Source organism: Ruditapes philippinarum, unplaced genomic scaffold (genome assembly GCF_026571515.1).
Source record: "Ruditapes philippinarum isolate M1 unplaced genomic scaffold, ASM2657151v2 ctg730_1_1_1_1, whole genome shotgun sequence".
NCBI classification, from domain to species: Eukaryota; Metazoa; Mollusca; class Bivalvia; order Venerida; family Veneridae; genus Ruditapes; species Ruditapes philippinarum.
In genome coordinates, this window is record NW_026859790.1 from 223,272 (window position 1) to 367,450 (window position 144,179).

Here is a 144,179-nt window from a genome sequence, read left to right on the forward strand (position 1 = left end):
AATCGGACAAAAATTATAATCGATCATCGAAAATAATCGGACAACCCTTTTCGATCAATCATCGATTATATAATCGAAACATCTACAAAAACAAAGTAAATATGTACAATGCACAAATCATGTTTTAATATTTATAAGAATTCCATTAATATTCTATATTTTGTATAACTACCACTTTATCAACTGAAATAAACTAGTTACTCATGCTTCTGTTCATCCTTGAGTAAAATATTTTAATCAAATAAATTCATTAAAACGTATCAAATTATATTTACTATGTCTCAATATCAATACAGGTATATGTATGTATGGGAACAAGTTAAGTTGGTCCTTTCTTAACAAAACTGCCAGGTTCTTTTAATTACACTATATATTGATATTGCAACCATCTTTAGTGTGTAGAACAATTTCATACTAAACATATCTTCTTTGTGGGAAGTAAAAACATGTTTATTTTATATGTACAAATAGACTATGTAGCAATTCTAAATATTTTTTTGTTGTCAAATTTGAGCATAGTATATCTTTAAACTAGAATGCCTCACTGTCAGCTTTTAACTCCATGGTCACCAGTATGCTTTCATATTGATTTGAGTGAAAATTATTGTTCCAACCAAAGCTGGCTTTAATTTAGAGTGTTGTTATAATACAGTGAGTCACTTAAGTAACAGCAAGAAAATAAATAACCGATAATCGATTATTAATCTTTGTAATCGATCATCGCCGATCGGTTCTATAAACGATCAATTTTCGATTATACTCGATCATCGTTTAATCCCTATACAAAATGCTTAATTTTTTGGCATGCAGAAATTATTTTTGAACTAGGGGCCTTTTTGTTTCTTTGGCAGACTTTAGTACAGAGGCCTTTGTCTTTTATTTAACACATTTTGTTGAATAAGTAATGTTGATTTTAGTTAATGAATTTTAAGATAAGGGCTGTACGCCTTAGGTTGATATATGTGTATTTAAACAATGTCTATTTGCAATGTCTATTAAACATTGCCTTATAAACAATATAATTAGGATGTTACTAGTTATGAACTATCACATATTATACTGTCATGCATTAAGCATGTTGGACTGATGGGGAAATTATCTCAGTGACTATGTCATGATGTAGATGTGAGAATTGTCTGATTTTAGTCTGGTGTCATGTTAAATAAGGTGACTTATGTTGACCTATAATGTCTCCCAGGGGGCATGAGATATTGACCAGCTGGTTATTACATGTAGTTGACATTGAGATGATGTGGGTCAGCACAGCTGATAAACATATACAAATATAGTTACATAGTCATCACCAGATCTAACATTCCTACAACCTGTCTTTTATATAGAGAATACAGTATTGTTAACTTAATTAACATGATGACTCCAATATTTTGAAAAAATGACATTGAAAGAATAAGGGGAATCTGACATAAATTGATTTTAAAAAATGGGTTTATTTCATCAACTTTCTTTAGAATTATTATCATATCTTTTAAATGCCCTTTAAATAACCATAGAATGTTAAGATTTCTTAGTTTTCTCTAGATATGATATGATCATAAAGTTGTATGTAGGAAATTAGACCAGATGTTTTAGTAAAAATGGTTTTGATAAATGTTGCAGTTAGTTTTATTTCCATATTAGTTTCAAACCAACATTATTCATGGCATTTCAATGGAGCTTTAATACAAAACTGTCGCAAGCCAATAAACTAGAGGACAAGTAATAACTGTGTTGTACTGATACATCAGTGTTGACATTGACTTTCACTAAATATTCGATTTAAATCATGTACTACAGTGATTATAGAGTTGTGTTATTTATCTATGAAGGATGTATATTTTGCATGTTCTATACATTCCCATTTTCATTATTGCCATAGAAACTTTAATAGTTTCTTCATGTTATAAGTGTTCATATCATACAAGCATACTTCTTAGACACTTGTGTGGTTGTGTGTCTATGATATAAGGGTCCCGCTCCCTGATTTGCCAAGGAGAAAGAGAGAATCTATGAATGTTTGATATGTAAGTTTGAGGACTAAGCCATAGTGTTTGTTTCATAATGATTTTGTTGTTGACAGATTAACATGACAATTACATCATGAAATAGTCTGCATTCTATAGATCATGAGAATGATTCAAATGATGGATGTTGTGAACTGTTATTTGTGAGGAAAATACAAGTTAATTAGGCAAATGTCCTTTCAAATATAACTGAAAAACTGTGGAATTGGCAATAAACTATGCTAGGATGAACCAGGCATATTTATCCATTTTTGTGGTTGTTTAAACAAAATACAAATGTACACAGATGTCAAACAGACTAGTTTGTCTTTTATACATGTACGTCAGATGCTGATAATTTTAGCATGATGTTGAAATGTTTTTTGTGTGACATATTTATACAGAACTTAAGGATAAGATTTATTGTTGATGAATAAGTTTGGGAAACAATGTGTTTTGTTTTTTTTGTATATGTGTCACTAAATATGTACTTTATACTACGATAATACTGAAAAATTGAAGATAATTCCATCCAGATATAAACCTTTACTCGATAGATTGTTGTAACATGTCATTAAAGCATGTCATTTGAAATGATTGTTACATTGGAGACATATATAGTCCATGTTTTACATTTCTACTGTATGTTATTTACCTGTTTTTTATGCTAGATATATCTTCAACTTGTCATATATTTTTTCATTGCAGTGCTAAATTATTGTGATTGTTGAAGTTAAAATTACAAGTTGAAATGAATAGGTGTTGTTATACTTAAATCAATTAAAAACTGATTTCCAGTTAGGAAATTCTAATTCCATGGAGATAGTCCCTGTGTAAAATAAAATTGTAGGGTGGGTATATTTGAATCAGCTTGTAGCTTGTATGTCTGTCAGCCTGCCATCCTTTTTAGCTCGACTATTCGATAAGAATAAGTAGAGCTATTGTAGTCACCCGAGCGTCGGCGTCGGCGTAACCACTTATGTTAAAGTTTTTGTAATAGTTTAAATATTTTCAAAGTCCATTGACATATGGCTTTGAAACTTTGCACACTTGTTCACCATCATTACCCAAACCTGTAAACAGGAGGAGGTAACTGTATCAAGCATTTTGACAGAATTATGCCCCTTTTTCGACTTAGAATTTACGTTAAAGTTTTTGTAATAGTTCAAATATTTTCAAAGTCCATTGACATATGGCTTTGAAACTTTGCACACTTGTTCACCATCATTACCCCAACCTGTAAACAGGAGGAGGTAACTGTATCAAGCATTTTGACAGAATTATGCCCCTTTTTCGACTTAGAATTTACGTTAAAGTTTTTGTAATAGTTCAAATATTTTCAAAGTCCATTGACCTATGGCTTTTAAACTTTGCACACTTGTTCACCATCATTACCCCAACCTGTAAACAGGAGGAGGTAACTGTATCAATCATTTTGACAGAATTATGCCCCTTTTTTCGACTTAGAATTTATGTTAAAGTTTTCGTAATACCTCAAATATTTTCAAAGTCCATTGACATATGGCTTTGAAACTTTGCACACTTGTTCACCATCATTACCCCAACCTGTAAACAGGAGGAGGTAACTGTATCAAGCATTTTTTTTACAATCAAGCACTAAGAATAGTCGAGCGTTGCTGTCCTACCGACAGCTCTTGTTCGACTTAGAATTTACGTTAAAGTTTTTGTTATAGTTCAAATATTTTCAAAGTCCATTGACATATGGCTTTGAAACTTTGCACACTTGTTCACCATCATTACCCCAATCTGTAAATAGGAGGAGGTAACTGTATCAAGCATTTTGACAGAATTATGCCCCTTTTTCGACTTAGAATTTATATGTTAAAGTTTTGTAATAGTTCAAATATTTTCAAAGTCCATTGACATATGGCTTTGAAACTTTGCACACTTGTTCACCATCATTACCCCAACCTGTAGACAGGAGGAGGTAACTGTATCAAGCATTTTGACAGAATTATGCCCCTTTTTCGACTTAGAATTTACGTTAAAGCTTTGTAATAGTTCAAATATTTTCAAAGTCCATTGACATATGGCTTTGAAACTTTGCACACTTGTTCACCATCATTACCCCAACCTGTAAACAGGAGGAGGTAATTGTATCAAGCATTTTTTTTTTACTATCAAGCACTAAGAATAGTCCAGCGTTGCTGTCCTACTGACAGCTCTGTTTTATCCAGGGCATAACTGAAAATTTGCTTAGAAGTATAAGTTGAAACTTTATGGATGGATAGATTTCATGAAGAAGTACAGTATCCAAGAGACCATAACTGGCTTTGCATGATGTTCAAGTTATTGTCCTTTGCAACTGGAATGATCTTATTATGTAAACCAGAGGTCTTGCTCTACAAGTAAAACTGGAAAGTTGATAACTATATCATCTCTATGTTGCCAATGTAACTAAAAATCAAATAATAAAAAATATATGCGTAGATTGTAATATAACTTTACAGACATGATCCAATTAGTGGTGTATAATATAAAGGTAGTGTGTTCATTTCTGATATGTTTCCTTACCACCTGCACATATGTAAAGATGACTTAGCAAACAGGATATAAATGGTGGTTTTGTCTAAATTATAGACTGGAAAGTTAAACATTGGAACTCTTTTTTTCCTTTGATCCTTATAGACAGGAAGCATGTTAACAGAGGGTAATTTTACTACAGAAGTCAGTGGAACTTTTACTATATATGAGCCGCGTCATGACAAAACCAACGTAATGCGTTTGCGACTACCATGGACCTAGACCAGCCTGCACAGTCTGAACAGGATCCATGCTGTTCGCTATCAGTTTCTCTACTTGTTATAGGGTTTGTACGTGAACAGCATGGATCCTGTTCAGACTGTGCGGTAGCGCAGGCTGGTCTGGATCCATGCTGGTCGCAAAACGCATTATATTGGTTTTGTCATGGCGCGGCTCATATTAAGACATATTAACATTACTGTTTCTATACTTATACAACAATGTGTAAATAAATGACACAACAACTGTGATCATATTTCATGTTTATTGAACTGCACTGCTGTAATTCATACATAAATATACAAACATTATCATGTAAAATATAATATAATGCTTCATGCAAAATGACATTGTAAGGCATAAATAATTTCTTAACATATAACAATAATGAGCGATATAGAATATAAATTGGAATAAAAATGGCTTGTCTAAAATTTCAGAAGACTTTATAAAAATATGTTTAAGAGTAATTTTACAAAAAGTCACATATTAACATCATATTTTACTAACAGCAAAAAGAAATAAAACAATTTTTCACAAAAAAATAAATAATCCTAGCAACAAAATTAATACAACAAAAAGTTAACTTGAAACAGCTTGTTAAGAAGTGGCTTCTATTTTCAGGCAGAAATTTTTATAAACACAATAAAGGCACAAGAAATGCATGCTTCATTCTGTAGCATGAATAACCTTTAAGTGTCCATTTTGTTTAACTGATGATCCTAAATGTAAATGGTATTTTTAATTTTTCATATTATTGACATATTTATATTAACCATTGATAATTTTCACCTTCCAGGAATGTTAACACTATGCACAGTTAGAATTCACAGGTAAGAGTCACTGTATCTAGCAAAACTATATGTGAACAATCTACAAAACTCTGTTACATCTACTCCTAAAAAACTTGTGCAAATAATAACAACAAATCATTTTTACTATGAACATTTAAACATCCAAATGGCACTTCACCATTGTTCACAAAAATAAATGCTGGCAGTTTTACAAACAACTTCTTACAACAACAAAAAAAAGCAATCAGCAAGTGTTGGCTACACTAAATGCAACACCTTACAAAAATATATACAGTGAGCAAGGAAGGTGTACTGTACCCTTAATGTCTAATAGTCACTCAAGATTTTATCATTAGAACAAAAAAAAACTAGGAAGTTATTTAAATCAAACGTCCTAAACTTATCTCTGTAAAATTGTGTGTTTTCATACTTCCAAAATATACTGTAGTATGATTGCAAGTGAATCTAACATTAGTTAACCGGATTCTACTAATGGAACAGTTAAACTCTACCTACATAGTAGGATGTAAAGAATTAAAGCTAGGAGAACAGTTATATGTACAGAGGACAAGACTATTGGCTATGTTGTGCTGACCTGATGATACTTTGTTTACTTTAGCTTTAGATACATGACCAAAACAATAATTTCCATGAAATAAGCACTTCTCTTTGTCAGTTTATGTAAACTACATATGAGCTGCGTCACGACAAAACCAACATAGTGCGTTTGCGACCACCATAGATCCAGACCAGCCTGCGCATCCGCGCAGTCTGATCAGGATCCATGCTGTTCACTATCAGTTTCTCTACTTGTAAAAGGATTGGTAAGGTCGTTTATTTAAGGTCGCCGCCGGAAAGCCCATATGGGCGACCATACACTCAAGTCAGGCCATCCTAGAGCGTCCCCCCGAGATTTTTTCGTCGATTTTTTTCCAGCTTTATTGGTGGAGGAAGACCCCAGTTGCCCCATCGGGCATTATTTCAGGCACGAGCGGGCACCTGGGTAGAACCACCGACCTTCCGTAAGGCAGCTGGATGGCTTCCTCACATGAAAGATTTCGACCCGAGTGAGGATCGAACCTACAGCGGTGAGGGACCTGTGATCTCAAGTCAGTGACCTTAACCACTCAGCCACGGAGGCCCCCTCTGCGCAAACCCATTATGTTGATTTTGTCATGGCGCAGCTCATATACTATGTATGTGAAACAATATCTCAGCTACCCGTTAAGTTTTACTTTCTTTTTGACTTTATTAGATTTTCTAGCATTGTCTACACTGCCTCTCCGACTCCCTGCAGGTGACCCATCATCATCTGTTGGACGAGCCATCACTGCAACATCTGCTTGGTCGTTAACAAAATCCTGAAAGTATAACATACATTATAGAATTCCTTGAACATTACCTTTAAGTATCCTTATTGTGTGATAAATGATGTATACATCAAGTACACAGCTATAACTATAACTTTATATTACCAAGTCAAATACATGCATTAAGTAACCGGCACAAGATTTACTATTTGAGCATCATTATGAAGATGTTCTGGAGAAAATAAATAAATTTGTACTATCACAATAATGTAAAGCCAGGATAATCTGTAAATCAGCACCTTATTTTGATACAGATATCCCTATCATTACTAAAAGGCAAATTTACGAACATTTTCTAAGCTTGTGACATAAAGGAGCAAATGCATCAAAAAGATCCCACCATGGATTGGATTTGAACTTGTGACCTCTCGCTTACAACCCTAAGAACAACACTCAAGGCCACTGAGCCAACAGAATCAATTTCCTAACACAGTTGCAAGAGGTGGTACTTATAGTTGGACTCAACAGTAACAACAATTGCAAAATTCCGTTAGCAAACAGACAATTATACACATACCCTGATTCTATGAAGTTTTGTGTCCAGTGACATTTCCTGTACTGGTATATCTAGTTGTTTATGACAAATCTCTGCTATATTATCTATAGCCATCATAATAACACCCAGCTCCGTTCTCTAAAATATAATATAGTCACAGAAATATATTTAATTTAATATATCACATAATACACTGAATATGAAAATCTAGGTAGACTGTTCCATTAGTAGAATCCGGTAATATTTAAGATAATTATGCTAATATATCACATAATACACTGAATATGAAAATCTAGCAAATTAAGAAAATGGAATTTTAAACTTTTTTTTAACTATTTGCAACAATTCTTTGCTTCTTTTTTTCACAGAATAATTTGACAAGGTGTAATCTTACTTCGTAACATATTTTACAATTTTACTCTTTGGAACATTATTTGGATAAAAATAATTTGTTATAGATCATAAGCTGTAAAATAAATCTTACTTAAGGTTAAAATTGTGGTTCCTGTGTGCCAAACATTCCATAATAATTAAATAACAATTTTCATAGTAAAATGGGTAATATTTAAGATAATTATGCTGACCTTTTCTCTGAGACCACCTTTGTTAGCATTATATTTATTTTCAGTTTTCTGATTGGCATCATTTTCCATCTCATGTTGTTGTTGTAGTTTGGACAGTTGACTGTTGATTGATATAACTTGTTTATTATGGGCAGTTTTCATCTGATCTAGCTCAGCTTTCAATATCTCCAGCTATATTATACAACAAATACATGTACAATGTACAATTAAATGAATGAAATCCAGTCCAGAAACCAGTCTGGTTTTGACATAAAATCTTAGGCCATATTACAGCAGGTTCTACTTGACAAATTGTAAATTTTTATATGAACTTTCAGCTGTCCGGTCAGCTCAATAGGTAGAGTGTTAGACTCTGAATTGGGCAACCAGGGTTTGATTCCCAAACAGCGCAGGTCACTTTTGTTGTGATTGATCGTGAAATCCTTTCTACAGTCATTCGAATTGTACCTCTGCTCTTGCATTTACAGAAATAATCAGTCCCTTGTGAAAGTGAAGGCAACTAGTTCTGGTAAATTGCTTGATAGCCTGCCCAGGAACAGCACGATGACTGAACTGTGCTCTGGTAAATTCAATGTGGCTTATTGCCTTGATCTAGAGTGAAAACTACCACCACCACTATATGAAAACTACCACCACCACTATATGAACTTTTCTTATTGCATACTAGTAAACTTAATCTATGCAAATGCTGGTATGTTGTTACAAGATTCCAACTTTTAATGGTTGTAGGTAGTTACCGGTAGTCATATTAAAAACATTTTTCATTTGTATCAGAACTTATATAGGCAAACTTTAAAAATACAACAAAGTTATATAGCCTTACCTCATCTGACATAGATTCCAGTTTATTGACTAGATGGACATTGGAATCACTGAGTGTACGATGACGGGACATTAGACCTTTCATTTTATCGTCTGACGCAGCCAAATAATCTTCTGGCATTACATCAATTACTCGTAACAAATAATCTTCAAACTTTTTATAACGGTTTACTTTTTTTTCTAATCTCGATAACCTGAAATGTAAGGAGTTTTTTATAACTGACAGATGATTTTGTTTGGTCAGTAAATTCAAAATGCATAAAATGTATATGAATTGAATGAAGGTGTCTAACATTCCAACAATGTCATAATGAAATAACGAAAAATTTAACATTAGTACAATGAATATTTTGAATATTTTCTCAACATTTATATCAACATTAAAGGGATGTAGTGGCATGGCCGATTGGTTAACATGTCGGGCTTTTAATCTAAAGATTTCTAGCCACAAGTTCAAATCCTGTCAGGGGCAAGTAATAAATGTTTCCTTGAGCAAGAAACATTACAATTATTGCTCAACACTGGTTGTTCCATGAACAGATTCTGCAGCTAGTGTATCTATAAATTTACAACATCATACACACTCAAACTATAATAAATTTTGTATGAACTTTTACAAATTTACATTAACAAGATAATCAGTCTATATATTGATAGCCTCAAACTTCTTCTTTCAATCTTGGTGACATTTAATTATCCTTACCAATTTCTCTTACATGACAGATGAACATACAAGTACAATGGGTTTTTTTATATTTTGTTAATAAAAAAATAAAATTGTAAAATACATACAAGTCCTTGACATTGTCAAGTTCGTCTTGAAGTTTTATCAGTTCTTCAGTTTTCTGTTCTTTTAACTTGACTTCAGTCTGATATTTCTGTATAGCTCTTCTTCTTTTTAATTCATTTTCTTTCAAAAATGTCTCAAACTTGGCAACCCTGTCTTTCATCTGACAAAAAAAGAAATAACATAAATTAGCTCACTTTTTATTATGGCGAACAACAAGAAGAAGACTTTTTATTATAATTGATATTTAGATGATTGATTGTTTCCCTTTCAAGTATCAATACCACTTAAGCACTGCATCAACAACTTAAAATTCATTTAACTTAATGCTTTTTGTTCTGCTTGTAAACTTTGTTTTAACCAATACAATTATAATATAGTGTAGCTGTAGACAATTGTATAAATTAAATGACAGGTTTAGTTCTGTTTAATGCAAAATATGAGAATTTTATTAAAAACAAAACAAAAGAACCCTAACATTTCATAATTATTTGAAATACAGATGTATTAAATGTTTTACTCTTACAAACTACGGTCTCATTTTTCACCAAACATTCTTCAAAATAGTGTTACAACTTACTCTGCATATAAATTAAATCATTTTTTTATAACAAACAGCAGCATACTATAGCACCTGGAGCAGAAAGTGGGCAAAAAATGAAGAGGACACAAAGCATTAATATTTACCCTTTGTTGTTTTTTCTGTATCTCAATCTGCCGTTGAGCACACGCCTCCATCCTATGTTTGAACTCATATCTCTTAGCTTCAAGTTCTGCTTGGACCCTGTCCACTTCAACCTCTTTTTTGAGAAGCAATGTTCTTTGTAGTGTGTTAATGCCTGTCTCAATGAGTTTGTCTCCGGTTTCCTTGACAACGGGAAATGCTGTAATATCATCTTCATCATCTCTGCAATTAAGTTAATAATTAACATAAAATACTAATAAAGACTATCTACAATGTATCTCTAGAATGTCCATCTCCGCAAGTTTTTTCTTCCATTTCAAGGAATTCAGTACTGTATCATATTGAAATGTTTGGGATATAAACATTAACAATATAAGAATTCGTTCACAAATAGGGTAAATGTTCATTTGTTCCGATGTCAAATTGAAATATATTTCACAGAGTGAACACCAGATGCAATCTATTTAAGACATTCACAGGTGAAATATATAAATAAAAAAAGATTTTACATATTTTCTATTTTTAGTGGCCATACATAATTTTTACTGACTATATGATGCATAACACCATGTGCTCTCCTTCATAATGTTAACGAATGACTTAAAATAACAGGTTCTATAAAATACATGACCCAATTATCGAAGTGTAAAAAAAACAACAAGTAACTACCTGGTAGAAATTTAACATGCAGAAATTAACATATGAAAAATAAGAAACTAATATGATTCCCTGGCAGTGTTAAACATTAAAGAATAACATTATGTCTCTGGTGGAATTTAACCTGTAAAAACAACACTTACAATGTCATCAGTGGACATGTTTGAGTTTAAAACATTCATTGTAAAAACAACGTTACAATATGTCCCATGTGTAGCTTGAGGCCCACACATAGTCAAAATATATTGACGTGCTAAAGCTTGATTCTTCTGTGATATTTTCGTTCTGGGTCAGAATCTCGCTTTTGTAGAGAAGAGATATTGCCCAGACATGAAATAGTACAATATCTTGTCGCGTAGTACAATATGTTGGACTAGCCGACACAATGCCGATTATGATAAGGCACCGATTATGATAAGGCAAAATATGATAAGTGATCAGACATTGTTAATCGCAATGTCACTGAGAACTATATAAATTATGCCAAGTACACAGTGATCCCTTTTTGTAATTCTATTGTGAAATAATCAAATGTCGCAATGCTTTAATGAAGACATTAATTTGGTCTGTATAATGTAAATAATTGAATTTTCTGCTACATGCAAAGTTTAATCCATTACTCAATGCATTCATGCCATGCACATGATTTTGATATTTTTTTAACAATTGCAAATATTTACATTACTAATTTACCATGTATATTTATTTGTTTGCCAGCTTATGAAGCAAAGCAGAGTGAATATTTAATGTCACTACGCTTCCATTTTCTATGTGTTTGTACCCATTATTCTCCCGTTAATCTCATAACGTTACTTTATAAATAATGGATGAATGAGACACGATCTCTTAATTACCAATTACTGACACGCAATCATAAAACAAACCTTTCATGTAATTGTGTCACGAAAACATTCTTTTTCTGATTATCTAAATCCAGCTCAAAAATCTTTTGGCGTGAATGAGCTGTGTCGGCCATTTCTAGAGTCTGCAGTTATCTAATTCACGTTTTACTGCTTGTTTTCAACTGTCCGCCATTGTTAAACAATATTATGCAAATTAGGACACCTTGACGACTGTCACGTGACCATGGTTTATCATGTGACCTAGGCTAACTTATTTGACATTTACGCGGGAAGTCCAATGCGATATTTATAAATGTGTGAAGCGCGTATTTTAATTAAACGTAAATAATGATAATTGTGATATATGACTCTCACAATACATCAACTTTTTCATAACTACCAAACTAAAAAAGATTTATTGTATACATGTACATTAGCCTAATATTCAAGTATACATGTACCTTACTTTAATTTATTTCTGCAAAGATTGCCGATCAACAAATAATCGACGTTTCTTCGCAAATTTATTGCATTCAAGGAAAATATTCATGAATATTTCTAGTTGATATCAGTTAGACCATTAAAGCTCTGTTTTATGTCGCATTTCTCCCATTTCAAATTCGTTTTTTTTTCTCCAAGTTCGCTCATACCCACAGACGAAATTTACATGGATGTCCTGAAAAATCAGGTAAATATATTTCTCAAGGAAGATGATAACAATATAAAGATAAGCCACGTAAGTTACCAGTGTAGGTCACAGACCGATAAGAGAGTAGATTTTGTTCTTTAACTAGACCTACAAGAAACCTAACAGTATACAGCAATGTTTGTAAGTAGCTTTTAATTTAACCAATTTAATGTTATTCAGTTTAATTTCAACACTGCAGCAAATGTTTAACAACGAATTTATTGAAAAGTACGCAAAACTAGTGATAGCTGGTCAACATAGAAGCTAAATCTAGCAAAATTTGTGTGATAGCATTTGTACTTTTAAGGCGACAATGATTTACAGATAAGATCTATATTAAGCCATCCCTTAGTTATTTAAGATGTTTAAAAGAATGCGCACTTTTAAAGGGACTCCCCAGGCCATTGAGGTTTTTTGACATGGCACGACTAGATTTTTTTCAGATCATTCCCTCATCCCGTTTTTGAATTTTCCAGAACTATATTTCTATTGTGCATTTAGACCCCAAAATGAAATGCGTTGTAACGCTTTTAACTCGAATCAGGCAGAGAATCGCACATAAAATTCGATTTTCAATTTAATTCCAAGTATAATTCTTTATTATTTTTCGCAGATTTTTTTCATTTAAGTGTTTCAATCATCTGTGTAAGAATTTCAAATTTTGTTTTGAATGCTTTTTGACGTCAGTGGAGACATTTTTGCAAGACACATTTCATATTTCGATTTAAGCTATGAAATTTTTCCAGGTTTCCGGGGTTTTAATTTGCTTGCTAGTATCAGGCACATTAGGTGTACACGTACCAGCTGTAGCAAAGCAACAGCACAGCTATATCAGTGAGGTTTCGAGCGTGAGTGGCAAAGTAGGTGATGATGATAAATGCTCGTTGTGCATAGAGTTTGCCGGCCAGGCCATTAATGGTCTCCTTCAAATGGTACTACGTAAGTACAATGTACATATCATTCATGGATATCACTCAGTACCTGCATTCCTTACATATAATGCACTTCATTGACAGAACAGTGAAAGTTGATACACTATATTTCACTATGTTCCAACATCTAAGTTGTTGTAATTTTACAGATGAATAAAATTTTCTTTGATGATTAAAAACCAATCCACTTGTATTCTGTCGTCATGGGCAGCCAATTAGACTTTGGGACGTGAACAAAATGTCATAGGCTCAATGACAGGTACGATGATACGATGAGAAGATTTTTGTAATGGTTATATTAACCAGTAAAGTTTAAAATGAAAGTATAACATTTTCAGAGGTTGGTGTTGTTGACACGTGCGGAGACCTTTGTCAAATCTTGGCTGACAAGAGCGGAAGTCAAGCTCTTGGTGCTGTTTGCTCAATTCTCTGTGACATAGTAGGAATAAAGGAATTCATCAATATCATAAACAAGTAAAATATTCTATACCTAAAACACGCCAGTTAAAGGGAGATAACTTGAAGTTGTTATTTTATGTTTAATAATGGATATAAAGAACAGACAACCTATTTCGTTTATCCATCATGACTTTTTAGGAACATCATTATATTGATACCTGTATAAAGATAAATAAATAAATAAATAAATAAATAAATAAATAAATAAATAAATAAATAAATAAATAAATAAATAAATAAATAAATAATGTACTATGATATGATATGTACTATATAAATTAGTCGACATAGGAATTATTGAAATATTTTGTTATTTTAAGGGAAGATTTGGATCCGATATATTACTGTGAACTGATCCCTGCTTGTCCAGTCAATGATAACGGGGATGCAAAGTTCACCACATTCGAAATAGATCCGAAATCTGGACCACAAGGTTTGTATTATCAATTCCACAATTCCAGTATATAGTCTTACCATGTATTACATTTAGTATGTTTTACTTATATAAAGTGGTCTCTATTATCTTCTGTACAAAAAAAATAGTACTATTAAAGAAAATGTTGAACATTTTGTAGACAAAAATGATTAGAAGTTAAAGAATATACATACCTGTAATTATGTAATATTAATATGTCTATTACTTAAATTATCCTTATTTGACAATGTAAAAAATCAAGACAACAAAAATTTCACTAGTTCCGACTTTAATACGTCTTAATCAGAAATGAAAATCAATAGCATACAAAAATTTTAAGACGTAAAGTCCGTTTCTAAGGCTTATCATTTCCAATTGACATTACAAATTTTTTTATGAACCTTCGTTTATTGTCTAGGTATTTTCGACATCTCGTTTGAGTATGATTCTAAGAACGGTACAGGAACCGGACAGATCCTGCTGGAAGTTCTAACTGTTGATAAGATACCTATTGGTTAGTTTTCCGTTTATGTATGATATGATATGGCTTAAGAATCTGCTGATATGTTCCCATCATTTAGCTCTTTTTGTCTTTATTGTACAGTTATTAGTCTGGAAATCAAATTACATTATAACTATATGATATTACATGTATGTATTCAGATGTTGATATAATAAATATAAATCTTAGGAGTTTCATGTAAAAGAAACCTCTTAATTTGGAAATATCTAAATAACGATTACCACAAAGAAAATGGAATATCACATTTAAAAAAAAAATCTTAATTTTGCATTCACTTTATCATTTTTTTAATCTTTTCAAATCGAACGTTTATATCAAATGTAATAATGTCCAGTCCTGTTTGAAATTCAGAAATGCCCATTGATAAATTACATAATTTTACCATTGGTAAAGAACAATAGCTAACAATGTAAAGTCAAATAAGACAATATGGACTGGCAAGCTGGGATGGGGGTCTTCACTGCTGGTATAGGCTAATTATTATTCGACTTTTGCATTGAGTGAAGTAACTGTTGTTTATACATGTAGCCCAGGCTTTCCTTCACGAGCTGGCACCAGCTGGAACATACGACGGAACGTTTAAACTACAGGCCCAACCTGATCCAAACTGTGACCCCACAGCTGGACCATGCGAACAGTGGTTACCTGGAGATTATACAGTGAAAATCGGTATAGTTTTCTAACTTGATATTCTTTAAGTCTAATGTAACAATAGATATAGTAAACCAAACACTAGGTATAACATACCAATGATCAGAAACAAAGGCTAAAGCGAATAGTATCAAAAGGTTGATGAGCGAAGTTAAATTGATATATTTTAGTCTAATGTAACAATAGATATTGCAAACCAAGCAATAGACATAACATACCAACAGCAAGAAACAAGGCTCATAGTATCAACTGCTGGTTGACTTGAAATGTTCTTTTATAGACAAATCACTGCTCTATGGTGATAGTTTGTTTAAATTTGTTCAACTGTGATAATTTTCAATATACATGTATACGGGTAGAAGCAATATTAGTAGTAGTGTGTGTTTGTTTCATATAACGCCTTTTCCCAACAGTATTTCAGTCATATAGGCGGGTAGTTTCCTAACCATCGTTCCTGGAGAGTTACACCAGTACTAGACTACCTTCCTCCGTGCTAAACTACCAAGCATCTACCGGAGATCGGACCCACGCCCGAGAGGCAGCTGGATTAGAAGTCATCGACTCTAACCCCTCGACCACGTAGGCGGTCTCATAAGTAGTAGCTGATGTGTAGTTTAATCAAATATATCAGTCATTAGACTTCCGCAAATATTTTCAGCACTTTGTAATGGTGAGTGCGGCAGCAAGCACCCTCACAGCGCCATTTATGACGAAACTTCCGCCACCTTCACTATCACAGACAATTCATCATAACTCTGTAGTTATGTAAATTGATAAAAAAGATACTTTCAAATAAAGATTCAAGTTTTACGTGGTATTCTTTTCTCTTTAATTCAGTCTGGGATCACCTTGTCCGATTTACTGAATTAGCAAAGATGATTGGTAATGATACGGCCTTATTTTGATTCGTTTTCCTTTCTTGAAATACATACTCTGCTATAGAAGCTAAATGTAAATATCTCATGTAGTTATTTAGTAAGAATTAGTTCTTACGAAATGTGGAAGAGCATTTTTCACATTAATTAATGAAAAAAAAATCATATTTATTTTGTGATCATCACCAATGGGCACGTACACATACTTTCTAGAAACATCGGAAATATGATGTGCCTACGTGTATTTTGGTAATTATGCTAAATGAATCAACGAAAATAGTATGTTTGTGTTCTATTTAATGAGAAACATTACTTATCAGTGTGACCCAACTTTAAGACAACATATTGTAGTAGTACATGACTACAATCTTAACAAGGTACAAGATAAGAAACTTAGGGCAACTTAAAAAGGAAACACCGCTCAATACGGTCAGTTATAACGTTAGCAGAGATACGAACAAAATGAAGGTAATCTTTTATACTTACATTCTTCCTCTAGTTCTTCTTCCACTCTTTATTAAATATTTTAATATGGTATGACATTTCCAAACATTCCATGTCATTAAAGAATCTTATGTTTTAATATTGCAAATAGAAAAATAAAAAAAATATAAAAGAAGAAAAAGATTAAAATAGAACTAAAACGATAATGTTTTGGAATGCAATTAATTAGATGATGCTATTTACAAATGAATAACCTAATTATGGTATAAGAGTTTCTGATCACAGAATGAAAATAATTTACGACTTAGGATCATCCATTCAGAGCGTTTATACATAAAATAATAATGAAATATTTCCATTTTTTTAAATTTGTCAGTACAACCGTTTATTAAAAATCCTCATTAAAATATTTTACATTAAGTGTGTAGTTATGATTTCTTTTGAAGTATTACTGTTCGGTTATGGAAGCTTTGCGAATTTTATTAACTTTCTAATAGTGATGAAGGACATAATATTCTATAATAATTGCAGGGATTTTTGGTGATCACCGCCTCGGTAATATTGTTAGCTCACCCATTGGTTGGGTTGAAATTACCATCTTTAAAGGCGGATTTGAAGTTCGTAACAAAAGACATTTATAAGCCAATAGTTCAAGGGGAGAAAGTTGGGTTTGACAAATGTAAAACTTGCATCGACTTCGCAGGCCAAGCTTTAAACCAGCTCCTTAACATCAATTTTTAAACGTAAGGGTGGGTTTAAATCCTAAGGATTATGTTATAAAGATTGCCAACCTTAACGCATTACGTTTTTTGTCTAGGGTAATGTGAAAAATTTGGGAATAACTATAAACTGTTTTTTAAAAATTTAATTTTTATTCAAAGATTAGAATCTTTTTTGGTGGGAAAATTTAATATTTCTATTTAATTTTAAATTAAACCCAACCCAGAAATGTTAAATATTGAAACTCTTAATCATTATAAATTAGCAATGTTTTAATATAAATACTTTAAATATTTATTATAATATAGAGGGCGGTGTTGTGGGTGGCTGTGCTGATCTTTGTGGTGCTCTCGCCTCAAAAACGTCGCCAGCGGTCGGAGAAGTTTGTAATTTACTGTGTGACATTGTCGGCATTGAAGAATTCATCAAAATTATACAAAAGTACGTATTTTGTTATGTCTCCTGTGTTTTTAAATTTTATATCATTTGAAAATTAAATATATCTCAGAACTGACAGCTAGAATATCAAAATTAAATGTAGACCTTTTCTTCGTTTTTAGCTATAAACGTTACCCAGAAAGTTATATACATTTAGCATGATAATAACTATTTGTTTGCTATTTATAATTTACGGTAACATGTGAAAAGGATAATGAAATAAAAAGAATTGACTTTGTTTATGAGATAATGGCAAATGCAAAGTTGTCCAAGCACCATAGGGTACCGGTTGAAGCGCAATTCAATCCTCAAATCTAACGTATTGGAATTGCAGTGCCAATCATTTTTTATTGCTGATCATTATTTGATTGCTTTGTAGAGCTGACCTTGACCCTATCTACTATTGTGAGTTAATTCCAGTCTGCCCAATAAATGACAATGGTGATGCATCATTCACCTCGTTCACATGTACACCAAAATCTGGACCACAAGGTACAGTATCCATTATGTTAGTCTAAATCCGAACAATTTTCCCTATACTGTACTTTCAAACGCAGAGCTATACTAAATTGTGAATAGGTCAGTTAAATACCATCCGAGTTAAATACTGCTTTATATTACATTTAACATTTAAATTTATATATAAATATATAAAATTGGGTAACATGTTGGACATAATAAGTTGAACAACCAATTCTATACATTTCATAAAACTATTTACACTTAATTAATTGCATAATCCTAATAACTTCACGTACAAACGGAAATGATCATGTATTTGAACTATTTACAACATCTGTCTTAAATAGATTATTATTATATTTGTTAGGTACATTTTCCATTGATTTTGCCTACACATCAAAGAATGGAACAGGTACAGGAGAAATTTCTCTAGAAGTTGTCACAGTCGATGGTGTCCCACTTGGTAAGACTATAGTTGAAATATTTTTCTGACATATCAAAATGTTTATAAGCTTTTAACCTTTACCAGAAAAATATGTGTTATTTATTAGTCTAGAGGTACATTTCGAATGGATTTATTGCATTTCAAAATGAAATTATTAAATTTAAGAAGCTATCAATTTATACATACATTTACAATCTGAGCAGGCCCTACTTGTTCCAGATCATAATTAAGAGGAATTCCAGGTTGCCACAGGTATTTGTACTATAAAATATGTTTTATTATATAGGTCAAAGTTTCTACCATGCTCTAGCACAAGCTGGGGATTATACTGGCCAGTTCCAGCTGAATGCTAAACCAGATCCAAATTGTGATCCATCCCAAGGTCCATGTGAAGAATGGCTACCAGGAGACTACACTGTTAAAATGGGTAAATACAATATATCAATTGGAAGAATAATTTTACATTACTGTATTATCAAGGTTCTTACATCAGACAAATAAGATCCTGTCTCTTTAAATATAGTTTCACAGTAGGTTTCTTTACACATGTCATTGTAGAAACAAGACTACATTTCATTAGGAAGACTTATTTTGAAAACAATGATTATCATTTACAAAGAATTTTGACACAATCATTAACTGTAAAACAAATGTTTGTTGACTTACTTAATAGCATAACACCCATGACTTTATCAATATACATACTATATACTTAAATGACAGACTATTCATATCATCATCATTCTGAACAGTTAACAATTATCTACTACACAAACTTTTCTAGGGGTTAAACCCCTCTTTTTCAAGGAGTTTCTGTTTATTTTCATAAATCACATATTTACACTACGTTAACGTTATATCATATCTTAAAATATTTTGTATTGTTTTATCTTCAGCCATATGTAATGGTGAATGTGGCAGCAAACATCCACACAGCGCCATCTACGACGAGGATACAACAACTTTCACAATCACTCAGTAAAAACACCAGTGTGTTAATGTGATAGACTAGTATTATGTAAAGTTACACACAAGATAATTATGTTTAGATGTGTAGAAAATAAATGAATTTTGATACATTCTGTGTTAGATTTATGAATTATCATAGAAAGTACCGGTAATGACAGAGTGCTGATGTTTAATCTAACATGATTTAAATAAAATACATCTTTGTGTCTAAAATAATACAAAGTGTGCCATCCGAGGTCTAACTTCACCAGTAAAGCCGTATAGTAGCCATGTCAGTCATGACTTAAAGCATGAAGTCAAATTTTTCTACATTAAGGCGCTGAGATTCAGAGTAATGTATGTATTACAAGTAATTGAAATAAACTGAGAGTTAATATTTATGTACCAATCAACTCCAATGAGTAAGAACTATTAATGTCTACCATATAAAACTGATTCTTTCTTTCAACAATACTAGCTTTCAAACGCTTGCAAAAAATAGAAGTATGTGCAGTTTACCATTGAAAAATAACGACATAACATCTATTTATACATAATTGGTTATTTAATTGGTCATATTCTCACAATTAATACACATCATTAGATAAAATAATCAACACTGGTTCTCCTTACACAAAAACATACCACATTTTACTGTTGTAATTTCCCATGGAACAGAACAGTTTTGATATTTATAACTTTTTTAATACAGCAGTTTCTTACTGTACACAAAAGCAATTATACTTCTAACAATACATGTATACCTGAATAAACTCCTTCATATAAAAATATTACAAGTTTGTCATATCTTTACCTTCCATGTGCACATTTAAATAACCATCTAGTTTTTATATCTTTTTATTTCTCATTTCTGGCAAAGTATTGGATTGTTTCAGCCATAAATTGTTTTGCTATGTAACCAGACTTTTAGGGACCTTTATTCACAAACTTCGCCCATTTATAACTTGCCACCATCATAACCACTGCCAAGAAAGTTGAAGATAAAACAGCATTCGAGATTTGGCCCCCTTCTATCATGAAAAAATTATGGGGGTGAACTAATAAAGGATGGGAGAAATCTGGCAATTGATATTTGAACACTGTCAATTGCCATGGAAGGCGGACCTCCCCATCCTGGGCAATTGACAATGTAGTAAACCTCCCTCTTCTCTTTCCTCCCAAAATTGTTTAATTGGAAACCAAAATTATGGTCAGCATAACACACTCATCTTTTTTTATTTACCATGGCTAAAATAAGTTCAAGTTTTGTTGCTAAATTTCTTCCCTCTATTTGGTCCATATCTATTTCTTTAAAAGTTCCACTTAGATTCAGCCATTTTGGGTCAATGAGTGCAGCCATACTGGGGTCAAGGTTATCTTTATCATCTATTTTTAGAAACACATGTAGTCCTGTTGTTGGACCACTTCTTACTGACAGCATTCTGCAATGTAAACATTATTATAACATCTTATAACATTGACAGAGTGATATAATATGATTAATCAATTACATATCAGCTAAGCTTTTATTGATGCTTTTGAAAAATGGATTACACAGAGTTCATGGCTGAAAGGACAAGATATTAACATAGAATGTTTGATATTCTATTATAAAATGTGGGTAAAGGGTATAACTGTTTTGTTAATTCTAAAAATAAAGTAAATTTATGAAAACTAGAACTATCACTAAATGTGATTAATACCCCCACAAGTCTGCTTCGGAAATGAGGATGTTACTAGTAACAGAATACCTTGTAAAAGAATTGAAACATACAGTTATGGTTGTGGGCAATTAAAGATAATTGTTGCATTTCCTTTCAATGTGGTTGGCCATTGATGAAGTTTAATTGAATTACTCTGTAATAAGTCCAGAGAGACTTCCCCTCATTGTGCTTGACCATTGTATGAAGTTGTTTTGAATTCCAACCAGTAGTTTTAAAGTCATGCTCTGGACAAGGCAAAGTAACAAAGGGCAATAACACTATAAATACTGAAGATAAAGTTATAGTTCTTATGCACTGCACTTCCTCTTATTGTGCTTGACCATTGTATGAAGTTGTTTTGAATTCCAACCAGTACGTTTTAAGTTATGCTCCGGACAAGGAAAGGTATCAAAGGGCAGTAACTCTGTATTTTGTCAAAATGGAGTAATGGCTCTTGTGCACTGCACTTCAGATGAATGTCCTTGACAACTGTATGAAGTTGTACTGAATTCCAAACAGTAGTTTTCAATTTATGCTCTGGACAAGATAAAGTAACAAAGGGCAATAACTCTGTAATTAGTCAAGATGGAGTTATGGTTCTTGTGCACTGCACTTCCCCTCATTGTGCTTGACCATTGTATGAAGTTGTTTTGAATTCCAACCAGTAGTTTTAAAGTCATGCTCTGGACAAGGCAAAGTAACAAAGGGCAGTTACTCTGTAATTAGTCAAGATGGAGTTATGGTTCTTATGCTCTGCACTTCCTCTCAATGTGCTTGACCATTGTATGAAGTTATAATGAATTCCAACAATTAGTCTTCAAGTTATGGTCCGGACAAAAGAAAGCAATGGAAAAGTAACAAAGGGCAATAACTCTGTAATTACTTTAGACAGAGTTATGGTTCTTATGCACTGCACTTCCTCTCAATGTGCTTGACCATTGTATGTAGTTATATTGAATTCCAACCATTAGTCTTCAAGTTATGCTCCGGACAAAAAAAGAAGGCAATTGAAAAGCAACAAAGGGCAATAACTCTGTAATTACCTTAGATAGAGTTATGGTTCTTGTGCACTGCACTTCCCCTTATTGTGTTTGACAATTGTATGAAGTTGTTTTGAATTCCAACCAGTAGTTTTCAAGTTATGCCACGGACAAGGAAAAGTAACAAAGGGCAATAACTCTGTAATTAGTCAAGATAGAGTTATGTTTCTTACGCACTGCACTTCCTCTCAATGTGCTTGACCATTGTATGTAGTTATATTGAATTCCAACCATTAGTCTTCAAGTTATGCTCCGGACAAAAAAAAGAAGGCAATTGAAAAGCAACAAAGGGCAATAACTCTGTAATTACTTTAGATAGAGTTATGGTTCTTGTGCACTGCACTTCCCCTTATTGTGTTTGACAATTGTATGTAGTTGTTTTGAATTCCAACCAGTAGTTTTCAAGTTATGCCCCGGACAAGGAAAAGTAACAAAGGGCAATAACTCTGTACTTAGTCAAGATAGAGTTATGGTTCTTGTGCACTGCACTTCCTCTCAATGTGCTTGACCATTGTATGTAGTTATATTGAATTCCAACCATTAGTCTTCAAGTTATGCTCCGGACAAGGAAAATGCAACGGACATCTGGACCGACCGACCGACCGCCCGACCAACCGACCGACCACCGGGTGACTCCTATATACCCCCCCAAACTTCGTTTTTGGGGGTATAATAAGATTAAAAGCTATTAATACAAAACACATATAGAAAGTTATACTTAGTCAAACATACATGAGTAACTTTAAAATAACTACATGTATATAATTAACAAATCATTCATATTATTAGAAAAAGTTGACTTAAGAGATATGTAAGGTGGTAGACACCAACGTTTTTTATTCACGTATGAAAAAAGAAAATGATGAGCATGTTAAACTTATTAAAACATGCTTGATATTTTGTAACTTCATAATTTACATTTGTTTCTTCCTTATTTTATGATTAACATCATTAAAACTTAATTGTGTTGATTTAAGTATCATTTTTCTTTAGTATTTTATGATTTCATTAAAATCTTTTATCACTGTTAGTGACAATAAAATATAACTTGTATTGTTGTAACTCACCTGTCATTGTTGGGAGCTACAAGCTGTATAGATGAGGCTGTAGCAAAGTCTTCCATTTCTCCGACACCACTACAACCATTATAACTGAGTATTTGCCAACCCATCAGTCTAGCCAGATTCTGTGACAGCGAGATATGATGTTGTGATACCTATACGAAAACAATCAACTCATTTATATGTCACATATGAGCCTGCGTCATGACAAAACCAACATAATGCGTTTGCAACCAGCATGGATCCAGACCAGCTTCCGCATCCGCGCAGTCTGATCAGGATCCATGCTGTTCGCTTACAAGCCCTATTACAAGTAGAGAAACTGATAGCGAACAGCATGGATCCTGATCAGACTGCGCGGATACGCAGGCTGGTCTGGATCCATGCTGGTCGCAAACACACTATGTTGGTTTTGTCCTGACGTGGCTCATTCCATTTAAATACATGTATCACATTTAATTCAATACAAGTGATTACCATCCTGGTCAGAAATAGTATCTAGCCATATATTATGTTGTATGATCAATAATAGCACCTCATATTCCAAATATATATCATATAAAAATACAGTAAACAAAACCTTACATCATCCTTCAATGAAACATAGATTGTGTAATTCAACAAGTACATTAAAATAAATTATTTCTTTAATCATGATTTGCTTAACACCATAAAATTATTTATATATATATCTTTACTACACCTAAAAATAAAGGTAAATATTTAGATATAAGGCCAGTAAAGACATGTTAACTTACCTGCCATCTAATGAGATCTTCAACCTCTTTCTCCTGAAATGTTAGAGACAGTGTTCTTCTGTCCTTAGTTACCACCTTGATACCTTCTGTTCCTATTTCAAGGTCAAATGACTGCCATGTTAACCTGTCATTGTATGACATAAATTCATATAATTTCTCTTAAAATTCGTACACTACATGTTATTTCATTCATGTAACATAAAATATTAAACTAACAATTCCTACAATATCAATGTCCAGCTTAACTTTCAAAAACTTGACCATCAAAACTGAAAGTAGTCTTCCTCTAAATATTTATATAACAAGAGGTGTCCATTTTAGCAACATTCTTCAATTTTCTCAGAGATTGACATTAAAACAAGTGTAGGTAATTTCACAAAGAGGGATAACATGATAAATATCAGTGCTAAAATTGATGGATATAAGCCAGTGAAATCATGAAACTGAAGATGTGTGAAGTTTCAAATGAATACAATCAAATGTTAACACAATATGAACAAGCAAAACTGTGATCAAGTGCTTCAAAAATGTCAAAATGGGAAGAGTTGCCCTACTTTCCTTTGAAAAGTCTAGGTTAACTCAGTCATATATATTGTAATAAAGAGTATTTACCTCAAGCCTTCATACCCATTTGATGTAATGATGATTTTAACATTAGATTGTAGAGGACTGTTGAGACAACTCCAGTGAGCCATGATCTGTGGATCTGCTATATTTGTCGCCAGTCTATCTATTGTTGCCATAGTTCTATAAAAACAATTATATCATATAGTCATTAATCTATGCGTACAGTAAGTCTACTTGTACCATAAATTTAAACTAATAACACTTTTGCCCTTGTTATTTTGCTGCAAGTTTTATAGGGTATATATATTTATGAAACAGTACTTTTTATAGAGTATAATTATATACACCTAAAGTCAAATTAATGCTGCCTACCTGGTGACACAAGTATAATACAATACACATATCTTAGTTTTATCAGTACACCTTTTGCAGTTGATATGTATTAAGATGCCATAGATGTGTAAATCATATATGTTTCAGAAAGTTTGTATGTTATTCAAAAAGTGATACAACTATGTTACCTTGCTCTTAACACTTCATGTCTTGCCTGTTTTATAATTTGTTCTAGAAGAGTTTCACTGAAAAATAAAATCAGCATTTCTATAACAGTCATTATACAATGTGTAAAAACTTGAATAAGAGAATTCTGAATTTAAACAAATTAATACAAAGCTCAGTTGCATATTAAAGTGACATTATGCTCATATTTTCATTGTCAAGTTGAGCTGAATTGACTTTATATTTCAAAAGATTGACTGTTTAAATGATGTTCGACTAACAGATTATATTGGAAAATGTTTGGAATAAAATTAAGAATCTGCCTAAAATATAAAAAGACTGCCCCACTCTTTTTATAAATTGAACATTACAGGTAAATTCTTAATGATATTTACTGAAATTTCGTTTGAATCCGGTGGTTATTGTTTATGCTAAGTAAATCATTAAAGCAAAAGGAATTATGGCAAAATGAAAATTTATTTTGACTCTCACCTGTTCACTCACTATATACCTTTAGATGGGCATAATGTCACTTTAACATACTTATACCAATTAATAAATGCTGTACATTATCCATTACATTTGACAATTGTACAATTAGTAAAGCTAAATTTTATCAATTAAGTTCATTAAACATTTCTAGATTCACTACTATATTAATGTTCATGTGGTTAACTTGTAGCTTAAATGGTGCTTGAATGTTCAATGCAATTCTTCCTTATACCGATTACATATGATAACAAGTCTAATACAATCAGGCTGTTTTACCTGTCCGCCATTTCTTTAAGTTCTGAGCGAGACATTGCCGATGGTCCAGCCAGGCGCCGTCTCTTACTCATACCAAAGCTTGCTGTAACAGGTTGTGGGGGATCTAGATGTAGTGTTTTATGATGTACCTCTCGTAATAATTGGTGTAATGAATGCTCTAATACATGATTATGTTCAACTTTACTAGGCTGGGCAGGAGACTGAAATCATGGTAATAATCCTGATTATTCTCACAGTATAACTTTGATATACCTATAAAGATTTCCAGGATTCCCATCTTATAAACAACATGTTTTTACAGAAACTGCGATTGATTTAAGCAAGAAGTACACAAAAAGAAATGGTGCTGAAATACACATTCACTTACAATTAAAAGTAATAATAGTATCTCAAAACCTGCTTCCCACTGCAGCAAAAAATCAACAAGAATCAAGTGAACCTGTGTTGTTTTTATATGCCTTATAACCTGCCTTGATCCTAAGATAATATTTAGCTGTAGAAGTTTCATTTACTATAATACATCATCCCATTGGGTTAAAAATAAAACTTGCCAACAAAATACAGAATTCAAATGATGATTGCTTGCTGACTGCTCCACACAATTTAAACATTCCACTTACTTTCTTTTCCCCTTTCCCTGTAGAATGGCACAAAACTATTGATAACTGTACACTTGGAAATATCTAAAAACAAATACACACAATTTCGTTTTAATTTACAATAATAATTTACAATAATTTTATAAGTTAACTTATATAAACTAAACATAATAAGACAAATTAAACATGTTCAAAATAAGTTACTTGTACCAAATACTTAGATTAATGATTGAAAACCCTTCATGTTCAAAATATCAGGGACATATTCAACAAAATAAATTATAAAACAAGCAAGTTTTTACTGCAATTACTAACTTTCTCACAGGACACAGGGAATGAATGTTAGTCATAAAGATGACTGTATGTAGATGAATATTGAATGCAAGACAAAAATTACTAATAGGCAAAGAAAATCTAAAACACAAGATAAATATAAACTTACATTTGTAATGATTTGGTTTGCAACAACAACATGTGGAACGCTGCTTTTCAACTGGGTAGCCTCTCTAGCAAGCTGGTAAATACATTATAATTATATCATTTACAAAGGTATTTTTTGCCTTGTTTTAAATTTGTTTTGTATTTATCTTTATATACCACACACAATATCTGGATTGTTTTTTCAAACATTTTTTTTCACATAATTATAATATTTATTGTCATTTTACTGGTTAGAAAACATGTAAAACAAGATAAGCAAGGAAGGGCGGCATTAACACATCCCCAAACTGTGTTAGGAGCAAGCAGCCCAGAAAGCCACCTAACAGGACAGGAACACGGGCAAAAACGGATGAAATGTCACATTGTAAGAAAGCCTTAATACAAAACAAAAAAAGTTACAATAAATGATGCAATACTCAAACAAGCAAATGTTTCTAAACAAAAAAAAGCAATGATACCTGTGAGAAGAGTTCTTTACAGAAGAGAACATTCTGAGCTGCCTCTAGTTTAGTCTGCCAGTGGGCATCAGAGGGGTATCTCCCAAACCCATCTGGTACCCTTAATGTAGCTGTCATCAGATCCATTGACTCTGAAATATATAAACTACACAAGTCACATCTTAAGCATCCCAAAACATTGGCTTATTAGGCATCATTTCGTAATATTGCTCATCTGAAGAGTTGGCCATATCAGTCTTATAACATTTGTAACAAAGGCAACTAATGATTTGGTTTTTTTTTTGGGTTGGGTTTTATGTCGCACTAACACAGTATAGGTCATAAGGCGACTTTCCAGCTTTACTGGTGGAAGACCTCCAGTGCCCCTCTGTTTATTATTTCAGGCACAAACAGGCACCCAAGTAGAACCACTGACGTTCAATAAGCTAGCTGGATAGCTTTCTCACATGAAAGAATCTAAAGACACACAGACAAGTAATGTAAACAATACTTATTAAATAAAGTTGTACAATGTATATACATTATATGCATATAATACCTGGCACACATTTAACTTCAACTTGAACGTACGAGGATCCCTCCAGCTCACTGGGTATAATCACCTCTAGTGCACTATGATTGGTCACACCACCCTCAGTCTGCTCTGATGGTAATGTTGTATTCTTACTTACTTCAAATGTTCCTCCTTGCCAAAACCTTGATCCAGCTGAAAAACAACAATGATATTTTAATGAACCTAAATATGATCAAATGGGCAAAAATAATGTCAGTTACCATTAAAATATCAAATTTTAAGTTTATTACAATTTCAAATTATATCAAACAAAGGATGTGTGACATAAAGTTTTTCATCATTTGTAAATGCAAAACATAATACATACTAGTACATATGATTACATGTATAATTTAAGCCAATTAAAAGCTGCATGCCGCCAGATGAACCAAAATATTTCAATAAAATTAAACTTGAGAAAAAAATAAACACTTTATAAAAGGTAAAAAGATTTAAGATAAAAATAATTTTTTCCATGTCATGTGCAACTTTTGACAGATTTTGCAGTATTTTCACCATATTTATTTGATGTTACATAATTTGACCTCTTTTTGGTAATTTTCGTGGATTGTAAGTACTGTTTGCAATGTGAAATTTATTTTCTTTGTTCACTATACAATATTATACTTTTTGATACATTTTCAAAATTTTTGAATCTGCAGGCATGCTGCTTCAAGTTGTCTAAACATTTATCAAGCTGTTTCCTTTAAGTTGGAAGTAAATCATTTGCTGATGAAAATCATTGATAAGTTTTAGAACTATAATTAACAAATGAGCCACGCCATGACAAAACCAATGTAATGCGTTTGCGATCAGCATGGATCCAGATCAGCCTGCGCATCTGCGCAGTCTGATCAGGATCCATGCTGTTCGCTATTAGTTTCTCTACTTGTTATAGGGTTTGTAAGCGAACAGCATGGATCCTGATCAGACTGCGCAGATGCGTAGGCTGGTCTGGATCCATGCTGGTCGCAAACCCATTATGTTGGTTTTGTCATGGCGCGGCTCAAATTTGTTTTCTCTCTCAAAAAATTACCTGATCTATAACTAAGGTCACCAATGATAGCATTTCCAACTTTTTTCAGTCTCCAATTTTGTCGTAGTTTAAGAAGTTCATAATGGAACTCATTTTGTTGTCTGTTACCTATCTCTTGTTGTGATCGTTTCAACCTATCAGCCCCACTTGTCAGGAGGCTCGCAGCTGTCGATAGTCCCTAGTTATATAATAAAATGATATATCATTATCTATACATTATATGTGGGAAGTATAAATTTTAATCTCTGTCACTTAGTCTCATATTTTGTCTAACAATTATATTTCATTTGTTTATCTAGCAATAATTTTCTTTTCCAAATACTTTGTATTTTTTATACTGTAACATTCTAAATTGGTTGTTAAACAGAATTCTTTTTTTTTGTTTCGTTATTGTAATTTTTTTTGAGACTGTCATTGTAAGATTCTACATGAAAAGTAAAATATCTCCCATAAAATTTAACAACATATAAAGCTGTTTTTATCAAATATAATCATCAAAACTTTTGTTATGCGAATGTACTAATCAGAACGTCCTTGGCTATTATCTATAATAACCCTGGAAACAATACAAATTGAAAGTAGTTCTACCACGTGGTTTCAGATGTAAACAGAAACAGAATTTGCAATGTAAAACAAATGTATTTATTTGACATCCAAAGGAAAAAAATGGGTGTGTTCTGGTACGATTATGATTGAAAATATGTCTAACAACACTTTTTAATTAAAAAATGCCCAGTTATGTACAATTTCAAACAAATCCCACTTGACATGTTAATGTCAACAGGTTTACATTTTGTACCTTTGGTTTCTACAACCATAATAATAAATATATAAATAATGAATTGTTTGCTCTCGTATGTATGAATTTACTTTTTTAGCTGGACTTTTATTTTGATATATTAGAAATAAACTTGTCAACAACTCCTATTTGTTAACATATTTAGTTTGTTAGCGTAGGTTAGACTAAAATACTGTATCTGTTCTGTGAATTCATACTATTGTGAAAGATCCAAAAAGTTGCCATTGGTGAATGTATTTATAAAATACTTGAACTGTAAATGTACAATAAAAAAGAAGTTAAACCACAGAGTGAATATTTAACCATTAAGATTTATTCATGAAGTATGAAATTTAACTGACACCATTACATGTACATTCTTTTTCCCCATCACAGTATGATATACCATCATCACATATACCAGTTACCATAGCAACAGTAACAATGTTTAATAAAATTTGTAAATTCTAGGAGATGAAAACGATAATTCATAGTTTGTTATGTAACTGACCAGTGCTGATGTGATGCACCCTAACCATGATTCTGTATAAAATCTTGAACATTCATAATATTACAGTGAAACATGTATACCCAGCATATACCACAGCTCTATAAAGGTATATGATAAACTTTAATATTATTTATGATAAAAATATTTTACACATACAGCATTATAGACATAAATATACTACAAATCCATTAAAAGCTCAGGCGAATAACAAGTCTGTGATTGTAAAGATAAGCGGACATATAAACATCTCTGACATGCAAAACCCATACATATACTGTAGCAGGTAACAAACTACAAGCAAACTAATGGTGACAATATATCGTTTAATGTAATACATATTAACTTTTTGGTGATCTTTTACTTTTAAAATTCATGTGCATTGTTTACTAAACTTCAAACTGTTTAGGGAAATATGATTTTAATATAACATTTGTATTATTGAAGCTAACTGATGCTTATATAATATTAGGTGATGATAAAATGTGAAAATAAATTCATGTGTGGTAATGAACATGCATTCCATGGCAAAGACCATAAAATAAAAGGCAAGTTATAATACTTACTGTGCACACTGATTGTAAGCCTAATGCCTTAAATAGATCACAGCAAACACACATATACATTGTATATAATCACTACAAAGAACCATAACTCTTTATTATATATTGTACCAATCAAACTGAACTAGTCAATAATGGAAGGTCGGCAATACCATCAATAAACATGCTGATAAAATTTAGTATCGAACACAAAAACAAACCATGAAAAAAAAATGATATATAGATGTTGCTGGTAAGTTTGAGATAAGAATCTGGTATCTAATATCTACATATAGCTGTTAAAAAATTGTTCTAGCTAAAACTCATTTTTATTATTGTTTTTTTTTATAAATATTTGCAATACTGATGGAAAATGTGCCCATTATGGACCAATCCAATTTAAGCCATTGCTTCACCTAAAGTTCACTAAAAGAAAATTAAAAACATACTTATTATTTTTACCTGTATTTCAATTCATCCTCATTTGTCAATTTTGGTGATTAGTGTATTTACATATGAAATATTTATCCCACAATTATAAACATATAGAAAACTTGATTTATTTCTCAATCGTAATTGGCACGCATAAAAAAGAATTATGGTTCTGTTCTTGAAATAATGAAATTAAATTAAATTCATGAAATACTAATGAAAACACACAAAGAAAATAAACAAGAGGGCCATGATGGCCCTGAGGTCGCTCACCTGTATATAGCCCCCCGGAGCGGGGCCAGTTTAAACCCCAGGGCTTTTATTTAAACAAACTTGGAAGACACCCTTAGAAGATGTTTCATGATGTTAAGTTTTTACTACACGAATATAATGAAAAACAATGACTTTTTGCCCCCCCCCCCCCCTGGCAGGGCCAATTTTAACCCAAGGGCTTTTATTTGAACAAACTTGGTAGACACCCATAAGAAGATGTTTCATGCTAAACATCTAAGCTCTACCTCATTGGGTTTTTTAAAAGAAGATTTTGAAGTTTTTGCTATACACATATAAGGAAAATCAATGACCCCCGGGGCGGGGCCAATTTTGACCCCAGGGCTTTTATTTGAACAAAACTGGTAGACACTCACTAGAAGATGTTTCCTGCTAATTCTCTTAGCTCTAGCTCTTTGAGTTCTTTAAAAGAAGATTTTTTAAGTTTTTACTATATGCATATAGGGAAAATCAATGACCCCCTGGGGCGGGGCCAATTTTGACCCCAGGGCTTTTATTTGAACAAACTTAGTAGACACTCATAAGAAGATGTTTCATGCTAAATATCTTAGCTCTAGCTCTTTGGGTTCTTTAAAAGAAGATTTTTTAAGTTTTTACTATATGCATATAGGGAAAATCAATGACCCCCTGGGGGCGGGGCCAATTTTGACCCCAGGGCTTTTATTTGAACAAAACTGGTAGACACTCACTAGAAGATGTTTCATGCCAAATATCTAAGCTCTAGCTCTTTGGGTTTTTTAAAAGAAGATATTTAAAGTTTTTTCTTTCGGTTGCCATGGCAACCAGAATTCTGCATGGAATTAAATTCCTTGAACAATTTTTAAAGGTGACCACCAAAGAGACATTCCTGTGAAGTTTGGATGAAATTGGCTTAGTGGTTTATGAGGAGATGTCATTTAAAGTAAAAGTTTACGGCCGGACGAAAAGCGATCACAAAAGAGATGTCGGTAGGACAGTGTGCTTGACTATTCTCATGGCTTGATAGTGAAACAAGAGTCTTTGTAATGTAAAGTTTTCTAAGTTCAAAAAGGGCCATTATTCTGTCAAAATCCATGTAAAAGTTATGGACCTTGGTCAGTCACTTCCTATTATGCTCTCAAATTAGTGTGTGAAGTTTCAACCAATTCCCTTCATTACTTTGAAGTACCAACATGAATGCAAAAACTATTCTTCAAATACTCAAGCTAAATTTTTTTTTAAATAGCATTTAATAAACAACAGTAGAATATTTAAAACTAGAAATTAGGCAAAAGAAGAAAAATGGTTTAAACCATTACCTTATTCTAAAGGTAACAGCTGAATAGCTTCCAATAAGAAGACTATGAGAAGCTACTAGTATATAAATGGGTAGGTTAGCTTTATATTTATAAATTACTAATCAGTTATTCACAATGAATGTTTCATAAAGAAGTACAGCTACACACAACTTTATTCCAGACAAATTTAGTAAGACTGACATTATAAAATGAAAGATTAATTTTCGTAATTTAGAAACTGGAGTTCATTAATTATCATAATGTAAACTTTGAATTTAACTTAAATGCACTGATTTTCATGAGATAAAAATAATATGAAAATAATAATAAAGTAAAGCAATAGCAAAGTTAAAATGAAGAAAGAAAATAGTTCTGAAGTAACATGTTTAGAGAATGAGTAAAAAGGTGGACTAATCTAGCTACTAAGTAACAACACAATATCAAAGTTAAAAAAGCAGAAAATTTTGAGCCGTGTCACGACAAAACCAACATAGTGGGTTTGCAACCAGCATGGATCCAGACCAGCCTGCGCATCCGTCAGTCTGATTAGGATCCATGCTATTCGCTATCAGTTTCTCTACTTGTAATAGAGTTGGTAAGCGAACAGCATGGATCCTGATCAGACTGCACAGAGGTGCAGGTTGGTCTGGATCCATGCTGGTCGCAAACCCACTATGTTGGTTTTGTCGTGACGCGGCTCAAATATCACACACACACAATAATCACACAATTAACTTGTTGTATAAGATGTAAACTGTAGCAGTAACTAGATACCTTTTTCTTAGCAAGGAGTTGTGTTGCTGACTTGGGTTCTGTTGTGTCTTGTTGAACATGTGCTAGCACCATATACTTCTTCTCTTTAGCAATATTAAGGACATCTAACAACACTCCCATCTCTGTGTAAGCTGTCCTGCAAAAACACATAAAAACGTTTCCTTAAAACAATGACACTATACAGATTTCTTTGTTTAACAAAATATATTCAGGATCAATTCTATCAATCATCACTAAATGAAAAGGTATTCCTATCAATACAATGTACAATAAAATTAAGAGCAAATAACAATTCCAACATGATTTTATAAACAAGAGGGCCATGATGTCCCTTATATCACTCACCCACCTGATTATTAAGACTCTTAATGACAAGGAACACTTAATATTGTTAACTATGAATGAAAAGCAGAAATAACTTAAAGTGATACCAAAATGTTCATTTGTGCATCTGAAATAGAGCTAATGTAAGCAAGTTTTTCTTCTATTTTTGGGCTGTGTGATTTAGTTTTTTGACCCAAGGTGATCCGTATTCAAACTTGAGCTAGAAATCTATCAAAAAATTTGTTGGAGAGGTTTTTTGATAGGTTTCCAGGACATTTGGACTGAAACAGTAGCTTCTATAGTGTTTACATGGTTTTTCTATAACCTAGATTTTCATATGAGAGGATTCATATTTGAATATCTGAGTAATTATTGGGACAAACATATTGACAAACAAATGTGGCAAAATAACACAATGTGGATAGACAAGGAACATTCACTGATCCTAAAGTGTATAATTTGTTACATTATAAAGACAGCTATGTGTGAGTATGATATACTTGAGTTTGTTCCTGACACTATCCCAGGGCCATAATGATGGCTGGAATGTGGACGCTTCTTTCTCTTTATCTTCAGTATCTTCTTCTGAAGTTGTCTTCCCTTTCTCCTCACCATCTTCTTCACCAAAATCTATCTTCTGTGCACTCTTTGCCAGACATTCTGACATAGACAGTGGGCTGCAAGTAAAAAAGCTATCATTAAACAATTTTCAACTTTTAAAATTACATTCTGATAAACACTTTACAGGGCTTTTTTCACAGATTGGGGAACCAGCCCTTAATTTTAGGGAAAAATTACACAGTATATTTGCAAAAGGGGAAGAAAAAACTTGATGTAAATTCAATTTTTGGGGAAAACTGCATGATTTTAAAGAATTTTTCTTTGGGGAAGCAGCCCTATTCTGGCCGATATTTTATCGATATTTTGCGTTATTAATAAAATTTCTTTTCATATGAGGCTAAATTGACATCTCATGTAAACTAATGTCACAGATTTTATCTGTATCAGTTGATACAATTTTATTTAAATTAGAAAAAAATTACGGCAATTTTAAAGCAACATTATGACATGATCCTAAGTATATATCTCATAAAGGCGCCAGAATGACGTCATTGTGGGGGATGAAGAATGAATGATTATTTGAGCACAATACAAGCCAGTCTGACAAGTAAGTTTAAACTGTTGAAAGAATGATAAATAATTTAATTAATTCTTGAAAAATAAGGTGAAATATTTTTTTGTTTAGTAAGTTTTTATGTCTTAGCTGTAGAAGGTTGCTTAATAGAACAGCTCATTATGAAAATCGGCAGCGGAAATAATCTCCGCTTAAAAAAATAGCATTATTATCACTTATTTTGTCATGTTTGAATCAAAATAATATAGGTTTGAGTGGTGTTCAATGGGCATTTTACACTGGTATGTTGTTCTGATGTGAAAAAATTAACCAATTAATCAATTCCCATGCATAAAAACTCCAAACCAGTGTTAAATAGTCGGTAAACACTGCTTAGGCCAATTCTATTTCTTAATATGTGATGGAAATTTTTTCAGTGTTAGCGATTTTCCCTAACTTTACTGAGTACCTGGGACTCAGTGCTAATAGATCTGTTACGTCCCAATTCAAATGGAACGAGTCCTCAATTACAAAAATGTCAATGTTTGCATAACTTCATAATACAATCAAATTTGTGACTGTTGATGTTCGCGGATACCATTGATAGGTTGGCCCAAAACGAGGCCGAGCACTTGCTCCTAGTCTACATTTGGGATATAAATCTGCATTGCTAATGAGAAAGGAACAAATGAAAATGAGGTGAAAGTCAAGTTCTTATAATACAATTTATTTAAAGTGAATAGAAAATCATTTTCAAGCAGAGCAAAAAAACTTAAGAGAGAATTGACCAATTATCGGGGAAAAAGTGTTTCGTCCCAGGGACTCAACAGCCCTTTTTTTCTTTCCTCCCTGGCAATTTTAGCGAGTAAATTGATATGTTTACTCAGTAAACGCGAACACTGGATGGAATGAAATATTCATTGTTGTATTCGGAAACACCTTGAACAATTTGATGATAGGTTGAACACCACCAATTCATTTGTACATTTACTGTAGTATCTGAAGTCTAGAGTTATGTCTATGTCCCAGAGAGGGGTTTGACATTAATGGAAAATAAATAGAAATATTCGAAGCACTCCGATGATTGGTTGAACATCACCAATTTATTTGTTTCTGTGGATATGGTATAAAATACCTGCATTTACCTCTTATTTACAAAGTGCAAGAAAAATCTGGTAATACGGGGAAGTCAAAGTCCGGGGCCGCGAAGTTGCCCAGGGCTTTGGCTTGCCCGGCTATAGACTACATGTGTATATTTAACAAGAGGGCCATGATGGCTCTGAAGTCGCTCACCTGTATATAGGCCCCCAGAGCTGGGCCAGTTTAAACCCAGGGCTTTTATTTGAACAAACTTGGAAGACAACCATTAGAAGATGTTTCATGCTAAACATCTAAGGTCGAGCTCGTTGGGTTTTATAAAAGAAGATTTTTTCAAGTTTTTTTCTTTACACATATAGTTAAAAACAATGACACACCTTGGGCAGGGCCAGTTTTGACCCCAGGGCTTTTATTTGAATAATCTCTGTAGACACTTACTAGAAAATGTTTCATGCTCAATATCTTAACTCTAGCTATTCAGGTTTTTTCAAAGAAGATTTTTAAGTTTTTGCTATACACATATAAGGAAAACCAATGTCCCCTGGGGCGGGGCCAATTTTGACCCCAGGGCTTTTATTTGAACAAACTTTGTAGACACTCACTAGAAGATGCTTTGTGCTTAATATCTAAACTCTAGCTATTTGAGTTTTTTCAAAGGAGATTTTTTAAGTTTTTGTTATACACATATAAGGAAAATCAATGACCCCCGGGGCGCGGCCAATTTTGACCCCAGGGCTTTTATTTGAAAAAACTTGGTAGACACTCACTAGAAGATGTTTCATGTTTAGTATCTAAACTCTAGCTATTTGAGTTTTTTCAAAGAAGATTTTTTAAGTTTTTGCAATACACATATAAGGAAAATCAATGACCCCCGGGGCGGGGCCAATTTTGACCCCAGGGCTCTTATTTGAATGAACTTGGTTGACATCCATTAGAACATGTTTCATGCCAAATATCTTAGCTCTAGCTCTTAGCCTTCTTTAAAAGAAGATTTTACTATATGCATATAGGGAAAATCAATGACCCCCTGGGGCGGGGCCAATTTTGACCCCAGGGCTTTTATTTGAACAAACTTGGTAGACACCCATTAGAAGATGTTTCGTGCTTAATATCTTAGCTCTAGCTCTTTGGGTTCTTTAAAAGAAGATTTTTTAAGTTTTTACTAAATGCATATAGGGAAAATCAATGACCCCCTGGGGAGGGGCCAATTTTGACCCTAGGGCTTTTATTTGAACAACCTTGGTAGAAAGGCCCCCGCGATTACACGTTTAAACAGAATTGGTTTCGATTTTCATTCATAAACGTTTACGATATTTTTTACCGTTTAATCGAAATGACCATGTTGTCTTACAAAATTTAATAATCACTGCCTGTGATCATGGATTTTATCAATTCTACTAGTTTATTCCAAAGTAAAAAATGGAAAATGGGTGTTTACAACCCTCCACACAGCATTACTGTGCAAAATTGCCCGTGACATAATACATTTTTGGTAAAAATTGGGGATAAAATGCAGAACATGTGTGCTGACTCAATCGTGATGAGAACTGCACATTCTTTATGTGTACATTTATTAAAAATAGAAAGTAAAACTCAAATACATGGTGTGTATAGTACAGAGGTACCACCGTTTAAACGGTATCGTTTCGTTTCTTGGCAATCGTGTAAACGTTTACAAAAAATTGTAAACGTGGGAGCCTTACTTGGTAGACACTCACTAGAAGATGTTTCTAAGCTCTAGCTCTTTGGGTTTTTTAGAAGAAGATATTTAAAGTTTTTTCTTTTGGTTGCCATGGCAACCAGAGTTTTGCATGGAATTAAATTCTTTAAACAATTTTCAAAGGTGACCACCAAAGGAACATTCCTGTGAAGTTTGGATGAAATTGGCTTAGTGGTTTATGAGGAGATATTGTTTAAAATAAAAATTTACGGACAAATGGACGCCTAACGAAAAGCGATCACAAAAGCCCACCTTGTCATTTTGAGACAGGTGAGCTAAAAAGAAAAACAAAAAATGATAAATGGCTAGTAATCCGATAATTGACAAATCACAACTTTTCGGCCTACAAGATAATGCTCAAAGCCGAGGAATTATGGGCAGCCATCTTGGATGGGAAATTAGAACAAACGGAAGCAGTGTATAAAATACCGAATGGCACTTTTAAAACGGAAAATGTAAAGTAAAAATACCAACTTCCCCGTTTATAGGTTTTGCCTAATTTCATATTATAGTGAGCTCGACGAGCAAAGCGAGCTTTACGGTAACGCGAGTACCTGGTGATGGTTTTGAATACTTTCGTCCGAATTGACACATCGCAACAGGCCGCATCACAACTTTTCAAATTACAAGATAACAATAAAAGCTGATGTACTCTGAATGAAAATGGAAGCGTAGACTGGTGTCCTGCGCACTTATTTGGGAACCATAATAGAAAGGGGGAACCATAATAGAAAGGAGGAACCAGAATAAACGGAAGCAGTGTATAAAATACTGAATGGCAATTTTAAAACGGAAACTGTAAATTTAAAACGATTATTTAAAGCTATTTTATGGTAAAAGAAAATCGACCTCGCTTGGCTTTGACTTTTTCATATTACAGAATATGTTATGCTTGATATTAAAACCTAAAAAGCCTTCCGCGCCATACGTAGCACCTAATTTCATATTATTAATCATAAGCGTCTGATAGATCGTGATGACAAAGAATGTGTTTGTATTTAATTATCATTAACATCTTAATCGTCTAGATTGTTTTCATAGTTTGTTTCAAATCTTAGAATAGACTTGGTGACGCTTACGGCACTAAAATTTCATGGCCATCAAGTGAAACTTCTTGAATCTGATTTTCATGGACAGCTTCAATCGCCACTGAAACTCCGGCGACAGCCATTTTGATTTAATATTTCAGCCGTGTCAACGAATCAAAAATATTGTCAAAGATTTATATTCTCGATATATTTTTTAATATATATTTTATATCTCAATAATATTAAATAAATAGTAAGTTGAAAATATTTGTAATTTTCGTACTGCCTGACTTCGAAACTATCAATCAAAAATATATAGAACAGCTTTGTATGCTTTCTACCATATTTGTGTCACGTGACCAAGCATACCAGTGTCAAGGTAAACAACTGTGTTTTATCTTATGAAAAACAATTAAGTTGTCACTTAGATTTAAGGTAAGTTTGAAAAAGAAAATCCATTAAGAAGTTTTTATTAAAATAGCTACTATATTCTGCATTCATATTTGTACAACACACTTCCATCTTGAAAATATAGAGTCAATTTGTCAGTTAGTCATGTCATGCATATCAACTGCAACTGCCTGTTTACTGTTATGTCATTCATTTAAAACGTTAGTGCACAGTGTTTTTTTCTGTATATAACTACTACCCTTAAAGGGTACTGTTCCCAATAGAAAATAGACATTAAAATTCCCTATTTCTAATGTTTTAATTCCCAAAATGGCTGTTTAACAAGGCCAAGTGATTTATCTGAAATTTACATTCAACATATATGAAAAAGGCAAAGCCTCAAAGCAAGCTTGATTTACTTTTACCATGAAATAGTATAAAATAATGGTACATTTTTTATTTTACATTTTCTGTTTAAAATTTGTCATTCGGTATTTTATGCACTGCTTCCGTTTATTCTGGTTCCCCCTTTGTATTATGGTTCCTATATAAGTGCGCAGGACACCAGTCTACGCTTCCGTTTTCAATCAGAGTACATCGGCTTTTATCGTTATCTTGTAAATCGAAAAGTTGCGATGTGTCAATTCGGTACTTCGGACAAAAGTTCGCATTACGCTTTGCGAGCAGGCCCTTTGGGCCAGCTCGTCGAGCTCGCTATAATTCACCACTCAATAGTTCTACCTGGACAATGGAAGCTGTTAGCTATCTTTATTCATGATGACTAATCTTGTTTGTAGCTGAAAAATGCATATAAAAAAATTCCCAATTTAAGTCAAAATAACGCATATTTTTCCCAATCAGTCTGGTACCGGCACTATTCCCTAAGTAGAGGAAAAAAACGCTGGCACTGCATTCAAACAAATCCAAACAACTACTGACTTATATGAAAATAGGCAAAGCCTATGAACCTGAAAGCCAAATAAAAATATTCAATCATTTTTTTATTTTACATTTTCCATTTTAAAAAAGTCATTCAGTATTTTATTTCTGCTTCCATTTAGACTGGTCCCCAGCGCACTTTATCTTGAATGGGAACCATAATACGATAGGGAACCAGATGAGAAAAATGTGCAGCCTGACCGAGACTCAAACCTGGGACCCAAGGAATACCACAACCCGGCTCTACCGACTGAGCTATCCGACCGCTTACACCTCTTCTTCCCTAAATAGTGAATAGTTCTGAACCGTGACACATGTTTTTAATCAGAACACCTCAGCTATAATTGTTTTATGTCTTGTAAGTCGAAAAGTTTCTATTGGTCTGTTATGAGAATTATCGCCGATTATCATTGCGTTATGGCCCCACATGAAATGATGCTGAAAATAAATTTCATTTTCATATTTTTTTTTTTAATTTCCTTTTAAATAGACATGTGTTGTCTTAAGCTGGACAAGCCAAAGCCCGACCTGCTTTGCGGCCCTAGGTTTTGTCTTCCCCGTATTACAAATAGGGATGGATATCATTACGAACGAAACGATACGATACTGGTACTTGTGAAACGATACAGTATTTTATCGATACTGGATACTTTTTAGGTTGTTTGAGCAGCATTATTCATAATGTACTCATTATTTCTATAGTAATCTCATTTTGATATGTTATATTATCAAATTATCATTCTAGAGCCACCATGATGTTGACATTCATTTTTGTTTTAAATTTTCCAAAAAATGCCAAGGCCCATTTGGTATTTTATGCACTGGTTCTGTTTATTCTAATTCTCTGCCCTATTATGGTTCCCATAGAAATGCGCAGGGGACTAATACATCAAAAAGTGATCAACAAATGCTGTATCAAGTATTTGAATATATGCAGCATGTTGTTAGTAAAGGTTTTCATAAATACCAATATCACCTCTACTGGGAACGGTAGTGATTTCCCTTTACTTGGATTACAAACATTCAGACCATAGCCATTTCGCATTCTTTTTGTGATATTATTGACGTAAATAATCATTGATTTTATTTGTTTTCCTTTGTATTTTTTATATATAATCTTTCCTTTTAATTTTGAAATTACCGTTTAAAATACTGATACTTTTATCAGTATCCAACCCTAATTACTAATATATTTCCCTGGGACAATTTTCCACTGGAATGATTAACCTTCAGACCTTGTCACCATTTGCACAGGGATAAAACATTTTGTTCTGATATTATCCCCTACCAAAGCTACACGAAGAAAAGTCATGCCTTCATAACAAAATTTATACCTTAATCAGAACACTTAACTTTTATTGTTTAAAAGATTGTCGCTCTATAATAAAATTAAAGTATTCTGGGTAAAGTTTGTATGCAGTGACGAATAAAATAGTTTTATATTTTTTCATGTAGCTATGGTATGAAATAGATTTGGATGGGATTTTCATTGGTGATGTTTAGTTTTTTTAGATGCTATGGTATTTCTTACGCAACATTTGTCTATTTTGGCCTAGCCTCTCAGTAGGGGGGAAAAAGACACGAAAAATAACAATTTTCAGGAAAAAACCCTTGTATTACAATTCAAAATAAACAATAAAAAGTTGGACACCAGTCCAGAGAGTCATAGTAATAATTCAATAGTTATATAGCCATCTTCCTGGCCCTGAATTCAATAGTTATATAAGCTCTATCTTCCTGGCCCTGAATTCAATAGTTATATAGCCATCTTCCTGGCCCTGAATTCAATAGTTATATAGCCATCTTCCTGGCCCTGAATTCAATAGTTATATAGCCATCTTTCTGGCCCTGAATTCAATAGTTATATAAGCTCTATCTTCCTGGCCCTGAATTCAATAGTTATATAGCCATCTTCCTGGCCCTGAATTCAATAGTTATATAAGCTCTATCTTCCTGGCCCTGAATTCAATAGTTATATAGCCATCTTCCTGGCCCTGAATTCAATAGTTATATAGCCATCTTCCTGGCCCTGAATTCAAAAGTTATATAGCCATCTTCCTGGCCCTGAATTCAATAGTTATATAGCCATCTTCCTGGCCCTGAATTCAAAAGTTATATAGCCATCTTCCTGGCCCTGAATTTAAAAGTTATATAAGCTCTATCTTCCTGGCCCTGAATTCCCTGAATTGATCCAGGGCTTTTTTTCTTTCTATAGTAGGGGCTGTTAAAGGGCTGCTTCCCCTAAGAAAAATTCTAGAAATGGCACTAAGAAATATCACATGTTACTAAAAAGAAATTATTATTAATTCTTTTTCTTATGTAAGGTGATAAATGTTTTTCACAGGTCACTTTTGTCTGTAATTAAATACACTGCAAGTACAAAAGAACATCAGCAATAGATGGCACAGTTCGCCACACACAAATCAATATTACTTCAAAATAAACTAATAGAGACACATGCATATCTTTTTTATTGAAAAATAACAGTCATTCAAAGCAAAGAAAAACAACAAAGACAATTGTATTTGACAATGATAATTTCAAGAAATGGTAGTGCTGCACACAAAAAATACATTAGAAAAATGCAGCAGGACTACAAGTGAATGATGCAGATATTCATTTCCAGCGGAGATAGAAAAGTTCATTCTTTGTTAAATTATAGAAAGTTTCATACAAACAATCTTGTAGTGGAAATGTTCACTCAGTCTCCGTAAAACATATTGTAAAGTCTGCAGTTGTGGAGATATGTAATCTTTGTCTGCATTTATTTCTCCCAACCTCAGTTACTATTCCCATGATAATGAACTAGTCATAATCAAAATCAATGTCGCAAATTATTTTCTTGATAGAAATATATTCCTTGTAGGTTTTCCATTTCTTAAATTAGTTTGAATAAGCTGTAAGGGAAAAAACATCTGTTTAATCTGAATATACAACTTCTTGTTTTACGATGTTAACTAAGCATTAAAGAACAATTAGTAAAATGAAGGTTATATTGACCTTGACCTTTGATTCGGAAATGGGCATAATTCATCAAGATGCATCCACATACTGATCTTCAATGTCCTACCGGTAATTAAAGTATTAGACCAGAAACAAAAACTTGATCGAAAGAATTAATAAAGATCATTGTGACCTTCACCTTTCATTCAGAATAAGTATGGCAAAAGTGAGTCTTTAGTGCATTCTGGTCCTATCTGAAAATGATGAACCTAGTAGTTCTTTTCTGGTGAACTTAGGTTTCCAGACACTTAAATTAGTGGACCTGGTCCTTTTTCCAAAAGATGGACCTTCAGGTCCAGTTCCCAAAGTGGTACCGTAATCTAAACTTGTTCCGGAAAGTGTTGAAGAAAATCAATTCATTATAAAATGGAAAAAAAAATGATCCAATTTTAGAATGAGAACGAAGTTTCATTTCTGAAGAAAAGTGAGTAACTTTACATATTTGACAATAATATATTGTCAATATCAGCTGTAATATTATAGAGAAGTAGAATTAGCTGACATCTTGGCAAGCTCTTTTATTATTATAAAGGAAGGAATGTTCCTGTCTATTTGAAATATGTCTGTGATTTGTGTTATTGATGAAAGAGTTGGAGAAGATGACAGTTATATGATTGATTACAGGGTTACAAATAATGTTTCTCTTGTTGTTAAAGCTGTTTATATTTTATAACTTGATAAGATGCCAAACTTACAAAATTAAGTTAGCCTGAAAGTAGGTTTACACCAGCATGTTTTTGTCCAAGAATTAAGTTGCTGGAAATGGTTGCTTCTTCGAAAGTGCATCATCTTTTTAATCTTAACCTACCCAGTTGCCTTTTACAAACTAGAGCATTGAACATTGTACAATGTATATAAGAACTGAACTGAACCTGAAATACAGGTTAGCTTTAAAATTTGATGGGATTTACCCAATAGACATTGCACAGAACTTCACTATATTTGGCTTAAAAGCCTTTTATGGATGTCACAGCTTAGGGCTGAACTCTTGCCAGTAAAAAAACAAACTTAAAAAAAAAATGTATTATATGAGAGCTGAGGCCATTATTAATTTTTTGTTTGCAATTGGGCTACTGGCTACTCTTTCAGATGGTAGTTATCTTATTTGCTTACTATGCTCCTAGATCGGTAGATTGGAAGTTTGGTCTCTCTGTTTGTCACAAAATTGTAACCTTGACCATAAACAAAAAGTCCTGCCTACAACCTCCAAACTTCACAGGTGCATGCACCTTTATAATTCTACCTGACAGACCCACTAAGAGGGCATGGGGTCAAAGGGCAAGGTCATTTCCCCACCCAGTGTAACATGACATTCATTGCACATGTTTAAATATATGTGTGTAAATTTTGTCATTTGTTTAACACTGTTAGTGCAAAACATTTGGTTTCTAAAGGGGCCAAAAAAAATGAGTTCTTTTAAATGGGTAAATATAGGTAACACAACTGTAAACCAAAGTATTTGTAATGATGGCCTGAAGCCATTGTTTTAAAGCTTCAGAATAAAGTTATTATGTATCATAATGAATGATGAACTATTAGTAGTGTTTAATAATCAGACAAGACAAATGTGTTGCTTGGAACTGCAGATTAATGTTCAAGATAATACCCTAACAAAGCACAGAGAGTATAACAATTGTGATTTGTTGTTAATTGTAAGGTTCTGGTTGTGACGGGGTTATTCAGTCATGTGATATTAAATGCTATCAATTGTAAAAACATTAATTCATGAATATTTCGCCTTAGTATGAATAAAGGTTGAACATGACTAAATTAAATCTAATAACCAAACAGGTAGTGATGTAGAATTAAAGAAAAATGTTATGTGAATGCACAGCTTTGTACAACATGCCATTTATAAAATCAATGTTTGCCCCCTTCTGGCACTTTGATATTGTATAAAAAGTAAAAGGAATCATAAACATGTATTAAACAAAATAGAAACATTGATTTTCAGGAAACACTTTCCCGTACTTCTCAGTTTACCATAATTAAGGTAATTTAATTGATTGCTTTGGGATAACAGAAGCTTTTAATTTATAGCATGTACATGTATAAACATTGATTTAGTGTTGGAAAATAGTGATTTAGTTTTAGACAATGAAATAGTTGAAGAAGCATTGATTTTAGCCAAAGTGATATAACTTTTATTTAGGTATAACCACAGTGATTAAGTTTTGGAAACACTGATTTAGTTTTAGAAAGTGTGAGTCAGTTTTAGAAAATAGTGATTTGAGATTTAGAAGTCTTTGGACATTAATATTTATGTTAAGTTGCAGAAACAAGGACTTAGTGTTGGAAAAATTCATTATCATTTGTATAAGAAACTATGATTTAGTTTTAGAGACACTGATAAATTTTAGAAACACTGATATAGGTTAAGAAACACTAATTTAGTGTAAAAAAAACAGTGATTTTGTGTTGGATTGATTTAGATTAAGAAACTATGATTTAGTTTAAGGGACACTGATTTATTTTAGAAACACTGGTATAGTTTTAGCAACACTGATATAGTTTTAGCAACACTGATATAGTTTTAGAGACACTAATTGAGTTTTAGGGACACTGATTTAGTTTAGAAACATTAGAATGGTGATAGTATGACAAAGTTTTGCTTGAATTGTAAAACGTTATCCAAGATTTCCTGTATTATGATATAGCTACTGTAACATTCCTATAACAGTATGTATTGATTTATTGGAAATTTTGCGGCTAGCCTTACTCTTCCAATCGTGATGTAACAGCCTTGTTGTGCCAGGAAAGGTTTTTATATTCAGTAAATAATCCATTGCCAATTGGAATAACAAATTTCTGTTTTTCTGCTGCCAGTGTTAGACAAGATTCTCATGCAATTTGCAAGTCAAATTTACACTGATGATTAAAATTGATTTTCCAATAAACATTGTGTTTTCTTGAAGTACCAGGATGCAGAATGATTTTGTTACTTGATAGAATAATAGAGATTTTCAAATTATATTGAATGTTAAAAGGTTACAAATGTAATTGAATTTCTGTCAAATCAAGGAATGATGGAATAGTTATTGGAGCATGTACGTTAGTTACAATATTATCAACTGTACTCGGAGGACAAATCTAAATGAATATTTGATTTCCTGCTCAAACATGATAGATTAGAACTTTTACTATTCATTCCTGGATAATAAACATACTTGTGTTTTCGTATACATTGGTAAAAAAAAATTATGTATAAGATAGATTTATTCAAACTTTGAATATTCCTCTGGTGGATTTGACTGATTTTGTTTGTTCAAAATGGCGCTAAATTTGGAAAGATTGAGTGGAGTTGACAGGTCTTCAAGAAAAGGTATTTAATATTATAAAATCATGCATTAAGGTTTTTAATTAAGTATTCAATTCTGTTAATGAATTTATACAGCTTTAGAAAAAATGTTTTTGAAAAATTATATTTACATTAAGTTGAATGATTAACATATTATTTGTGTTTTTTGGTTTTTTTTTCCCCAACTACAATGTAGCAAAGCTTCTATGTCAGACTATTCTATACAACTGTATTTATTTTCAAATAATTTCAGACATTATTTTGTTTACTTTCAAGCTATGGTATGAATATAATGTGATGTCTTACTGTCATTGAACTCAGAGTTGTTTATCATCCTCAAATATTGTCAATATTTATCTCATCTCAGACTGGAATAAAAGAGAAAATAATTCCTAGAAAAAATAAATCTGTGTTTATGTCTGATTGCAACAAGAGATCTTATTAAAGTGTGTCTGTCTGACTGTCTGTTCTGTAGCGTTATGGTAAGATATAGTAGATATTGGTGAAAATTATTTTTTATAACATTCCAATGAATGATTTATTTTTACAGGACTCTCCATTAACAAATTTTGGTGCCGAACTCCTGATTTATTTTTACAGGACTCTCCATTAACAAATTTTGGTGCTGAAGTTCGGCACAATTTTCCCTTAAAAAGTACATGTATATATTTTCCCCCTATTTTTTTTTAAAATAAATCATATGAAACAGTTTTCTTCTTTATTTCTGTATGAAAAAAAGCTCAAGCTCATGATCCTTGAACAATTTTTCTGTAATATTAATAGAGTAAATTTAAACAATTCTAATTAGTTTTACATGAAAATGTTTACTGTTTCTGCCAGCAATGCACAGATGTGCAGTAACTGTATTTATGATAGAGGTCTGTTATCATCCACGCCATCACTAAAAGATATAATGGCTGTTACATACCAGGGGAATTATGATGTCTGGATTGTCTTTAATCTGTGATCAGTATTAGTACAACAATAACAATTTATTTTATTTGTCTGTTGCCAATGTTTTTGGATGTTTTAATGGTGAATGAAATACAAGTCCCTAGATGATACAAATCACCCAATTGCTAGAAAGTATTGCTGCTTTCTAAATCAAGTAAACAACACTTTATTACCTTTATTCCTCTTAAAAAGGGCAATTAAGAAACTTTAGAAATGAAAACAGGAGAAAAAAGTACATGATATAAAATGAACAAATCAACAACAATTTTCAGAATTACATTATCAGTGATATTTTATACCCATGAAAACAGTTTCATTTCAATTAAACAACATTCTAGACAGGAATATTTTAATGTACAACAGATTCCTGTCTGAGCCATTGTCATTTAAACTGTAGGAGACTGAAACACAATATCACAAAATTTAAATTGTTATTTAAATTTGCCCTAAAGCACAGCACCCTCAAATTAAAAAAAAAACAACACTATGAAACATATTTTAATATAACTGAAGATTAAAAGATACAGAAAGTAATCCTAGATCTTTTTATTGCTGAAGATAAATACGGTACTTAAAAGTTACTCTTTTATCATACCATATTTAAATGAATGAGAAATAAAGTAGCATATTCCTTTAAACATCTTAATATTTAGTGACGGCATGACAGAGTGGTAAATGTATCTAATGATTGCTAGCTGCTTGGGGTTCAGTGGCAAGTCGTTGTTTCCTTGAGCAAGAAACTTTACAATCGTTGCTTACAGCAGGAATCATGGATTTGAAAGTGTGTCTATAAGCTTATAGTTTCCTATACAATCAAACTAGAATAATTTCTCTATTAACCAACTTAAAATATACTTGACGATGCTCAATCATTTTGTGATTTATAGATAGAACATAATGTAAAATCTAACGAGGCTCCTACATTTAATGTCTATATCATTTCAGATTGTCTATCTCATTTCTAGCAGCCAGATATTGCCTAAGTACATTTTTGCTGGACTGAAATAAGTATGTGTCACACTGAAATTACAGAGTGCTAGTTCATTTGTATTCCATCATTGAACCTAGATGTATCATTATATATCTTCCTCTCTTACAGTCCACCTGATTACATTATTGATGGTCTAAGGTCGTCTTTGTTCCGTTATATTTAAGGTAAAGTTAATCAGGCATTCCTCAAACACAGTCCACATTCAGAGGTTTCAGTTCATTAGCTTGGTGCCAGAAGAAAGAGATGAAATTAATAATTTTTTTTTACTGATCCCAAATTGCCTTTGTTGTTTATAAGTCCTCACTTTTATAGTAATGTTTATGTCACATGTTATAATATAAACCTATTAGTTACATGTGAACTTTTTCAGGATAAGAATATTAATATTAACTTGCATTGGCCGTTACACGGATGGCTGGGGTTTATACATGTATTGTAATATAATATATTTTTTCCATGAAAAAAGTTTAGTTTATGATGTATGTATCATATCTGTGTGAATAGTTTAGTACATATGGTGTATGTATGATATATTTGTATGATATAACAGACATATAACTTTTGGTTGACAGAGTCCTCTCCAGAGATAGTGATCTTGTCTGTACAGGTTCTTGTAAATCAAAGTTTATATCTGGCTAGGAGGCATTTGTTACTTCTGGGGGAAATATCAAATTATTCTTGTACCATAGTAACAGAATGTTTAGTTTTATATGGCTTCAAAATAACAATGCCTCAAATGAGAAGAAAACAAACAACAGCATTTGTTTGTTATAATGTAGCCTCTTGAAAAGTTCCTTAGTTCATATTTTACAGTGCATATGAGATACATTAAATTACATTCTAACACTCTCGGAAATTTTTCTATATAAACAAAGAAGGCCAGAAACGTGTATTATTCTACAACAATGCACTCGCCGTTCTTATTACCTCCCTGTGTATTTTCAAACAGACACATTGACAACGCCATTTTTGTTTGAAAAATCTGATAAATAAAAAACAATTTTTTGTCGAATTTTGTTGTGAAAACTATCTAGAATGAAAGAAAATGGTCTAACTAAGAAAATGAATCCGAACACTAATAACTTTAATTCAACACTGAACAGACGTTTAAAGTGCTGTTTACGTGACGTCACAATGTAGCGCTAAACAGCACATGCAAAACAATCAAATCCAGAGTGCTATTTTAATGTCGCAAACAAGTTAAATTTCACATTTATTTCATTATAAATATTTTGTATTTTACTTGAAAAATATAAAGTGAAATGAAATAAACAAACAATATTTTATCAACGTTTTCAAAATAAATTACATTCAATAAAAAATACAAATATAGAATGTTTTGTTAATATTGACGTGAACATGTACGTTGACAAGTATTGAGAAGTATTACAGGCTGACCATCTTTACTTCTGATTTTAGGATATTTTGCTTATATATGACAAATTTATGAGATATTTGCCTGATAAACAAAGTAAAGTTCTAGAATTTTAGAGCCTAATTCATTTATCTATGGAGACTGTAATGAAATACGACTATTTCACACATATAAATTAGATTGTCTCATGTGGGAAGACTGTGGAATTGTGGGAAATGTGACAGATAAAGGAAGAAGTTTGTAGTGAATTAGGAGGTTTTTGTCAGTTTGAAGGAGATATCAATACTCTATTATTACTTTCATTACCTAGAGACAGTCTTGGTAATAGATATACTGATATACTGTAACCAGGTATAAAATATCCTCTTTCATTCTATTATTAGATAAAACAACACGTATAGCATTGAATACAGACTTTTATATAAACATTTTTGTCTTCAGAAATCATCAAACCCAGCCTTTCAATCACACATCTCCTGGTCCCTGACATTCATACAATCAGGACAATGCTTACCTTACAAAATAAGTATCTTCTCTGACCAAATTGTTCTATAAATAATTAACTGTTATAGTCATGTATATTTGATCTGAGTCTACAGATTATCAGGTTACTGTGTTAAACCCTAACCCTGCTAAATATGTCTATTTTTCATTCTGGACAAAACCATTCATCATTTTTAGGGAAAATTTCAAAATATTGAATAGCAATCAGTGCAATTGAGTCCATGATCAGATGACTCTGGTTGCATGGATGCAGCATGCTTAAAGGGTTTACACATTTTCAGAATTTGGAAAGAATTCATTAGATAAGTTGGTTTGTCAAGAATAGAACTATTTTATTTGACATTGAATGATGAAAAATAATTGTGTTTTACATTAACTTTCTATCCTGGGACAATTTTTTTGGTACCAGTTTTAACCTACATGTACCACAGTAATAATGACATATCTATGGCAACAGTAAAGAGATAAACTAGCCAATAGTCTGACCAGACTCTTATATCACAATGTCTCCTTGATTATCTTTAATTTCCTAATGGGATCATCCTAATCTAAAAACTACCAGTCAAAGCAAGTATTTGTATATCATACATAAAAATCAAGATAAAGGTTAATAATATACAGTTCAAGAGTTTATTTTTCTACCATAGTTAGTAATGGCCAGCCCTGTTATTTGAAGTCATTGATTTCTGAAACTGAACATATGTAGTTAAATAATATATTTTTTCTGTTTTACCAAAAAAATACATTTGTATGTGTCAAATCAGTTTCATGAACATTTGCGTGTTTTGGTTATATGTTGCTGTCAAGGAAATCACATCACAGATTCAACTTTAATCCTCCTAAGAAATTTTTAAATTCAGAATTTATTACTTCACATGTGTCACAGAAATGTGTTTCAGCTTATTGGGCATATTTTTGTCAAATGTAAGGGAATCACCAGTATTCTTTTAATGGTTGGGAATCAATTAGAACGTTAGGAAATATGAGAAAGAAGAGTGATATAAATCCTTCCTTCTGTACTTATCTATAATCAGTGTCAGAAGATTTCTTCATGTTTTATGTTGGAGAGTAAAATATATGAGAACATTCAGGTTGGAGAAATCTATCAGTATTACTTTATAAAGTTTGCAATCTCTCAAGGGAGATGTGATTTCAGAAAGGGATTTATTAAGAGAATTTATGTGAAAGTAAGTATCCTGGAATGATACTACTGCTGCAGCTTAAATTGAAATATGGCATTAATCCTTCAATATAGATAAATGTATTTGATTATAAAATGGAGTAGACAGTACCTTAGAGAGATGCCATTTACTGTACTGACATTATACTTTCAGAGATAATGCTTGTTATAAATCTAGTAAGAGGAATACACATTTTATCATGGCAGCTTCTATGACAACTGCATGTTAACATTAGCACGATACATTATGTCCGATAACAAAGTAAATACCATCATAGTAACAAACTTCTTATTCAAATCTTATTAAATATCAGTCCTTTAAATATTTTGTTGAAGACATGATTGTCTTTGCCATGGGGATTTATTCTGGTATGGCGTTGTCATCTGTCTGGTTGTTTGTCTGTCTGTGCCTCCTCAGTCCTCGTGTTACACTACTATATATAGGATACACTATAATGACCATCCCAGTTGTTTGTTGTCAGATAGGGTTATTACCATTAGAACATCAGTCTTGTTGCTCTGAAATATTAAGCATATATTATTGAACAACTAGAGAAAAGATTTGTCAGTGATGATATACATAACAGGGGAATTATAGGAACCATTATAGTGTCACTTTATCTATGATTGATACATACTCATAATAATTACTTCCTCAGTTGTCATAAATATTCATTATATTGCTGCCATTTTTTGCTGTCATTTTTTTTTTTTGCCAAACTAATTTGTATCTTGATTGGTTTATGTAAAAAAAGCTTGCAAATATCGTAGAATAAATGAATATCTGAAATATTTTCTTTGTTCAACTTATCCGTTAAAGCTGCTATCCCACACATTGTAGTTTTGGTGATTTTGAAAAAAAAGACGTCATCAAAAGAAAAAAATTCACCACAGGCTTGTACATTTATATGAAACTAGATGATTAATTCCTGTCTTGTCTGCTGAAACAACATCTATGTACAGTTTTTGCAATGTTTATCATGCTGTAATTTCAAACCGTTGCAATGTTTTATTTTGTCAATATTGACTTAAATTATAAACACACCTGTTAATGAGGTTGCAAGCATATTTGTTGGTTGTGGGTAGAAAATTTGTGCGCTTGTTGATGTTTTTAGACCTGTTTTGTGTGGAAGAGAAGCTTTAAATAAGTAATTTTATTGCTTGATTTAATACGGAGTCATTACATGTTATTTAAGTTTACATTATTTATAAGATGATTTGTTCATTCTAATAAGCCTCATGAATAATCATTTATTGATTTTGAAGTAAAATGTTTGTATGAATTATTCATATTAAAAGGAAAGTTTGATTATGTTTTAATTATCTTTAAGCTCAGTAACAAGATTGGATGTCTGGAACATAGAAATAATAAATAAGATGGTGTTTGTAATTTTGTTGTTAGTTTATTTTTCGATCAGCCCAATTTTAGGTATGAGTAGAATGCCAGCATTGTTTTATCAAATTGAATATTATCTTCTTTGCACAACTGAATGACTTAAGAACTGTTGTTAGATTGCCTGAATTTACTTTCTTGTATTTTCAAAATTATATTAAAAAGACATTATAATTTCTACACAGATGTACAGACTCAATCCAACCAAGTCTGCAATTTTCATGTAATTTTGTTGTGATTAATGCTTCATAGGGATCACTTTGTTTCCAGATTTTTATCATGTATTTTAACTCAAACAACGGCACCTATATTATAATAATGTGTTATAATTTCAGAGCAGAGAAGATGTTTACGAGGTTTACATGACGATTGTTACGAAGAATACAACTTTTATGGCTCTATACATCGTAGCAGACGTAAACATGGACTCAACTATCGTATAAGTCAAGGTTTGTTTATGTTTTATCTATAATAGAAGAAACATTGCTGTTAATATCCATGATAATCTTACACACCTTTAAGGCTTTGCAGCGTGTTCATTTTGACAGATTGAGCATTTTATGTGCATCATCAAATATGGATATTATTCAATAATGTCCTAGATTCATTATAAGACAACGCTGGAGAAATATTTCAAGGTAACCCTTCATCCGCATAGTTTGTACAATGGACTTGCCCAGTTCTTATTTTGGAACTGCTCATAATCAATTTTTGGGGATATCACAATGAAAAGTTTTAGTAGAGCCTGGTCATAGGCTGGTATGACTCTATCCTAATCACTTCCAGCAGGTAACTGGTTAACCATATAGTTAATAAAGGTGACATTTATTTCTTTTTTCCATAGGAAAAAAATTGTCTGGTACTTTAATAGCAGATTAATAATATCTGTCATATGTTGCAGTTCAGATTGGAATATCAGTCCCTTGGGAGGGACAGATATTCTGATCTGAATCGCAAAAATATGTCAATATTTTTTCTTGCATATTCTACCATATTCCATTATATTCTTAATAAAACCAATTTTCTATGGAAATTTATGTCATTACACCCGTAACTATTTTCTTACAACAGCGTATGAAATTACAACTTCATTAATAATGGTAAAATAACGTCATCCTACACATGCCATTGTATAGCTCGCAACTAATCTGGCACCGGCTATGCCAGCGAAATTTCCGGCATGTTTAAACTAACAGAAACACCAGTCTGATATGCAAGAATTTCTGTTTACTTTGACACAATAAGGCTAGATGTGATATCTGACATTCCCTTCAATTTTGAGTCATCAAGGTTTTCAGTACTAATGAATAATAAATCAAGGTAACTTTGTGACATGTACAGCTATTGATAGGTGACTTTTAAATGCTCACGATAATTGCATCTGTGTATGACTCATCACATGATATTATAATTATATTTCCACCTATACATGTCACCTGGAGGAACACTTTAATTATCTAGAGTGCAATAAACTGGAAAAATAACTAGTTCCATTCTAGCTTAATCAGTAATTTGTTCTAAATTCAGAAACAAATTTAATTTGTAGTTCACTGTAGAATTTATTGATTAAGTCTTTACTGCGAAGCTTTTGTTGCATATCTTTATTGTATCTAAACATGGTTCTAAAGTCTCCCTACAGGAATTGTTCTGATGTTTTATGGTATTAAGTTATAAATGTTCAAAATATTAAACATGTTCAAAGAGTTATGTTCAGTTTTCAACAATCATTTTTGCCACAGTTTTTATTAAAAGAGCACACCAGTAGACTTTAATGAAAAAATAAAAATGTTGTAATTAGTCAAAAATGATGTGAAGAATAGAAATACTGTGATTGGATTAGACCTAATGCTCTTACTATCTACAGTAATTACAAGTGATATTTAAAATATTAAAGAAGCAACCACCACTCTGTAAATAACATGGTATAAATATGGTAAATTATAAGTCCAGTGCTATTTATATAAAAATGTAACTTGTGAAAACTTACTTGAAAATGGAATATTTGTAGATTTCATGAATTATTTAAATATTCCTTAAGTTTTATATTTTGCAGGTGATTTTATTGCCTGGTGATGTACAACTTAAGCCTATAAAATTTCACATTTTAATTTAATATTGTATATTATCTTAAATTCTTTCAATCTTCTCAATTTAATGCCAGCATTAGTGGCAGACGTAAAATTATATACATATATTAATAAATGTTTTATAATTTCAGGACATAAACAGTGGATAACATACATCATGGGTACCGGTGTCCCACTTCTCAATGAATATAAACTTGAGTTTTTCACCAAACGTTTACCGCAGACAATCCTTGGTGGTCTCAAACTTCGGATCGGCTATGAAGCTCCGGTCTATGTGTACATCAACCAGGTTGTGTTGTTTGTGGTACCATTCCTGCTGGCTGGTATATTCACCCTGCTGGTACAGCTAGATACCATCAAGGACTATATTGCAGTGTACACGTTTGGGTCACTGATGACAGCCTATGTTTTACTGGTGCAACTTATATCTCATATTATACAGGTAATTAAATTAGTGTTGTCAAACCAATGTCTTTCACACTTCAAGGTGAATATAATATTAATTATAGGTGGCACATCATGATTGATACTGAAATAATAATTGATGTATGTTTCTGAAAGATAGATAGAAGAATTACATCACAAATTGTGCTAAATGGGAGTAATTTAAACTTCCTCAGTATTCTCCAGAAAAAAAGGAAATAATTATTTTTCTTATATTTTACTGATGACATAAAAACACAACTTACTGGTGACATATACATAACCACAACTGTCAGCTTCATAATGTTTGGAGAATATTAACCAGTCATACCTTTGTGAGTATGGATGGCCAATGATTTATTTATAGTTAAACATATTATGTTATAATGCAATCAACTTTGTCCTCTGCTGCCTTCTTTCCCTATGTAATCCATGTGGGGAAGTTGTCTGTAACTTATAATCATTTTGATATGGTTGAGTTTGCTTTACCGTCATAACTATAAGCACAACCTCTGACAAGTGCCTCAGGGATTGTATTCTTTGGCTCAGTGGTCTAGAGCATTGTCAGTTTGACTTGTAAGCAGGTCACAAATTTGAATCCCAGCCTTGGAAGTTTCTTTTCTGATGCATTTGCACCTTTGTGTTACAAACTAAAAATGTTTGTAAGAAATTGGAGAACTTGTCAGTTACTATCAGTAAACATGTAAGGATAAGTTCATTATTGAGGATTGCTTGTTAGGTTATAATTACAGGGCAGTTTTTGACAGAGATACTGCCAATTGATGGCGCATATATTTTATATCTGAGACTGAAAAACCAGTCAGGGATTGAATAATTGGCGGAACTGTAACCATAAATTGTGCTTGGAAGTTACTAATTGAATGTCAGTGGTAAAATCAACAGATTGTTGTGTATGTTAAAGTCCCCTGGTAGAGATTCTAATCTAGACAGGATAGTGGGATAACCTTTTCATTTGGTATTATTTACTGTTTCTATTTGAAAGGTTACCATTATTTTAGCCATTTATTTTGTTATTCTGCAGGGAGATGTAACCGTCTTTTACAGTTATTAGAGTAATTGTATGGTGTTAGTTTAATGCTGCAGTGACATTTTCATATGTCAGTACTTAAGTAGACATTTCGTGTCATCAGGCATCAATTAAAGTTAATGTAAAAGTCATCTGCAAGATACAATTACTGTTATAATGTTGTTAATTAATCAATTATGTTTTATCTTACATGTTAGCACAGAAAGTGCTCTTAGGTTATATGAAGTAGGAATGTAATGTTTACAGATATAGTATGATGAGATTAACCTGTAAATGAACAATATATGGCATCATGATTCTTGTCATTCTTAATGCTTGTATGATTGAAGATAAGATGTTGATAAACAGATGTACTGTAAAGGAAACCTATATCTAGACATGGTTCCTCAGAGTTTTGCTTATGAACACAGCTTCTGTTGTATTTCTAAAGGTTAAATGGTTAATATTAACACTGTCTGATAGGTTGATGTGTGCTCTATGTTGCCTTGTAAGGAAGATTGTTTTCAGGAGTAAAGATAATGTATGTCTGATGGGATTTAAAGAATATCTGGTGCAGAACATGGTGTATACAGATTTGTGGAAAAACTGTCATTTTTATAAAAAAAAAAGTTATTATAGAATGTAATCCCCTTTTATTATGTCTCCCCCACCTCGGGGGGAGACATATTGTTTTTGCCCTGTCCGTCCGTCCGTCAGTCCGTCCGTCAGTCAGTCCGTCCGTCCATTCTTCGTTTCCGGACGATAACTAGAGTTCCTTTTGACCTACAGCCCTCAAACTTCATAGGATGATTGGTCATATAGAGCTGATGATCCCTATTGTTTTTGGGGTCAGTAGGTCAAAGGTCAAGGTCACACTGACCGTTGGTCAATTTCTCGTTTCCGGATGATAACTAGAGTTCCTTTAGACCTACAGACCTCAAACTTCATAGGATGATTGGTCTTATTGAGCAGATGATCCCTATTGTTTTTGGGGTCAGTAGTTCAAAGGTCAAGGTCACAGTGACCGTTGGTCAATTTCTCGTTTCCGGATGATAACTAGAGTTCCTTTTGACCTACAGCCCTCAAACTTCATAGGATGATTGGTCTTATAGAGCAGATGATCCCTATTGTTTTTGGGGTCAGTAGGTCAAAGGTCAAGGTCACAGTGACCGTTGGTCAATTTCTCATTTCCGGATGAGTTCCTTTTGACCTACAACCCTCAAACTTCATAGGAAGCATCTTCTCATACAACCTTAACAATAGAAACCATCCATAGACAGCCTTCATTGAAGTGACTACCGGGTATTTACATTATCTTATCTCCATTTCCATTCCTGTTTCCATTCACAGTTATTCTCAGCAGTGGGGGAGACATGCGCTTTTTTACAAAAGCATCCTCTAGTTTTGAGCTTCATTTAGTAAATTTCTGAAGAGAATCTGTATTATTTGACAGTAATATCAGAAAAGTGACTGAGAATACATGTATACTAATATGGTAATATGTTCTTACTTTGTCTTCTTTATAACTCTAATATGCTACACAACTTACATGTAGAAGTAAAGCCACATTTATTGAAGGAGCAAAAACATTTATATTTTAATCATTTAATTAAGTTTACTGTTGATTGCATAAGTTATATAAACTATGAAATAATTATATTTTTTATAAAGGGTTGTGAACACTACAGAAAACAAATAAACAATGTCCTATCTTGTTAATATCTTAACATGACTCTGTAGGCTAACATTGATCTTATTAGCAGTTAGTTTGACTAAATCTTTTTACCAGCAGTGATGCTTTATATGACCTGAATAATATAAATGCCATTTAAGTTTCAACCAAAAGAAAAACAAAATTTAGTAACCAAGAAAGGTAAAATTAGTACTGAAGTACATTTGTACTTGCAGAGTGGTAAGTAACATCAGTGCCTAGATATGTTGTATTTTGTTAGACACTGAATTTTAATTAGGATTTCAGGCATAAGTTGATCACATGGTACATCACATGACCTTGTCTTTTTAACTGTTTTATTCTTGTCAAACTTTGTCATTGAAAGCATCTAAAAACAGTGTTCATGACTGTGTATGTATATATTACAGGTAATTTGTACAAGTTAATAATTAAGATTTCTACAAATTGTTTATTGCAGGCATCACAATCAGCTGATCTACCTATGATGAGGAAAAAGAAAAATTTGTTATCAGAAGAAGATGAGGTGGATTTTATATCTTGTTGTGATGCCGAGACACTCAAGTTTGTTATACCACCAAAGAAATATAAACTTAATGTACTGATTCATGCCCTTGTAGCAGGACCTCTTTGTGGACTGGGCTTGCTGTACCTGCTACCTACAACTTTAAATAACCTATATGACAATAATACAGGTATAATTACTGTACTTTAACTTTCCCATATATCAGTAAGTAAAAGTGTTTGTAGACTTTTGATGCTTGTTTGAGCACATATATATTGTTGTGGAGCAGAAATATAAGTTCCAAGTCTAGATATACATGTATTTGAAAAAAATAAAGTTGTACTTAAATTCTATATCTTTATGCTTGTTATGTGGTTTATAATTGGAGTAGAATAAGATTACAAAGTTAAAATTGCTGACATATTATTTCATGTAAATGATGCATACAAGCAAGGCTTGTAAGTGTATTTTATAGCTGGAAATATGATTCTATTTATGGTTACTTTAATATTAAATATACATATAATTATTTCAATATTTATAATTTACAGGTGCGACAGTGGTGTTATTTATACTAGGTTGGTTGGCTGTTCTAGTAGCTCAGTATCCATTGACAACAGCAGCGCCCCCTGAGACTGCTACATATAGAACTACTGATATATTTGAAATATCTGCACTAATGAGAAGTTTCTATGTCCTAGTATTTATTACATTTGATCTCTTTCATAGGTAAATGATCTTTATTTCTTCACATTTAACTGACAAACTACATGTATGTGTATTATATCAAAGTTTTAATAGTATCACTTATTTTAAAACACTTTATAAATTTATCTTTATTGAGAATTATTAATATCTATCTATATTACATGGACTAAATTAATGAATTGGAGTTCTAGATAGGTCTGTGAAACTGTTTACTTAACCAAAGAAATTTAAGAATTTAGTCTATAGGGCAATGTATATTCTATTGGCATATATATTTTAATGATAACTCTGTTATATAAATGGATAATATTTAGTTTAAATTTTTTATGAAACCTTAATAATGTGTGGTATTATAGCCATGTGATATTACATCAGTATTTGCTAATTTTATTCTGTATAAAGTTTTAGAAACTTCTTTAAAACAATTCTAAGGGTTATTTTTGTTGTATCATGTGACATGTAACTAGAGAATCATCATTCAGTATTATACTGAGATAATCTTTTCTTATATTTCAGATATTATTCTGACTCATTTCTTTTGACAAATCAAGTGCTACATGTGATATTTGTGTTTTTGCCGGTATTTTGGACATTTGGTGTTCTAGCACCTATAGATTCATTCTTCCTGTATGCCCTGGAGCAGGTGCATGTGTTCTTATTTGGTGGTTCGTTCATGGCGTCTGATGTCAGGTAAATATATCATATCATATATCATTTATATATTGTCTACATTTTCATGCCCTCACTACGTAAGGGTTATGTGGTATATAGATTTGCCCTTGACCTCTGTCCTGCTGTCACATTGTCCATCTGTTGACTGACAAAACAGTGAACTGTCCGGGTGTCCTATAGACATATTTCTAGTCTTATGTCATTTTCACTTACATATGTTATGCTGATTATAAACACTGTAGAATGTAGATTTCAGGCCTTGACAGCACATGGGTCTGAACTATCCCAGAAACTTCATATCTTTATCAAAATTTCTTTTGGCATAATGCATAGAGCTTTACCTTTGTGTATTTCTGAAGTTATATTTGTACCATGTTTGTATATTTAAGATTAAAAATTTATTAAAAGTTAAAGGTCTTTAAAAGTTAAAGGTCTTATAAGTCCCCTACCGGTTTACCGGAGGGGACTTTAGGTTTACCCTCCGTCCGTCTGTCCGTCCGTCAGTCCGTCCGTCCGTCAGTCCGTCCGTCCACAAAACTGGATCCCGCGATAACGCAAAAAGTACTGAAAATATTTTAATGAAACTTGATATATGGATAGATGGCAGTATGGAGGTTATGCACGTCTTTTTCTTTTCTTCCTATGTTGAAAATTCTGGTTGCTATGGCAACAAATAGACTGAAAATATGACAAATTTTACACATAAACTGGATCCCACGATAACGCAAAAAGTACTGAAAATATTTTTATGAAACTTGATATATGGATAGATGGCAGTATGGAGATTATGCACGCGTCTTTTTCTTTTCTTCCTATGTTGAAAATTCTGGTTGCCTATGGCAACAAATAGACTGAAAATATGGCAAATTTTACACATAACCTGGATCCAGTGATAACACAAAAAGTACTGAAAATATGTTTATGAAACTTGACATATGGGTAGATGGCAGTATGGAAATTATGCACATCCTTTTCTTATCTTCCTATGTTGAAAATTCTGGTTGCTATGGCAACAAATAGACTGAATTTCAGATTTCTTATTCTAGTTTTTAAGTTTTTTCACTATAAGTTTCTTTATTTCTTAAGGTATTTTCTTCAAACTTTAAATATAAGTTGCTTGTCATCAACCATAATCATATGTGGCAAGGTTTACAACTCTAGTACAAAATTTATCAGAATTACCTCCCTTGAACTTAAAATTTTCATGAAAAAAACATTGTTTTTTTTTTAATAACTTCTTTTTTCTAAATGTATCTACTTCAAACTTCATATAAATGTTTCTTATTGTCACTCAACATTTGTGAGTGTTCAATACTCTAGCAAGACTATTTTCCAGAATTATGCCCCTTTTTGAACTTAGACTTTTTTTTGAGAAATTGGTAATTTTTACTCCAACTTCTTCAATCATGATAGGATTTTAAAAATGATATATTTTGATAACAGGGATGTTTAAAAAATAACTTTAGAGTGTCCTTCAGTCCGTCTGTCTGTACATAAAAACTGTTTCCTGTGATCACTTTTAAAGAACTTTTTCAACAAATTAACTTAAAATAGGAACATAAGTGAATGGCCCTTCAGAATGTTGCTTGGGCTCTTACCGGTAGGGGACTTATGGATTGCTTGCAATACTATGATAATTGCTTGTTTTATTTCAGACTACTTGTTATGGTAACTTTATCAACATGTGTTTTCCTTGGAGCATATTTTTTCCAAGTGTCTTTGGGAACCATCATATTATGTTCAATGGCTGGTTACCTGCTCAGTACAGATCTTGGTGGGCTTGGTTCCCAGCTTCTTGGATTAATCACGAGAAACCGTGTATCAGCCAGTAAAACTGATGTACAGGAAGTAGACAAAGAGCATTCTGGGAAGAGGTTTCTATGGAAATGGGGGATATTAGAAGTTGTGTATCATGTAATAATGCTTGCAGCTGTTGGCGTAGTAGCAGGTATATTTCATGTTCATATGTTGTTATAATGTATGTATCTGTGAAATAAAATGGTTCAACCCTATTATGTATTTCAATAAATTTAGGGACTTTAAAATCAGCTTTATAGTTGTTTTTTTTTATAAGTAAATTTAGGAGAATAATCATTTGATTATTTGATTGCAAGGGAAGACACTATTAACAAACAGTGGTGGCTTTGCCAAGTGGTTTACTATTCAGACTAGTAATCTAAGGATTGCTGGCTGCAAGGGTTCAAACCCCATCAGGGGCAAGCCATTGTTTTCTTGGGCAAGAAACTTTATATTCATTGCTTAGTACTGGTTGGTTCCAGGAAAGGATTTGAATGTGTTTCAATAAGCTTATAATAAGCTTCTAGCACAATCAAACTAAAAGAAATGTGAAACTATAAACTAACAACAGTAGTAGATCAGAATTGAATTGCAATATAGTTAAATTTCAGTCCTTCACAAGTTTCTTATTAAAACAGAAAAATTTCTTCAATTTTACAACATGAACCTTACTTTGCAGTTTTCATTTCAGATGTAGTTGTACTTTAGTTGTGAAGGGAAAGCATCCTTATCGAGCTTATCAAGCTTCATATGTACATTCTTTTATCAAGTAAAATTACTTTTTATAACTTATAAAGGTTTATACATGTTTTCTATATTATTTCAGGTCTACTAAACAAGAACAGTGGAGATTTTAGTGGTGATAGTTGGAAGATTGTAGGTTATAGTATTGTAGGAGTATGTGTACTGGAGAAAATAGTGCGAGATTTACAGGGGGTATTTATTGTATTTGGTTTGTGGAGAAATATGCTCTTCCCTAAAACTGTCAACTCCAGACGACTGTTTGATGGAAGGAAGCTCTGGCTAACACCTCTTGGAATAATGCGTAGAGGCTTAGTTAATTGGGGTAAGAATAAGTTATTTTTAAATTATCTAGACTATGTTAGTACATTGATTAAAACATTTGTGGGGGGGGGGGAAACAAACTTGATATATATTTAAATAGCTATTAGCTATTGAATAATATACAACTGCATCCTATAGGATAAAAATACACAGTAATTTCAATAGCTTAGATAAAAGCAAATATAACGACAAATTGAAAAATGAAAACACCATGACTTGTAGTGTAATAAAATATAAGTAACTAACTTTTTGGTTGTTCTCTCTTCTAACTCAAACTTATCTAGAATTTATCACAATTACATGTTGAATGATTTTAAAGAAAAGACAATACATTCATGCTTATATGATGTTGAAAGTAGTATTTGGTAAATTTGGTATTTTAACTTTATTTTTTAATTTCAGTTGGTCCATTTTTGATGTTATCGTATTTATCTATTATGGTGACTAGTACCAGCCCAACATCTGTGTCATTAAGAGATCATTTAGATGTAGCAACAGGTGTCTGGTATATCTTTGGAACTGTCCGAGCATTTAGATGGGTATGTTACAATTATATAACTATATTATCATACTTCAGTTCTAAATTTTTTTAAATACAGTCCAACCCCGTTTATTCGAAGTGCCTGGGACTGAATATTTACTTCGAATAATCGATGGGTTCGAATAATCGAAATCCGAATATTGTGACAGACGAAAACTACTCCACTTTGACGAATCGTAGCAAAACTACCGTTTACAACACATTTACTTCCTGTAATCAATTGAGAAAAATAATATTAAAGAAAAGATGCGTAAAAATTATTGTATTGACATTGAAGACATAAATACTTGCATTTTATTCTACATTTTGTATCGTTTCGTTTCGCGCAAACCTTGATAATGGCCGTGTTGTCACTACGGTATTTACAGCTAAACTGGTATTTTCGATTAGGAAAAAGGCTCTTATGTAGCGTTTTGGATGTTTTGACAAATTTACATATACGGTATGTATGAAAAATATTGCTGTCATCTTCAAGCAATAACAGTAACAAAATCGGACACGGTGCATTGCTTTTCATTTTCGGTAATTAAAGTTGATTAAAGAACACAAAAAGAGCTATTATCACGATTGTCTAAATACATGCATGACTATTGATGTTTTTCACAAGTCGACCAGTCAGCGAGTGGATCTGCGCCAATTAGTCTGACTTCGAATAATAATTAGGCTGGCTTCGAATAATAGGTGTGAAATTCTGTCATAATTGTATAATCGGGACCGAAATTTTACTTCGAAAAATAGGAGGTATTCGGATAATGCATTTCGAATAATACACTCGTATTTATATTGATTTATATAGAGAGAAAAACGGGACAGCATATCTACTTCGGATAATGCCGGGTATTCGAATAAAGGGTTGTCGAATAACCGGGGTCGGACTGTATACACTTAAAGAAATATACACTTACAAAAATAATCACCTACAGAAATATACACACCTACAGAAATATACACTTACAAAAATACACACTTACAAAAATACACACCTACAGAAATATACACTTACAAAAATATACACTTACAAAAATACACACCTACAGAAATATACACTTAAAGAAATATACACCTACAGAAATAGACACTTACAAAAATACACACCTACAGAAATATACACACCTACAGAAATATACACTTACATTTGTAGTTGTATGATAATAGCAATGTGGAAAAATAACCTAAAATATTGAAAATATGTTTTTTTAATCTATTTTCATATAAAGTAGGATGTTAAAATAAATGCTCCACTGTCACAAAAAATTGCACTGCAATGTATATGATGTATTTAGAGTTTTAGATTATGTATGTTGAATTAAATTATCAGGGGACAAAGTTTGGTAATTAGTTGCTAATGTTTATTTCTAGGTTTAAAAAAAATGTTGACTGTGTCTTATGATACAGGTTTGAGATCAGTTATACTGTCTGGTTTTTACCATTACAAAAACAGACTGTATTAACTGACAGACCAGTCATTTCCTATCACTATACTTTAGTCTTTATGTCTAATAGACTTGACAAAAATATACCCTTTATGTGTTATATGATACTTTAAAGCCAGACAAGTAAAGAATTAAGATGGAAACATACAGAGATTCAACATTCTAGATGATGCACAATATTTAGACTAATCCTTTAAATCTGCTTGTCTCCAGATGAACCAAAATATTTAAAAAAAATTATAGTGAGAAAAATATGTAAAGTAAAAGATTCAATATTCAAGTAATGATTTACATGTTATATGGGACTAATTTGTAGTATTTATCACCATATCCTTCTTTGTGACTAACACAGTAAGGGCTATTTTTGCATATTTTGACTTTGTTTTGTAAAATTACATTGATTGCAAGTGCTGCTTGCAATGTGTAAATTATGTCCTTTGTTCCCTAAACAATATTTACTTTTTTATACATTTTTCAAAACGTGCATGAATCTAGAGGCATGCTGTTTTTATAGCTAAAAAATCATAATGAGAAACTAAATTTCTTATTTGTTTAAATAATTTGTTTAATGTTTATGTGCTATGTTTATTTTCAGATTTGGCAGAGTACTGTACATGCCCTGTTAGAGTTGTCAGTGGTTCATATCATATTGGTTACCATGGATACAAATACAACAGTTATAAAGTGGGGAGTTCCTATACTAGCTATGTTGACAAGTCTCTGTAGAGATCGCTTGTACCAACTATCTAACAAACTGTATTTCTATATAACATTACTGATAAGTTCATGGACGGACAAGAAACAACGTCGTGGATCTTCTGTACCAATCATCGTAGTGTCTGTTTTATTGTTCCCACTTATTTTTGGAGTAATTGCAATAGCATCTGCCCTGTCAGTGCCTCTTCTACCTCTATTCACTCTGCCACTAGTATTATTCTCGTTTCCTCGGCACCTAAGATCCTGGCCGGAGGATGTCGGTGGGTCGGCCAATAGTTGTCCAGATACAAACTTTTACAGACAGTTAGCACCAGAACTTTCCAAGGCATTTGCATCTGGGTTTGCAAGTGGAAGTATTGGTAAGTATTGAAAAAAATGATTTATCTAAGTATGCTGAGCATACGATAAGAATTGTTGATCAAGAAACCCCTGTTAGTTAATGTTAATGATTAGTCGTAGAGTTGCAAATTTTCATTTATTCTTCACTAGATTTTATTTTTTACCCATTTATAATAAAAACTGTAAATACAGTGGGTTAATCAGTAAGATAATGGACTTACTTGTGTTGATTCTCTAATCCTAGATTATAAAGATCATAGATACTTTATTCTTGGAAGGTAAATGTTTAAAAAAAAATATATGGCATGAAATAGGACTGCATGTTTTAAAGAGAGGTTCAGGCCTTTATAGTGTTTCTCTATATAATGTATACAAATTTTGCTATATAAATATGCAGTTTTAAGGAACATTGTGTAACATAATAGATATTGTCTATTTTAGGGGAAGCATCACCAGGTAATCATTACCTAGTAAGGTTTCAGGACAGACTTATCTGGGTAATGATTCTAGAAAGGGGCTCGTCTTACTGTACCATCAATATAAAAGGACTTGAATTACAGGAGACGTCGTGTCATACTGTAGAAGCTGCTAGGATAGATGATATCTTTGAAAGTGCTTTTGAAGTACCAGAATCATTATGTTGTATTGGACGTCCGAATGAATTCCCATTACACTGTCTGACCCCGCTAGATGCTTACAGTTTACAAGCTTATTCTGACGCACGTAATGTGTTAACGGGAATTATAGATTCAAAGGGCAGCACTGACGAGACTATGAAAGCTTTCCTTAAAAGTTTAGTGTGGGTTTTATTGAAATATGTGAATAAAATAAAAATGAAAACGACAAAGGATAAAAAAGGTGAAAAGTTTGATAAAGAATTGTCATTTATTGCTCAAAATGAGAAGCATGAATTGAAAGAAATTAATGCAAATAGCTCTAATATTAAACCAGTTCAGCAAAGAAACACTGCATTACAACCATTAGTTCCAGACTTTACACGCGACACGCGGTCTCCAACTCCACCACCTGTTGTAAATAAAAAACAAAACAAGATGGCGTCATCGTGGGGTTCCTTAGACAGTTTCACTGACAGTATATTCTCTGACGATGGTTTAACTTCTAAAAAGAAGCCGAGTAAACCACCTGCAGCATTAAAACCAATACCAGCGAGAAATAAAAGTCCCGAAATAGAAGATTTATTTGATGAGTTAGACATAGGTTTGCCAGCTTATGATGTCACTAAACCTAAACCCACACCTCAAAAATTTAGTGGGGCTAAATCATTTGGCAATGCTATATATAAACCACAAACTAATTTAGCAGGATCTCCTGACTTTAAAAGTCCATATTCATCCCAACTTAGTTTACCTAAAGACTGGAGGGAGTTGCCGTTAGACAATTCACAAGTGTCAAGGTTGATGAACAAATTTCCTGCAGACTGGTACAAATTTGTTCTGAAGACATTAGACTGGTCGTGTGAAGATCAGAGTAAAGAGAAAGTGCTACAGGATGTTACTGGGGATGATTCACTCAGAAACTGTTATGCTCAACTTACTATGGCCTGTTACTCTATATTTGAAGGTCAAGGTATGAAGACAGTTTAGTTCCATCATATAATTATGTAGTATTTGACATTATATAAAAAATAGTTAAGTTCATTTTATTTATAAATAATCAAAATACTTAAGTAAATATTCAGATATAGACTTTGGAAGAAAGAGATGTTTTTACTTTGGTATTCATAGAAATTGATATTCTACTTTAATGGTTGTATAATTGACTAATTTATGTTGTATAATTGACTTATTTATGCTGTATTATTGTTTAATTTATGCTGTATTATTGACTAATTAATACTGTATTATTGACTAATTTATGCTTTATTTCTGAGTAATTTCTGCTATATAATATCAGGTTACAGTGGACCAAGTTTTTTGTACAAGTGCTATATGGGTGAGGTGTCTATCAACGCTATGTGGGACTGGTTAGGGGAACATACAGTTTTACAGAATCTTGTGAAGAAGGCATTCAGGTAATACAGATCTTTATAATTCCTAGGAATACATGATAGTATCTACTGTGAAACATGTTTTCCACTACATTAAATCACCATAGTTAAAGAAGTTGAATTTTTTAGGTCACCATAGTTAAAGTTGAATTTTTGAACCAATTTAAGGTTAAGATCATAATGTTGATTATACACTTTATAAGGGCTTTTAAAAGCAGTTTTGTCATACATACAGTATGCTGACATTGGTATTATTGTGGATTTTAAGGTGGTTTCATAGTCAAACATGGAAGAACTGTGTAGGTAACATGTTTGTTGTCAAATATTCACAGCATTTGTATGATCTAAGTATGTAATTAAGCCGCTTCATGACAATACCAACATAGTGTGTTTGCGACCAGCATGGATCCAGACCAGCCTGCGCATCTGCACAGTCTGATCATGATCCATGCTGTTCACTTACCAACCCTATTACAAGTAGAGAAACTGATAGCGAACAGCATGGATCCTGATCAGACTGTGTGGATGAGCAGGCTGGTCTGGATCCATGCTGGTCGCAAAAGCACTATGTTGGTTTTGTCATGTGGCGGCTCATTATTATCATAGGTTCTGGTTTATTAATAATGATTTTCACATGTTTCAGGTATGGGTTCAAGTTGATGATGGATCAGATGTTGCTAGGGGAGATGAACTCTGACCTGGAGTGGCAGGAGGCCCTGGAAGAGTATGATAATGAATGGTATATAGGTCTGGAGAAAGACCCAGAGTGGACGTCAGCTGTGCTAGCTTCCACCCCAAATCTCTTCTCTATGGGGCATAATAACACACAGGTTAGTTAAACAACTACACCAATATCTCTGCTCTTAAGTCATTTTTTTATCAAAGAAGGAGTACATTAATATGTCGAAATTGTGTTACCTATCTAAAATCATTATATTTCACAGACATTTCTTATATTACAATTCAAGAATGTAACAACTAACAACTGAAAATACTAATAATAATAGTAATGTTTTCATGTGTTTTTTTTCCACACCTTTTACAGAATACCTACAACAGTAGAACTTTGACACTGCAATCACTAGATGTGAGTATTGGACGTTTGAATCCCGAGGTTGTACGAGGGCAGTGGGCAAACCTTGCACTAGAACTTCTATATATGACCAACGATGATGAGGAACGTTATAGTATACAGGCACACCCTGTTATACTGAGAAACTTAACTGTCCAGGCTGCAGATCCACCACTTGGCTATCCAATATATTCTTCCAAACCAATATCTGTTCCTTTAATATGATCTCCCTGATGTTGAAATACTTGCCCTGCAGTTCTGTGAGTTTAACTTCCTCTTGAGATGTGAAATTCATTCTTGTTTGGAAGCTATCCCTATAACAAGGAAGGTCAGTTGTTCCATGCTGGTACCAACTTTGTGATATATGACTTGGAGGAATGTGTAGGGATTTCTTCCACCAGTCTCTCTGACATAAGGCTCAGACAAGTATCTATGGACTTCTAGCAGTCTGTCTCTGATATATGGCTGGAACAAGTATCTGAGAACTTCATCTTCTAGCTTGTGGCCATATCATTTTACCAGCATCAGTAGAACTTTTAAACCTGACAATAACAGGAGTAATGTATAACATCCAGTGATACAAGACATTTCAAGGACAAGACCAATGTTTGATACAGAAAAACATTAATTTGTTTAAAAAGAACTGGACAGTCCTATGATTCTAGCATCTATTTTTCTATTATAAACAATTTGTTAAAGTTTACAGAATATACATATAGTTTAAATCAACAATTATTATATATTCCAATCCAGATGTTTAAATTCTAGTTTGTGGATCAGTGTTGCCGTAGTTACAGTTAACAAAATTTATAGAAAAGCTTGCTTTATTGCTTATATGTATCAGGCTTTAAGACTAAAATTTCTATTTGATATAATAATTAGTAAAAGGAATATTCTATGTGATTTTCAACAACCTTTAAATTTTTCAAATTCTGTTTTTGTTTTTTAAATTTTAAATTGGCAACTTGTGTTGTAACATAAACGTAATTAACCATTACCCTTCTTGAACTTAAAGTGATCAGCGTTAGTCACCAGTATAAAGCCAGGCTGGCCTGTTCTACTGTACAGTCTGACCAAGAGCTATAATATTGGCTGACCAACTTAAAACTTTCATCTTGGTGTCTACAAATTGATAGTGAACAGTTCTGTTAATGGAATCTGCACATTTAAGAAAACCAGTGGGTTACGTTTTCCTGTCTTTAACTACATGGTTATAGTTTATCATGTTTATGATCTTAATTTTAGACATCTGGTTTGAATGAATAATTCATTGTAAACTTAGATGTTATCTACTGTCCATTTCTAGCTTTCACATGTACAAATACTCAATCATGATCTAATGTCACTGGTTTGCAGGTTAATTTAAATATTTTTATTTTTGTGTGCCCTTATTAATTAAAGACAACACTTCTTTTTATTGGGCTTAGTTGTTCTTTTATATTGTAGCTGTTGGTTGGTTCTACTTCTGTTAGTCTTTCATCTTTATATATAATTATAATAAAATTATTTACATTGACAAATTATATATAGTCAGTGACATATGGTATTATAAGAATGTTATGCTGGCTGCTGGAATATCCCAGTAAGACTTTGGCTTTGTAAAGTTTCAGTAAACACAGCCAAGAGCTTTATATCCCCACTTGTACTAGCAGCAAGCATCTCACTCCTTTTTTTTTCTTTTTCAGTTTATAGATGCTTAATTGACAAGTGACTTATTTTATTTCTCAGATGTGATTTAATTATCTTAATTTTTTATTTTTATTTTTTAATTTTTTTTTCTTCTGTTTCATGTATTTTGTAGTTGATGTATTTTAAGATTTTGTCAGTTTCATATACTTTGGTCTATTTTTACATATTTTCTCAAATTAATTATATATTCTAAATGTGTTCAGGTGAAAATTCATCTTTGTTCAAGACAAATTTATTAATGTTGATCAATCATACAATCCACACTGTTTTTCCCTGTAAGTTTGCTGTATTTCTTGAAATAATAAATAGTTTAAAAATAGAGAAATGAAAATCCTTTTATTTTTTCTTCAGACAATAAAAAAATTGTTTTTTCATTGTAAGGGCATTTGTCGTTGAAGTAACTGTATAATTGTTGAACTTTGAAACAGTGTTGTACTTGTCTCATTGTTGTATTTTCATGTTGTTATATTTAAATTAAAGCTGTGATATCTATTTTGTTAATAAAGTCACTTTTTAAGAAAACCAGTGTTTATCTTATTTACCCAATTACCATTTGAAGTAGCTGTGAATGTAGATTTTTATTGGTTTAAACATATTTATTTAAGCTCGATTGCGAAACAAGTTATTGCAACTTATATTAATCACTTTCGAGTCCGCTTCCTTGAACCAACCAGTACTGGTGTCATATGAAGAAACATGGTCGTGATCACGAGTCTAAGGGCTCAAACCCATGATCTCTGGGTTGAGAGGCAGACACCTTAACCACTAGGCCACCACTCCCCTTATTTTTGATTTTGATAGTTACATATTCTACACACAGTAATTATTTCCTAAAATTTATTCATTAAACAACATTTAATTTTTTTTTTTTTACAGAAAAGGTAAAATCATAAAATATTCCAAATTCAGGAAAATGGAATGGGGTGTCCATTGCTGAATGGTTAAGGTTGTTGACTTAAAAACAGCCTGTGATTTGTATAAATAGCTGGATAATATCAAACTTTCAAATTTTTTTTACCTATTCACTTAGTTAAGAACAGTGAGATTATACCAGAAAAATGGGGAACAAAGTTGTGTAACTTGAGGATATCTTGACCCTTGTAATTGTCAATTAAACTGTAGTATTAAATTATTGCCATTAATTTTGATATCCATAAAAGGTAACTTTAGCTGCATTCAAAGTGAATGAAGAAGGCTTTACTCAAGAAAAATTGATGCCCAACTGCATTATGTAAGTAAACTTGCCTGAACTGTGGCCATTGAATTGGTAAAAAAATGTTCATCTTTTGAAGACATATATATTGGTAGAGCTTGAGATATGTCAAAATTGTTCACTGTACTTTTTTTAAATGTTCATTAATGAGAGTTAAATTGGGTGCCTTTGTATATTTGTACAAGTTATACCTAAAGTATAAATAGGTTTAGCATACAGACATACAGAGGTATGATACAATTATTGTATGCCTGGGACATATTATCAAGTAAACCATACAGAGAGAAGGTACATTTAGATTATTATATGTTTGGGACAAATAATCAGGTAGACCATAGAGATGGACAAACATATTATTCAAATATTACATCGAGAGGAATCGCGCCAGGGACTTTGGATTCTTTCACGATAGGAAGCTATCCAGCTAATGAACATTGGTGGTTCTACTTCATCAGTAAAGCTGGAATGTTTACCGTGTTGGTCAATGGTGTGACATAACCCCCCCCTCCCACACACACACCACAAAAAAAATATGCTGAGGACATATTACCAGGTTAACCATACAGATGCACAAAGTAATGATTCAGTTACAATAATGCCATGGGACATATTACCGGGTTAACCATACAGATGCACAAAGGAATAATTCAGTTACAATAATGCCATGGGACATATTACCGGGTTAACCATACAGATGCACAAAGGAATAATTCAGTTACAATAATGCCATGGGACACATTACCGGGTTAACCATACAGATGCACAAAGTAATGATTCAGTTACAATATGCCATGGGACATATAACCGGGTTAACCATACATATGCACAAAGGAATAATTCAGTTACAATAATGCCATGGGACATATTACCGGGTTAACCATGCAGATGCACAAAGGAATGATTCAGTTACAAGTATGCCATGGGACATATAACTAGGTTAATCATACACATGCACAAAGCAATATTTCAGTTACAATATGTCATGGGACATATAACAAGGTTAACCATATAGATTCACAAAGGAATGATTCAGTAACAATTATGCCATGGGACATATTACCGGGTTAACCATGCAGATGCACAAAGGAATGATTCAGTTACAATTATGCCATGGGACATATAACCAGGTTAATCATACACATGCACAAAGCAATATTTCAGTTACAATATGTCATGGGACATATAACAAGGTTAACCATATAAATTCACAAAGGAATGATTCAGTAACAATTATGCCATGGGACCATACAGATGCACAAAGGAATGATTCAGTTACAATTATGCCATGGGACATATAACAAGGTTAACCATACATATGCAAAAAGGAATGATTCAGTTACAATTATGCCATGGGTTAACCATACAGATGCACAAAGGAATGATTCAGTTACAATTATGCCATGGGACATATAACAAGGTTAACCATACAGATGCAAAAAGGAATGATTCAGTTACAATTATGCCATGGGTTAACCATACAGATGCACAAAGGAATGATTCAGTTACAATTATGCCATGGGTTAACCATACAGATGCACAAAGGAATGATTCAGTTACAATTATGCCATGGGACATATTACCGGGTTAACAATACAGATGCACAAAGTAATGATTCAGTTACAATATGCCATGGGACTTATAACCAGGTTAACCATACAGATGCAAAAAGGAATGATTCAGTTACAATTATGCCATGGGACATATTACCGGGTTAACAATACAGATGCACAAAGTAATGATTCAGTTACAATATGCCATGGGACATATAACAAGGTTAACCATACAGATGCAAAAAGGAATGATTCAGTTACAATTATGCCATGGGACATATTACTGGGTTAACCATACAGATGCACAAAGGAATAATTCAGTTACAATTATGCCATGGGACATATAACCAGGTTAACCATACAGATGCACAAAGGAATGATTCAGTTACAATTATGCCATGGGACATATTACTGGGTTAACCATACAGATGCACAAAGGAATGATTCAGTTACAATTATGCCATGGGACATCTTACCGGGTTAATCATACAGATGCACAAAGTAATGATTCAGTTACAATTATGCCATGGGACATCTTACCGAGTTAACCATACAGATGCACAAAGTAATGATTCAGTTACAATTATGCCATGGGACATATAACCAGGTTAACCATACAGATGCACAAAGGAATGATTCAGTTACAATTATGCCATGGGACATATTACCGAGTTAAATAGGACTGAGGTAATACTGTGAAAGAATATGTTTCATTTCAACCTGGGGCAATATATATTACACATTCAAATATATAGCTTAAAATTAGTAGGTTAAGAAGATAATAGTCACTGGCAAAATCTAAAGCATTCACCATCATATGATGCCTAGGTCTTTTAATTTCATTCAACAATCAGGGGGAAAATAAACAGAAAGAACAGCAAGTCTTTGGTTTTATTTATTTCCAGTATTTGTAACTGGAACAACAAAAGATAGCTTTAGAAATAGAACAGTATAATACATGTGTAAATTGTCAGTAATCATAAAACCGACACACAATAATTACAACTTGTTGACTAAGAATAAATCCTAAACTGAGCCTGATAGAAATTTTTAACAATATCAAGAGTTTCATAACAGCAAAAGATTAATAATTTCAAAGAATTTTTTAGGTCTTTTCAAATTGAAATAGAAATTCTGGAAGTTGTGCCATATATTTTATGACAATATGACACCTATATTAGACAGTTCTACTTTGATTGTACAACCGACACCTTTAAATATGTCCTATAGTGAATGCAAACTGACCTGTCCTTTCTTTACTTAACATTACAATTGTTGGTGTGAATTTATCATTTAAAACATAAAACGAAACTTTACACCATGAAAGAAGTATTACAATACACATATAAAGTATTGTCAGCAAAAATGTATTGAGCAAAAAAATTTGTAACATTTCAAAAACAATATTCAATTTTAACCCAATATTCTTTTTTTACCCATGCATTAATATTAAAACATATTGATCAATCTTGGATACAAATACAATATGTCAAACATTAGACACAGCTTACACGTGTTAACAGCCCCTCTTAAAGAGCTATTTTTCAATATAAACACAAGATTAGAGATTGGTATCTCATTAAAATTTTCATAACAAACTAACGTTTATGAATATATGTTTCATAAAAATGACTTATTCTCCAACAAAAGCTATAGCAAATCTTAGTTCTCCTTTGGACAGATCAATATGAATGCACTGTAGTGATTAAAACAACTAAAATCAAAATATTTTACAAACATTTCATAGTCAAATATAAATCTAAAATAAACAAACATGATGTCTTAAATAAACAAACATGATGTCCTAAACAAACATGATTATAACTGTATAAACAAATCTAAAACATTTCAAATCTTGTAAAAAAATAATACATCTTTTAAAATTACAATTATTCTAAAATGAATTAATCTTAAACTTTAATATACATTCACATGTAGTCTTCTTTTTTCAGCCAATGCAATACACAATACCAACCTGTTGATTCTTGCTATGTATCTATATATAATTACTTTGTTGTCGGTGGGAATTTAAATTACAAAATTGCTTCAGGTATAAATCTCTCTACCTCTCTTGGTTAAAAACAAATCCTTCTTGATTAGATTAATCATAATATAAACAGTCCAAATAACCATATAAACACTAAAAGTAATCATAAGCACTCAAATTAACCATATAAACACTCAGAATAACCATATGAGCACTTCAAGTAATCATATAAACACTCAGAGTAGCCATATAAACACTTCAAGTAATCATATAAGCACTCTGATTAGCCATAGAAACACTTCAAGTTGTCATATAAACACTCAGAGTACCTATATTAACACTCAGCATAACCATATAAACTCATAATAACCATATAAGCCCTCAAAGTAATCATATAAACACTTGGAGTAACCATATAAGCACTTCAAGTAATCATATAAAACTTGGGAGTAATCATATAAAACAGACTAATTATATAACACTCGCAAGTATTTATATTAACATAAAAATGACATATAAAATCTGATGTGATATGATATTCATCCTAAATATATAATTATGTTCTCATTTGGACTTACATCATTTCAAGCTGTTTTGTTTGATTTTTTATTTTCAAAGTATTAAATTGTATGAAAGTGTAAGAAATATTAGAAAAATATGAATAAGATATAATAAAATGTGAAATGGCAGCTGTAGATGATAAAGAAATAAACATGCAATGCCAATGTACACAAACTTCTTGTATGGATGTGAAATGGACAGAAGCATGTCTATAAAATGTATGGAATGTTTAACGTAAGGTGTGTGGTTATATATTTTCATGTAACAATAAACACATTCTAGTAAACATCTTTTATATAAAATAGAAATAAAAAATAATCAGATAATATACTCAAATTCTGATATGATAAATAGAATGAAATAGTTGGTTTTGATAAATAAATGAAAAGGTAACTGTGAAAACAAAATTTTGACTGTTTTCTGCCAACATTTTTTTCTCCATAGATTATTCATTAAAAAAATCTAATATAACTATTGTTTACCCCATTTAAACATCAGGAACAACTGTCAATTTCCTGTCATATATAATAATACTAAACATCTAAACAGCAACAGTTTTTCAAGGTTTTCACAAAAATAATTGCACAGTAAATAATCAAAAGTTTTACAACAATAAAAGAAGAATACTGATTTATTTGAAGGATTTGCAAATAAAAGGCAATGGGTTTTCATGGAAACTAACAGAAACTAACAAAAGAGCAAAAACAGGGAAAGAAAATGGAAGTTGTTTTATAAATTGAGCAAGTATGCATTTCAAGTTTCCAACAACAAGTAACAGAAAAAACCATATGTTTCAAGCAAAAAGTATCTAACAGCAAATAAACTTAATACATCAAAATATTACTGAACACATATCATTAAAAATGTAAGGGAGGTCACTGTTTCACAACTATATATTTAATTAAGCATGACTTGGAAGTGGATTATACATGCTAACGAGAAAGATACTAATATTACAAATCTCACATTTTTCCTTAACATTGGACTGTAGAGAAGATAGTAAAACTTGAAAACTCAAAATTCATTAACTTTCAACTACAATCATTTGAACCCCACAGTCATACACCACCAGTTTAGAGCTAGGACAGCCTTCATTTCTTTGGAGTCTGACTACACTCTACAAAAGTGTAAATTTTACTGGTTGCATTTTTAAACTCTTTTAAAAATAACAGCAGGAAATTCTTACTTTAGAGCAGGACAAGTTCATTATATATGTTTACCTGTGAAATATGCATTATATGTGAATATTCCTTTCTATGGTTGAATTAAACAGTAGTTACAATAAATGCCTCTATTTCAAAGTATGTATGAATCATAAATGAAACTTTGAGCCGCGTCATGACAAAACCAACATAATGTGTTTGCGACCAGCATGGATACAGACCAGCCTGCGCATCCGTGCAGTCTGATCAGGATGCATGCTGTTCGCTATACATTTCTCTACTTCTTATAGGGTTTGTAAGCGAACAGCATGGATCCTGATCAGACTGCTCTGATGTGCAGGCTGGTCTGGATCCATGCTGGTGGCAAACGCATTATGTTGGTTTTTTCATGACGCGGCTCAATTTTAATGAATGTATAATGTGAGGACTAAGTTTACAAGATGACTAAATTATTGTCAGTACAAACAATGTATACAAACATGCTACATATAAATTATGCTAGGATTATGGTAACATTACAAAATGGATGACATGTAACATTATAATATATATCTACAGTAAAATCATTCTATTTCCTTGAATATCTTATTTCATGGTCGCCTCCTCTCTCATACTAAATTTTGACATTGTACATGTAAGTGTAAGAATTTTTTCTCAAGATGTTTCTCATTTAGACGACACTCTCAATCACGAAATAAGACACTCCATAAATGATAATGATTTTGCAATAACTAAACAATAACAAGAGCTGTCCGTAAGACAGCGCGCTCGACTTTTTTATTGCTTGCCAATAAAAAAAGTTTTTGCAGTAAAAGGCAATACAAGAATCTCTGTATTTTTAAAGTGAACAATGGCCATGAGCATTAAGATATTTAGTGAAGAATTATTTTACTGAATTGTGTGATACCCTTGAACACTGCAGCAAAGTTTGAAATGTTTAAGTCAAAAGAGGGCTGGTAAGAAAGAAAAAAAAACTGAGTTGAGCCTTAAATAAATTTAATAGTATTAAACCCACTTTGAGAGAATAAGGTATTTTTACGTCACTCAAGTGGATAGGAATGAATTTTTTTAGATTTTTTAAGTTTTTTAGTGCTTGCCTATAATACAAAACATTGACAGTTAAGGGCCATAATTCAAATAAAATCTTTGACAGAATTACCTTCTCCTGGACATGTTTGGGAATCATGATTGTAAACAAGTATTCCAACTTTCAAATTAATATCTCAAACAGTTCAGTCAAAAAGTGGACTGGTACTAAAAACTTAACCAAGATTGTAAGTCGATAAAAGGCCTTAATTTTTAAAACAAATCCTTGACAGAGTTACCTTCTCTTGCGTACAGATGGGGGTAATGATGTGAAATAGCATTAAAAGTTTCAAAGCAATATCTCAAAGGGTTAAGGCAATAAGTGGATTTTACCCATATTCAATGTATTTTCTAAGTCAAAAAGGGGCATAATTCTGTCAAAAACCTTGACAGAGTTATGTTCCTCTTGTCTGTTGATGAAGGTCGTGATGGTAAACAAGTATGGTCAGTTTCAAAGCAATACCTCCAATGGTTTTGAAATAAAGTGAGGTGGTACAAAAAACTTAACCAAGCTCAATACACTTTCTAAGTCAAAAAAGGGCCATAATTCTGTCAAAAACCTTGACAGAGTTATGTACTCTTGTCTGTAGATGGAGGTTATGATGGTGAACAAGTATGGTAAGTTTCAAAGCCATACTTGTAATACTTCTGAAATAAAGTGGGGTGGTACGAAAAACTTAACCAAGGTGTGACGCCAACGCCGACGCCGACGCCGGGGCGAGTAGGATAGCTCCCCTTTTCATAGAAAAGTCGAGCTAAAAACTGTTTTTAAAGTAAACTAAAACAACCGTATCCATATCATAAATTGATATAAAGATTGATACTTTGATTTGACACAGTTTGATTTTAACTATCAATGGCAAAACAAGAATTATTATAAAGTATGTTAAGCATTATTTTCATCATGGACAGCTTGTTTAGCTTGTAAGTCAAAGATGGCATGTGTAAGTAACATTTTATATCTTTGTAATGTAGCCATCTTAATAGTCATTTATTTAACAGCTGTTTTAAACAGTAATTCAGTCAAATAATGCCCCTAAAGTTATGCATTATATAAAATAATAGGTCCACATGGTCCTATATCACTCACCTGGGTAAAATATATTAATAGCAAGTGGACCAGAACAAATGTGATCCCCAGAAAACTGATTTACATTACCTTTCTAAAAACCTGCTCGACAATGCTACATACCAAATAACTAGCCCAAGAGAATATTTTTACTTCATTTGGAAACATTAACTAAGCCCTTTTAATATAAATTTTGATGAAGGTCATCTGCAGATCATTTCTGTGAAGTTTGCTAAAAATCTATCAAGCAAATGTTATATTTATTGAAATTGCTAATAAAGGGAGAACACACACAGCCATTAGGCTATGACAAATGTTCACCTTTTTACCCTGGTGAGACAAAAAAAAAACATAATCACATTAACAAGATGTTGGAGAAAAAAATAAAACATTATTTTGCTAAAATGCAACTGTTGGATATTTGAATACTGAAATTAAAAATATAAAAGTAAAATCAGAGAGCTGGATATGATTTCATCATTTATCATAATCAAGATATCACGATTATCTAACATATACATTAAAACATGTATTATCATATCATATACATAATGTAGGTAACATTTAACATTTAAATTATTTTATCATTTATAAGAGATCAATTTGCTATAAATGGGACTAAAATAATTTCCTAGACAGTAACATGTTCATAAATGCCAACGTAACACACCGTTTTCTTACATAATGTGCTATAAAACTTTTATCTATCTATATACATTTTTCTCTGGAAATTATGCTTGGTAACTTAACAGTTTGTACATCACAGCATAAACTATCCATTTTACCCGTTTCTACTTCAATAATTCTTGGAATTCAGCTATCAATTCTGAGCAAAATAATTTGGATCTAAGGCAAAAATGTATCAACTTTGTGAGGTAAGAATTTTTATGTTTCAAGCAAATACAGTAAAAATATAAAATAATGCCAAAAACAGTTGTATTTATATAAAAACTAAAGATTAAAGTAAGCAAAGAAGAGGTAAGATAAACACATTTACCACATTTTACTGCATTTTATGGGTTGTAATTCATAGGTCTTAAATAAACAAAAGAAGATCATATACACATATACAAAACATATACGCAAAGTATATGTGAAGTGAATCTGTAAATTTTCCTTCATTGAATCATATATTATTATAATACATTAAAGTTATATTAAAGTTTAAATGAATAAAAAGTTTGAGAGTAACAGAGATAAAGAACAGGTATAATATGTAAATATAATTTATCTTTGAAATTTAACAATGCTTTAATGATGAAAGAAAAATATCTTAACCATTACCCTGATGGAACCAAAAATTATAAACCTTTGTCACCAGTATAGACCCAGGCCAGTCTGTACATCATTGTGTACAGTGTACATCATTGTGTACAGTGTTCGTCATTGTGTACATCATTGTGTACAGTGTTCATCATTGTGTACAGTGTTCGTCATTGTGTACAGTGTACATCATTGTGTACAGTATACATCATTGTGTACAGTGTTCATCATTGTGTACAGTGTACATCATTGTGTACAGTGATCATCATTGTGTACAGTGTTCGTCATTGTGTACAGTGTACATCATTGTGTACAGTGTTCGTAATTGTGTACAGTGTTCATCATTGTGTACAGTGTTCATCATTGTGTACAGTGTACATCATTGTGTACAGTGTACATCATTGTGTACAGTGTTCGTAATTGTGTACAGTGTTCATCATTGTGTACATTGACATCATTGTGTACAGTGTACATCATTGTGTACAGTGTTCATCATTGTGTACAGTGTTCGTCATTGTGTACAGTGTACATCATTGTGTACAGTGATCATCATTGTGTACAGTGTACATCATTGTGTACAGTGTTCATCATTGTGTACAGTGTACATCATTGTGTACAGATTAACCAGGCTCTATACTGCTCAATTCAATTTTTATATTTCAATATTTAAGTTCCTTTAACTTAAAATTGACTGCAAAAATTTACAAAAATGGATTTAGTACATTTTATATATAAGTCTGGTATAGCAGAAATGATGTGGAGGGAGGTTAAAATGATCTGGACGATTGACAAAAAAACCCACTAATTATCAAAATATTTGTCATTTTTAAAAGCACTAACTACAACAAGAACATCATTAACACAATCTATGACTAGATATCAACAATTATCTCTACCTTTAACAACAATACAACTATATTACTTTGATTCCTAGTGAATATATTATAAAACACAACAAGGTATCACTATAAGTAATTATAATTATTAAATCATTATAAAACAACAAAAATGGAAAGAGAACGAGATGAGTCAGTTTCTTTAATTATCAACAACTTTTAGTGAAAAAAAATTATGAAAATATGACATATCCTAATAAAAGAAATGTATTTTTTAAATAACAAAGTATATGAGCTGTGAACACACCATGACAATGTGTAACAGAAAGACAATATACCTGACCACGAGACATGTTCATTTGGTTAAGAAGTATATAAATATTTAACATCTATCCACTTTGGTTTTAGCTTGTTTGTTGTATGTAAATACTTAGCATCTATCCATTTTGGCGTTAAAAAATTAATGAGTAAGAGTTAAAAATCATTCTTCTCCAGAAATAATTACTAAATTTCCACTTTTACTTTCTAGCAAATGGTTGAGCAGTTTATTGCCAATGCTATTAAAGGTATAATTTCATCATGTGTGAAATGAGATATTTCAATGTAAATTAGCACCATAACTACATCTTGTGGTAAATCACAGTTTCCCACCACCAATGAGAAATAATATACAGCACACAGTCTACTTCATAAAAAAACAACACAGTCTATCTAAACCAGGCATCTGAAGTATTATACTGAGATCCAGTCCACCATTATTAAACATCTAAGTTTATAACATAAAGGAGGAATCCCTTTGAGACAATACTGTCCTGATGTTATGATTTACACCTACCCTGATCACCTTCAGTAGATGTATACATATTGTATTTATCATATAGTATGTAATATTTCATCACCTGGCAGCTAAAATCACTGGGACAATCTTCCTGTGTACATCAAACTAAGGTGATCATGCCGATGCTGTAAATGTCCATTTTTGACTGGGAGAATTAAAATCACAGGTGTTTGCTACCAGACCTCGTCTCTGAGTTTCAGCACTGTCTATACATACACCCTGATACTTGCTACGTAACATTGTACCACTCTCTATACGTTCCCATTGCTGTAATCATATACATCATGTATCAATAAACATATTGTGTAATCATATACAAACTTCTTTTCTCCTACAATGGGCTGGATTAATGTACACTGTCACTTAACAACAGCTGTTGGTAGGACAGCAGACTCGACTATTCTAAGTGCTTGATGACAATTTAAAAGTTATAAATAATCAGTTTACAAGTTAAAGCAATTTCAAAAGAACAAAACTGTGATGTATATCTCAAGTTGACAAAATTGTTGATGAAAAATTAAGTAGAATTAATTTAAGTTTTAACTTTAAAGTCCCGAGCACAGTCCATTATACTTTGACAAATTGCAGGAAATGGCATTCGTCCTCTACCATAGTGTCAAATGGTTTGAATAAAAAAGTTATAAATTCTAAAGCTGGATACGTAACAACTGGTTAGGTAACAACCATTAAGTATGTTACAGAAGTTCTGTTAAAATTGGTGCTGAATGCAATAAAACAATCTTAACTAAACAAATGTGAATATCAGATTTTAGTATTTCCTGTTCTATGACAACATATAGATTACCTGATTAGTATTATCTGGTGTACACTGGAACAGTTTCACAACTTCTCCTGGATCAGTACTTGTTAATGTTAAACAAAGGTCAAGGTGACGTATTTCTCCAGTCTTTGTCATGGAAAACTCCTACAATATAATAGAGATGCTCACAACATTACCTGCTTATTAACATACGTTTATTTCCAAGTAAACAATAATTGATAGTTTAACAAGATTTTTTTGTTTTTTTGTCTCCAACATTATACTTCCTCTAATCTATGGAGGGAAAGGTTTCCTCTTATTAAATGGAATTATTAATGATCACTTATATTTCTTCTTAGGAAAGCAGAATTTCTCATTCATCAGGATGATATGATAAACCTCTATTTATCTATCTACAAACAAGTGTATATATATAAACAGGACAGTCTTGTTTTACATTTATTTTGGTTGCACTAAGGCACGGAGATATCCTTATTTAGTTAATATAAACAAAACTAATATAAAACAATGCCCCGTACCTGATTTCCTCCTGTATTGTGACACTGGAACATTCCCAGTATAGCATCGGCAAATCCTCCCATAGTGTCCATACACATGGTTCCCTGTATAATGCTTCCAAATGCCTGGTCCCCCTTGTCTGGTACTCTGAAACATAAATAAATTAGTGGTTTATAGACTGTATTTAGAAACAAAAATAGTCATGATATACCGTAGTCATTATAAATACTAGGGAATTATGGCTGTAATTATTCTTATCAATCCAACAAATTTTATCTTCACCAAGTTAATATTTTATAAATCGTTGACATACACTGTTTGTTATTTTGCCTGTTTATGTCCTCATGAGCTTTAAAGCCTAATGGAATGAACTAAAATGCCTACTGTCATAAAATCATTTAAGCACTGAGATAATTCATTATGATCACCACAAATAAAGGACAATTATAATCAACAATTAAAGTCCCTTTTATTGAATGGAAGACTTCAGACAAATAGTTATTCTGCAAGTCCTTTGTCTTTTTTCCAATATGCACATATAAAATAAAGCATTGTGCAAATTTTGTAAGGAGAAAAAAAACTCAATTCATTAATGTAGAAAAAAACTCTTAAAAACTCTTTTTTTAATGACCTTGTCATCTCTTGGAATAAAAAAATATCTTAATTTTATAAAAATGAATTACATGCACTATTAAAATTTTCAATATACTGCAATATATAATTCTTACATTATATCCCAGCATATTTTCATATGCATACAATGTTTGTATTGCTAACTTTATAATGTCATTATTATATAAACTCAGACAGAAATCACATCAAGGAAAATACAAACATAAATCAATCAATTTTCTACATTGAGCATAATAAGATAAAGAAAATATACAAAATTCATTTATATAAATATTTTTTTCCCATGCTTTTCAAGAAAATTACAGGAAAATCATAACAAATGCAAACTTTTTTCTGTTTATAATGTCAGACAAGCAAGCTATATTTCTAAAAGCCGTGTTATAAACAATATCAAGCGAGGCAAACTAAATGACCATGTAATATATAAAATAAATAAAAGTAAATCATAAAAGAAAAACTAAGACAGATGATAAAACAATTGTCATTTAATATTAAGTTTATATCTGTTTTTTAGCTATGAAAATTTTCTTGTTATATTCAGCAGAATAAGTTTAGCTACATATAATTAATTGTAAAGTGATAACATAACTACAATGATTTTTGGATTTAGGAATAAATTTTGGTTTAATGTTTAGCTCCTGAGGCGTTTAATAGGAGTTTTACGATAATTATATTTCACTAAATATTAAGCTATTTTTAGCTCTGGTGCCAATCTTGTTCAATAGACCAAAATAATTATAGTGTTTTCATAAATGACCATCCAAGGATCATTCCAGTATAGTTTCATCACAATTTGCCATGTGATTATGGAGCAAGATATGGACAAAATAAATTTGTTTATAATCTGACAAAAATTTTGAGACTGTATATCATAAAGATTAGAATCTATACATGACCCACTTCAACCTGTACATAAAATTTATACTTTAATAAGTGCTTTTCAAAAATAAGTGCAAAGCTTTTTGCTTATTTACAAGAGTATATCAGACAAGAAGTACATATAAGCTTCACTGAATCAATTATAAAGAGTATATATTTATTTTCAAGGTTCTACAGTGTATCTTTATATAAAGGTAAGAATTTCTATCAGAATAATAAACATTTTTTATATTTTGGTATCAAACAAGGGATAAGGCTTGACGACTAAAGTTACAACTATCAAGGAAGTCAGTGTCATACAGATAAAGAATAAATAAAAAGGTAGTCCTCTTATGGATGAGGAGAATATGGTCACTTTGATTAATTTTAAAAGTTCTTTATTCAAATTACAGAAATAAGACGAGAAATCAGAATGAACTGTATAAGAAAAACAATTATTTTTCATTAGCATCAACAACTGTTTTATACGAAAATGATCAAATCATGTACAAAATTTACCGAAGCATAAAATTAAACATAAAATTTGAACAATATTTCACTGCATACACAAGTTTGTGATCACAAAAAGCTTAATGAGTGAATGTGAGATGTTAACCTGTTTCTAAAGAAGACATGTCATAAAGATCGTCAAAACTGAATGTTTTCTAGGTCTATATAGAAGGAACAGTTGAAACTTATGAGAGAAGGTTTTTCTGTTTTTCCTGGAAAACATTTTTTTCCCCATCGTACATATTATTTAGAGCTGACAAGGTTATACAATGAACTATTATGTATACTAACCCACAACATAAATTCTGACGTCAGTTATCACAACAGAAAACAATTAATCCTTCTACAAAAGTTGACAACAGTACATGAGTTTCTTTGGTTCTGGTGTGGAAACAAAATGGCCTAGCAATGACCAGTACACAATTAAGGGCAAAGATCAACAAAATACATGGTAATGTCAAGTAAACCGATTTTCAATAACAGCAAACTTAAGCGGGGTCATGCTGATTTCTTATTATCAAAGATGTGTTATTCATTATGTGGGTGACAGTAATTCAAGTCATGTCATATTTTAATTACTCAATATGGGAACTTTAGCAAAATTCAGTAACTTAACCTTGATGGTCAAGGTCACATCTGAATCAATCAACATTTTATACCAAGATTGATTACAATATCTAATTTCTAACTCTAGTTTTTGAAAACAACATGTTTGACACCTGTCCATCATTTGGCAATTTAACAACCAGGATTTTCAAAATTGACAACCTGATTCTGTAAAGAGACATTATGCCTATCCAAGTGTAAATGGTAGGCGTACAGTAAAATAACTTTAGATTTTGCTATAATTGTTTTCAATTTTATAGTCTAGTTCATGTGTATAATCAATAACCCACATGACTCGCAGAAAATGCTATAAATATCCTCCAGAATGTATCTTTAACATTCAATTGATAAAAAGAGTGGGCCAGTCTGTTTATATTTTAGGCAGTTATATTTTAAAACATTTTTTATTATCAATTATTGTTCTATAACCATGATACTTGTCAATCTTCCTAAATATATAACCAATTCAGCTCAACTTGACAACAAAATAAGTTTAAATTTAAAAGCAGTGTAAAATAATTTGTGGGAGGAAACAAACTTAAGGAGAAAGTTCTTACCGGAAGTCCTTTAGTTTTTAATTAAAAATTAGACGCACATACCATTTCAGAAAGATCCTTTATTTTAGAGTGGCTAATGAAATGCCCAGACTGCAGTTTGTAATTCCAAAAGGACCAGTGAAATTTCTACTTAAATTCAACTCTTCCTTGTAAATTTTACAGGAAGTCAAACTGATTTTAGATGGTCTTTGCTACAAATTGAGTATTATGCCAGTTTAACAATCAGGGGTTAAACAAATTGTTTCTGCATAAGTGGGGTTCACTATTAGCATAACTGAAAGGCTGTGTTAATACATGAGGTAACTGGTTACACTGTTACACAGGCAGCCATACAGGCAGGCACTGGGGAGGGAAGTTGACATTATACCTTTCTTCATCTCCTTCAATCGCTGGTAAGTTAGCACTGAATGAAACAAAGTATCTTCCACATTATATCTCTGTTAAACTACATGTATAACTGAAGACTTTTAAGTAAGCTCAAGTATTGTTCTCTTCCTACATTATTTATTTTTTAACCTCCAATATCGCATTAAACTTTAACCTGTTACTTAGAACTTTAACTCACAAAGATTCATTTATGATTCAAGTGACCGGTATCTCATTGATGTTTCATTCCAGTATTACATTTATATTGTAACTTATATTGTAATATATAAAAGTATTACATGTAATTTATATGTAGTTTTGTGAAAAATCTATTTCAGAAAGTTGACCCTTTAGAAATAAGCCATTGTTCTTAATGAAAAAAAATTACAGAAGTAGTTGTTGGGTGTACAAAATATCTACAAGGTATAGAAAGATAAGCATGTCATAAGAAGATATATATACAACATGGCTGCATTATCTACAAACATACCATATAATCTGTCAGTATTTTAGTCAAAACCTACATTGTCTGATTTCCATAGCTTATAAACGAGGGCCATGCAGCACATATTTCAAATTCCATTTCAATAAAAGACTTAACATTGTCTCTATACAATCCTTTATTTTTGCAACATAATTTGGTTTTTAGGGGAAAAAAGATTTGAGTGCTTTATCCTAGAATATTGCACGGTTTGAAGTTATGATACACTACAATACAGTTGCAAATGTTGTATTACTGGGAGGTTTAGTGGACAATAAATCTTCCATTTCAAACAATTATAGCACTCAATACATGTTAAGTGACATTGAAATGGCATTTAAACATTTACAAGTAAATGTAGATTTGTAGTAAAGAAAGATGTTTACTGGTCAGAGACAATGTTAAAGACTTATTGGGGGAACTATTTCTCCTACCTACCTTCATATGTGATCTCTAGAAACCAAAATAAAATTACTTATTTATCTTTTTCTTAAATAAAACATACTTGTACACCATTTAAGTAATGTATTCCCTGTGGGAAAATGCTTTTAAAAAATTAATCAGTTTTGCTTAAAATTACAAACAAGAGGGCCATGATGGCCCTGAGTCGCTCACCAGAAACAACTGCTTTTCAGTGTTGGAATGTAATTATATTCTCATATTAAACTTGAGCATAGAATATGTTTAAACAATAATTTGAAGAAATGCCATGACCTGGGGCATTTAAGCTTTAGCTTAGATGGGGCTAATCAAATTAATATGAGCAAACTTGATAAAAGACTACCTAAGAATGCTACAAAGTTTGGTGATCATCTATCAATTATTTCAGTAGGAAATGATGTTTGAAGGTTTTTTTTTATTTTTAGCTTTAGTGGCCCCTAAAAGGGGCTAATCAAATTAATATTAGCAAACTTGATAAAACACTACCCAAGAATGCTACAGACAAAGTTTGGTGATCATCCATCAATTGGTTCTGAAGTAGGAGATGTTTAAAGGTTTTTCTATTTTTAGCTTTAGCAGCCCCTAAAAGGGGCCAATCAAATTAATGTGAGAAAACTTGATAAAAGATTACCCAAGAATGCTACAGACAAAGTTTGGTGATCATCCATCAATTAGTTCTGTAGAAATAGACATTTAAAGGTATTTCTATTTTTAGTTTTTGCGGCCCCAATCAAATTAATATGAGCAAACTTGATTTAACACTACCTGAGAATGCTGTCGACAAAATTTGGTGATCATCCATCAATTAGTTCTGTAGGAGAAGGTGTTTAAAGGTTTTTCTATTTTTAGCCCTAGAGACCCCTTAAAGGGGCCAATCAAAATAATATTAGCAGACTTGATAAAAGACTACCCAACAATGCTACAGACAAAGTTTGGTGATCATCCATCAATTAGTTCTTTAGAAATAGACATTTAACGGTATTTCTATTTTTAGCTTTAGCGGCCCATAAAAGGGGCCAATCAAATTAATATGAGCAAACTTGATAAAACACTACCCAAGAATGCTACAGACAAAGTTTGGTGATCATCCATCAATTAGTTCTGTAGGAGAAGATGTTTAAAGGTTTTTCTATTTTTAGCTCTGCTGACCCCTCAAAGGGGCCAATTGGAATGACATGAGCAAATTCAAGTGTGACTGTCACAAGGATGCTACAGACCAAATTTGAAGTAAATCTGCCCAGTAGTTTCAGAGAAGAAGACGATTGTTGACGTATGACGACGGACGCCGGAGCATCCCCCTTTGATACTAATAGCTCACCCTGAGCCTTCGGCTCTGGTGAGCTAACAATGCCAAATGAACTGTATAATTCATAGGTAAGGAAATATGGATTTTTATGACTTGTCACTTGCCAAGTTGGAACAAAAATTTAAACTGTTTGCAAACTTAAGTATTTTTCAAGCTGCTCTTGTACTTTGAGAATAAAATTTTAAGTCCAAGAAATATCTATTGTTGTCAACTCTGTATATAAATAAATAAGTGTGCACTTAACAAAACATTATGTCTTGTAGGTGTAAATTGATACCAGTAGACACCCACAAGTGTGCTGCTAAATGTAGTGAAGTTCTGGGTTGTTTATGTACAGATTATTACAACTACAACTGTTAGATACGTCAGTATTTCAAGGATTTTTTTCTTGGTTAGCCATGACAAAAATATTATTAGGCATGATAAAAATATTATTGCTATTATGATTGCCATAATAGTCTTCAGAGAAAAAAATCTGCTCATGTGGCAAGGAGACCATGGAAACCTATACTTCTGTTAATAAGTGTTTTCTGTTACATTTAACAAGCCATTCTACATTTAAACAACAACAAAAAAAAAAGTAAATAAAACTATTCATCACACAATAAGGAAAGCAAACTAACACACAATTAACAGTTAGAAAGTTTATACACTGAACTAAGGGTTGACTGCAATCATTAAAATAAAACAATAAAACATAGCACACCACTGAGAGTCATACCTGCAGCCAGCTCTATGCTAATCTGACAATACAAACATATCCTCCTTTCATAATATATACACATATATCAACCAGAAAAATGTTTTACCATCACTGGTTCATGTTTGGCACTTGTTTTCAACATTTTTATTTTATATAGACTTCAACAGTATAACCTTCAACCAGTAAAAATAAACAAATATATGTTAACATTAGAAAACGAGTAGGAACGTGACAATTTTGACTTGTACCAGTACTTACCTGTTACCTGTAAAGTTATAACTAACCCAACAGTCCTACATTAATCAGGGTTGTAGGTTATAATTTCAAATATAATGCTTCGTATCATAAAACTAACAAAATGTAAATAAAGTCTCATATTTATCACTATATTACTATAAACAAATTTTAATATTTTGTGACAATTAAGTGTTTATTATAACAAGGGCAACTTGAATTCGCTTCCAGATGCAAGAATAAAAACTGTTGAATAAAACTGTTTATATAAAATCAATAAAGTTGTACAGCATGTATATACATATTTCATTAATTGACAAAAAGCTATCTAGAAGCTTTGTGTTAGAGTTGCACAGTATGCGTAAGCTGTGGTAAGGAGATGATGTGAACACTCAAGCCAGTTTATTGTACTACATATTTATTATATGATGTTTCCACTTTATAAAAGCTTTATATACTTCTTACTATAAACAAAAACAACAATAAATATACAAAACTGTCTAAGGCTATAAAGCTTGTTTGAATGTATATTTAATATAAATATGTAGTATAGAATAACAAAATGTATCAACAAAATTAGGAATGAAAATAATATATATACATACTTCAGCTCTGGATAAACATTCTCCAGATACCAGCTGAATGGTTTACACTTCAAACGTTTACGTAATGCCAGTCTCTCCGATATACTGAAAATATGTTATAATGTTAATGTAACAGCAAATTACCACTTGTCACTTTGCTCAGCAGGTTCTTACTTATACAAATGTAGTAAAATAAGTTGATTTATAAAAGAACATATAAGAAAATATGTCACAAATTACAAGAAGCATTGTTGTTTTCTAATTTTAAATATTTCAACACTGGTCAGCCATTTTACTTTCTTCTGCACAACATCATCATCATTATCTTAATCATCACCATCATCTTAATAGTACTCTTTTTTCATACTTCAAACAAGTTAAAATTTGTTTTACAATTAATCAGTCATTGACAATAAGTTTACACAAACACAATGCTGATATGAGCCGAGTCATGACAAAACCAACGTAATGCGTTTGCGACAAGCATGGATCCAGACCAGCCTGCGCATCCGCGCAGTCTGATCAGGATCCATGCTGTTCGCTATCAGTTTCTCTACTTGTTATAGGGTCTGTAAGCGAACAGCATGGATCCTGATCAGACTGCATGGATGTCTGGATCCATGCTGGTCGCAAACCCATTATATGGTTTTGTCGTGATGCAGCTCATATATATTTAATCAAATTATGTCCCTTCAGAAAATGTAATATTTTTACTAAATTAATTTCAAAAGCAAATGATATAAAGATAAAGGTAAACAGTAAAACAGCAGACGTAAAATGAAGACATACTCTCCTGTGTCTACTATTTTAGCAGACGGCACTGCTGCATAATAAAATTCCTTGTATTCATCCATCCACACTTCAGCTGCTCTCCTTGTATTTCTGAGAAATAAAATTTTTTTTTATATACAAGTTATAAAATTCTTTAGCTTTTTTTTCATCAGTAAAACCTTAAATAACTACATTCACATCTCATCTACTTAAACACAGTTATTTCTAACAAAAACTTTAAATGAACCAAGTGTTTTTTCTGTTTTATAACTAAAACTTCAAATACGCATTTGTTCTCCTACATAGTAAAATGCTTATACCTGTACCTGTTAGTGACAGACTAAGTTGGAGGTGAGGTTGTATTCGGCTCATTGCAATCAAACATTTGAGTTTAAATTCCATATGCATGATGTAAGCTATTTGTAGCCAGGAAAATTATATCAAAGTATACATTATAATTATATAGTTATACCTTGCAAAGACATTTCCACTTCCACCAGGGAATGTGTATGGATGCTGTTTTCTAAACACATGACCCACCCTGCTACATGGAATTATCTCCAATGTTCCGTGACATTGCCACACCCGGAATGATATTTCTGTCAAATATAGAAGTTTTATATAAAGATATTTAGATATAAACTAATAAATATACAGTGCTGTTTTGATGAAATTCCATTATTTGAAAGAAATGTTCATAATAAACTTATATCAAAAGAAATTTTTTTCTTACTTCATACTAGGGAAATGGAAGTAAGAGACATGCGTAATGCTCTTAATAAAAAAAAACAATGTAGTATTTCACAAAGAAGCAGGCAATAATATATTACAATTTTTCATAATATATAAAACATAATATAAAACATGAAATAAGTTACCTAAATTTTCACCACCCCACACATCCATTTTCATATCATACTTGCCAAGTTCTTCAAACCAACTTTTATCTATAGTAAACAAACCTCCGGCAATCATTGGCGTCCTGTATGAAACAAAAAAATAAAAGTTTTATAGAACAAGTTTGCTATCAAAAGTTTATTTCTCACTATAATTTCTGAGATGCCTTTTCAAATCATATTCAAATATACTATAACCATGGAATTGTCACACTCACTTCATTCTAAATGCTATCATGTTTTAAACAATACTGAATACCTCTATGTGTTCTTTAGAGTTTGTTATTTTGTAAATCTGCAAATAATCAAAAACTTTTTTATAAAACATTATAGAATATAAACTTACATAATAGGAGCTATAACATTTGAAGCTCTCTTATTTCTTTCTTCACTTGTCATGTAATCCCATTTAAACACCAAATTCCAGTCAAAACCTTAAAATAACAATGTTACATATCAATCAACAGTACTATATAGAGGATATTGAATGAGTGTAGGTTCAATACTGAGTTGATCAAACAAGTTCTATAAATTCAGTGATGAACCCACACATATATAATATTCTATTTATCACATACCCAAAATAGACAGTTTAAAGTGAAAAAGATTCATTTTTCATTGACACGCTAAAGTATAATACTAACATTTTACAATATGTTTGTATATCGCTAATGACGTTAGGTCCAAATATATGCATGGTCATGCAATACCATGTTTACAGAGTCGCAAAAGTGGTATGAGTATGTGATAAATATATTTTACAAATATCATTCCCCAGACATCATGGCACACAAGTTCACTTGACCACTAAACATACATCAATGTGAAACATTTCAAATGGAAATTGTTCTACAAGTTTAAAATACATTGTCTTTTAGTAAAGTTTTTTTTTAAAGTGTTAAAGATAAAATCCCCCTTTCAAAATAAACAGTAATGACACTGACAAAATAATACTTAACTTAAAGTCATTGTAACACTCCAAAAATGATTTTTTTCTGTAGACAAGTTTATTTTACGATATACATGTATAATGTGCAGTTTCAAGAATAATTTATAATTCAGCCATAAAATATGAACAAAAAGTATAATTAAAGTGAACAACATAAAGAAACATTTACCTCCTTTTAGATCAGCTGAAGCACCAATGTATTCAAAGTTGTCCATGTTAATTACATCAATTATAGGACTCACAACCTTCTTCTTGTCCTGAAAGTTTATGTCTCATTATTTAATTTCCATCTTCATGTATCAATAATGAAGAGCATTGGCCATTCAATAGTTGTCTTCAAAGGTCTATGTCTAAGACATGTTTAATTATATCAAAACTCTTATGAACAAAATGACAAACAATTCATCTTTATCAAGAAATAAAATGGACACTGAATAAACATGTTCTGTTTAAAAATATCAATATATAATTGTAAATTCATTTAATATTATTACTACTACAATTTCAATTTGATCAAAGGTACATCTGTGACTTGTAGTGGAAAAAAATCCACATATTGTTATTATATATTTAAAGACATTCAATTATGTACTTTAAGCATTGATTTAAGTTGCATGTCAATCAAATTATTCAAATCTTTGACCTGGTTCATCAGACGATATAAGTGGAATAAATCACAAATACAAAATGTACACCTCATTCTTACGAAAGGAGTGTACACAATGATAGCTAGTAAGATAAGAGCCTCGCCTCTATATCTTTTCAACAGTGCACTCTAATGTAAGGTTAAATGAATTAAACACATTTTAAATCTAATGTTATCTAATCTAATTAAAGGGGAGCGGTGGCCTAGTGGTTAAGGTGTCTGCACCAGAGATCATGGATTCGAGCCCTATTCGGGTCACGACCATGTTTCTCCATATGACACCAGTACTGGTTGGTTCCAGGAAGCGGACTCGAAAGTGATTAATATAAGTTCCAAGAACTTGTTTCGCAATCAAGCTTAAATAAATATGTTTAAACCAAATCTAATGTAGAAATAAAAAGTTCAGTACACACCTGTTGAACTTCTAGAAGTAAAGGTTCGAGCCAGTTTGTGTTACATTCACAGTGGCTGTCAAGGAAGGTCAGCACCGGAGCTTTAGCAGCATCAGCACCTTTGACCCTTGACCTCATTAATCCCTCCCTCTTGTTGTTACGTATCAGTTTCACCTTCTTCATTCTGGCTAGCTCTTCACCATCAGAAGCTGTAAAAGTAGGAATTATATTTTCATAACTAACTGGAAAGTTCCATTTTATAAATGCATTCAATCCATATAGAAGATGTCAAGTCATCCAAATTTTTCTACTCAATGTTTTATGATACAGAATAGAACTTGGCAAAAATTAGTAGTCATCAGTTTAGAGACAGGCCAGAAATTGCCAATGAAAATCATGTCATTTGAAACAGAATTCAGAAAAAAATGTTTTTTAACCAGATTCTTTACTTTTCATGTGCTCAATTTTATGATTTTTTTAACCTGGATATCTTTAATAAACCACGAAAAGCTTAAATGTTTATGTAAAAACAATGACTTACGATCATCACTAAAGTCGTCAACAAGAATAATTTCTTCTATCAAATGAGCTGGACTTTTTCTGAACACACTGTAAATTTAAAACATTGTAATAATGATTTGTTGTTCAACATGAGAAAAGGCAAGTGGTCAATGTAAAATGACCATGTACCTCCTCTTAATTAAAGTAACCAATATGCATTATGTAAAAACTTCAAAAGTAATGCTTATATAATCAGAACTATACACTTGAACTCAATTTCATTTGTAATATGACAGATAATACATGTATAATGTTTACATGTATTATGTTAATGCTCAATCAAAACCAGACCAACAAATCTGATAAAGGTTGAACATACTATCATTACTTGATATATGTTTTTAAATGATTAGGGATTTTTATGCTTCTTAAGTTAGGCCATTTTAGGGCTATTCCCCCTCAAGGAAATTCTTTAAAATCATACTGGTTTTTTTTACTACAAATATTGAATTTACATCAAGTTGTTTCTTTCCCCATTTGCAAAATTACCATAATAAAAAGGAAGGTCCCTTCCTTACCTTTAAAAAAGTCAATGATGCTAGTTTTGACAACATATAATAACTAGATGACTATATAGAAGGATATACCTGATGATGGTTCTAAGTAGAGCAGATCTTGCTTCATTATGAAATGTTATAATGACTGTAGTTGATGGTAGGTCAACTGTCCAATGTTTAGATCTGCATCTGATAATGAAAACAAACAATATCTCAAACATGTTATAAACCTGAATAATAACAGTTTAATAACAAGACAACTTAAATATAAACAAGAGCCATGTCAACATGGCCATCCCTCGCCGAATGGGTTTGCTCATTGGAAGAATGTATATGTAGTAGAGCAGAATAATTCAATTCTAGGAGGTCTTTTGGTAATGAGAACTGATGGCTGAAGTGATTACAGATTTGAAACCTATGTGAATACTGATAGCTGAAAATAACAAAGGGCAATAACTGAAAAATAACTGAAAAATAATGCAGGGTAAGTTATCATTCTTGTGTGCTGCACTCCTCCTCAATGAGATCTATCCACCTATGAAGTTTCAAGTTGATATCTCAAAGGTTTTTATAGTTATGCTCTTGACAAAAATTAAGCATGAAAAATAACAAAGGGCAATAACTGAAAAATCATGCAGGGTAGAGTTATCATTCTTATGCACTGCACTCCTCCTCAATATGATCTATCCACCTATGAAGTTTCAAGTTGATAACTCAAAACACTTTTTGAGATATGCTCCGGACAAAAAGTATGAAAAATAACCAAGGGCAATAACTCAAAAATTATAATGGGGAGAGTTATCTTTCTTGTGTTCAGCATTCCTCCTCAATAAGACCTATCCACCTATGAAGTTTCATGTTGACATCTCAAAGACTCTGAGTTATGCTCCACTCAGGTGAAAAATGAAGTATGAAAAATAACAAAGGGCATTAACTCAGAAATTATGAAAGGTAGAGTTATTATTTTTATGCACTGCACACCGTCTGAGTGAGATCTATCCACCTATGAAGTTTCATGTTGATATCTCATAAGCATTTTGAGTTATGCTCTGGACAAAAAATAAGTTTGAAAAATAACAAAGGGCAATAACTGAAAAATTATGCAGGGTAGAGTTATCATTCTTATGCACTGCACTCCTCCTCAATATGATCTATCCACCTATGAAGTTTCAAGTTGATAACTCAAACACTTTTTGAGATATGCTCCGGACAAAAAGTATGAAAAATAACAAAGGGCAATAACTCAAAAATTATAATGGGGAGAGTTATCTTTCTTGTGTTCAGCAGTCCTCCTCAATAAGACCTATCCACCTATGAAGTTTCATGTTGACATCTCAAAGACTTTTTGAGTTAAGTGTCACTCAGGAAAAAATTAAGTATGAAAAATAACAAAGGGCAATTACTCAAAAATTATGAAAGGTAGAGTTATCATTCTTGTGCACTGCACACCTCCTGAGTGAGATCTATCCACCTATGAAGTTTCATGTTGATATCTCATAAGCTTTTTGTGTTATGCTCCGGACAAAAATGTCGGACGGATGGACGGAGACTATTTCTATATCCCCCGCCGCCTTTCAGCGAGGGATAATAAAATGTAGACCTTGCAGTCAAAAACAAAGAAATCCACAAAATTAACATTTGGCAGTACTATATCCAACACATATACACAATAAGTGAACCATGGTTATGAAGTAGCTTATATAATGATTGGTGTTACTTGTTGTCTTTTTGATAAAGTAACAAGAGCTGTCGGTACGGCAGCAACGCTTGACTATTCTTAGTGCTAGATAGTAAAAAAGGCCTTGATAATGTAAAATTTTCTATGTAAGGAAAAGGGTAAAAATTTTCTTTAAATCCATATTACAGATATAGGCCTTGGAGAGAGTCCTATTATGCTCTCAAAGAAGACTACAAAATTTCAACTTGTTTCAAAGCCATATGTCAATGGACTTTGAAAATATTTGAGGTATTACAAAAACTTTAACGTAAGTTCTAAGTCGAAAAAGTGGCATAATTCTGTCAAAATGCTTGATACAGTTACCACTCCCTGTCTACAGGTTGGGGTCATGATGGTGAACAAGTGTGCAAAGTTTCAAAGCCATATGTCAATGGACTCTGAAAATATTTGAGGTATTACAAAAACTTTAACGTAAGTTCTAAGTCGAAAAAGTGGCATAATTCTGTCAAAATGCTTGATACAGTTACCACTCCCTGTCTACAGGTTGGGGTCATGATGGTGAACAAGTGTGCAAAGTTTCAAAGCCATATGTCAATGGACTCTGAAAATATTTGAGGTATTACAAAAACTTTAACGTAAATTCTAAGTCGAAAAAGTGGCATAATTCTGTCAAAATGCTTGATACAGTTACCACTCCCTGTCTACAGGTTGGGGTCATGATGGTGAACAAGTGTGCAAAGTTTCAAAGCCATATGTCAATGGACTCTGAAAATATTTGAGGTATTAAAAAACTTTAACGTAAATTCTAAGTCGAAAAAGGGGCATAATTCTGTGAAAATGCTTGATACAGTTACCTCCTCCTATCTACAGGTTGGGGTCATGATGGTGAACAAATGTGCAAAGTTTCAAAGCCATATGTCAATGGACTTTGAAAATATTTGAGGTATTACAAAAACTTTAACATAAAGTGGTTACGCCGACGCGGACACCAACGCCGACGCTCGGGTGACTACAATAGCTCTACTTATTCTTATCGAATAGTCGAGCTAAAAAGTAAATTGTAAAGGGTTTAAATGAAATGATTGAGTTAAGCTCTGTAAATGTTAATTATGGTATGACTGTTAGTTAAAGGTCTAACTATTGATATAGTTTACAGAACCATGAAAACCTTCATCTGTACAGTCTGACTTGAAAATCCATGAAATCAACAATGGACTGTCTCAAATCATGACAAATCTACCACATATAAATGGTAAGGGTTTATAAAATACACTTACTGTGCATGTCTTGTATCTGGAACATCTCGATTACTTTTGGTATTGTCACTAGCTTGTTGATTAAACTTGTTACGACCATACGGATCTTCACCAGGTTTTAAAGCTTTTTTATTTATGTAAACATTCTCCGGAAATTCTTCCCATGGAATGTCATTACTCTCACTGTCCTTGTCGACCACAGCATTCACTTTCTTCACCTGTTCCCAGTCACCTACATGGTTCTCTGGTACATGTCTGAAACACACAAGTTCCTTCATTCTCATATACAATGTAGTACATACTATAATATGATATGTATTATTTATATTATCATAAATGTCAGGCTGGACAAATGCCTACTTTGCATCAACCATAAACATAATTGTCCATTAACCAGGCAAGGCCTACTTAATAATTGCATTACATACTTATTACATATATTATCAACTATTCAGTATTACAGTTATCCATGTGAAGAATTTGTAATTTTCAATTATTGTTATGAGGTAAATTGTTAATTAAATACAAGTTGTTAAGGGATGTAGAGCTGAAAAAACTTACATTTTTGATGGCTTAGGGTATTTTGTTGGGACTACTTTAATATGCTTTTGTGGTTCATTTTCATGGATATTTTGATGTGGCTGAAATTTCAGGTTATCATTGTTTACAACCTCATGTACTATTTCTTGTGGAAGATAATTTTTATGGTAACGTCTTTCTTCTTCAACTTCCTATAAAATACGTTAAATAAAAATCAAAACATGTAGTAATAAATAGAACTTTAATATATTGAAATCAGTGTTGCATCTAGGCTCCGTGATTGCAGATTTGCAAATATTTTTTGCAGATCTCGCATTTTAATGAAGTCAATGTGAGCCAAGTCGCGTGACAATCTTTTAAACTTAATTCAGTTAATCTTCATCATATCTTGAACACTTCTGCCATGTTTCAATCGCGGTAATGACTAAAATACGTATTAAATCGAATGTACCAGCCAACCAGGTCATCTCACATGTGCATTGATGGTTTGATCTGCATACTTTACTAGTATTCGTTAATATTTTTTATTTTTTCCATTTCCGTTGGTGTCAGCGGACGATAGCTGTCAAAAATGCCTTAAACACAAAATAAATGAATTTTATTCGGTAAGTCATATTGTTAAGTAAATGCATGTTCCCCACATTTTTTTCAAATCCCCGACATCTTTCAGTTGAGTGAGGGACAATCCTCCATAATTTTGAAATTCTAGATGCAACACTGTTAAAAAAGAAATATCAAGATTTTGTCAAGAGTGAATCACTATACAAATTTATATGATAATTTAAAATAATAAATGGAATCTTTTTGAAAGGAATGTTGAAACAGTGATTTTATTTGGCAATAATATCACTGTTGGAGACAAAGTTTGAAGTTCCTAGGTCAATTCACTTTGCTTTAATGCCAATGGTAAGATTTTCATTTCCTTATTGGTGATTGGCCAAAAACGAAAACTTATTAATCCAAAAAGATTTACCAAGGCCAACAAGTGGGTCATAATTTTTCCTCTATAAGCCAAGGGAATTTTTCTGTGTTAATTTTTGGTTGTGAATCAAATAAAACAAGTCATAGTTGACATCGGAAATTGAATTGGCGCACACAAAACTGGTTTGCCATTCATACATAGAATTATTTGAAAATACCATGGTCAACAATGTGTAACAATCTGCTTTAAGTAATGAATAAATATACCCGTATGTACATTAACAATTATCACTTATTTATAACCCTGATTAGATTATTTTCAATTCGATTCATGAATGTTCACTATTATGATCTTTAGTTGACAATTCCAGGGATTTTTTTTTGGCTTATTTTATAGCCGATATTCGGTCATATTCCCAAATGAAAATATATTAATTTATTTTCCAAATCCACAGAAAAAATTCCCAGTTGAAAGTTACAAAATAAAAATATTGAATAACAAATTATAAAATCTTTGAAAATAAGGGCTTCTTCACTGTTACAGTGTTTTAATATTTGAAGATGACATCTTAGACAGTAATTCTTTGCATCCATTTAATCACTGCAAAATTTAAATCATGCATTTTTCACCCAAATTTTTAACAAAACATTGCTGAAATTCCCAATCCCATGGGTATGGATCATGTTCCCAAAATCCTGGTAAAAAACCCGAAATTCTGCTCATTAAGGTATTTGCTATAAGAGTGAGTAGCACTCAACCTATTTCTTGTGCATTTCTTTAGTTCTATCAGTGTTCGCGTTTACCCCGTAAAAGGCAAAAACATATCCATTTACTCACTATTAACATTGTCAGGGAAAAAAGGGGCTGTTAAGTCCCTGGGACAAAACATTTTTTTCCTAGTTTATTCTCGATAAGTTTTTTGCTCTGATTGAAAACGTATTTTCCATTCGCAATTGAAAAAAAAAATTATATTGTATTTTAAGCATATTTTGATTTGTTCCCTTCTCATAAACAAAGCTGATTAATTTTCCAAACATAAACTAGGAGCAAGTGCCCAGCCTCGTTTTGGGCAAACCTTAGTATCAATGGTATCCGCGAGCATCAACAGTCTCAGTCGTCAACATGTTTTGATATCACAGAATGTTGAAGACAGTTGTTTAGTAGGAAAAAATTACCTTTGAAAAGGTAAAATACACATAGAAATAAGTACAAAAAAATATAAAAATATTTAAGTATTAACTCTAATAATCGCCTATATCAATGTTACTTAAAGTAATCATCAGTCTCTTTTATTCATTCTTTTGAGACTGTAGACTGTAGACCATCGATTTGTATGCTCATCTAAGTGAAACTTTTTATTTTGTTAATTTGCAGTATGTGTTTTTCTTAATTTACCCTTAGCACTTGAATATTATTTAAGAGCACTCAGTTGACAAATTTAAGGTAAAGCACACAAATTTGATTGTTTGATGGAGTGATACAAACAATGCCAAACCTTCAAATTTCTGTAATTGAGGACTCGTCCGATTTGAATTGAGACGCAACAGATCTATTGGCACTGAGTCCCAGGTACTCAGCAGTTATTTTTTTCCCTGTATTTTACGGCAGAATAAAGGCTGTTTCCCCTAGCTCAAAATAGGCATATTTTCTCCAAAAAAAGCCAATTTTTCGCCTTAAATGCCTGGTGCACTTTTTCACCAGAAACATGACTAAACAGCATCTGACTTATTATATCAGCTAGAAGACAGAAAGCTGTCCCTATAGCCTCTGATTTGTACCATGCATGTTAAATTGAATTGAAATTGAAAATTTTATTAAATGTGTGGGTAAATTCCAGGGCTCACGCTGTCGGTCGCCATAGTTGCCATTTGCGATTATTTTATAAGATTGGCGATTATTTTTGCATTTTGGCTACAAAATCTGGCGATTAATTTTTTACTTCCAACAGTGTTTACATAAGGTGTAAAAATCAATAATGAATGCAGTAGACCCAATTAACACCAGCATGAGTGTCAACTTTTTATCGGTCACGCGTTGCTTACTAATTGCCCAAGGTGATAAAAATACATGCAGGTGATAAAAATACATAAGAGTTGTAAAATTGTTTAAGTACTTTAAAGATATTATCCAGCATTATAATAGCCATCAAATATCCGTCAATTAGCCACAAAATAATCTTCTTAAAATTGATAAACTGTATATTGACCAACCCAAAATTTACCGTAAATTGCAGTAATGGCAAATTTTGATTTTTTTTGTTTTAAGCTGCTTGACAAAATCGCCAGTAGAAAACAATGATAAAATATTTAACAAGATACATGGCAATGTCATTGTAGATAAATATGTTGTAGTTGAAAAACAAATACAAGCAACAAACAATGTAACTATGTGCAATGTAAATCATGATAAATGAATTTTCTATTTTTAGTAACTGTAACCTTGACCCTAGGAGGCCAAAAAGCCATCCCAAGTGAGGTCTTCATAAAAACTTGCTTTACCACAAATTTCATAAAAATATCTTATTCCAAACAAGTTATTGACCGGAAAACTATTTTCTATTTTTAGTAACAGTGACCTGACTGGAAACAGATTTTCTATTTTTAGCAACAATGACCTTGACTTTGACTCTACAGGACCCAATAGATGAGCTGGCAGGCATGCAACAACCTAGATAGTTTCTGTTTTATAACTAAACTAGAACTATCACTAAATGTGATTAATACCCCCACAAGACTGCTTCGGAAATGAGGATGTTACTAGTAACAGAATACCTTGTAAAAGAATTGAAATATAGAGTTATGGTTGTTGGCAATTAAAGATAGTTGTGGTTCTTGTATGTTGCATTTCCTTTCAATGTGGTTGGCCATTGGTGAAGTTTAATTGAATTACTCTGTAATAAGTCCAGAAAGACAAAGAAAAGAAACAAAGGGCAAAAACTCTATAAAAACTGAAGATAGAGTTATAGTTCTTGTGCACTGCACTTTCTCTTATTGTGCTTGAACGTTGTTTTGAATTCCAACCAGTATGTATTAAGTTATGCTCAGGACAAGGAAAAGTATCGAAGGGCAGTAACTCTTTATTTTTGTCAAAATGGAGTTATGGCTCTTGTGCACTGTACTTCCTTTTAATGTCCTTGACAACTGTATGAAGTTGTACTGAATTCCAAACAGTAGTTTTCAAGTTATGCTCTGGACAAGGAAAAGTAACAAAGGGCAATAACTCTGTAATTAGTCAAGATGGAGTTATGGTTCTTGTGCACTGCACTTCCTCTAAATGTGATTGACCATTGTATGAAGTTATATTGAATTCCAACCATTAGTCTTCAAGTTATGCTCCGTACAAAAAAGCAATGGAAAAGTAACAAAGGGCAATAACTCTGTAATTAGTCAAGATGGAGTTATGGTTCTTGTGCACTGCACTTCCCCTTATTGTGCTTGACCATTGTATGAAGTTGTTTTGAATTCCAACCAGTAGTTTTCAAGTCATGCTCTGGACAAGGAAAATTAACAAAGGGCAGTAACTCTGTAATTAGTCAAGATGGAGTTATGGTTCTTGCGCACTGCACTTCCCCTTATTGTGTTTGACAATTGTATGAAGTTATTTTGAATTCCAACCAGTAGTTTTCAAGTTATGCCCCGGACAAGGAAAAGTAACAAAGGGCAATTACTCTGTAATTAGTCAAGATAGAGTTATGTTTCTTGTGCACTGCACTTCCTCTCAATGTGCTTGACTATTGTATGTAGTTATATTGAATTCCAACCATTAGTCTTCAAGTTATGCTCCGGACAAGGTAAATGCAGCGGACAAAAAAAAAGCAATGGAAAAGCAACAAAGGGCAATAACTCTGTAATTACTTTAGATAGAGTTATGGTTCGTGTGCACTGCACTTCCCCTTATTGTGTTTGACAATTGTATGAAGTTGTTTTGAATTCCAACCAGTAGTTTTCAAGTTATGCCCCGGACAAGGAAAAGTAACAAAGGGCAATAACTCTGTAATTAGTCAAGATAGAGTTATGGTTCTTGTGCACTGCACTTCCTCTCAATGTGCTTGACCATTGTGTGTAGTTATATTGAATTCCAACCATTGGTCTTCAAGTTATGCTCCGGACAAGGAAAATGCAACGGACGTCTGGACCGACCGACCGACCGCCCGACCAACCGACCGACCACCGGGTGACTCCTATATACCCCCCCAAACTTTGTTTTTGTGGGTATAATAAAGTTTGTTGTGATTAATAGGATATATTACACTTATAATTAAATTTTATGGAGAAACAAAGGGCCATAATAAGGTAAAAGGTAAAAACTTATCCAATCATAAAACCCTGACAATACACAGCAGGGCACTTGAAGATAAAGCTAATCTGTGAAAATTTGAACAAAATCCTTTGAGAAATGTAGAAGCAGTTGGGCAACAGAAGAAATTGTTCACTATCTATACTCTATATAAGGGAAAAAAACAAAGGGTCATAATTAGGTAAAAAATGATCCAATCACAAAACCCCAACAGTATGCCTCAGGACACTTGATGACAAAGCTTCTGTGAAAGTTTGACCAAATCCTTTGAGAAATGTAGGAGGAGTTGCGCACAGAAGAAATTGTTCACTATATATTCTGTATAAGGAAAAAAAAACAAAGGGCCATAATTAGGTCAAATGTTATCCAATCACAAAACCCTGACAATATGCACCAGGGCACTTGATGACAAAGCTTCTGTGAAAGTTTGGTCAAAATCTGTTGAGAAATGTAGGAGGAGTTGCGCACAGAAGAAATTGTTTATGCCCGTCCATCCGCCGACATATCTCAATCCAATAACCAGATTTTTCCTTCGGAAAACCTGGTTTAAAAGTATTTTATTCCAACCAACTATTTGCACAACAACCAAAATTGTGAAAATTTCCTCAGAAAACAGAAAAAATCCGATTGTCTTCGAAATTAACGCCAGTCCGAGGACCGAGGCCACTAAATTTAGCATGGGTCCAGTGATTATTGCTAGGTCGGTGGTCCGACGGACCAGTAGATTTTTTGTCATGAAAAAATATTGTAAGAAAAATTCATCAAAATAATGAAGCAGGGTTCTCTAAAAGATTTATCTTTTTGCCTTTTTTTGCAAATGAAACCCATCAATTCTGTCTTAAATGTTCAAAACACAGCGAGAGATGTCTAAATTTTATCCAGTAATGGAGGCCGCCATTTTTTTCTTGGATATTTTCCGTACCGCACCGTACAGTTACGGAAATTAAACCATTGTTTATTATGGTCATTATTTACATCACTTGACATCACTGTAGCTATGATTTTGTGATTATTGAGTTAAGTAAATATTTTGTGTGAAAGTGATTTGTTTGAAGCAAATTGCGTTGTTCATGTTCAATTCAGTCAATTTTGCCTAAACATTTAGTCCTTAAAGATTTTTCAAAGCTGTCAACATATGGCCCAGAATACAAGACGTATTATGCTTCTTTCAAAATTATCAAGGGAAGCATGATAAAGTGTTTTCCTGTTCCCATCAATTTATTACCTATCTATGTATTTGGTCCGGCTAAAAATCACCAGGTCCAGTAAGATTTGATATTTTACTGGCCCGAATGTCCTGTGCTTTTTAAAGTTTTTCGTGAAGACTGCATATTTTCGCGACACCGATAATTTTGATATTTATTTAAAGGTGAAAATAAGCGATGTTCTGTTTAAAAATCTTTACTATTATGGAAGAAAATTTGTATTACATTGGTGATAATGACATTTTTCAGTAAGTTATCCAGAAAAAAGGCTGCATTCTGTGAAAGAGTTTGCAAGTGTTATTGCTGTTATTTCTGTAGGCTAATATGACCTAGATCTACTCCACGTCTGTGTGAAATGCGGAAATTGTCAGTAGTTATAGCTGACAAAATTTGATTAGAACAAACAAAAGAAATTGTCTGATAATAAAATTATGTAAAGTTATAATGAATCTTTAATTTTATTCTTATACAGTTATTTATATTATACTATATAACATTTTTATTTTGTTCTATAATATTATTAATAACAATTAAAGTTGTGGTTCTATGCAAAAAAAAATGTAGTTATCAATATACACAAATGTATCAGTTTATTTGAGAATCTTTATAAAACTGAAAAAGTTTTATATGTAATGTTTATTTAATCAACTGCTTATGTTGTTGATCGCTAAATCGTGAATAGTCCGCTGAACTTTTGGCTATTATTTTTTTAAGTAAAAAATATTGGCTATTATTTTATTTGAGCCAGTGTGAGCCCTGAAATTCCATTTTCAGTTGTTAGAATTTGATTTTCCTCATTTCTGATTTATCGCGCTATATTTTCTCCTTCAGAAAGCCACAGGTTGTTTTGAAAATTGGAAAAAAATCACTGCTCAGTAAAGTAAAGACAAATTGCTAACACTGTCTATAATTTTTATTTTAAATTATTCGACTTTTTATAGCGAGCTCGACGAGCTGACCCGAAGGGCCTGCTCGCAAAGCGAGCTTTACGGTAACGCGAGTACCTGCTAAGTGATGGTTTTGAAAACTTTCGTCCGAAGTACCGAATTGGACACATCGCACGTCTATGGGAACCATAATTGGACAGGGAACCAGAATAACGGAAGCTGTGTATAAAATTGTAAATTGAAGGCCCCATTTTGTTTGAAAAATCTGATAAAATATAAACAATTTTTTGTCGAATTTTGTTGTGAAAACTATCTAGAATGAAAGAAAATGGTCTAACTAAGAAAATGAATCCAAACACCAATATCTTTTATTCAGTCGTTAACGCTGTACAGACGTTTAAAGTATTGTTTACGTGACGTCACAATGTAGCGCCAAACAGCACGTGCAAAACAAACAAATCAATTACGCTATTTTAATGTCGCAAACGTTTTAAGTTTTACATTTATTTCACTTTTAATAATCTTTATTTCGCTTGAAAATTATAGAGAGAAATAAAATAAACAAAGTTTTATAAACGTTTTCAAAACTCTTTATTCATTTAACGACATGGGCGGAGCCATTTTTAACACAGTACGTGTGACGTCACACACACTCGTCACTGCATTTGAAATAAAAATGAGCTATTATTTCATACTATTTCACGTTAAAAGTACATCGAGCTCGCTTTGAGGCTTTGCCTTTTTCATATTAAATTTTAGTAGTGTTAATGAAAACACAAAGTGCTTGTCTATTTGGAAAACAGAATCAATGAGACAAAACTAATAAAGTTTCATGACAATATGCATACACTTACTTAGAAATGTTTAATATATAGTGGGGCAAATCGTCACTACTGTGGGGGGGGGGGATTGTCAGTGGGACAAATAATTATATTTCCAGGAGTAGCTGAGTGAATAGCACTCCAATTCTTTGAATAGGCTGATTAAAAATGGGCTAATTTCAGCAAAGAGATAGAACATTACATGCATTGAGACAACATCAATGATCAATGCCACAAACATAAACCCTGCAAAAACTTGGCCCCCTTTCAGTCAAAACTGTCAAAGCTTTATTGGGAAATGGATATCTCAGAAAAATAAATATTAAATATCATTTCATGCCAAATATGACAAATATACTATAGCAAATAAAGCCCGCTATCACAGTAAACCGGATATTCACCCCACCCATTTATGTGACGTGGGAATGAACATCTGCCCTGTGTAAATGTTGTTTAAAAACATAAGTAAAATATAATATTGTAAACTATCAAAAATACCGAATTTGTTGATGACTTAAGAAGAAAGTAAAGGATTCCACATATCCATATAGTGCCTATAAGAAGGAGTAATCGGTGTCTTTTACGAAACATTTTTACAAGTCAGTGTTCAGTGTGCTTTCATTTTGACAGTTCCTTGACATTAACCAATCAAATGGATTGTAGCAACTGTCTGCAACAAAGAACGGACCTAAAGAAATAAAACCGCCACAAATAAATATGCGCGCAGGTTTGTTTTTGCAAATTGTTGAATAATATTCTTGACTCTGGTATTTTCCCAGAGATATGAAGTAAAGGATTGATTTTACCATCGTATAAAAATAAGGGTGAAGTAAATGACCCTAATAATTACAGGGTCATAACTAAAGTTGTTTTGACTACTGTATTAAATAACCGTCTGAACACGTATCTAGATTCATATGTTGTTTTTTTTAGTGTGAAGAGCATGCTGGTTTTAAAAAGAAATATAGTACAATTGATCATATATTCTCTCTGAAAATGTTGGTTGATTTTTATTTATCAAGGGGTAAAAATTTATATTGGTGCTTTATAGATTTTCGTAAAGCCTTTGATTCTGTTGATAGAATCTGTTGCCTTATGGCAAAAATGGTCAAGAATTATATTAGTGGTAATTGGAAATTGAAAATTTGGAATGATATGTATGATAAAACAAAATCATGTGTAACAGTTAGTAATAAGCTTTCAATTTTTTCGGCAAGTAATACTGGCTAAGTCAAGCTAGGTGAAATAATATAGAGAAAAAAAAAGAATCACCAAAGAAAGCACAACGTACACGGCATAATTGAAAATTTTGCAGGCTTGGTTTGAATATGGTGAGATTTTGAATTTAAAAACATCCGCAGATGTGTTCATTCGGCGGTTATCATGGGACCTTCAATGTGACACGTAAGTGCCATTCCATGAAAAGCGGCAAATTAAAAAAAAATTGCGCGTGCCATAAACGAGCAAACAATGGGCGGAACTAAATAAAATGGAATTTTGAAAGGGAATCTGAGGTTATGGAGCATGCATATCGCAGATAAGACATCAAAAGACAAATTTAAAAAGCAGGAAACATATCCTAAGGGTGATTCAACATTATTCAAGACGGAATTGGAACCACCCAAGTAAAAAAAATGCCGAAAAGTAAAAACTAAAAAGAACAACAAACATAACAATACTGTCGTGTCAACAATCTTCAAGGATCGGAAATACAACATCTCTGATTGAATGTACGGGGCGACATTTTATAGCCTCCACACGGCACAGACAATGCTGATATGGCTATAAAATTCAGAAAATAAGAAGTCCTAAAGAAAGTCCAACACGGCAAAATTGAAAATGTTGCAGGCTCGGTTTGATTGGGCCTGCTCATGGACGGTAATGTCAAGTGCAAACCTCCGTCTACGCCCCTAACACCGGTTTTCGCAGAATTTAACATTTAAACATGAAAATGAAACTTTCACCCGAGTTGTTTTCGTTTTTTCTAAATGATCTTGCACAGTTTATGTCTGACAAATATGGTGGTCTATATACAATTACTGATAATGTGAAAAGGTTATTAAGTAATGAGGATTTATAGGTATTTTTAGACTCTTTCTGTTCCTTTATAATGATGATACGGGTCATATTAGCAAAAATGCAGACGAGCTTCAAACTGCATTAAATGCTGTGCTAGAATATTGTAATGTTTGGAATTGTGAATTCTGCAAAAAAAAGTTTGTAATATTTTCTAGGAACAGGAATTGTATAAGAGATGCACCTCAATTTTCCTTTGATATTGAGAACTTAGAATTAGCACATGATTTCTCTTATCTAGGTGTTCAATTTATGGATAATAGTAAATTTGCTAAAACTAGAAAACGTCCTATTGACAAAGCGAAGAAAGCTATGTTCTCTCTGACAAAAAAGCTAGAAATAATTGTTACTATCTGCACATCTACAGATCATCTTAGTTAATACAATGATTGTTCATATCCTTGTTATGGCTCTGAAGTTTGGGGAATAGAAAATTAAATTTAAACTTAAATTTTACAAAATTATACTTAATCTCACCAAAGTACATGTTCTCCTAGCTTAAGGTCTTCAGCGTACCCGTTTAAATACTATGACATGACGCATCAGATGAAAAATATATATTAAAAAGCGGCTTATAAAGTTTTGGAAGCCAGAACTAATGTTCTCCCAGTTGAATGTTATATTGTGAATTTGATGTTCCTCCAATATCTTTGCAAATAAAAAGTAGAATTATTAACTAATGGAGTAAGCTTTTGAGTGGTAAAGATGGTAAGATTTGTAATATTTTATATAAGACTGCAAACTTACGTATATGTACACATGTTCTTTATGTGAGTCAAACCAACTGGATGCCAAGTTTCACAATCTCTTTTATTGTTCATATTTTGTTAATAATAGACGTAAATTTATTAAACCGTTTTATTAGATCGTCCAATGCATTCGAATTTGAAGATCTTATGAATAGTGAAAACAAATAACATTTTAAAATAACCTTGCTTTGTAAAGAAATAAATAATAAGTATGATATTGTATAATGATAAATTTCTAGTCTCCTAGAAAATTTTGTTAATGAAGAATAAATTTCGATTATTATTAAGAATCTAAGTCATATCTTTGTTTTATTTTACGGGTACAATATAATTGTCACTCATACTTCTGTTTTCATGTATATTTTTTTCTATATTCCGGTTGTTACATGTTCACGATGTTTTTTTTGTCACATATTCTTATGAACCATGACAGTGTTGAATAAATCTTGTTTTGATAATACCACTTTGTCAGAATCAACAGTGGCCATTTAGAGCTCAAGGACAACCTCCCTGCCAAATTTGAGTTACTAAGCCAGTGCATTGCTAAGTTATGTATTCTACATGCTTCAAATGTGAAAATGTCAAAATCAATACACTGCTGACAGGCATTCTTAAGCATTTGAACAGAAATTATTCACATCTATTTTAAATAAAAGATTAATACAATATTGTGATGAAAACCATGTTTTGTCAGATGCACAATTTGGATTTAGAAAAGGAAAATCAACCATTGATGCTTTATTTATTCTTATGTCAGTTGTTCAAAATTATATAAATAATAATAAACGTTTGTATAGTGTTTTTGTAGACTTTAAGAAGGCTGTCGATTGTATATATAGAAACGCGCTTTGGCTAAAATTAAGTAATTGTGGGATTAGAGGTAAATTGTTACGCCTAGAAAAAGACATGTATAGTAAAGTAAAATCGTGTGTAAGGTTATGTAATAGTTATTCAGAATTCTTTAATTATGCTGTAGGTCTACGTCAAGGGGGGGGGGGGGGGGGGGGTAATTTCACCGATTTTATTTTCCCTCTTTTTAAATGACTTTGAATTATTTTTACAAAGGGATATAAATAGTGGTTTGACTATAAACGATATTGTTTTGATTTTGTTATTGTTCGCTGATGATATGGTCATTTTAGGAAACACACCAGATGATATAAATAGAAGTTTGACGTTATTGAATGATTATTGTAAAAAATGGAGCTTAGAAGTAAATATTGATAAAACCAAAGTTGTTGTTTTCAGAAGACGTGGAGGTTTAAAAAACAATGAATTATTTTATTACGAAATGAAACATTTAGATATTGTCGATAGCTTCAATTACTTAGGAACAATATTTACTTATACTGGTAGTTTTAGTTTAAATCAAGAACATTTGATTGGTAAATCTCATAAAGCTCTAAATGTACTATTGATTAATTGTAATAGATATCAGTTAAAACCTAAAGTGTTATGTCAGATTTTTGACTCTTTTGTTGGTTCAATTTTAAATTACGCTGCTGAAATCTGGGGTTTTACTAAATCAAAGGAAATTGAAAGACTTCATCTTAAATTTTGTAAAAAAATATTAAATGTAAAAGTAAATTCATGTAATGTTGCTGTGTATGGTGAACTAGCACGTTATCCTTTATATATTTCAAGATATGTTAAGATTTTAAGATTCTGGTTTAAAATGCTTGAGATAGATAATATCATTCTTAAAAATGTATATAGCATTGCTCTTGAAGACTGTAATAATGGTAAGAAAAATTGGTTATCAAATCTTAAATTGTTATTATGTAATCATGGTTTTAGTGATATTTGGGAATTTCCAGATTCCGTAAATAGTAAAATATTTTTACCAATATTTAAGCAAAGGTTAATTGATTGTTTTTTACAAAGTTGGCTTTCTGGTAAAGAGAGCAGTCCTGTTTTGTATCTGTATAATCATGTTAAAGATTCTTTTGTATATGAAAATTATCTTGATATAATACCAAGTACTTTAAGGAAGTATCTTACAAGAATTAGAATATCTTCGCATTCATTACATGTGCAAACTGGTAGGTTTCATAGAAATAGAATTGTTAGAAATGAAAGATATTGTTTATATTGTAATCTTCATGACGTCGAAGATGAATATTATTTCATTTTAATTTGTCCTTGTTATATTGATATAAGAAAAAAAAATATATAAAAAGATACTATTATATAAGACCCAGTATGCTTAAATTCACTGATATGTTAAAATCAAACAATAGAAGTATACTTTTAAATTTATCCTTGTATGTACGAGATGCGATGTCTCAGAGAGACAGATTTATTATATACTTATAAATGAAATATTGCGAAATATTGATGAAATAAAATGCGTATTTTCATTTTCCGTATTTTCACTGTAAAAATTTATTTTTCACTGCAGTGAAACATATTTTCCGTATTTTCACTGGTGTCTTGCCGGACTACTTTCTTTTAAATTCTACCAGTACACAAAATTTAAGGGAAAAGAGAAAAATGTACATAATAAACAGAAAATTCAAGTTTTTTCTATAAATACATGATTTATTTTCATCTTGTGGCATGAAAATTACCATATTTCACTCGTGGCTACCGCCACTCATGAAATATTTATTTTCATACCACTCGATGAAAATATATCATGTATTTATAGAAAAAACTTGAATATCCTCTATTTATTTCGGCAAAGGAAGCATATACATAGTTGACAATATAACATAGGATAAAATAATGAGCATTATTAAATACTATATCACATACGAGTAAAACTATGACATGCTCACCAAAACCAAGGATAACACAAAAAAGGGCAAAAAAGCTCTTATTTCCATTGTGGTCCTTTATTTCATAGAAATAATTTAGATATAGTAGATACAACTTAATATATTAATAATTCATCCTCTATATTGATATGAAAGAGACATGTTTACATCCGATCTTGTGATTTATGTTAGTATGTATTGTAAAATTGTTTATATATGTATGACGATGTATGATTGTACAAGTCAAAAATAAAGTATCTGTTCTGTTCTGTTCTGACAAAAAGGGTCTTCGCTCAAATTTTTATCATATAAATCGTTATTTAAATTACTGCAATTAAAGAATATATTGATTAATATCTGTACCTAATAAAATGTCGGAAAGAATTGGGAAAATTTTGTTAAATGATTCCTGTTTGGAAGTTATCTTTATTTGGGCATTAATCTTAAGCAAATTATGATAATAATAAATTCCTTTATTATATACTTACAAATGAAATATTGAGAAATATTGACGAAATAAAATGTGTATTTTCATTTTCCGTAGTTTTCACTGTAAAAATTTATTTTTCACTGCAGTGAAACATATTTTCCGTATTTTCACTGGTGTCTTGCCGGACTACTTTTCTTTTTAAATTCTGCCTGTACACAAAATTTAAGGGAAAGTCTTTCAAATTTAATGTCAAAAAAGAGTAATATGTATAATAATAAACAGAAAATTCAAGTTTTTTTCTATAAATACATGATTTATTTTCATCTTGTGGCATGAAAATTACCATATTTCACTCGTGGCTACCGCCACTCATGAAATATTTATTTTCATACCACTCGATGAAAATAAATCATGTATTTATAGAAAAAACTTGAATATCCTCTATTTATTTACATATTTCAAAAGCCGATTAAACAGCTATATTTCAGACATATTTTTTTAATTTCTAATTTTCTGAATTTATATTGATGAATTTTTCATAAAAAATTGGGTCAAGTAAAAACATTTAGACCCAAAGGGGGTTTAAAAGGGAAAAACGAATGACTTAACAAAATTTTAAAAGGTTCCCAAAAAAAATCTATACAAAAACCTCTGAAAAAAAGAATCCCCTGGAAACCGGACTATTAATCAAGTCCGGACAGGGTCAGGTTTTCATAGTTTTTACTGTAATTTGATTTCAGGACGCTTTAAAAAAGATTAAAAAAAACGCCTACACAGTTCAGACTGCTGCTAGTAGACGCGACTGTCTTACACTTCCAGTAGAAGTATGATGTAGAAAACTACTGATACAATCATTGATAAAAACTGAAGTCACGATGACTAACATAAAAATTTAATTCTTCATATCCATTTTGATAAATCATCACGTTTAAATAAAGTAAAAAGACGAGATATATGGAAACCGTCGGAACACTTCGATGATAGGTTTAACTCCACCATTCCATTTGTATCTAATTAACGGTACAAATTATCTATCTGCATTTACTTATTATTTACAAAGTCCAAGAAAGATCTGGTTTAGGTTTATATATTGAAAATTTTATGTGTGTTATTAAATCATAAGGGCTTTCTACGTCATAGGAAGCACTTAATTTCATATTATATATATATATGGGTAAATAAATATATACAGTCAATAAAGAAATCTGCTAAATAGTTTTGATAAATAAAACTTTATATATAGTTTAATTTATTTCATCCATATAAATATATTTATCAAAATCATCAATATACACATCATTATCGATAGAAGCTGTCCAATTGTTTATATTAAATTGACCACGAGACTCATATAAAACATTTTCAAAATAGATTTTAAAATTCTCTAAATTGAAAGGGATAATGAAATTTTAGATAACTTTAAAGCCATTATTTTAACGCGAAAAAGCAAATAATACGACAGATGGAATGCGAATTTACGGTAGATTTTAATGGTCGTATTTTCGCCCTTATTCTCTCGTATGTTATTTCTAAAGAACATTTTTTCAATCATTTTAAAACATTATTTGCGGAAAATAGTGCTTTCATTAATAATGAAGTTGAGGATGAATTGAGCCAGAGAAGCTTAGATGAATATGTTATTGAACAACTTGATAAAGAATTTAGTATTGATGAGGTAAATTCAGCCATTTCTTCTTTGAAAAGAGGTAAAAGTGGGGGTGTAGATATGTTGGTTAGTGAAATATTTATAGAATGTAGTGATCTTTTACTTCCTTGTCTTCATAAATTGCTTAATTTTATGTTTCTTAATAGTGTATATCCTGAGATATGGACAAAAGGTATGATAGTTCCAATCCCAAAAAAGGTAATGTGTGCAATTAACTATAGAGGTATTACCCCACACCGTACAATCAAATGGGCAGACAGCTGTTCCAGCGTCCACAGCTGTACCAGTACATACATGTCGGCGTGGGGAATACAATTGACGTACGGTAAGTATTCATCTATTTTTAACATTTCCCAAATGTATTCGAGAAAATCAATGTTATGGATTCATAGTCAAAATCCAAAGGAGCATGCTAACAAATTTCTGGCCCTGTGCAAGCTTTACTTCACATGAATTTTGACTGAAAATAACCACACTATCCGATGAGATGCGGTATTTTTAGTTTGAAGTCACAAAAACTTATATTTTCTCATGATAATTAATCCTTTTTTTATACGATTCTTAAACGTCAACATTTCGTCATTAAATATTCCTAACCATACCTTCAAAAAAACTTTTCTGTTAAAGTTATAAGGTATTAAAGTTTGAGTGTCATCAAAATTTTAGTAACGTCATCAGCTGTTCGCCTCTTTTTAATAATAACATCGACAGCAATTCATCGGCAAGAACGAATAACGCTGAAAGTTGTTCAAAGAAACAATTACATGTATTAACAACAGCGCTTTTGCCATATAGTAACTAGGAAAGAGTAAAACTTTTTTGTTAATTTAGAATATTACTTTATTCATGATACTTTCTAATTATATTATTTTTTATTATTACTTTCTATTATTTGTTAGCTTGGAGACCTTTATCTCAATTTACCGCACTGTATTTCAATATAAAAAGGTAGCAAAATCTATTAAAGGGACTCCACTAAGGATTTTTGACATGACGGGACTGGAAATAATTTTTTGAGATTATTTCTCCATATGATGTAGATCTATACTATTAACTTATGTGCAAAATTTCCGATCATTAGCTTGCTCCGTTTTTCCAGAATATTATAATAGTGAAAAAATGACCCAAAATTGAAAAGTGTTTAAACGCTTTTCACTCAAATCGGACTGAGAATAGCACAAACATATGATTTTCAATGTATTTCTCCTATATTTTTCGGTTATATTTTATTAATATTTATGTTTTAGTGCTCATGTTTTTCTATGTGAAAAAATAAAATTTCATGTTTTTAGGCTTATAAACCTCAGTGGAGTTCCTGTAATAGGTTTATGAAATGTTTAAGTCAAAAGGCAAAGGCAAATTTAACGCTTAATATGAATATTCAGTCTTGTAAATGAAGGCCTCCATCAAGTGTTATTATAAATAAAGGCATATAATGGACAAGTCCTATGCAGTGAATGGCTGTGTAACCCGAGATATGAAAGTGCATGGAAAAACATGTTGTTATTTATCCTTGAAATCTGTTTTAATGTATAGTGCAATAGAAATAATAACCATTCTTAAAAATTATTTAAATTCTTATTTTTTAAATAAATCATTTTATATGGCAGACATCTTGGGTTACACATCCATTTACTGCATGGGACATGTCTACTATATGCCATTATTTATGATAACCTTTGATGGATTTAGTTATAATACAGAGAATTCGTATTAAGCGTTAAATTTGCCTTTACTTTCTTTGAATTTAACATTTCAGTTTAGTTTAAACATAGTTTATTTCAAACAAGTATACACATTTACAATTTACAAACAGAACTTTACAACACATGAAATGAATGAAAAAGGATCAGAACCGAAAGCTGATGCTTATATAGGTCTTATCCTAGTTTTTATTTGCTAAATATTGGCAGTGTGTATATGTATGTACATGGATATGCTTGAAAGTACAATGAGTAATTATGTAATAAGCATGAATTTTATATTATATACAAAACATATGAGTTCGTAGTTGGTTAGAAGAAGGTTTTGTAAAATAATCAACTATCTGAAAAAGAGAGGAAAAGAAGAAATAAGATAGCAGAGAAAGAAGATATTTCAAGACGGCACTAACAGTATGGCATTGATAAAAGAAGGGGATCTTAAGTAAATCGCTTGCTTTTGCTGATATAATCTTGAACAGTAAGAAAAATATTACAGTTTGTATTATCACTCATGTTACAGTCGCCATGTAGTAGTGTGTGCAACGTTATAGTACAGTAGTTTGATAAGGTGTTCATGAAACTTTCTCTTATTCCATTATAAAGTGGGCAAATAAAAAAGTAATGGTGTGTAGTTTCACTAAGACCACAGCTACATAGTTCTGACTGAGAAATGTTTTTTCTGAAAAGATGGTGATTAAGTGAACTACATCCGGTACGAAGCCGTGTGTGTAGAACTTGCAGTTTTCTATTCCCAATGTAAAAATAATTTGGACATTTTAGATTATGTTTCAATTTGTATTTAAAAGATGATAGTGATGAAGAATTTCGAATTTCAGAGGAAAGTTCATTCCAGTCCCGTATTACGGACGGCAAAAAGGAATTTTCATAAAGCGTTGTTCTTGTGCGTACGGTTTGGATGTCCTCGGCATTACGTAAGTTATATCTTGAAGTATTTCCTACGGATGGCGGGACTAGAGACGAAAGATAATTTGGTGTGAGATCGTGAGTCATCTTGTAAAAAAGTATTAGCTTGTGATTTTTTCTTCGAGTATGGAGAGTTTCCCAGGGTACTTCCTTTTGAAGTTCATGGAGAGAAACAAGTTTTGTAGCCCCAGAAACGATTCGAGCTGCTTCATTTTGGATTTTGTCTAGTTCTGTTTTTTCATATTGGGTACAATTATCATATAATACGTCTGCATACTCTAGTAAAGGTCTGATGAATGTAAGGTATAGGGTTTCAAGGGATTTTCTATCTAACTGAAATTTAAATGATCTCATTATGTGGATTCTCTTCCAAGCTCGTTCTTTAATAGAATTGATATGTATATGCCCTGAACCGTCGTTTGAAAAGGTAACACCAAGGTGTTTGTGATAGGCTACAGACGATATCGGAGTGTCATTCATAAATAATTGAGGATGTAACGGTTTTTGAGACTTTCGAGAAATGACCATAGTTTCAGATTTTGATGGATTAAAGGTTACTAGCCAACGAGAAGCCCAAACTGAAATTTTATTAATATCTGATTGCAAAATATTGGCAGCTGATTGTGGATAGTCTACAATGATATGGAGACTTGTATCGTCAGCAAATAAATGAACATCTGAACCTAGATTATCGACTATGTCGTTTATATATACCAGAAACAACAAGGGACCCAAGATGGAGCCTTGAGGAACTCCAGCATTAACAGTTGACCAATTTGACCTTGTACCAGGGAGAGTTACAGCTTGACGACGATCTGAGAGGTAGTCAGAAATCCATGCAAGAAGGCGTCCATCCAGACCAGCAGTTTTTAATTTAAAAATGAGTCCTTTGTGCCAAACTTTATCAAAAGCTTTGCTGATATCAAAGAAAACTGTCCTGATTTCTAACCCGTCATCTAGAGCTTTACAAAATGTATTATAAAGGGACGTAAGCTGATTGACAGATGAGTCGCCTGGTGTGAAACCGGACTGTAAAGTGGAAAGAAAATTGTTATCCCGAAAGAAATTATATAAATGTTTAAATACAACACGTTCAAAAACCTTTTCAGGACAGCATAGTAGAGATATTGGACGGTAGTTATTTGGCATAGAAGGGTCGCCTTTCTTGAATACAGCACAAACATGAGCTTCCTTCCAAGACAAGGGAACCTTGCTACATTGAAGAGAAAAATTAAAAAGAGAAGATAGTGGAGTTTTTAATTCCGATGCTGTTTCCCGTAAAATACGGTTACTAATTTCACCAGGACCTGTTGCTTTGTTGATTTTCAAAGATTTCAAGGCATCTTCTACATCTTGTGGAGTTATGTTTATAATTTCGAGTTTGTTTTGTGGTTCGTCAGAGTTAATTATTGGCAATTCTTTTTCAGAGTTTATAAGTGTGGATTGACTACAGAAAAAAATGTTTAATAGGTTAGATTTGGCTTTGTTGTCAAATACCAAAGAGTCCGAAACAGTGTCGACTAGAGGAGGGATTACTTGTTTGTATGAAGGGGAGATAAAACCTTTGATAAGATTCCACCAGTCCTTGGAGGCAAAAGATTCATTTTTTAATGCTTCTGCAAGCTTTTGGATATGGTTTTCTTTGGCATTCCGAATTAAGGCAACTACTTCATTACGGACCTTTTTAAATTTTTCCCAATGAGTTTGGATATTAGTGTGTTTTGCTTTTCGATATAATTTCTTACGTTTTAGAATTGATTTCCTTATATGTGTTGTTAACCAAGGTGGATCGTTAGGCCTTACTATTATGGTTTTTGTTGGGATGCATTCTTTTGCGAGCTCAAGTAGTTTATTGGAAAACGAACATGTGTAGTTATTGATATTATTATCTTGAAATTGGTCCCAGTTAATAAGTTTGATTTTATCTCTAAGTAAATTAAAATTTCCTTTGTCATATAGCCATATTTCTCGCTTAAACGCCTTTGCAGATGGTTTAGAAAAATTAAACAATGCGTAAATTGGACAATGATAGTTCTGGTTCTGATCAAACACTGGTTCTCCTACACCGGAAATGACAACATTATGGCTACAGGTAACTAAAAAAAGATCAAGAATCGAAGAAGAGTGTTCTGTAAAATGAGTGGGATTGTTTATTAGTTGTTCTAGATTGAACTGATAGCAGAGAGATTGAAGCGTTCTTGTCATATGAGGATTTGAATCATTAAAGTTGAAGTCACCTGTCACAATAATGTCGGCTATACCCGAATCGAGAGCCAAACTGAGAGAGTCCTCGATTAAATTGGTGTGATCAACACTAGCGTTTGGAGGGCGATAGAAAATTGCTAAAAGAATTCGCTTTGAGGGTGAAGTCATAAGTTCGATCCATATGCACTCTAGACCTGGGGGTTCTAGATCACTTCTATGCTTATAGTACAGTGTGTCTTTTACATAAAGAAATTTAACATTTCAGAAACATATTAATAGATCTTGCTACCTTTTTATATTATAATAATAATAATAATAATAATAATAGAAATAATATCTTTATTTAAAGAAGGTTATACATTAATAACATACAATATCAATCATATTATCTTATTTCCAATGTGGCCTTCTGAAATAGAAAACAACAACAACAATGTGACCTTGACCTTTGACCCTTGACCCCAAAATCAATAGGGTTCATCTGCTGGTCATGACCAATCATCATACCAAGTTTGAAGTTCCTTGGCCAAAGGGTTCTTTAGTTATTGATCGGAAACCATTTGGTTTACGGACCGACGGACCGACAGACAGACAAATGCAAAGCAATAGACCCTCTTTGAATGGTCGATTGATCCTAGAAAATTGTTTCAGAACTTAGGATTTGCTAATATTTTTGATAATCCCAATGTTATTGATTAAAAAACCACCATTCAACGTTTATATGATCAATATAACCAACAATGGTTGTCGGAAATTAGTAATTCATCAAAATAAGAGACGTATAAGATTATAAAAGATGGTTTTGATTTTGAAAAATACCTCTCTTTAGTAAAAAAAAACCCCAAAGTTTAGAATAGCTTTGTCACGATTCAGATGCTCAGCACATAGACTTATGATAGAAGAAGGTAGATTTAGGAATATTGACAGAGATCAGAGAATTTGTTTAAAATGTAATAAACAGAATATCGCTTTTTACTAGTCTGTCCATTTTATATGGAATTATGGAAAGAACTTTACCAAGATATTATTGCTTTAAGCATACCTTAAATAAATTTATATCTTTAATGAAAAATTGGCATGGAACTGTTAATAGATTATCAAAATATATCTACTTTGCAAATGCATTACGTGATAGTTTCAAACAATGATATTGGTATATACAGCATACTATTATTTACAAACATATATTGAAATACAATGTACATGTATATGTGTTCTTTACAATATAAAAATGTTATTGTAAAAAATTATTTGTATACAGTTACATACTTTTCTCATATACTATTTGTAACCGTCATTCTGTTTATGGCGACGGACATTGTATAATGTTTATTTCTTTTGAAATAAAATCTTGAAATGTTGAATCTTGAAATCTTGATTAAAGGAGAAGATATGTCTTTTAAATATAATACGCTAAAAACTACGCACTAGGAAGTTATGTTTTATTTACTTCCGTTTATAACCTTGCTAATAAGCTAAAGTGTTACTTATGTTTGATGAATGAAAAGATTATAAAGGAAATAATGAGGAACTTAAATTTGGTTAGTAAAAATAATTTGTAATAGGTTTTTCTGTAAAAGCATTCAAATGAAGAATTTTATTTATATCACTTTCTTAAAAAAATAAGCCAGAGATTTGTTTTGAATAATAACTTTATAATTTCGATATTATAGTGCAGATTGTACGTAGTGTTAGGGTATATGTAAGTAGTGAAATCATAAAACAAAATTTGTCTTAAAATCTAATTGGCTTATGCTTAAATATTTTGAAAGAAACCTTTTAAAAGATAAAATTCAAGCACTGTGGTTGAAATTGGCACCTGGTGATAGTCGGGCTTTTCCTGATAATTATATAGTTTAAACGTAAACAATAGCCTTTATATTCAGTTCAAAGCATCAAAACTAAAATTTCACTACAGAATCGTACATTTTTATGGAACTAGTATTGTCCGACGAAAAAACATTTAAGTATTGTATTTGCAATATTTATCCTGCTGTAATTTTAAACCATTGAAACGTTTTATTTTGTAAATATTGACTTAAAAAACAGAATCCCTAAAGAAAGCCCAACACGACAAAATTGTAAAATGTTGCAGGCTCGGTTTGATTGAGCCTGTTCATGGACGGTACTGGAAAGTGCAAGTTACCGTCCACGACCCCTAGCACCGGCTTAAGCAGAATTCAACATTTAAACACGATAATGGTGAAATTTTGAATTTAGAAACATCCGCAGATGTGTTCATACGGCGGTTATCATTGAACCTTCAATGTAACACAGTTCAAGTCATTCCATGAAAAGCGGCGTATGGTCCTCAAGTAAAAGAATGCGTGTGCCCTAAACGAGAAAACAATGGGCGGAACTAAATAAAATGGAATTTTGAAAGGGGATCTGAGGTTATGAAGCCTGCATATCACAGACAAGACGCCAAAAGACAAATTTTAAAAGCAGGCAACATATCCAAAGGGTGATCATACAGTTTTCAAGTAGGAATACTAGAACCACCTAAATTGAAAAAGGCCAAATACAAGAAACTAAAAATACCATCTAAAATGTATACACAACAATACTGTCGTGCTGAACGATCTTCAAGGATCGAAAATATAACATCATTCATTAAATGTACGGGGAGACTTTTACAGCCGCCACAGTGACAATAAACCATAAACGCGCCTATAGACTGGTTCCTAATAGATCAGTTGGTTACGCCTGGATTTCTTTTCTATTATCATAATGCAATCGATTGCTTTACAATATATCGCACACTTATAAATTCATATCAATAAGAGATGTCATGCGTCTTTAATGTTTCATACAACCAGTTCCTATTAGTTACGCTATTTACCGAACACGCATTTGACACGTTTGTTAACATCAGTATGTGCATATATAAATTCACTATACTGTATTATTTTTGTTATATTGGTGTAGCTACTTTATTAAATGTCGTCTTGATTTCAGTGAATAACTCTAAACATGCCTAGATTTATACACCTGCATGGTTTCTATCTTAATTGAAAATACTAGTAAAGTTAAATAAATGCAACTGTCATTTTAAGCTTTATTATCTTTCACTTTGGAAAAAATGCATCTTAAACAGCGATTTTATTGTTGAATACGGACTTGTTGGAGAGGTCATCAGACCTCTCCATAGTGTTCAGACTGATTGCTTGCGGCATCCATTTTTGCGTATCTGATTGCAGTGAATGAATCTCATTTTAAGCGTAAAATCATAAGAAGCAGTCTACAAAAAATTGTTTTGCGCATGCCCCGTTTCAAAACACGGCTTAACTTAAACGAAAAATTAACATCGAACTGAACAAATCGGTACATAGAAAAATCGGAAAATATCATTTACGTTACTTAACACTACGTGCATTGATGCTTCATTCCGTAACTGTATAAATCGATTACCGTATTGTTTTCTGAATAACGTTTTACTATTTCATGGTCTGATAAATAGTTACAGTGAACATTATAGCTACAATATCACCATGCACTAAATATACCGCCTCCGTGGTCGAGGGGTTAGAGTCGTTGACTTAAAATCCTGTAATTTCTCTGGCGTGGGTTCGATCCCCGGGTGATGATTTTTTTTTGTTAGCGCGGAGGAAGGTTGTCTAGTACTGGTGTAACTCTCCAGGAACGATGGTTAGGAAACTACCCGCCTATATGACTAAAATACTGTTGGGAAAAAGGCGTACAATGAAACAAACAAACATATTATATGACCGAGTGAACCGTGTATTGAACCGGTATATCTAAATAACGCAAAGGGAGATTTTTTTGCGCAAATGGCACAAATTTTATCTCAAAAATTGATTTTTCTTCTAATATTGTGGTTGGAGGCATGCAGCTTTATATACTGTTTATTCCAATAAACAGTATATAACAGTATAACAGTATATAACAGTATTTTCTGTTTATTCCAATCAAATTATATCAACATTTTTTATGTAAACTTGTTTGATTAACATACTTTATACTCGTTTTGGAAAATGTAGAGGAAATGCTTCCTTATATTTAACAAAACAGTGACCGAAAATTTGCTTATTGAACTTTACAAGAAACTTTTATTTTGAAAATACTTTTAATATATATATAATTTTTCTACAAAGGGAACTAAATTTAAAATACAAATGTAAATGATATATATCATTCAATTTACATTAAGTAATTTTACATTTTTTTTGTAGAAAAAGTATCCCTAATGCGCCAAGAAAAAAATCCATTTCTCCGGCATATAATCTTTTAAAACATTAAAAAAGATGAAATGTAAAACAAACTTTCATTGCAATATATATAATAAATTCTATTTTGTTCAATAATTGTAATTTATAAACATTCATTGTGTCTGTTATGCAAAAATATCCCCAAATATTTTCGAATTAAACAAATTTTCCACAGCAGCAAAAAGACCTCTCGCATGCTTCTTTTTAAAGAAGCAAACTTGTAATGTCTTACGGTAAATGAACAATACAGACTAAAATATTATAGGTCTACTGCGGGTATTCATGTCATTACCTTTTCATATTACACATTAACGTGAAGTTTAAGTCGTTTAGGAAGGCGACATATACAATTTACAAGATTTGACCATTTGTACTTATACACCATCTGCCCTAGGCCGAATTAAACAAGATTCAAGATTTTTTCAAGATTTATTCAAAACCAAGGCATATAATATGCATAAGGTTATGATATATCAACAATATAATGAACAGTTATTCAAAAGTAGTTAACAAAACATGTAAAACATAAAATCATATATAATAAGGAAATCAATTTGGACTAACATATAACATATGACTAGACTCTACTTTTTGACATGATTTGTCTTATACAGAAGTTAATTAAATTGTTTCTATGTAAATACATTCATAAAGTTGAAAAATTCATGACTTACGGAGAATGAGTTATCTAAATTTTGAAATAAATTATTTTGCAGAATAATGCAAGTTTTAATAAAATTGAAAAGTCAAAGCTATTCATTAAAGATTCTAATTTATAAATATTAGGATGATTTGAGAATTTCGAATCAATAAACTTTTACGAAAGAGAGTTAAAAAAGTGACATTCAAATAAGTAATGGAATTCATCCCCAAGAGATTTGTTTTGGACATAAATGACATATTCTTTGATTTCTTCAATATGTAATGTCTACCTTTCTCTATAGGGTAAAAGTGGTTCATAGTCTGAATTTACAAAGTATTCTACAAAGATTGAAAGGTAATATATCTAAGTATTTCTCAAAACAAAAATCTTTCTTATACACACGATAAATTAAACATTTAGAAGATTCATTTACGTTCCTTTCCAGTTCTGTAAGAACTGGTCTTTCAATCTCTGTTTCACAATAGTTTTAAAACTATTCAAGTTACCAACATATTGATCACAAAAATAGTTTGATAAGCCAAGCTCATCAAGAGTATTTTTAACAAAATGAGATCAAGGAGAAGTCATGACATCATTAACATCGAGTACCAAGAAAAGAACTGTATTATACAATATTTTACATATTTTATCATTTTTTGAGGTTATTCAAACTTACTCAATAAACACAATATTCTTGTTTTTACAATGCAGTACTAGGGGACAAAGTCATGTTTCCCCATATATCATACAATTGGCGTAGACCTTTTTAAATTAAGTATGAGTTCTTTACAGAAGCTTAACTGTAGTTGCCCTCAATAATTTGAACATTCTCTATACCCAAACCTCACAACCATATAATAAAATAGGTACAACCATAGTGTTAAACAAATGCAATTGAACAGATATGGGTAAAAACAGTTTTCTAGCTTTTTTAATAACAGAAAACATAGCTCTTTCTAGCTTGGTCAACAAGTTTTTTCTTGGCTTTACCAAATTTGCCATTGAAATTAATAATACACCTAAGTATGCGAAACTTTCAAAACAGTTTCTAACGTTTTTACCATTGTACGTAAAAGTTTGAGATTCGAGTTCTAGGCTTACGTGAACTAAAAACCACTATTTTCGTCTTATCCTCATTCACATTCAGATCCCATAATTACAATAATCATACATGCATTAAGACCATTCTGTAGATCTAATTTGTTTTCATGCTAATAAAATGGTATCATCAGCATACAAAAGCAGTATAATTTTAGGTAAACATCAACAGTACATCACTAAGACAATTAACAGATTGGCACTAGATATAAGAGACAACCCTTTGCATACTGGAAGACAGAAACTGGGTAAGTCATTTAAGTATAAAGAAAACAATATTGGAGACAAATTTTCTCCTTGGCGTACACCAGTGTTACTACTAAAAAATCTGACATTTCATTATTAACTTTAACACATGACTTTGCTTTACATACATATTATAGATAATCTTTAAAACATTTACCGTCACATATTATGCGACAATAGTTTGTGCCATAGATTGTGTTCTATTATAGTAATCAAACGCTTTTTTATAGTTAACAAAAACACAATACAGTTTTTTTCTTAGAATTCAAGTAATAATCAATCAATAGTTTCAAAGAAATACATGGTCAATAGTTTTCCATAGTTGTTTACGAAAGCCTGCTTTGTTCTCAATAAGTAGATTTCGTGACTTTCAAGAAGCATTGTGTCGCTTCATTTAAAATATTAGAAACAAGCTTTCCTAAGGCAATAAGTTATAGTTAATACCCTATATTTATTGGATCACATCATCCCCTTTGTTTTATATAGGAAAATAATACCCTGACTCCAATATCTGGAAATAACCAGCATTCAGCAAACATAAACAAATGACCACAGCAAAAGTAGAAAAAAATTCGTCTTACAACTTAAATACTCATTAAGAAATACAAAAGACGAATTTTAATTTAGTTTCACAATAATTCTTTATTTTCACTCACAATAAAGCTGCATCTCAACGAGTATTATTACAGTTTAATTATTCAAGAATCTATACTGGTAGCAATTTCAATTTCAACAATTGCCTCGTTTATTTCATATATATGCTCATAGAAAAGTTCCTAGATATCTTAGAAAAACAGCACTTTCCATCATGCTATTATTATCAATAGACCAATTAGGCCTTGGATCAGAGACCTTATATTACACAATTTACGATATCTTTTTATAACTCTAAACTTCTATTAGAGTCTTTTGTAGATGACTCTTCTATCATGTAACAAAACTATTTTGGTTCAACCCTTCATGACTTTGTTTGACAGAGATGTTGCTCCTTGAACATTCATCATTCAAACCATTTCTTCTACCATATTTTTATTAATTAACACTCTTTGATTGCTATTTTAACTTCATAATAAATGTCATTTATCGGCACTTATTATTTGTATAACTTTTTTCAGTAATATTAATAACAAGCACTTCACTATATTTTTAACACTTATATATATCAACAAATCTCATGTAAGCTCTAATATAAACAGGATTAAACCATCTACAAATGTTTTCAACCAAGTTATCCCATACAACTATATAGCAATTATCATTTATCAACAATCAACATCATCATAAAATTTGGTTTTCCAAGCAAACGACAAACACTAAAATCTAAAATATAACAATTTAACATCGTTGAAAATATAAGATCAAAGTCATGAGACCTCAAAGAATTTAATATTTGGAAATATTACTGGTGATAATAGCAAATAGTCTAACAAACTCTTATCATTACAAGTATTGTTTACCAATAACAGGTGTCCTTACCACATCTACCATTTGCAATTAAAAGACCTGTAGTTCTACATAATTCTAAAACAAACGATGACCATAATTATTGACATTGTTAACAGATCTTCAAAAAACGTTCAATGATACCAAAATACTTAAATTACCAATAAATAAGACAACACTATCTATATTATTATCAAAGTTCTGTTCAGCAACATTATTTATCAAATATAACATTTAATCAGACAATTTGCTAGTCTTAGCATTTAAAGTCCCCAGAGCCATTTAAATACCACATGATAACAAAATGGAACGACAAAAATCCTCATTTAAAGGGCGTCTACGGGCTATGATTTTGGTCGGTTACCTTAATATTTAGATCTAAAACTGGAAATACTTCTTTCATCTAAATTTAGTGTGATGGTTTTGCGGAATAAACTACACAGTTGTAAGAGTATCGGACCTGGGAAAAGAAAATTGACCACATTATAAAAAACCTCGGTTCACCTTAAATTTTTTTCAAAAAACCAAAAAAAGTGGATAATAATGACGGGCCCCCCTTTAAAATTATACTATAAGTTAAGACAAGGCCGGAAACTCCAATTCGAGTCTACGAGCAAAGGTTCATTTTTCCGGGACGTTGTTGAAAAAAGCTTGTCCAGTTAATAAAAAAACCTTTTATTCACATTTCAAGTTTTGTATTAAGCTTACAAATGAGGACCACACCAATTTCTATTCCTTCCCGTTTCATAAAATCATCAAAAATCTAGCGCATCGTGCCCAAAACTCCCCTTTTAGAAAAAAATTTCGGGGGCAACATTAGCATAAACTAGACAATACATGTTTTGTCAGTCGATTTCGGGTTTATAATCACTTGGGAATTTTTCAAAATAAAATTTCTAAATTTCATTAAAGGGGGCCCTTCACAACCCAGACATTTATAATTTGTGCAACTTATTTTAAAAACATCCAAAATGACCCTTTATGGACGGGGTTTTAAAAAAAACAGACATTTTCATAAATTGACTGTGGGGTGTTTTTGTCTTTATTATATTTTTTAAAAGCCAAAAACAGCCTTTTTCCCCCAAAAACCAAATTTATTTTAAAAGGTTTGGGGTTTTACGGAATTTAATTTTAACGCCAAAATTAAAAAAAATCAAAATACCTTACTGGCCCCATGGGGGGCCCGGGGGGAGGACAAATTTAGCAGGCTTCCCTCAAGCCTTTTAAGCGATAAAAACAAAAAAAAGCATTGCAATTGTTTAAAAAAAACATTTCTTTTGAAATGGCTTGAAGTATAAAAATAAGATTTAAATACATTTATACAAATATTGATTCTCATTATTTTGGCATTTAATGTGAATTTTTTGCACCAATGGAATTTGGTTAGGTTTTAATAAGTTTTCCTTGAAAGTTCTTAATTGGATCCACTTGACTAAATTCATTTTTAATTACAATAAACAAGCTAAGAAAAAAGCCCTTCTTTGCGCGTTCAGTTTAACGTTTAAAAATTAAAAAAGTAAAAGAAACGTCATTTTTTAAACCGAGGCTGTTCGCATTTTAAATTTAAATCTTTTTTTCCCCCATTTATTCTTCTGTTCATACTTCAGCCGAACTAAGTCACTGGATCAAGGTGTTTAAAATTGGGTTTTTCCCCGTTCTTGAAAAAGATTGGGGGAAATTGTTCAATTTTTTGGATATTTTAAAAATTTTAATATTGGAAATTTTTGTAAATGTTGATCAGTTGGTTTTTTGGGTTTTTTTTGGGGATATTTTTTTGGGCCCCAAATTGGGGAAAATTTAAAAGGAAAAAAAAAAAGGAAAACATAGGAAAAATTCATTTAAAAAATGAGCGAAATCAGGTTTGATTTTCCCCAAACACCCCGAAAAAAATAAATACCCTGAGTAACATTTTTAAAGAAAACAAATTTTAGTATTATACATGATAAAATAGTATTTCTTTATGATTTGAACTTTTTTTTGGGTGAATTTAACGCAAATAAAAAAACCTTATCAATCCCGTCCGAGCACCCCCGGGAACAGTGAAAAAATTGGGGTTGCAGTTCTCCATTAAACCCGAATAAGAAATGGGCCCTTAAAAAAAAAAACGAGACTTGGGGGAAAAGTTGAATCAAAATTAACATGTTTTGCAATCTTTTGGAAAAAAAAATGATAAATTTTTGACAAAAGATTTAGTTAAACTTTGGAATGTTATCAAGGATCCAAAATACCCCAAAACAAATGCAATGCTTAATAATTTATGTCGAAGAAAAAAGTTGGGAAAGTAACAGATTTTCAATTTTTTATTGTTACCATCCAAAAAGCCCATTTGAAACAGAAAACAAAAAAACTCAACGGATTGACCTTGTTTACAATTCAATCTCAATCAATGAGGAATAAACCTTATATTTACAAACATTAGAGGCCCCAAAACGGGAAATAATGGAAGACTGTGAACAAGTGATAAGAACCCTTTCCTGACAGATAAAATGAAAAAAGCAAATGATTTTAATTAAAATAAATGAAATTTGAAAAGAAGGCACAGCATAGGAAATCATGGAAAAAATGGGAAGCCTAGAAATAAATTTTCGCCAAAATTAAATTTTTTTTAAAGAGAGGGGAAATTGTAAGGGAAATTTAGGGGTACACTTTAAAAGGGGTTTCCAATTTTTTGAAGAAAAATTTTCCAAAAGAGGTTATTTGACAAGAAAAGGGGGAAAATTTCGCCAAAAAATTTAAAGAAACTTTTGGGGAAAGGGAACAAAATAAAATGGTTTTTCCCGCGGGGAACATTTTTAATTTATATTTTTAATTTTTTCAGAAAATATTTTCCCAAATTTTTTTGGGGGGGGGGGGATAGATAAAAATTTGTATTAGGAAAATTTGTTACAATAATTTTGTTTTTCATATTTTATTGCTTTTTTCAATATTTAAAAAATCTTCAAATGAAAAAAGGTTTTTGGAAAATGGTACCTTTTTAAAAAGGAGAAGGTCGAACAATAAAACCCAATTATTTCTTTTTAATAAAATGATTAAATAGGCAAACCATATTATGAATTAATTCCGAAGCAAAACAAAGAATAAAAAGTTAACAACAAGTTTACGGCAGAAAACGCAGATGCCACTACGGTACGAATATTTAATTGGTGTAGGTTTCAGTTATATAAACAATTTTACTTGTTTGGGTAAAATTTAGATAGATATAATAGTGAGATAGATTTTATATAGCAAAACATTTGAAATTTTCAAACACATCATTCAAGTTTTTCCACCTTAAACCGTAAAATAATTATAGAAAATTAGAAATATCGCGCAATAGTTTTTTGTTCTTAATTAGTGTGTAATTCGGGACTAATTCCCTAGAGGGTAAATCCGTAACGTAGCCCGGAAACGGTATTTAGCTAGGTTTCCGAAAAAGGTCAATTTAACCCAATCAGTACAGTTTACAGATCACATGTTCCCATGTAACCGAAAACAGGGGCTCCACGTGCTCCCCCATCCTTAGAAAGTAAAAGCCGCTAAATAAACCCGCGGTCTCCAGACCGCAGGGTAAAAGCATGGCCCGGTCATTTATCTTTTTACATCACGGGAAAGGCTCAGAAAATAAAGGGGCCGGAGGAGGGGAATTGAGTTTTTGTGCATGGGAATGTAAACAGTTTTAACGGGAAATAAAAAGGAGTAACCAAATTTTTTTTGTTCGGAATTATTGAAAGACATTATATTTTTTATGGGAAACCCTTGGTGCAACAAAAAAACAGCAACATAGATATATCGGGCTTTTTTTCGGCATAACATTATAGAACATTCAACACAGGGAAGAAGCAAGCTTAGCAACGGAGGGGTTCGCCTATATATTAAGAGATTATTTACAACGGGTGGTATTAAAATTGTTAAAAACCATTATGAACTTATAAATGGGATTAACAGATAAACATTTTTTAAGTTTCAGGAAGAGTTTACATTATGTTGGTTACATTTATGGTGTGAGGATTCGCCAGCTTATTGATGTCATAATGTTGAAACCTATTTGAATTATACAAAAATGACATATATAGCTTGAAGATAAAGGCAGAATTTTTTTTTAAAAGATTGGTTATTCAGAATTTGGCTGTAGAAATGACTTTTTTTACATGACAGGGAAACCCCGTGCATTATTTTGGATGAATATGTTCCCGACAAACCCTTTTGGGGAAAGCCTCTCAGAAAAACATTGTAATTACCTCGGTATAGACTGTTAGATTTATGTAAATCCGGGGGTTTTCGGATAAATTTGGTAGAATAGGTATCTTTTCGGAAATTGCACGGTTTTTTTCTAGCCAGGGGTCATCAAACCTAGACTATTATTAAAAAAGAATTAATTTTTCGCTGATAAGTAATTTCATTGCACCGGAGTTGAAGCATGGAAGTGATTCATGCCCATTTTCTTTCAATATTTAATTGGTATTAAAGTATAAGTTAAAACATGGGGAACAAAATGACAATTGTTTAAATAGTATGGTCCCCCGAACTTTAGAATAGTTTCAGGTCGAATCTTATTGGAAAATTACCATATTAAACGAATTTATTCATAATGTAGATTTTAACTGATCGCTTTCTGCGAATAACTCTCTTTTTAGGCTTTTAACAATTATCGCAAGAAATTGCGAATCCGTTATTTTTGTAAAATTAATAGTTACATAATCAACCAAATTTATTAAAATGTATTGTTAAGGGATTAAGGAGTTTGGTTTGGATAATGATTGTTTTCAAAGGCTTAAAAAGTTGTATATAAAACGCATTAAATAATTTTAAAGTAGATAATAGTGTTGTAAATAGGAGCAGTTGTGTTTTTATAAAGCTAAATATAAGAATTTGGTTAAGAAAAAGAGGACGTTTGTTTAAATTGAAAAAAGTTTTAAAAAATTGAGAGCTTACGTTTTTGTAAGCCGAAAGACTTTTGGAAATTATTTAAATGTAATAATAAGGTAAATCATGACATTTTCATTTAGATGATTTTTTTAAGTATTTTTCAGAATTTAGGTAATGATATATTCAATCAAGTAACACGGAGTCCGAAGATTTTTCACGCAACAATGATTTTTGAAAAATTTAAATGGATCGGATGATATTTAGATAAAAGTATTAACTGTAAATGAAATTTTGGAAGCAATCAAAAACTTTTAAAAACAAATAAATCACCTGGTATTGATTGCCTGTTAAATGAATATTTTATTTGAATGTATTGATATTTTTATCCTCGCATATTTTGATATTTTAATTATGTACTTGATAGCGGATATTTCCCAGATACATGGTCTGAAGGTGTGATAATTCCGTTGTATAAAAAGGTGACAAAAATGATGTTAATAATTATAGAGGAATTACGTTAGTTAGTTGTCTATCGAAATTATTCACATCTATTTTAAATAAAAGATTAATACAATATTGTGGGAGAAAACCATGTTTTGCCAGATGCACAATTTGGATTTAGAAAAGGAAAATCAACCATTGATGCTTTATTTATTCTTATGACAGTTGTTCAAAATTATATAAATAATAATAAACGTATTGTGTTTTTGTAGACTTTAAGAAAGCTTTCGATTGTATATTTAGAAACGCGCTTTGGTTAAAAATTAAGTAATTGTGGGATTAGAGGTAAAATTGTTACGCCTAGTAAAAGACATGTATAGTAAGTAAAATCGTGTGTAAGGTTATGTAATAGTTATTCAGAATTCTTTTTAATTATGCTGTAGGGTCTACGTCAAGGGGAGGTAATTTCACCGATTTTTTTTTCCCTCTTTTTAAATGACTTGAATTATTTTTACAAAGGGATATAAATAGTGGTTTGACTATAAACGATATTTTTTATTTTTTACTGTTCGCTGATGAGTTATTAGGTAGTTTAGGAAATACACCAGATGATATAAATAGAAGTTTTTGACGTTATTGAATGATTATTGTAAAAAAATGGAGCTTAGAAGTAAATATTGATAAAACCAAAGTTGTTGTTTTCAGAAGACGTGGAGGTTTTTAAAAAACAATGAATTATTTTATTACGAAGGGAAAATCATTTAGATATTGTCGATAGCTTTCAATTACTTTTAGGGAACAATATTTACTTATACTGGTAGTTTTTAGTTTTTTAAATCAAGAAATTTGATTGGTTAGGTAAGCGTCATAAGGGATTATGTTTAAGATTTTAAGATTCTGTTTAAAATGCTTAACAGATAATATCATTCTTAAAAATGTATATAGGATTGCTCGTGAGACTTATAATGTAAAAAAAATTGGTTATCAAAATCTTAAAATTGTTATTATTTAATTCATGGTTTTTTGTATATTTTGGATTTTCCAGATTCCGGTAAATTAGTAAAATATTTTTACCAATATTTAAGCAAAAGTTAATGATGTGTTTTACAAAGTTGGGCTTTTCTGGTAAAGAGGAGCATGTCCTGTGTTTACCTGTATAATCATGTTAAAGATCTTTTGTATATGAAAATTATCTTGATATAATACCAAGTACTTTAAGGAAGTATCTTACAAGAATAAGAATATCTTCGCATTCATTACATGTGCAAACTGGTAGGTTTCATAAAAATAGAATTGTTAGAAATGAAAGATATTGTTTATATTGTAACTACATGACGTCGAAGATGAATACCATTTCATTTTAATTTGTCCTTGTTATTATTGATATAAGAAAAAATATATAAAAAAATACTATTATATAAGACCTAGTATGCTTAAATTCACTGATATGTTAAAATCAAACAATAGAAGTTATACTTTTAAATTTATCCTTGTATGTACGAGATGCGATGTCTCATAGAAATAATTTAGATATAGGTTGATACAACTTAATATATTAATAATTCATCCTCTAATTGATATGAAAGAGACATGTTTTTAGAATCCGATCTTGTGATTTATGTTAGTATGTATTGTAAAATTGTGTTTATTTATGTATGACGATGTATGATTGTATAAGTCAAAAATAAAGTATCTGTTCTGTTCTGTTCTTAAATAAGCAAAACTTTAAATTAAATTTCAAAAAGATGCGTTTTATCTTGCCTATGGGAGCATTTAAAAGTAACAATAAAAAACAATGGCGACCATTTTAAATTGATTTTTAAAGGGTCAAGGACTAAAAATAAAGCTTTAGTAGAGCAGAAAAAGAATTCAGCGTACTCGAAATAGATAAGTAAACACAACTACCTGCATGTACTTATCAAAGCACAGAAGGCGCTGAATTTGTTTGGGTCTCAGAACCAATGCTGTTTCCATTGTTATAACTGTAGTAAATTGGCTATAAGGCTAGTTGCAACACTGATATTCAATTCAATGTTTATTTTTCTTAAAAAAACAAACAAACATGAGTTGTCTTAACTGGGATTTTAACTCCAGACGTCTCGCTTCCTAAACGAGCGTGTAACCCCTCGGCCACAGGGAAGTTATTAAATGACAGACTGAAGAAAACCACATTATTCTAAATTTAAGTTTGCTAACTCAATTTGTTTTTCAGATTTGTAACCCTTATTAATTTCGAGATACTTTTGTTTCACGGTTAACCTGATGTTTAACACTGATGTAAATACTCATGGAGCTTAATATATAAAGAATTTACACAATATTAGAAATCTTTGACCAATCGAGAACTATTTGTTCTTCCTCGAGAAGGCTTTGAAAATTAATGCGCCTGTCATTTTGACAATCTTTACTCAGTGATCTCCCCTCAATTTTTCGGCGTGATTGTACTTATAAAGGGAAGTAACCGCTTCGAGGAGTTCGGACTACTTTTCGGATTTTGCAAATAAGCATATCAGGGTCTGAAATTTCGCTATCATTTTGTTTGTTTTTTGACAACCCAAACAAACTTAAAAATGCCGTTAGGGATGAACATTTTCCCCAAATCAAACCAAATCAAATCTGATTAGTAAACATGTGATAAAAAGCCCACAAGAAACTTCATCGCAAAGAGCTTAGATATTTAACATGAAGCATCGTCTAGAGGTCTTTTTTGTCTCCACCCGGGATCATTAAGTTTAAAATAAAATCATGAATTTAATATATTTCAAAATATATTCTTTATTTAGTTCAAATAGAATATGTAAAAAAAAATTATCCTTTCAATGTCCCCCCAGAGCGTATATATTAAGCATAAAAAATACCTTGAATTATTAGATAAAGAAATGACCTAACAGTAGAGCGGATCACTAGTTTATATAGACTTATAAATGAAAACACATTTATACCTTTTTGTATTAAAACTAAAATGCAGAGAATATAGATATTTGACATGAAGCACTACCTTGAAGACTGCAACAAAATTATAAACATGCACCTGGGATTGAAAATGTCTCCCACTACATTGGGATAACTTTGGTTATATAATCTTCATAAATAAAAAAGTCATATAAATTCTCTACTACGAAAGTAAAATACGTTGAGTACCTATGTTTGACACGTGACATTTCATTGCAGCCGTTACTTCTCTAGCAATAGATCTCGGGTGAGCGATCAATAGCTAGCACGTCCCGTTGTCGTATTTAGGGATATAGCAATGAATTTTTGTGCACATTTTCAAATGCATATTTTTTACCTTCATATCTTTTTCAAACAATTTGACATTATACTTGTTTTGGATATTACTTGTCCCATCTCATTTTAGGCTTAATAGTCCGATGAGTGATATAGGGTCACTGTGAATTCTTGTTTTACTTTATCATTGTATGCAGGTACAGTTATGGCTAATTGCACTATTAAACGTTAAATCACACCTTAAAATAAACTTTATTTGTAGATTTATTTATAGATGACACAAACTCATTTGAATAATATTCTTTGTATCTTCTTGAGCTTGATACTTGATCTTTGGAATTACATTAACATGTATCTTGTTGAGGTATATGATAACAAGTAAATTTGCAGACAATATTTGAAAGTATGTCGAATTATATGTTCCTGTACATAACCCTAATGAATAATATAAAATCTTTCCATACTAAGTCCTGTCTCGTAATTACATTTTTTTTTCTTAAACTTGTTGAAAAATTATACTTGTCCTGTAGAAATATTGGACTCGTTCTGTAGAAATATACTTTCTGAAGAAAAAGTATAATTTTTGAAGAAATATAGTACTTGTTTTGTAGAAATATTATTATTTCTGCATATAATTTCTGATGTAATAATATACGGGGAAGTCAAAGGCCGGGGCCGCAAAGCAGGTCCGGGCTTTGGCTTGCCCGGCTATAGACTACACGTGTATGTTTAAAAGAAAATTAAATAAAAAACAATTAAAGAATATATAGAATTCTATACCAATCAATCAAATTTTCAGTGTCAGTTCCATTTGGATCTGCCTCGGCTATTATCTATAATAACCGAAGACTTACGGAAAGGGCCGAGTAGTTGCGATTGTGTCAGTTCCAGTCGGGCGCCGCCATTTTCAATGTAACTCAATGATAATATTCGGGTTATTCCGATAACGAACAATCGCAACTTTTCGGATTAATAATAATCGTCGTGTATTCCGAGGGAATTTAAAGCAAAAAATGAACATTTTTTTACCGATTTACCCGTTCATAGGCTTCGCCTAATTTCATATTACTTGTCATGAAGAAATATCATACATGTTCTGTAGAAATATTCATTTTATCTGTAAGGGCATTTTATTCTGTACAAATATTGGCAATACTTTACTCGTCAAGTAGAAATATTATACTTGCCCCGTAGAAACATAATACTTGTTCTGCAAAAAATATTATACTTATCCTTTAGAACTATTATATCTGTAGAAATATTATATCTGTCTAGTAGAAATATTATACACTTGTTCTATAGAAATGCGTATAAAGCAAGCACCCTAATAAGTGTTTTATCTATGGTGGCTGATTTACGCCATGTCGTATTTTCGCATTGTTGTCTAGAAAATGCGAAAAAGCAAAAACACAAAGGGACGACAAAGTTGGACTTTGTCGTCTCTTCGTGTTTTCGCTTTTTCGCATTTTCGAGGCAACAAAGCGAACAGACAACAGAAGAGGGCGAAAATACGACACATAAAATCCTTCGTATATTCGCATTCCATCTGTCGTATTCTCGCTTTTTCGCATTGTTACATTTTCGCTTTTTCGCATTGTAACATTTTCGCTTTTTCTCATTGTTACATTTTCGCATTTTTACATTTTCGCATTGTTACAATTTCGCATCTTCGCGTTCTGGTTGCACATGCGCATGGAGACATCAATATGAAAATTACCTTACGGTACAGCTAATGACATTTTTTGTACCATTAGTTTATTGTTGTCCTGCGTTAAGTTCTGTGAACTAAGAGAAGCACAGTATAATACAATATGAACTAAATACAATATATTTAATTTTTTCATGAATTTTAATTGTTGTCCTCTTATGATATTCGTGCAATATAGGGAAGACAGAATGACCATCAAGAGATCTTTGTTTTAAAGATCTTAGGAACGCCTGACAACATGGTATAATGTAATAATAAATAAAAATGATTTTAAATATTATTATATAAATTTTAAATGAACTTAATCCAACATGCACTCTATGAAATCAAATAAAGTATGTCTTAAAAACTCTAGTACTAGAATAACAGAAATTATAAAATGTTTTCCTGTGAAAATACACCTCACTCTCAGACATATCTATTTTACGATGTGTGCGGCAGTGCCTTTATCGTAAATCTCATGTCACACCAGTCACACCCGACAGCAAAATATACTGATAATCTAAAGATGGAAGGAACAAATTACTGTATTACTGATTACTGTATTTATTATAATAATTGTTGCATTAATTGATTAAAAACAGTCTGAAAGCGTAACCGTTATATTATTTAATTATTTTACATGTGTAAGGAGCGGGGTGATACTTGTAAATTATACATCGACGTGAATACAACATATCTGATATAGGACTATTAAATAATACATCATTGTGATCAGATATTTACAAAACTTGTAACAATGCGAAAAAGCGAAAATGCAACAATGCGAAAATGTAACAATGCGAAAATGCGAAGAGACGACAACAAAGTTATACTTTTTGCTTCTTCGCCTCAAAATGCGAAAACACGAAGGGACGACAAAGTTGGACTTTGGACTTTGTCGTCTCTTTGTGTTTTCGCATTTTTTTGTATTTTGAACGCGAAAAAGTGAAAATACGACAGATGGAATGCAAATATACGACAGATTTTATGTGTCGTATTTTCGCCCTCCTTCTGTCGTATTTTCGCTTTGTTGCCTCGAAAATGCGAAAAAGCGAAAACACGAAGAGACGACAAAGTCCAACTTTGTCGTCCCTTCGTGTTTTCGCATTTTCGCATTTTGAGGCGAAGAAGCGAAAATACGACATGGCGTAAATCAGCCACCATATATATATCAGACAAAACAATACAACATAACACTTCTGAAATAATGAAATACCTAATTTTTGTTACAGATGCTATGTACAATATGTATGTTTCAACTTGTTTACAACTGGACAGGAGGTAAGTGTTTTGTTTGATTATTTAACTTTAGTTAAACTTTATATTATAATATATATATATATATATATATATAATATTATATATATATATATAATATATATATATATATATATATATATATATATATATATTATATATATATATATATATATATATATATATATATATTAGTATTATATATATATACACACAAAACTTAGTAGATATATTTTGGTTATTTATTATGCATATAATGAACTCTAGACATATTTTAACATCATTTCGATGATACAACGTAAACTGTTCAGCAATTAAAATTAAAATGATAGATTCATAGCTTTTTATATCGCATTTCTATATGATAATTTTATAAGGAAGTTTGACTTTATTTTTATTACAGAGGTTGACGAAACATGTAAAGTAGATTGTGCATGCTGTAAAGATAGGATATGTGGACCAGGGATTACTGCTACAGATTGTACTCATGGCTGTATTGATGGTCATAGAGGTGCTCGGTGCTACTTGCGATGTACACACAATTGTACAAAATGCCCTGATCATGAAGATACGTGTACTGAGTGTTATGATGGCTATTATCCCGGTCCTGCTAGAGACTGCACATCAAAGTGTTTACCCGGATGTAAAACATGCACGTCAGGAACCACGTGCACATCATGCAAGGAAGGATATTATAACGCCGCCGGTCAAAATGATTGTCGTAATCGTTCATGTCCTGAAAGTTGTAATTGTGATAATGGTCAGTGTACATCATGTAAGGACGGATACTACGATACCAGTAAATTATGTAATATTTTATGTCCAGGTAACTGTGTCACGTGCTCGTCGAATACTGATTGTGGCTCGTGTAAGGATGGTTATTATAAAGGTTACCCTAACGATAACATTAACCTCCCTTTGTTACACGACTGTACATACACATGTCGGGATAACTGTGTACGGTGCCCATCCTATGATAGTTGTTTGGTTTGTAAAACTGGGTTATATGGACAAACCTGTGAGAAAAATTGTTCGACTGGTTGTATGTCAAAGAATTGCGATATATTAACTGGAAACTGTGATTGTCTTCCTAATTTTTCTGGGAAAAGGTGTGATAAATGTAAAACCGGAAAATATGGACATATGTGCGAGCAACAGTGTCCTGCAGGGTGTAAAGGTAACGTATGTGAAAGAGATTCCGGAGAGTGTACAGACGGATGTACTATAGTTACGATTATTGGGGATAAATGTGACGTTTGTTTAACTGGCTGGTATGGACAATACTGTAACATGTCTTGTTCTGTAGGCTGTAAAAATCAGCAATGCGAGAAAAGTAATGGTGAATGCTCAAATGGATGTCTTGATAACTTTCTAGGAGGACGGTGCAATCGATGCATACCTGGCAAATATGGAGATTCATGCAACAGTCAGTGTCCAGTCAACTGTGACAAGATAGGCTGCGTCATAGACTCTGGCAATTGTTTCAATTGTAATGAGAACTTTGATGGAGAGAAATGTGAAAAATGTACCGTTGGTTTTTATGGTTCCCTTTGCTCTGAGAGATGCCCGTCTAATTGTTTAAAAAGTGTTTGTGATAGAGATACAGGAACGTGCTCAGATGGCTGTGTCGTCAATTATTCTGGTGACAGATGTTGTATAAATAATAACAACTGCATCACATGTTTGTCAAATACTAGGTGTAAACAGTGTAAGCCTGGATACTTCAATGACCAATGTGACAAACAATGTCCACAGAACTGTCTAAAATCCTGTCATGTCGAAACCGGTCTTTGTAACAGTTGCAAAGGTAACTTTTATGGTGATAGTTGCAACTTTTCATGTGCCTATACATGCAATGTACAAACAACGGCAGGTGGAAGTTTATGTCAGCAGACAGATGGTAAATGTCTATATGGGTGTGTTGATGGTTTCCATGGTTTACAGTGTTCTAAGATATGTTCTGTTTATTGCAGCGATACAGTTTGTAACCAAACCACTGGCAAATGTACAAAAGGTTGCAAAACTAAAGTAAAGGATGATCATTTTTGCCCTCTGGTTTCAGGTAATAGATCTATTTATTTAAAAAAGCTCTGATAGTATATTTTACTTTTCTGTAGCAATACGAGGGGAAGTCAGAAAATATTCGGACTTTTGACTCGTTCTCGAAAAAAATCTTTCTACTCTTTTTCAAAATATTCTCCACCTACGTCTACGCACTTTTGCCATCTTCGTGGGAGCTTTTGTATTCCCGCTGCGAACCATGACGTAGACCTATGTTTTAGGTAATGTGTAACAGCAGATATCAAAGCCGCCCTGGTCTTATATTTCTTTCCAGCAAGCAATTTTCAGTTCTGGAAACAAATAAAAGTCACAGGGGGCGAGGTCTGGGCTATAAGGAGGGTGAGACAACAATTGTCATTTGTAAGAGTTGATAACCTCCACTGTAGCTGTGACGGTATGGGAGGGGCGTAATCGTGAAGAAGGAGGACATTTTTCTGTGCTAACCTGGGACGCATTTGCTTCAGCTTTTCTCTGAGATTTTTCAGAATTACTTCAGAATAGTACTTGGCGGTGACAGTTTGACCTTTTGGCATGAAATGAGTAAGTATCATTCCTCGTGAATCCCAAAAGGCAACACGCATGACGTTGCCAGCCGAAGGAGACAGCTTAATCTTTTTAGGAAGTGGGGAACCAGCTAGTTTCCACTGCTTTGACTGAGCTTTTGTCTCAGGTTCGGAATAATGAACCCACATCTCATCTCCAGTGATAATGCGGTTCAAAAACTTATCACCTTCACGATTAAAACGACTTAAATGTTGTTTTGCATTGGTTACTCTGGTTGCCTTTTGATCTGCGGACAGCTGTCTAGGCACCCACCTGGCACTTACCTTGCTCATGCCTAGGTGTTCGTGTAAAATCTTGTGTGCCGATGCCTTACCGATGCTAAACTTGTTGGCTACCTCCTACAGGAGGCTGCTACAATAACCTTTTTACCTTTCATACCCAAATATTTTCACACTATTGTGTATAATACATATCCATTATCAATGGTAGAATATCAACTACGAAAACCTGATCGGGCTTCAATATTATTAATAATATTGATTATTTAATGTAGAGCCTCAGAGGAAAAAGTTGCACGTGTTGTTAATATACTAATATACAACTTAATTGTATAACGCCGCCGGTCAAAATGATTGTCGTTATCGTTTATGTCCTGAAAGTTGTTAATGTGTTAATGGTCAGTTTGCATCAGGTACATTTGGCATCATATATTCAATATATCTGCTATTCCTTTATATGACTCATATCTAACCGGGTATGCAATTTTCCTGTAATTTTATTGTTTTCAGTGCTTCCGAGGGAATCACCCTTTTTTAGAATTTTTAGCTATGTATTATAATAACGTTTATATCATATAATGACTCGTCTGTAATGATGATGGTGAAAATGGAAGCTACTGCTGCTTCTAACGACTTTTAGAGATAATGATGATGATGATTATGATGATGATGATGATGATGATGATGATGATGATGATGATGGTGGTGATGATGATGATGATGATTATGATGATGATGATGATTTTTAATGATAAGAAGAATTATAGTTAAAGCGACAAAAATTAGAACGTGTTTATTTTTAGAAAATAACAATACAATATGTGAAAACCATATTAATGCAAGACATATATTTCTTGATAAATTTATAGAGACACTATATATATACATGTATAAACTTCCAATTATTTCTTTGTTTTATATCTTTGTATAACGCTCTTATTTCTACGCTCAGATTAGTGTATCATTTACCGATGTTTTTTCTACTTGATAATATTTTAGACTTAAGTTCCTCAGAGGAGTCAGTGAATACAGCTGCAATATTACTTGGAACAATTCTTGCTGTGTCAGTAGTTGTTAACATTATACTTGTGGTTACGTTGATTCTCTGGAAATATCGGAAAAGGTAAATATTGTTGTGTCATAGTTTGGAGACCTTTCTGTTGAAAATGTGTCAGAGTTAAATCGTATACATATACATGCAAAGTGCGTCAACTGGAGTGAAGGTATTAGTTACCCGCACTCCAGAGCATGACCATTGATTGGCTCATTTTGCTGGGGCTTACATATTGTGACGGCAGAGAAAGGGAAAGCGACAGAAATATCATATTCAGATGTTCGTTCATTGGTTCCTTTTTGCCGGGGTTTCATATTGTGACAACAGGAAACGTGTTTTTATGTTGGACTATGATACAAAAGAGAAAGAACATCAAAACACTTTTTAATTTGATTAAAACTCGGGGGCTACGCCCCCTCGTACAAATCAGATAGCCTCGTGTTTCGATGCTCTTTCTATTACTTAATATACTCCACTGAATTAAAGTAAAAGATAACTAAACTAGAAAAACTAAAATAACATAAAAGTTGAAAAAGCTGTTATACCAGAGACGTCCATCAATACAATATAAAATATGTCAAAAATTCAAAAATGTTTTCGCCCTTTTTTAATACAAAACAAAATATATTTAATGTGCATTGACTGGACAAAAAATAAACACAGTGTAAAAGTTTATATTAAACAAATATGTCTACATGCATTGCGAAACGTTTCTCTTATTTTGATACCTCATGCCTGCTTATGGATACCCCTGTTTTTCATTAAAAGCAGAACTTTGGAAATAATTACGTTTGCTAATGGCTATTTGAGTTACAATATGTGTTTATGTTATAAAATAATGTGTACCATCAATGAGTCGTTCATACTAACTGATGCTAACATTACTAAATAGGGGAAGACAATTGTGTATAATAATGGTTTGTACTCACATATGGCTCGTGCTTTTTAAGACTAGCATGCTAGAACAGTAGGACATCCATTTTGTTTCATTGTGATATATATACCAAACAAGAGATGTATCGGATCAGTTGTATATATTTGCCATAAGAAATTGACTTTTTTTAAGTAGTTCCAAGAAACGATGTCAACAAAAGCAAAAAAACAAAAAACAAAAAAAAAAACAAAAAACAATCGTACTATCTAAGGTTTGGGTTTTTACATCCGTGCAATTAAAATTACTTTTATCCGAAATATTGTCTTAGCAATAAATAAATACAGCATAACAGCTGTTGTATTTTTATCAAAGAAATTTGATATTAATA

The 144,179-nt window shown here is 32.0% G+C and overlaps 7 protein-coding genes across 11 annotated transcripts in view; 4 read left to right on the plus strand and 3 right to left on the minus strand.

Moving 5' to 3' along the window:
• Window positions 1-5,014: 5,014 nt before the first annotated feature.
• LOC132757922 (coiled-coil domain-containing protein 42 homolog) lies at window positions 5,015-12,026 on the minus strand. Its single transcript, XM_060749420.1, has 7 exons — window positions 11,843-12,026; window positions 10,304-10,523; window positions 9,622-9,779; window positions 8,831-9,023; window positions 8,008-8,178; window positions 7,445-7,561; window positions 5,015-6,918 (listed from the first exon to the last, which is right to left on the minus strand). Exons 1-7 carry the CDS (start codon window positions 11,932-11,934, stop codon window positions 6,775-6,777), a joined length of 1,095 nt encoding a protein of 364 aa, XP_060605403.1. The 5' UTR covers window positions 11,935-12,026; the 3' UTR covers window positions 5,015-6,774.
• A 470-nt stretch (window positions 12,027-12,496) lies between these two features.
• LOC132757923 (countin-1-like) lies at window positions 12,497-16,278 on the plus strand. Its single transcript, XM_060749421.1, has 7 exons — window positions 12,497-12,629; window positions 13,235-13,427; window positions 13,759-13,894; window positions 14,200-14,312; window positions 14,713-14,808; window positions 15,346-15,486; window positions 16,127-16,278. Exons 1-7 carry the CDS (start codon window positions 12,624-12,626, stop codon window positions 16,219-16,221), a joined length of 780 nt encoding a protein of 259 aa, XP_060605404.1. The 5' UTR covers window positions 12,497-12,623; the 3' UTR covers window positions 16,222-16,278.
• A 380-nt stretch (window positions 16,279-16,658) lies between these two features.
• Window positions 16,659-19,931, plus strand: LOC132757924 (countin-1-like). The gene is made up of 7 exons (XM_060749422.1): window positions 16,659-16,811; window positions 17,319-17,523; window positions 17,813-17,948; window positions 18,325-18,437; window positions 18,775-18,870; window positions 19,139-19,279; window positions 19,749-19,931. Exons 1-7 carry the CDS (start codon window positions 16,701-16,703, stop codon window positions 19,832-19,834), a joined length of 888 nt encoding a protein of 295 aa, XP_060605405.1. The 5' UTR covers window positions 16,659-16,700; the 3' UTR covers window positions 19,835-19,931.
• Window positions 19,932-21,004: 1,073 nt separating this feature from the next.
• Window positions 21,005-39,332, minus strand: LOC132757926 (mediator of RNA polymerase II transcription subunit 17-like). Of its 2 annotated transcripts, XM_060749426.1 has the most exons (15): window positions 39,199-39,332; window positions 34,688-34,864; window positions 33,864-33,999; window positions 31,135-31,161; window positions 29,283-29,460; window positions 28,232-28,399; window positions 27,694-27,824; window positions 27,237-27,308; window positions 26,816-26,878; window positions 26,196-26,395; window positions 25,451-25,507; window positions 24,975-25,109; window positions 24,363-24,486; window positions 23,611-23,759; window positions 21,005-21,242 (listed from the first exon to the last, which is right to left on the minus strand). In XM_060749426.1, the coding sequence occupies exons 1-15, from the start codon at window positions 39,288-39,290 to the stop codon at window positions 21,026-21,028; spliced, it is 1,926 nt and encodes a 641-aa protein (XP_060605409.1). In that variant the 5' UTR covers window positions 39,291-39,332; the 3' UTR covers window positions 21,005-21,025. The 2 variants fall into 2 exon arrangements, with proteins under 2 accessions (XP_060605409.1, XP_060605410.1); XM_060749427.1 differs by lacking the exon at window positions 31,135-31,161.
• A 141-nt stretch (window positions 39,333-39,473) lies between these two features.
• On the plus strand, window positions 39,474-70,184 carry LOC132757925 (pecanex-like protein 4). Of its 3 annotated transcripts, none has more exons than XM_060749424.1 (14): window positions 39,474-39,582; window positions 53,510-53,623; window positions 55,393-55,703; window positions 58,862-59,096; window positions 59,458-59,635; window positions 60,131-60,304; window positions 61,942-62,234; window positions 62,910-63,149; window positions 63,551-63,687; window positions 65,718-66,198; window positions 66,620-67,765; window positions 68,093-68,210; window positions 68,830-69,016; window positions 69,232-70,184. In XM_060749424.1, the coding sequence occupies exons 3-14, from the start codon at window positions 55,419-55,421 to the stop codon at window positions 69,481-69,483; spliced, it is 3,726 nt and encodes a 1,241-aa protein (XP_060605407.1). In that variant the 5' UTR covers window positions 39,474-39,582; window positions 53,510-53,623; window positions 55,393-55,418; the 3' UTR covers window positions 69,484-70,184. The 3 variants fall into 3 exon arrangements, with proteins under 3 accessions (XP_060605407.1, XP_060605408.1, XP_060605406.1); XM_060749425.1 differs by having other exon boundaries at window positions 39,494-39,526; XM_060749423.1 differs by lacking the exon at window positions 39,474-39,582 and adding an exon at window positions 46,231-46,801.
• Window positions 70,185-82,126: 11,942 nt separating this feature from the next.
• On the minus strand, window positions 82,127-108,041 carry LOC132757928 (polypeptide N-acetylgalactosaminyltransferase-like). Of its 2 annotated transcripts, XM_060749428.1 has the most exons (16): window positions 107,887-108,041; window positions 99,279-99,448; window positions 98,739-98,972; window positions 95,874-95,972; window positions 95,267-95,334; window positions 94,747-94,934; window positions 93,857-93,944; window positions 93,085-93,172; window positions 92,721-92,824; window positions 92,315-92,441; window positions 91,861-91,953; window positions 91,093-91,176; window positions 87,324-87,359; window positions 83,813-83,939; window positions 83,319-83,438; window positions 82,127-82,780 (listed from the first exon to the last, which is right to left on the minus strand). In XM_060749428.1, exons 1-16 carry the CDS (start codon window positions 107,977-107,979, stop codon window positions 82,628-82,630), a joined length of 1,872 nt encoding a protein of 623 aa, XP_060605411.1. In that variant the 5' UTR covers window positions 107,980-108,041; the 3' UTR covers window positions 82,127-82,627. The 2 variants fall into 2 exon arrangements, with proteins under 2 accessions (XP_060605411.1, XP_060605412.1); XM_060749429.1 differs by lacking the exon at window positions 87,324-87,359.
• Window positions 108,042-121,363: 13,322 nt separating this feature from the next.
• Window positions 121,364-144,179, plus strand: part of LOC132757929 (multiple epidermal growth factor-like domains protein 10) — a 24,676-nt gene continuing 1,860 nt past the window's right edge. The window contains exons 1-4 of the mRNA XM_060749430.1: window positions 121,364-121,441; window positions 138,996-139,044; window positions 139,424-141,082; window positions 142,863-142,986. Coding sequence (XP_060605413.1) covers window positions 121,397-121,441; window positions 138,996-139,044; window positions 139,424-141,082; window positions 142,863-142,986 — 1,877 coding nt within the window. The 5' untranslated portion in view covers window positions 121,364-121,396. The remainder of the gene's footprint in view (window positions 121,442-138,995; window positions 139,045-139,423; window positions 141,083-142,862; window positions 142,987-144,179) is intronic.

Excerpts from the sequence above, each read along its gene's own strand:
- LOC132757926 (XM_060749426.1), bottom strand. The coding sequence starts at position 39,290 with ATGGCTGTCGCCGGAGTTTCAGTGGCGATTGAAGCTGTCCATGAAAAT. Across the intron at positions 23,760-24,362 it reads AAGATCTCATTAGATGGCAG|GTATCACAACATCATATCTC; the intron begins GTAAGTTAACAT and ends GTTTTCGTATAG. Across the intron at positions 21,243-23,610 it reads GTAGCTCCCAACAATGACAG|AATGCTGTCAGTAAGAAGTG; the intron begins GTGAGTTACAAC and ends TTTACATTGCAG.
- LOC132757928 (XM_060749428.1), bottom strand. The coding sequence starts at position 107,979 with ATGTTTCGTAAAAGACACCGATTACTCCTTCTTATAGGCACTATATGG. Across the intron at positions 94,935-95,266 it reads TGACGACTTTAGTGATGATC|CTTCTGATGGTGAAGAGCTA; the intron begins GTAAGTCATTGT and ends CTACTTTTACAG. Across the intron at positions 92,442-92,720 it reads GTGGGGTGGTGAAAATTTAG|AAATATCATTCCGGGTGTGG; the intron begins GTAACTTATTTC and ends TATATTTGACAG.
- LOC132757924 (XM_060749422.1), top strand. The coding sequence starts at position 16,701 with ATGACTACAATCTTAACAAGGTACAAGATAAGAAACTTAGGGCAACTT. Across the intron at positions 17,949-18,324 it reads TTCATCAAAATTATACAAAA|AGCTGACCTTGACCCTATCT; the intron begins GTACGTATTTTG and ends ATTGCTTTGTAG. Across the intron at positions 19,280-19,748 it reads AGACTACACTGTTAAAATGG|CCATATGTAATGGTGAATGT; the intron begins GTAAATACAATA and ends TTTTATCTTCAG.
- LOC132757923 (XM_060749421.1), top strand. Across the intron at positions 13,428-13,758 it reads TCTCCTTCAAATGGTACTAC|AGGTTGGTGTTGTTGACACG; the intron begins GTAAGTACAATG and ends TAACATTTTCAG. Across the intron at positions 15,487-16,126 it reads AGATTATACAGTGAAAATCG|CACTTTGTAATGGTGAGTGC; the intron begins GTATAGTTTTCT and ends AAATATTTTCAG.
- LOC132757925 (XM_060749423.1), top strand. The coding sequence starts at position 46,750 with ATGGCGCTAAATTTGGAAAGATTGAGTGGAGTTGACAGGTCTTCAAGA. Across the intron at positions 63,150-63,550 it reads TAGAGGCTTAGTTAATTGGG|TTGGTCCATTTTTGATGTTA; the intron begins GTAAGAATAAGT and ends TTTTAATTTCAG. Across the intron at positions 69,017-69,231 it reads TGGGGCATAATAACACACAG|AATACCTACAACAGTAGAAC; the intron begins GTTAGTTAAACA and ends CACCTTTTACAG.
- LOC132757922 (XM_060749420.1), bottom strand. The coding sequence starts at position 11,934 with ATGGCCGACACAGCTCATTCACGCCAAAAGATTTTTGAGCTGGATTTA. Across the intron at positions 9,780-10,303 it reads TACAGAAAAAACAACAAAGG|ATGAAAGACAGGGTTGCCAA; the intron begins GTAAATATTAAT and ends TTTTTTTGTCAG. Across the intron at positions 7,562-8,007 it reads AAGGTGGTCTCAGAGAAAAG|AGAACGGAGCTGGGTGTTAT; the intron begins GTCAGCATAATT and ends ATTATATTTTAG.